The 121,896-nt window shown below is 33.8% G+C and overlaps 9 protein-coding genes, 1 non-coding gene and 2 pseudogenes across 22 annotated transcripts; 6 read left to right on the top strand and 6 right to left on the bottom strand.

Moving 5' to 3' along the window:
• The first annotated feature begins 9,732 nt into the window (after positions 1-9,732).
• LOC102612361 (TMV resistance protein N-like) lies at positions 9,733-16,640 on the top strand. Of its 6 annotated transcripts, none has more exons than XR_008052855.1 (8): positions 9,733-9,900; positions 10,778-11,283; positions 11,628-12,726; positions 13,046-13,330; positions 13,451-14,500; positions 14,594-16,129; positions 16,258-16,515; positions 16,609-16,640. XR_008052855.1 is itself a non-coding variant. In XM_052436438.1 (6 exons), the coding sequence occupies exons 2-6, from the start codon at positions 10,793-10,795 to the stop codon at positions 15,233-15,235; spliced, it is 3,567 nt and encodes a 1,188-aa protein (XP_052292398.1). In that variant the 5' UTR covers positions 9,733-9,900; positions 10,778-10,792; the 3' UTR covers positions 15,236-16,629. The 6 variants fall into 6 exon arrangements, 1 of the variants encoding a protein (XP_052292398.1); XR_008052853.1 differs by having other exon boundaries at positions 14,594-15,272; positions 15,839-16,129; positions 16,258-16,629; XR_008052854.1 differs by having other exon boundaries at positions 14,594-15,272; positions 15,385-16,129; positions 16,258-16,629.
• A 6,746-nt stretch (positions 16,641-23,386) lies between these two features.
• LOC102612062 (uncharacterized) lies at positions 23,387-26,992 on the top strand. Of its 2 annotated transcripts, XR_008052858.1 has the most exons (5): positions 23,387-23,554; positions 23,670-23,881; positions 24,398-24,557; positions 24,645-24,877; positions 25,976-26,992. XR_008052858.1 is itself a non-coding variant. In XM_006478392.3 (4 exons), the coding sequence occupies exons 1-4, from the start codon at positions 23,515-23,517 to the stop codon at positions 24,800-24,802; spliced, it is 570 nt and encodes a 189-aa protein (XP_006478455.2). In that variant the 5' UTR covers positions 23,387-23,514; the 3' UTR covers positions 24,803-25,103. The 2 variants fall into 2 exon arrangements, 1 of the variants encoding a protein (XP_006478455.2); XM_006478392.3 differs by lacking the exon at positions 25,976-26,992 and having other exon boundaries at positions 24,645-25,103.
• Positions 26,993-27,055: 63 nt separating this feature from the next.
• On the bottom strand, positions 27,056-30,569 carry LOC102577993 (basic cellulase). Its single transcript, NM_001288880.1, is given in 6 exon segments — positions 27,056-27,611; positions 27,720-27,883; positions 28,050-28,161; positions 28,287-28,436; positions 28,846-29,349; positions 30,314-30,569. Coding segments are annotated over 6 exon segments (1,467 nt in total). The 5' UTR covers positions 30,518-30,569; the 3' UTR covers positions 27,056-27,278.
• A 9,270-nt stretch (positions 30,570-39,839) lies between these two features.
• On the top strand, positions 39,840-42,391 carry LOC102618913 (mannan endo-1,4-beta-mannosidase 5-like). Its single transcript, XM_025098332.2, has 5 exons — positions 39,840-40,224; positions 40,887-41,081; positions 41,233-41,355; positions 41,454-41,656; positions 41,965-42,391. The coding sequence occupies exons 1-5, from the start codon at positions 39,892-39,894 to the stop codon at positions 42,374-42,376; spliced, it is 1,266 nt and encodes a 421-aa protein (XP_024954100.2). The 5' UTR covers positions 39,840-39,891; the 3' UTR covers positions 42,377-42,391.
• An 822-nt stretch (positions 42,392-43,213) lies between these two features.
• LOC102611487 (SCY1-like protein 2 B) lies at positions 43,214-56,040 on the bottom strand. 2 transcript variants are annotated; one of them, XR_008052857.1, is made up of 15 exons: positions 55,344-56,040; positions 55,153-55,257; positions 54,120-54,230; positions 53,470-53,652; positions 52,818-52,944; positions 50,312-50,373; positions 50,086-50,172; positions 49,650-49,736; positions 48,177-48,290; positions 47,405-47,533; positions 46,970-47,032; positions 44,939-45,100; positions 44,709-44,827; positions 43,562-44,563; positions 43,214-43,512 (listed from the first exon to the last, which is right to left on the bottom strand). XR_008052857.1 is itself a non-coding variant. In XM_006478390.4 (14 exons), the coding sequence occupies exons 1-14, from the start codon at positions 55,836-55,838 to the stop codon at positions 43,666-43,668; spliced, it is 2,742 nt and encodes a 913-aa protein (XP_006478453.2). In that variant the 5' UTR covers positions 55,839-56,040; the 3' UTR covers positions 43,214-43,665. The 2 variants fall into 2 exon arrangements, 1 of the variants encoding a protein (XP_006478453.2); XM_006478390.4 differs by having other exon boundaries at positions 43,214-44,563.
• Positions 56,041-59,027: 2,987 nt separating this feature from the next.
• Positions 59,028-60,383, top strand: LOC127900692 (SKP1-like protein 14; annotated as a pseudogene).
• A 1,109-nt stretch (positions 60,384-61,492) lies between these two features.
• Positions 61,493-61,564, bottom strand: TRNAD-GUC (transfer RNA aspartic acid (anticodon GUC)). The gene has a single exon. It is a non-coding gene; the product is annotated as a tRNA-Asp (tRNA).
• Positions 61,565-61,793: 229 nt separating this feature from the next.
• Positions 61,794-64,995, bottom strand: LOC102611202 (pentatricopeptide repeat-containing protein At1g71420). Its single transcript, XM_015530297.3, has one exon. The coding sequence runs from the start codon at positions 64,907-64,909 to the stop codon at positions 62,675-62,677; it is 2,235 nt and encodes a 744-aa protein (XP_015385783.2). The 5' UTR covers positions 64,910-64,995; the 3' UTR covers positions 61,794-62,674.
• A 3,741-nt stretch (positions 64,996-68,736) lies between these two features.
• Positions 68,737-71,998, bottom strand: LOC102618332 (TMV resistance protein N-like; annotated as a pseudogene).
• A 7,832-nt stretch (positions 71,999-79,830) lies between these two features.
• Positions 79,831-93,738, top strand: LOC102610173 (probable manganese-transporting ATPase PDR2). 3 transcript variants are annotated; one of them, XM_006478385.4, is made up of 22 exons: positions 79,832-80,070; positions 80,514-80,793; positions 80,897-80,989; positions 81,666-81,868; positions 81,998-82,070; positions 82,180-82,352; positions 82,437-82,608; positions 83,095-83,199; positions 83,294-83,404; positions 83,503-83,589; positions 83,884-84,066; positions 85,311-85,361; positions 85,453-85,575; positions 86,614-86,693; positions 88,308-88,416; positions 89,218-89,346; positions 90,245-90,310; positions 90,443-90,514; positions 90,700-90,851; positions 91,138-91,249; positions 91,332-91,448; positions 92,241-93,738. In XM_006478385.4, exons 2-22 carry the CDS (start codon positions 80,545-80,547, stop codon positions 93,354-93,356), a joined length of 3,576 nt encoding a protein of 1,191 aa, XP_006478448.2. In that variant the 5' UTR covers positions 79,832-80,070; positions 80,514-80,544; the 3' UTR covers positions 93,357-93,738. The 3 variants fall into 3 exon arrangements, with proteins under 3 accessions (XP_024954081.2, XP_006478448.2, XP_024954083.2); XM_025098313.2 differs by lacking the exon at positions 80,897-80,989 and having other exon boundaries at positions 79,831-80,070; XM_025098315.2 differs by lacking the exons at positions 79,832-80,070; positions 80,514-80,793 and adding an exon at positions 81,387-81,470 and having other exon boundaries at positions 80,975-80,989.
• Positions 93,739-95,212: 1,474 nt separating this feature from the next.
• Positions 95,213-98,969, bottom strand: LOC102607647 (topless-related protein 4-like). 4 transcript variants are annotated; one of them, XR_008052859.1, is made up of 7 exons: positions 98,815-98,969; positions 98,364-98,482; positions 98,091-98,126; positions 96,222-96,271; positions 95,711-95,879; positions 95,479-95,588; positions 95,213-95,382 (listed from the first exon to the last, which is right to left on the bottom strand). XR_008052859.1 is itself a non-coding variant. In XM_006478377.4 (6 exons), the coding sequence occupies exons 1-6, from the start codon at positions 98,904-98,906 to the stop codon at positions 95,554-95,556; spliced, it is 501 nt and encodes a 166-aa protein (XP_006478440.2). In that variant the 5' UTR covers positions 98,907-98,969; the 3' UTR covers positions 95,213-95,553. The 4 variants fall into 4 exon arrangements, 3 of the variants coding, with proteins under 3 accessions (XP_006478440.2, XP_006478441.2, XP_006478442.2); XM_006478377.4 differs by having other exon boundaries at positions 95,213-95,588; XM_006478378.4 differs by lacking the exon at positions 98,091-98,126 and having other exon boundaries at positions 95,213-95,588.
• Positions 98,970-100,921: 1,952 nt separating this feature from the next.
• LOC102609864 (disease resistance protein RPV1-like) lies at positions 100,922-102,338 on the top strand. The gene is made up of 2 exons (XM_006478384.4): positions 100,922-101,602; positions 101,824-102,338. Exons 1-2 carry the CDS (start codon positions 101,130-101,132, stop codon positions 102,065-102,067), a joined length of 717 nt encoding a protein of 238 aa, XP_006478447.2. The 5' UTR covers positions 100,922-101,129; the 3' UTR covers positions 102,068-102,338.
• The last annotated feature ends 19,558 nt before the right edge of the window (positions 102,339-121,896 follow it).

Below are 121,896 nucleotides of genomic sequence, written 5' to 3'. Positions count from 1 at the left end.
TTTGTTTACAAGTTCTTCTTGCAAATTACAACTCTAACATTAATTTACCACTTTTTTCATCAATTTACTAGTTTTATGTGTGATTTACACATTTCCTATTTCATTGAGCATTTAATGTCAAGTTACAAGTTCTATATCATTTTTCTAAGTTTTTGTTTTGTTTACATGTTCTTTTTGCAATTTACAACTCCAATGTTAATTTACCAATTTTTCCATCAATTTACTTGTTTTAAGTGTGGTTTACAAATTTTTTATTTCATTTCACACTTAATGTCAATTTACATGTTTTATGTCATTTTTTAAAGTTTTTGTTTTGTTTATAATTTCTTCTTGCAATTTACAACTCCAGCATTAATTTACTCTCTTTTCCATCAATTTACTAGTTTTATGTGTGGTTTACATATTTTTTGTTTTATTTCACACTTAATGTCAATTTACTAGTTCTGCCTTTTTTCTAAGTTTTTACTTTGTTTACAATTTCTTCTTGTAATTTACAACTCCAACATTAATTTACTCACCTTTTTCATCAATTTACTAGTTTTATGTGTGGTTTACATATTTTTTGTTTTATTTCACATTTAATGTCAATTTACAGGTTTTATGTCATGTTTCTAGATTTTTGTAATTCTTACTAGTCTCAAGATCAATTTACCACTCCAATATGAATTTACCCCTTCTTCCATCAATTACATGTCCTATGTGTGGTTTACAACTGTTTTGTTTCATTTCACATTTAATGTCAATTTACAAGTTTTATGTTATTTTTCTAGATTTTTGTAATTCTTACAAGTCTGAAGACCAATTTACTACTCCAACATTAATTTACCCTTCTTTCATCAATTTTCTTGTCCTATGTATGATTTACAATTTTTTATTTTCATTTTATACTTAATGTGAATTTACGAGCTTTATGTTGTTTTGTTTAAGTTTTTGTATTTCTTCCAATTATGAAGACCAATTTTCAACTCCAACATAAATTTACTTATTTTTCTGTCAAGCTATCCTATGTGTGGATTACAGTTTGTTTGTTTAATTTACAGTTAATTTGCTTTTCTAAAAACCTCTTTCTTAATGATGGCGTTTTGAGTTGTATGGGAGTGAAGTGGGAGCAATGATGGCGACGGAGGATATAATGGTGGGAGGACATGATTATTGATAAAATAGAAAATTCATTCTTGGGTACACAAAAGGAATACTATATCAGTTAGTATAAAACTGAATGAGAAATCTGGAACCAAATTGCTTAGCAAATTCAAGCAAAGAAAACTAAATTGCTTAGCATAACATGAAACCTTTGACTCTTCAAAGTTAAAAGTCAAGAATTAATATTACCTTGCACAGGTGACGACTAACGATGGCCAAACCAAGACGGAGGCAGCGACAGTAGAGACTCAGAGTTCGAAAGAGATAGAAAATCAACTCAAGAATGGCTGGTATCTGCAGACGTATCGCTAACGAACCCGAACGAAAGTTAACGCAGCTCTGAGTGTGACTTTCTCTTTAGCAATTCGTTAATTAGGGATTGAATTTTCCCTTTATATCTTTTTATTCTTTTAAAAGGTAAATCCTTTTTTTCCTTTAAATTTATACTGGTAAAATTTTATTTTTAAAACAGTACTTAACCGGCTTATAACTGGTTAAATATAATTTAATTAAAATTTTTTATTATGTTATAATTATTGTGAATCGTTGATTTAATCTAACAGTTCACAATAATTACGGCATTGATGCCGTGATTTTAATCATGGCATCATAGAATTTTCTAAATTATTATTATTTAAATAATTAAACATAAGGCAGTTGCTTTTGGTGTTTGGGAGACTTTCGGTTACTGAAGCATTTGTTACAGTTGACCATGTCTTTGATTCCATTCACCACCGTACACCATAGCCGTTCTTTACAATTTTCTTTTCTAATTATTGTTGACGAGACTTGCTTTTGGCAAGCAAAAGAGGAGGAATTAATTAGAAAACATGAAATCGTCTTAACTGATTTCTTTGAAAGAAACCTAGCAAGTAGAATTTCATCGTCTTTCAGTGCCTCCCACGCGCTCATAGCGGTAAGTTTACTCGCAGTTTTGTATTCCAGCATTTGCTTTACATGAATATTTGTCTTACGTAACTCAGTTATTCAATTTAATTGTTTTTTACACTCTTAGATAAATCTAATTCCAAACCCATACTTGCCGGCCTCTTACTACTCTTATTACTCTCGTGTGATACATTAATGGTGTGCTTACTAGCTGGATTTTGAAATTAAAATTTGAAACGAGAATGATGAATAGTGTTTACTTCTTAAAATAGAAGAGAGAAAGAGAATGAAATATGTGGGGCCTATAAGTTTCTAGGATTAATGAATAGAAATTGATTCTTATGGAAGTTGGGAGCCAAGTTCTTGTTCCTATGAACTCCAAATTTTACCCCACCTAAACTTCATAATTTTACTTTTGTCTTCAATTAAAATATTATTATATTATTGTTATTGTTATTATTCTTATTCTTATTCTTGTAACTGTTAATAATGGTGGTGGTGGTGGTGGTGGTGATGATAATAATAATAATAAGTTGTGGATAACAAAGATTGATGCCCTGAATACGATATTTGTTTATGCTCTTACGAATTCTAAACCATAGTTCCTTTAATCAAATTAATTTTTTTAAAGTCTTTATTTTTATTTTTATTTTTATTTTTTTTGGTAAAAACCACCCATGCCTCCAAGTTTTGTTTAAAATATGACATAGGTCATCTTGATTCATAGATGGTCACATAGACCCCTTTCTAAAGATTATATTCTTAGATTACAACAACATAGAAATTGACTTTAAATAAATTTTTATAACACACGCAAATATAATATTAAATAATCCAATAAATAAAATATTATAAATATTATAAATAATTTTAATATTAAACAATATTATTAATTTGTTAATTTTTTTAATATTAATAAATTGGTTTGATAGATTAATAATATAAAATAAACGTATTTAACATTCAAATAATTTACAAAATCTATATTCACACTTTATTTATAATATATTTTATATTACTTTTTTTGAGTTATGTCTATAATAGAATAAATTTAAATTAATTTTTGGATTAATAGATTTAAGTTTTAATAAAATCTATTGAGAGATGTTGATAATAGCTTAATATTAAAATAATTTATATGACATATATATTTCATTTTTTAATTATATTTATTTTAATATCTCATTTGTATTAATGTGTTATTTTAGTTAGTATTTTTATTTTAATATTGTATTCATATTTATTATAAAAGTTTTGACTATAATTTAAGGGTGTAATTATTGAAAAAGGGTTTGTATAACTATTTAGGAAAAAAGCTCTTTTCATCCCTAGCGTTTGATATATTAGTCCATTTCATCCTTATTTTTTGAGTAATAATAGAGCCACAAATTCTTGTACAAATTTATTTTATACAAACTCATGTGGCATGATAAAATTGGTTGAATTAAATATCACTTGGCCCACATGATTTGTTTTTATTATTTTATATTTTTATTCAATCAATGAACTAATGCCACGTTAGTTTGTACAACATAAATTTGTACAAGAGTTTGTGGCTGTATCATCACTCTTATTTTTTAATCAATAACTTGTTTCATCCTTATTTTTCAAACAATAGTCCAAAATAACCTTTCATGAATTTACAATTAGTTTACTCTATAATTTATTGAGGACAAAATAGGATTTTCATTTGAATAAATGCAAAGATTTCTAAAATAAAAATCTGAATAATAATTAAAAAGCATCTGAATTTTTGTATAAATTTAAAATTTAAAGATAACTTAATGAAAAAATAATAATACTAAAGAATTTACAACATGTGTGTGTTTATTATTATTATTATTATTATTTTAATGAAGTCAGCTAAATAATAACAACAATAATAATAATAATTCTTTTCAGTCAGGAATTATTGTTTATAGTAAGATCAAGAATAAGCTAAAAGATTTAAAAAAAATACAATCCAATGCAGTATATTTTATTCGGTAGTATTTTTAAATATATGTTGTTATGTATTTAGGGTATATTTTCTAAGTAAATGAAGGAGTTTGTAATTACTTTTGATAGAATAACAGTACTGATTGATTATTTATTTATTTATCTCACCCATATGAAAGTTAAGGATAAACTAAAGGATAAAAAAAAATACTCTAGTGCCTGTGAAATCTATGTTTTTTATTCCTAAATATATATTTGACATATTATTTAATGTTATTATTGTTTATTTATTAAGTTATCCTTAAAACTAGTTTTTTTTTTTTTTTGTGTTAGAGAGTTTATTTTAAAATAATTCATCATTATTTAGAAATCCTATTTTACCCTCAATAAATTATATAGTATAATAACAGTAAATTAATGAAAGGGCATTTTGAGATATTGTTTAAAAAATAGGAATGAAATTGACTATTATTTAAATAATAAAAATGAAATGAACTATTACATCAAACTTTAGAGATGAAAAAAACATTTTTCCCAACCATTTATTAAATCAAAAAAATTTATGTGACTATTTAAACAAATGTGTGAAAGGCGTTTTATCTCTTTTTCAGTTTTACATTAAAATTAAGACCAAAGATCACTGATCCCACTCTTATTAATAAGTTTTCACCAATCTGTTGTAATGTTTATTTAATAGTTGTCTGTACCGAATACCGACTACATTTTTTTTTTTTTTAATTTTCAAACATCACCGACTACTCGAATTATTCCCATCCGCTACATTTCTCAAAAGGGATCATTTAACTAAAGGACAAACAAGGGGGTCTGTATATACTTATTACTGCACTTATATTTATAGTTTATATTTCATAAACAATTTCTTGGAAGATGATCGAACGGCACTTCTTTAGGCTATTGAATAAACTAAAGAAGCACATTATTTTCTAGGATAGTATTGCCATGTGAAGAATTTATGAAAATTAATAATTACTTGAATAATTAATTATGACAAATGGAAGTTTATAGTTGGTTTTAAACAGTAAATTTATTTGTATTTTTTTAATTTTTTTCGGTTTTCATTGTTTTTCATATATACCGATCAGTTTTTTCTAATGTTAAAAATCGAAGCGATTGTTTCGGGGGCAGTGGCACCCAAATTAGAAAAGGCTCAACTTCGAAGAGAGGGTACGACCTTAAAAACTTTTCTTTGCTTGTGCTCTACACGAGAAGAAAATAAGCATACTTGATTTATTTAATTATTGTTTGTTTATAATAATGGATTTGGACAGTAAGTAAGTTCAAGTATCATCACCCCATATTAATTATTCATTTGTTTTATTTTATTTTTTTGGAATACTGATTTATTATAATTAGAAGTTTATCACCTCAGTAAAATAGAGAGATATATCTACTCTATGCATATTTATAAGAGAAAATATCTATCCATACCAAGTCACGGAATTGGAATAGAGAATCAGCAGTCTAGTATATGGGCTAAGAGCCGAACAACTACTTTTGAATCCAAACATCAATTTTCATGGCATCTACAGAGTAATTATTTCTTTTTTCAGCGAAAAGGATGCTAACACTTCCAAAGAGGAATTTGCTACAAAGACTCTTGAGTTTTCAAAAATAAACACTACAATTTTTTTTTAACCATAATATACTTTGAATATAGTAAGTAAAATATTGACTTTAAAATTTTTTAATTAATACTAATACCAATATAAATAATATAACCTATCCCGTAGACCCCTTTTTCATGATTTTTTTACATAAATCAATAATTCACTGATATGGAGCTAAATGAACTCAATTTGATATGTTGAGAAGCCCATTGTAAAAAATAAAAAAATTAATTCAAAAATTTAAAATGTTATATGTTAGGGTTTTTATTATTGGCATCATTTTGTCAATAATATTGTAATTCATTTATTCCTTGTATTAGGGATTGTCTAGTTTTGGACATTTATGGCGTGTTTACTTTTTAGAGTATGGAATCAAAATCTAAAATCAAAATAATTGATGAAATTTACTTCATAAATTAAAAGTGGGAATTAAAATCGAATAGGTGGGACACCCTTATTTTGGTTTTGAGAAATGAGAGACTAATTCCCAAAGGGGTTGGGAATCAGTCTCCGATTGCTTGGATTACAAATTTTTTCCCCATCTAAATTTCAATATTTCAAAATTACCTTCCATTAAAGTAATAAATATAAATAGCAAAAAATTAAAAGCAGACATTTAGGATCATAGTACCGAGATCGAATTCAAATTAGAATCTAGAATCGAAATTATTGACAACATTTACTTCATAAATTAAGAGCGGGAATCAAATTGAATAGGTGAGACCCCTCCGAATTTGGTTTTGGGGAATAGGAGACTACTTCCCAAGGAGGTTAGGAATCAGTCTTCGATACCTAGGAGTACCAATTTTGCCCCCATCAAAATTTCAATATTTCAAAAATACCTTCCATTAAATTAACAAATATAAATAACCAAAAAAAAAAAAATTGGGATCATAGCACTGAGATTGAATTCTTCATCGAACCCTCAAAAACAAGCCTCCATCGCAGCACCAGGATCGCAGCACCGAAATTGCAGCACCAGGATCGGGCACTTCATCATTGGTCATCTTGGTTTGGGCTCGTCATTGCTAGTCATCTTCGTTTGGGCTCGTCATTGTCATCTTCGTTTGGGCATAGGATTGCTAGTCATCTCTACTTAGCTCGTCGTTTTTGGAGTAATAATTGGTCACTAGGATTTTCGCCGTCTTCATCTTTACCGTGCAATCTTCACCATCTATCTCACCACCGATCGACAGCTATATATTTTGTATTTATTTCTAGTTTTTTTCTGAATTTGTATTTACTTATACAACAAAAATAAAAACAAAGAAATTTGATTTTATTTCTATAAGATTAATTGAAGTAAATTTGTTAATGCAGAGCATGATTATTCAAAATTTTCCATAAATGTTGTCGGACAAAAAAAAAATGTAGAATTTTATATTCATTTAATCGTGCTTGGTAACTGTTTTCATGATTTATTTTTTGTTATTTGATGAATGGTTGTTGTTATTATTATATTTATTATAAAATTTATTAATTTTATTATTTTAATTGTTATTGGTCTTTATTGTAATTATTTTCAGTTTTAGTATTATTTATATTCTTATTAATGTTAATATTATAATAGATACAAATAGTACTAGGGACAACAATTAACAAAGGGTATTTCAGTAATTTATAATAGTTCATTCTTATTACAAGATAAAGAAAACACATCAATAGAAATGTATTTCATTATGATTCCAATTCATTCTGCTCAAGTAAACAACTTATTCTGTTTTTAATTCCTCATTCTAATTCTATCTCATTCCGACTCCCATTTAGTAAATGCACCATTAACAATATCGCATGAATAGTAATAGATTAATAGTGATTTCAGAACTAGTTAATTAGGATAATTAATTTTCTAGAGTTTTATTTGCCAACACTTGTTAAAATAGATCTAATTACTTAACATTATATATTTTAAAAAAACAAAATACTTCTTTGAAAAATCTGTATTCACAATTTTTACTTATTTAAATAAAATATATGGAATGTAGCCATTTGTAAAACTAAAAATTTAATTTGTTTAATTAATATTCGATACAATTTTTTACAAAAATAAAAAATAATTTCATAAATTGATAGTCGTTTATTAATTTATTTATTGATCAACTACTATTTACTTAATTATATATTGTTGCCCTATATGTTTTAATTTATCAAAGCTCAAATATATTAAATATCTCAAAATTAAATTTTTTTTAATGAGTTATAACAAAGGATCATATATTCTTATAGTTTTCATAAATTTAAATTATTCTTTCACGACCTTCAATGCCTTGGGGCATGTTTGCTATGCTATATTAGAATGGATTGGATTGGATAGGATATAATACGATAGAATTGGATTATAAATTAGTATTATTTCATGTTTGGTGTAATGAAGGATTGGACAATTTTATATATAATTTTTGAACTAAATTAATTGAAAATAATTAAAAAGTTACTGCATGTTTTGTGTCAATTTAATCATAAAATATGTAAATATGATTTTAAGAATGATAGAATTATAAAGAAAATTTAAAATAATATTATAGTTAATGTGAAAAAAAAACAAATTGTAATGTTTATAATAATACTTAAATAAATTAAACATAATAATATAAATTTTGTTAAGTAAAATTTACGTAATTTTATATAAATAAATAATTTTTATTATTAGTTATTTATTTTAAATTAATATAATATTTGTAATAATACTTAAATGAATAATAATAAATAATAATGTAAATTAACTTAAATTTATTGAATATTTCTTTTTAATAATCAATTAGTAAGTTTAGTTTTCGCATTATTAGTTGTTTATATTTTTAATTAAGACATTTTTATATTATTATTAAAACTACATATTGATATAATTGTAATATTCATAAACTTATATATACTCTTGAGCTATAGAATTAGTCCTAAAAAATTCTATTGGGGTTATGGGATAAGTTTTCTTAGGTTTATGTGATTATTTTGTGCAAGTACCAAGCATAGGATGGGATAAATTTTTTATAAATTTGTCTAATGCTAAGATAACTCTTTTATAAAAAGTTAAAGAGGTACGAGTATCAGGAGTTTATTGGTGATGAACATAGTAATAAAAGAGTTCGTATTGGGCAAGAGAAAGCCTATTGAAATAATTTCAATTGCCAGAAGATTATAAACTTGTCAATGACGAGTACATTTCAATAATAAAAAATAATTAGATGAATCAAGAATAATATACATATAGGATAAGACATGTTATATATAATCTCGTTAGAGATTAATTCTAATTATTTTTCATAATCTTGTTGCCAAGTTTATACGTCAGATGTTGGGGCTGAGGTTCACTGAGTCCTCCAACTAGTTGTGATATTCTTTTCTTATATATTATTAAATCTCCCTGGTACTATAAGTCTAAAAAAAAAATGTTCATAAGGAGTTAACTGACTTTATTATATAATAAAAATATATGACCCAATAATTGATGGACATATAGGATCCCACCATTAATTGAAATATAAATTTTATATATCCCAATTTTGTATGTCTAGCATTGTTCAATAAAAGTTTGCCACTTCACATATAATTACCCATAAATTTCAGAAATTTTTATTTTTGGTTTTATTTTACTTTTTTTTTTAGATGATACCGCGTGGTTTCAATTTTTTTGACAATATGGTTTAAGACTGAAAATAAAAAATTTAAAAAGGAGTTTCGAATATTATTTTATTTATCACGACTCACTTGTTTAATCAACGTTTGCCACATGTCCAATCTTCACATTTCTGTCACCAGCTCGTGCTACAACGATCTAAAAATATTAAGAAAATGATATCATGTAAAATAATTGTGAAAATAACTAGACACCTATGTGTAATAAGGCAGCGGATAAATTAGATCAACTTTACAATTAAATATTTATAATTATCAAATCATAACAATAAATATAAATTTAATATTTATTTTGATCATCATGGGCCTACCATAAAGTCAATCTAATTATCAAATCCCGACATTTCTTGTAACATTTTCTTGTAACTTCAAGAAAAGAGTGCTTTCCCAATTCTCACGCGCGTGTTGGGAAAGTAACATTTTTTTGTAACTTCAAGGAAATTTCATGGGGTAAAGGTAACCGTGACAATAATTATGAAAGTTCGTTTTGACCAAGACTTTTTAGCTTTTGGAAATAGGAGACCAATAAGGCTTCTGAAAACACACAGCAGAACACTGAGCTACGAAATTCGCTGATTGCTTTTACCAGATGAAATATATTTGCCTTCTTCCAGTCAAATACTTCATTGGAGTTCAATTAAGTGGCTTCCTGCGATACACTCCCTAAGCTGTAAGTTTTACCTTAGACAGTTCTCTTTTATTTTTCACAATTAATTTGCATGCCCTGACTGTAAAAAAAGAAAAAAAAATTGAAAGAAAGTTTTGAATAATGTCAATTCTGAATAAAGTACTCTTTGGCTTCTCTTTGAGGCTCTAATTAAGATTTGCTTAAGTGGAGATCGGAGTGCACACTCGCCAATCAGCATATGGAAAAATTGCCATTACATTTTGGGATTAATTATGTATAATTTTAATTTTCTTTTTGGTAAAGAGAGTAATTGAGATGCTGATGGATTATCAGTTTGGTTTGTTTAAGAACAAGATCATTAATTTGAATTCAGAACCATTGTCAAGTTTAATGACTTTCTATTTTAGTAAATTTTTTACTTTAAAAATTAATTAGGCCAATTTATTGTCAATTATTTTTTATCAAATTCACTTACACCATTGAGGTCGGAAAAAAAAAAAAAGAATACAATTATTATACGTTATGTCCATTTTCATTAGGTGGTTGAAATGGAAAACTTTCAGTTTCTCTCTCAAGATTTCTTTGCTTACATATAATTTTGATCTTTAGTTATAGCCTTTATTTTTATTCTTTCTAGTGAAGATTCAAGAATTTTGCTTACATATAATTTTGTAATTTATCATTTAATTATTTATTAAAATAATAAGTTATAATTTTATTTATAAATTTAAGGATATTTAAATCAAATAATAAAATTAAATATTAATAATATGAATTTAATGTAATGTAGCACACCAAAAACTCTTAGTGTATGCAGCTTCGACACTTTCGAGATAATCCATAATTCCGGATGAATCTTGTTGTTTGCATAATATTGTTCCACGGAGTTATTTTTTTTTTCTTTCCCATAAATTGTCAGGAAAAAAAATATATAATGGCTTCCTCGAGCATCCAAAATGTATCTTATTGGACATATGATGCCTTCTTAAGCTTTAGAGGAGCAGACACTCGTAAAAGCTTCACAAGTCATCTCTACGCTGCTTTGAATGGAAAAGGAATTTATGTATTCAAGGATGACAAAGAACTCGAGAGAGGAGACTCCATTTCACCAAGACTCCTTAAGGCAATTGAAGATTCAAGAGTTTCAATTATTGTTTTCTCACAAAACTATGCTTCCTCCACTTGGTGCTTGGATGAACTTGTTAAGATTGTTCAATGCAAGAACAAAAATGATCATCGACAAATGGTTTTTCCAATTTTCTATGATGTTGAACCCACTGTGGTAAGGAAACAGGCAAGAAGTTTTAGAGAAGCTTTTTCTAAACATGAAGAAGTTTTTAGAGAGAATATAGAAAAGGTGCAAAAGTGGAGAGAAGCTTTGGAAGAGGTGGCTAATATCTCTGGCTGGGAATTGAAGAAGTACAGGTAGCCATAGTTACTACTATGTGTATCATTTTAAACGGCTTTAATCAGTATATTGTTTTCAATTAAATATCATCTATTCAATATATCCATGATATGATGTGTACTAATTGAAATAATAGCTTCATATTTGTATATTTGCAAAGAAAGTGGTACAAATGGATGCTATTTACATGAACACACCTAAAGATTAGCCATATGTAATAACATGTTACATTAATTGCTTCAATTTGATCCAATGAATATTGCATATTTTGGGTTTTTTCTATATCTGAATTTCTTTAATACCACATTCACACTCACTTTAATTTAACCAGACTTGATCTTTCTTTGTTCTTTAACTGCAGGAATGAGTCAGAATTTATTCGAGATATTGTCAAGGCGATATCAAGTAAAATTCCTGTAAAATCAGAGGTTCTTAAGAAGCTAGTAGGAATAGATTCACGCTTGAAAGAATTGAGGTCTCTTATAGACGGAGGGCCTAATGATGATGTTTGTATGATAGGGATTTGCGGAATGGGAGGTTTAGGTAAGACGACTCTTGCAAGAGTTGTTTATGACACAATCTCTCATGAATTTGAAGGGAGTAGTTTTCTTGCCAATGTTAGAGAAAAATCTGAAAAAGAAGGTAGTGTAATCTCTTTTCACAGGCAACTTCTTTCTCAATTATTAAAGTTTGCAGATAATAGCATATGGAATGTTGATGATGGCATGAACATTTTAGCAAGTAGGCTGCAACACAAAAAGGTTCTTCTTGTTATCGATGATGTGGTTGACATAAAGCAATTAGAGTATTTAGCCGGAAAGCGTGAGTGGTTTGGTTCAGGCAGCAAGATCATCATAACATCACGAGATGAACATCTGTTAAAGACACATGGAATGGATGAAGTGTATAAGCCTAGCAGTCTAAATTACGATGAAGCTTTTCAACTCTTCAACATGAAAGCTTTTAAATCCCAGCAGCCTTCAGAAGAATGTGTACAGCTATCTGAATGTGTTCTACAGTATGCTGGTGGTCTTCCAGTAGCTCTCGAAGTTTTGGGTTCCTTTTTGAATGGTAGATCTTTGGATCAATGGAAAAGTACCCTGAAAAGACTACAGATAGATCCTCCAAATCAGATTATGAGTGTACTTGAAATAAGCTTTAACGGACTGCAACATTCAGAGAAGAAAATATTTCTTGATGTTGCATGTTTCTTTAATTTGGAGGATAGAGATTATGTAACAAAAGTTCTTGATGGATGTGATTTTTCCCCAGTCATTGGAATAGAAGTTCTTATTAACAAATCTCTAATAACTATTTTAAATGACAACACACTTTGGATGCATGATTTGCTACAAGAATTAGGCCAACAAATTGTTCAAAGACAATCCCCTGAAGAACCTGGGAAACGCAGCAGATTATGGAAGGAAGAAGAAGTCTGCCATGTGTTGATAGAAAACACAGTAAGTGATTAAATAAGGCCCTGTTTGGTATTGTTGTTGAGTAGCTGTAACTTTTACTAGAGTGTTATTAAACACTAGTTGCTGTATCTTAAAAACTAAGTTGAATTGATCCTACACTTATATAATGAAAAATTAATATTATCTTTACTATTTATATAAAAATTATTATTTTGAAAAGACATATTTACTACACATTATCAACTTTTATTTCAAAGTTATAGTTAGTACTTTAATACTAAACAAAGCCTAAATCTCTAAAGGCCTTTCAACATCTTTACATTATTGTTTTATTCACTTATCATTTGCTTATACTTTTCAGGGAAGTGAAATAGTTGAAGGAATAGTAATTGATCACTGCTCTCCCAATAAGGAGGTACATTTAAGTGCTCCTAGTAAAGCATTTTCGAAGATGATCAACCTGAGATTGCTCAAAATCCGTAATGTACAACTTCCTGAAGGCCTTGAATACCTCTCTAACAAGTTAAAATTACTTGAATGGCATGGATATCCTTTAGAATCTTTGCCATCAAATTTGCAATTGGATAAAACTTTTGAACTGAACATGTGTTACAGCCTCATTGAAGAATTGTGGACGGGATTCAAAGTAAGATCATTTCATCACTAATTTCTGTTGTTTCAGGGAATAATTGTTGATAATTTTTAATATTGCCATTCCTTTCCAAGTATAAAGTGAATTAAGAAGTATCCTTTTTGATTTCAACAGCCTCTAAACAAGTTGAAAGTCATGAAACTCAGTCATTCACAGCATCTGATTAAGACACCAGACTTCACAGGGGTCCCAAACTTGGAGGAGTTGATTCTTGAAGGATGTACAAGGTTGCATGAAATTCACCCATCTTTGGTGCTTCACAAGAAGGTTATTACATTGAACCTGAAAGATTGTACAAGTCTTACCACTCTTCCAGGCAATGTTTTTATGAAATCTCTTAAGACACTTGTTCTTTCTGGTTGCTCAAAACTGATGAAGTTTCCAGAGATTTTGAGAAGTATGGAAGATTTGTCAGAGCTCTTTCTAGATGGAACTTCTATTACAGAAGTTCCATCCTCGATAGAACTTTTGACTGGACTTCAATTGTTGAATTTGAGTGACTGCAAAGATCTCGTGAGACTTCCCAGCCGTATAAATGGTTTGAAATCTCTCAAAACTTTGTGTCTCTCTGGCTGCTCTGAACTTGAAAATGTGCCAGAGAATATGGAAAAAATAGAAAGCTTGGAAGAGCTTGATATAAGTGGAACAGCTATAAGGCAACCTCCATCATCTATTTTTCTCATGAAGAATCTTAAAGAACTTTCGTTTCGTGGGTGCAAAGGACCCCCATCATCTACATCATGCTCTTGGCGCTTCCCCTTCAATTTGATGTTGTCTTCTCTGTCTGGTTTGTGTTCTTTAACAAAATTGGATCTTAGTGACTGTAATATACAGGAAGGAGCAATCCCAAGGGATATTTGCAACTTATCTTCATTAGAAGAGTTATATTTGAGTAAAAACAGTTTTGTTTCTCTACCGGCAACCATTAGCCTTCTTTTTAAGCTGGAAGAGCTAGAGTTAGAAGATTGCAAAAGGCTTCAGTCCCTGCCGCAACTTCCACCCAACATAGTGAGTGTCAGTGTAAATGGCTGTGCATCGTTGGGAAAATTGTCAGATACACTAAAATTATGCAAGTGGGAGCACATATTCATTGATTGTATAGACTGCTTGAAATTGCTTTGCAACGATGATTTAGCGTGTTCAATGCTGAAAGAGTACCTTGAGGTCAGTCCCACACTCTCAGCTGTTCCAAATATCATGCCTAAAAATCATGCAAATGAATTTTTTCTCTCTTTTTTTTTTTTGGGGTTATTTCAGGCAGTGTCAAAATCAAGATTTAGCATTGTTGTTCCAGGAAGTAAAATTCCAGAGTGGTTCATGTATCAGAATGATGGATGCTCAATAACTCTCATAAGGCCTTCAAAATCTAATAAAAAGAATAAGGTGGTGGGATATGTTTTTTGCTGTGTTTTTCAAGTCCTTAAACGACCTTCACATCCTCATACCACACATGAGTTGCACTGCCATGTGAAGGGTTCTTCTACGGGCTGTTTTACTGATTTTGGAGAGAAATTTGGTCAAGCCGTGTCAGACCATCTTTGGCTACTCTACTTGTCTCGTCAACACTGCTCTGATATTAATTGGCTTTTTGATTCTAATTATGTTGAGTTGTCGTTTCGATCTGGGTCGGGCCCCAGATTGAAGGTTAAGAGGTGTGGCTTCCATCCTGTTTATATGCACCAAGTGGAGGAGTTTGACGAAACAACAAACCAATGGACTCACTTCACTGCTTATAATCTTAGTGAATTCCATCTGAACTTTGTTGGACCAGATATGGTTGTAGCCACAACATCAAAGCGAAGCCTTACTGAATTTGTTAGTGTAGAAGCCAGTGGAAGTGAAAGTGGCTGCTGTGATAAGGAGGAACCCCAATCTAAAAGATTAAGAGAACTTGAATAAAAGGACAAAACCTACTTAAATTCTCTTAAGTTTATCAGTAAGTATGCATCTCAATTTCAGTTTATGTTCTTTGCACCAGTTATTTTATTCACTTTTTATTTTTTATTGTATCTACTCATGCAAACATATTTTTCATGCTAAATTACCAGAAAATGCTTTGCTTGGATCAAAAGCAAACAATACCATAAAAAGTTGTGCAGATTGTGCCTTCCATGGATCGAAATTGCATTCAGATTAGCTCCTTGAATTTCTTTGAGGTTTGATAATAAAATCCAGTGAGCATGGATTGTGAGAAAATGTGGAAAAATAAATGCACTGGAGTAAAAAGAGAAAGATTGGAAAGTTTAGTAAAATCTTTTTCCTTTTTGGTTGCTGGGAATAAAGTGCGGCTTTCAAAATAAAATTTGAAGCCTTGAATTCATGAGTAATATTAAAGGATTGAAACAAATCCTCTGTTTTATACTCTTAATATATTTTCTCGCGCAGCTTTCTCATTTTGTACCCTCACTGTTATTGCACATATATAGTTTGGTACGCATTTAAGATTTAGCTGAAAGTCACTAATTTTACTACAAGAACAATTTTATTTCTATTTCAATTCAGGGATTGAAGAGGGGCTTTGAACTCAAATGAGATGAGGACTTCACTGTCCATTCCCTCCTTTTCGTGTGAAAGATGCTTGATTCAGAGTCAATTATGGTGATTATTTTCAGCATACTTGAAGGGGCTGGTGTCATAATTGATGAATTGCATTGTGAGGAACGGAAAAAGGGGCTTTGCTTGAGTGGTAGATCAGTCAGCTGCATCGGTTATAAGGAAGGAAGCCGCAGACGTAGCGATCTTAGTTCCTATTCAACTTTCTGATTTCGCAGCCCTAGCCCTTTTCAAAATAAAGTAATTAGCCTAGCTTATTGAAATCTGATTGAATTTTTTTAATTAACTCAGCCAGCTTATTCTACATCATATACATAGCACTTGATAGATGATTATTATTATTATTATTATTATTATTATTTCTACAGCACTTCGCCACCACCAAGCATAACTGTGTTTCTAAGCTGGAAAAGCTCGAGTTGCAGGAACGCAAGAAGCTTCAACCTCGGCCTGAACTCTCACCCATTATATGGACAGTTAAAGTAAATGGTTATGGTTCGTTGGGAGCATTAACAGATGTATATAAATTATGCAAGTCATAGAACTCTTATTTTAGCTGTCCACAGTGTTTGAAATTGCTCGGTTACAATGATTTGGCATTTTCAGTCTTAAAAGAGTATCTTAAGGTCTGCTTTCTCACTCTGTTTCTTTCAAATGTGCTAAGCCTTACGCCTAAAAAATTATGTAATGTTATGGAATTTTTTTTCTCTTGATTGCAGTCGGGATCAAATCAAAGACTATACTTTTTTTTTTTTTTTTTTTGATTACATGAGACTATTGCTCAGATTACAACTCATATACATGAGACTATTACTGATATTTACAAATCAGACTATTACTGGGACCAACTGACATCAATGCTAATGGAGCTCTGCCCAGATTTTAACCCTCACAAATATTCGAGGGGTGTCTACTCCTCACTCATGGGTAAGGGAGAAGACTACCTTCACTCAAATTAATTGAGGAAGGAAATACCCCCACAATGCTTTTGTGGGGGTTCGAACTGCTGCCCTCCAAGTTGGAGGGCAGCAGCCCTGGCCACTCGGGCTACTGCCCGAGTGGTTATCAAAGACTATACTTTGAAAGTCTTTCCTGAAAGTAAAATTCCAGGGAGAATCATATCTCAGAATGATGGATTCTTCAATAACAATAAGAATGTCTTCAGATTCCTGTATTTTGCTGTGTTTTTCAAGTCTACAAACATTCATCTACTACCATAGGCTGCATTTCATGTCCCATGCATAAGCTGAAATGCCATTTGAAGGTTTCTATTCCATAAACATCAAAAAAAGAGCATTCTCTGAAAATTATCAGTAAGTTCGCATCCCAATGATTCTTCTTCTAATTTTTATGTCTATTGTTCACGGCAGACAGTTATAAATAACTAGTTTACATTAAATCAAGCTGATTGACGCATGTTTTTATTTTTTCAAAAATAAAGAGTCATGATGTATCTGCTCACATTATTTATTTTTATTTCAGTTTAGCTACCAGAAAGTGCTCTGCTTGGATCAAAGGCAAACAATGCCTCTAAGACGTTGTTCAGAATGTTCCCACGGTTTCATCAAATCAAATTTGCATTCGTGCTTAATCAGACTACTACCTTTCTGGAAATTCTGAGGTTTTTTAATAAGTTCCAATGACTTGCAAATGCCCACTTGCTATGAATTTCAGGACCCAGCTACTGTTTGACAAGAATAATTGAATGGATTAGGTGTATACAATGTCATGCGGATGTTTAGGCCGATTTTCGTTACAACTCACCTCCACAAGCAATTCTTGGTCTGCTTAGACTATGAATGGCTGAATGCTCTACATTACATCTAATTAACAGATTTAATCAAAGTAAAAATCTAAATGGTTACACACAAAGGGAGCACGTGAAACTATCATGGCTGCATAACAGAATCTTCTGAATTGGCTGCTGACTTGGCATTGACAGTTGATTTGCTTCTCTTTTGTAACTCAGCATAGTGTGCTTTCTTCATAGCCCCCTCAAACTCAAGGGACATAAATGTACATTGAGTTTGGTTCTCAAGTAATGAAAATGAAGAGAAGTGAGAGGTTTAGTCAGAATATCTGCAACCTGTTCTGCACTTAGTATAGAGACGATTTCTAAGTCACCAGCTAACTCCTTATCTCTGATGAAATGTAAATCAATTTCTATGTTTTTTGTAGCTGAGTGAAATACTGGATTTTTAGCAAGCTTAGTAGCACTAACATTATCACACTATGCAGTTGGTTTGTCTTCACAACAAAGTCCCATCTCAAGAAACAATGACTTTAACCAAGCTATTTCTGATGTTGCTAATGCAAGTGCTCTATACTCCCTTACTGCCGATGATTTGGCAACTACTGATTGCTTCTTTTAAGACCAAGAAATTAATTTATTGCCTAAATACACACAATAAGCACCAATGGATTTTCTATCATCTAAGTCACTGCCCCATTCAGCATCTGTAAATGTTGTGATTTTGAAAGAGTACTGTTTGACAAATCTAAGATCACAGTCTTGTGTTTCCTTCAAATATCTCGGCATGCTTTTACAAGCTATAAGATGTTGAAGTGTTGGTGAGAATACATATTGACTCAACTTGTGTACAAAATAAGCAATTTCCGGTATTATTAACACCAAATATTGAGGATCTCCTATTATGCTTCTGTAATGATTAGGGTCGTCAATATCATAGCCCATTTCTCCCTCAATAGTATTCTGCAATCTAGAATCTTTGCCACTATTCATTGGTGTGCTGACACCTTTGCATTCCAACAAATCTACTTTAGAAAGCAAGTCTCTAATGTACTTCCTTTAAGAGAGAGAGATACTGTCTTGATCATACAAACTTCTATGCCAAGAAAATGGGACAGTTTGCCTAGGTCCTTTAAAGCAAAAATTGAGCTAAATTGTTTGATCAAACTTTCCAACCCAGCACAATTTGGCCCTGTAATGAGAATGTCATCTACTTATATCAGGACTAAGATTATTGAAGTGTTGCTCCTTAGAAACAAAGATGTGTCTGATCTACAATTCTTGGATCCCCACTGTATAAAACATCCTTTGAATTTGTCAAACCATGCTCTAGGAGCTTGTTTGAGACCATAGAGAGCTTTGTCAAGTTTGCAAACAAAATCTAGTCTTTGCTGGTCTATAAATCCTTCAGGTTGATTTCTATATAGTCCCTCTGTCAAGTTACCATTCAGAGATGCATGATTCATATCCGCTTGCTTGATTTGCCATACATTCATTACTAGTAAGCTTAGCACAACTCTCACTGTTGCTGGTTTCACAACTGGGCCGTAAGTTTCAAAATAGTTCATTCCCTCTATTTGTTGAAAACCTGTAGCTACTAGCCTTACTTTGTACTTAGCTATACTCCCATCAGTATTATACTTCACCCCATATACCCATTTATTGCCAATAATCTTCTGTTTGTCAGATTTTGGTACTAAGGACCATGTACCATTTGTCATCAGTGTATCATACTCTTACTTCATTGCTTGAAACCACTTCTCATCATTTATGGCTTCTTGAACAGTATCAGGTTCTTTGTGCACCAATACTACAGTATACAACTTAGGCTTAAAGATACCTATTTTCCCTTTAGTGATCATAGGGTGATGGTTGTGAGGCATGGTATTTTGTATATTGGGGGAACTTTGAGGTATTTTTGGAGATGAACTGACCAAAGTATCACGAACAAGAAAAAGTATAAGATGTGTGTGAGGGTTACTTACATTGTGTGGATATGGGAATGTAGAAGATAATTGATTTGAATTATTTGCCTGTGCTGCATCCACAGTTAGGGAAATGTCATTACCATTGGTATTTGTTTGAGAGAGAGATTCATTGCTGTCATTTAATAGATTGGTTGGGACAGATAAAGTGGACAGTTGAAACGCTTGAACTGGAGAAACTTTGAAACAGGAATCTGACAAAATTATTTGTGGCATAAAAACTGGGATCTGAAGAGAACGTATATAAATGTTGATCAAAACACAACATGTCTAGCTATATATGTGTGTCGAGAAGGATGAAAGCATTTATAAACCTTTGTGAGATGAACTGTAACCAAGAAAGATGCATTTAGATGTATGATAATCAAATTTATGTTTATTATAATCTCTTAAATATAGATAGCAAACACAGCCAAAACACTTTAGCATGTTGCAGTCAGCTTTATGTTTATATAACCTCTCATATGGAATAGACATTTTAAGTGTAGAAGTAGGCAATCTATTTTATGAGATATATTGATATATGAAAGGCATCCCCACTAGAATTGAAAAGGAAGTTTAGCTTGTGCGAATAGACCTAGTTCAACAATCTATTTATGTTTCCTCTCAACAAGACCATTTTGGTGATGTGTATATGGACAAGAGTGTCTAAAGAGGATACCACATTCATTTAGAAATTTTGTGAATGGTCTATACTCGCACCCCAACAGATTGTAGTATTTGATTGTTGTTTGAAATTGATTTTCAACTTAAAGCTTGAACAGTTTGAATACTTCCAGTGCTTCAGATTTCAATTTCAGAGGATAGATCCAGGTGTCTGGTGTGATCATCTAAAAACTAATATAATATCTATAATATCTATAACCTTTTCTCGAATAGACTGGTGAAGGGCCCCATAGATCAGTGCCAACAAGTTCTAGTGCAGTTTTGGTTTTGATTTCAGTAATGGAAAAATGAATTCTATGAAATTTACCAAGCTGACATGTTTCACAAAAGTGCTTTGTTACTTGACTATGAATACTTGAAGATAATGAATGAGGATGAATGTGAGTAAATGCATCAGACTTTGAGGATTAGGATGTCCAAACCCTCTGTGAAAAAGAGTTACTTTACTGAATGATGCAGTATAAACATTTGGTTAAGATTGAAAACATTTCTTAGGATAATGAATGCTAGTTACAGAAAGAAAGACAACATAGACAAGGGTTTGTTTATTTGACTATGAGATAGAAAAGACTTGTATATCGGTTGTGGAGAAGATTTGAGCAGCAATTTGTACAACCCTTTCTCAGCCATACCTTGTAGCAGAACCTTCCCCTTCAGTGAATCCTTCTCAAAACCAATAGATCTGAGAAATTCAACAGATAGATTGTTGTCAGTAGTAAGTTTTGAAATACTTAACAGGTTCTTTGCAATGGATGGAACAAGTAGTATATCCTTAAGCAAAATATGTGTATATACAGATTGTGCTTTAAAACCTTTAAAATTGAGAGAAGCATCACCAATGTGTGTAATGGGCAAACCTTCACCATTGCCAATCATAACTTTGTCATCACCTTTAAATTCATCTCTGACGTGCATGTTTGCCATGTTGTTGGTCAAGTGATGTGCAGCTCCACTGTCAAGATATCAACCTTCATCTGCAGGTCCTTCACAATTAGCAACATAAGCAGCTCCAGGCAAGCTCATTGAGTCTGACATATATAAAGATCCAGGTGGACAATGCATGTGTGGCATTGGATAAGTTGGTATTGATCCAAAATGAGTAGTTGGCCATGAATCATCATATGAATTGCAATAATTTTCAGAAGAAGGATCAAAGCAAGTCATGTAAGCTGATCTTTGATTTCTGTCCTTGTTATAAGATCTTGTTTGTTGAGGGACATAATTTTCTATATATCTGTGCCAACACTCTGCAGCTGTGTGACCAGATTTGAAACAAATTTGGCATACAACTGATTCATAATTTCCTTCCACACTTGAAATACCAGAAGCAGTACCAAATTGACTTCTTCCAAGATGCATAAGTTTGTTACTCCCAATCATTTGTCCTCTGACAAGACTATTCCTATAATGACCAATATCAAAAGGAAAGCCTTTGGGATGATAATTGAAAATCATGCATCTTTTAGCACAAAAATTACTTCTCCCGCCTGAATTTCCACTGTTATGTCCCGAAATCCTCCAGTATATCCACCTGTTTTGGAATTGCCTCTTATTTGGGCATGATAGGCATTAATCATGCCATAGTTATTATGGTTAGCAAAATTAGCATAATTTGCAACATGTGTTTTTTTGTTCTGACTTTGTTCAAGTCATGTCTCATGAGTAAACAACAGAGAATATGCATCATCATAATCTAACTTACTAGCAGTAATGAAAGTGGCCAAATTTAGATAACCAACTCTAAGACCATTGAGAATTTGTTGTAACAGATCTTTATCAAAAATAGGACTACCAACACATGCCAAATTACCTTCTATTTGTTTCATTTTTTAAGCGGTACTCTTCTATGCTTAGTGACTCTTTCTCATGATATTCATTTCATATCTAAGTTGAAGAACCCTGGCCTCTGATTGTACTCCAAACTTTTTCTTCAATGTTCTCCATACGTCATAAAGTGTTACAAGAGTGAAAAAGACTGAGAATACCTTCAGTGATAGAGCTAAGCAATCAGCTAAGTAATGTCTGATCTTGAGATCTCCAAACAATTTACTTAGGATTTTCAATCTGTTGAGTAGATTCAGCAACCGCTCCAGCATAGCTTGATGAATCAATGAACTGATTTGGGGCTGCCTTTTCTCCGGTTATGTATCCTTAAAGCCAATTTCCTCTTATACAGGCTAGAATTTGATTTCGCCAGAGCATGTGGTCTGATCGATCTAATTTGATAGGAGTAATGAAAGAAAATGTTGTTTGTCTTGTTTGATTTGTAGAGATTGTGTTTGAATTTGTGCTTATGTTGCTTGAGCTTGCCATTTGTGTCTCCGACTCCCATGTGAAAATTATTAGAAATTGAGTTATAGCTGTTGTTTGGCAGCTGAGATAATGGAGGAAAATTCTTCTGGAAATTCTAGATGTTTCTTATTAATTCAATGAAAGACAACAAGCTATTTATACATGCAATCTCGAAAACTGAGCCAGAGAACTTGGCGAAAGTAGAAAGCTTGGAAGAGCTTGATTTAAGTGGAACGGCTATAAGACAACGAGGGTCATCCATTTTTCTCTTGACGAATGTTAAAGCGATATATTTTCGTGGGTGCGAAGCAAAAAGATCCTCAACCTCTTGGTGTTTACGCTTCCCTGAAATGTTGAGGCCAAGAAGAATCTCAGGTTTGTGTTCTTTAACGAAATTGGATCTTAGAGACTGTTATCCAAGGGAAGAAATCAATCCCAAGTGATAGCTGCCGCTTATTATCAATAGATAAATTAAATCTAAGCGGCCGGTAACAATTTTGAATTGCTACCTGGAGGGAGCCATTAGCCATTAGTCATCTTACTAAGCTTAAAAATCTTAAGTTAGGGGATAGGAAGAGGCTTAAATCGCTACCAGAACTTCCATCTAGTGTAAGGGTAGTAAGAGTAATTAATGGCCCCATCATATACATTGTTACTTAATAATTTAAAAAAGACTTTAAAATCTAAAGAGTTAAAAAATCAATTCGTACAAGAAATACAAACGCCGCATAAATTTCCTTTTCGCTTTAATTTAACGTGGCATTACTTAATTGGCCAGGTGTAGCCAAACCCGATACCTAATCGAAGTCGGTGATTCCAACCCCTCTCTTTCTCTATAAAAACAGCAGCCACAGTCTCTGTATCAGCTGATTGGGTGCTTGCAAAATTCATTTTCCGCCAACGACGTCGTTTCATGAGACAAACGACAAATCATGTCGGGAAACTCCAACTCCGGTTGCAACGTCTACATAGGTAAAAATAACCTCTCAAATCTCAGTTCTATCATCAGTTTTTCCAAAATCGATTTCTGAATTTTCTTTTTTGTTATTAATTTAATTGAATTTAATTAATAATATTATTATTATAGGTAATTTGGATGAGAAAGTGAGCGAGAGAGTGCTTTACGATATTCTAATTCAAGCAGGGCGAGTAGTTGATTTATATATACCTCGAGACAAGGAAACTGATAAACCAAAAGGCTTCGCCTTTGTTGAATACGAATCCGAAGAGATCGCCGATTATGCCATTAAGCTTTTTTCCGGCATTGTCACTCTCTACAATCGAACCCTCAGATTTGCTGTACGTAACCCTTTTTTTTTCCCATATTTGTATAATTTCATTAGGTTTTGGCTGAAATGCAAATAGACCCAATTTCTTTAGCTTTGGGATAATGACATCCAGTCCCTTATTTTTCTTAAAATCATGAGTAAATGTCACACTTTGCAATTTTTTTTCGTTCGGGTCCTCAGTGAAAACAATGATTTCACAGTTATTATACTCAGCTTATCTAGAGACATTGCACATTTGTTTCAATGTTTTGAGGAGTATAACATTATACTTTCAAGTAGGTTGATATACAGTTGATACGGCAGTTATCCACTGGGATATCCGAATTTTGCATATGTAGTGTTACTCCTTTTAAAATTTGATAGACGGTTCCAACAAATGTTAAAGAGGATTTTTGTGTTAATTATTAAGGTTTTAGAGACTTTCTGGAGAATTTTGAGGTTAACTCAATGTTTAAACAAACAGTGAAATCATGTTTATAATGTCCCACTTGAAGCTTTTTGCATTGACATAGACTTTAATGAACAGCTTTCTGGGCAAGACAAAAACACGCAAAACTCATCCATGACAACTACCCCTTTATCGTCTCGTAAATCTAAGAGCGATCCAGTACCCGTGCCAGTTAATGGTACGGAAATTTCTCACCATTCGATGAGGATTTCAGGTCCCCGTCATTATTCTTCCGAAGGTGATCTCTTTCTTCCTTTTTCTTCTGTACAGTGTTTTGATTGTATTTGTTTTTGTGCTTTGCTGAGAAACCTTCTTTTTGATTCAGAGCCGCCTCCCCCTGGTGTATCACATGAAAGTAATGGGTATGAGACACATCTCAATGTTACCAATTATGATTACAGTCGAAGGGTTTTTGGGGCAACATTGGATAGTATTAGTCGCTCTAGATCTGGCCGCTATAACACTAGTAATCGACATTACTGATGCTTATCATGTCACTTAGTCGAAAAGAACTCTTTTTCGTGTAAAGTAAAAGTGTGGTACATTGTTATGGTTCAGGTAAGATAAGCTTGTTTCAGTTCTTAACTAATTTCCATAGGTGTGCCAACCCATGGCTAGAATTGAGAAAGCTGTACTTCATTCTGTATCGTAGAAAATTGTTTGTGGTTTTAATTGTAAAAGTAGCATATCTGTCGTTGTTCTGGACTGTGAAACCTGATCGGAGGCAGTTATTTATTGTTACCACTTGTCCTGTAATTAATTGAAATGTCTATTTGATTGCTGATATAGTTATATTAATTTTATCATGTTGCTGCAGTATTGGTTTGAAGACTTTTTATTATCATTATTATTATTATTTGGGAATGAACAGATGATTTATGTATTTGTGTTTATTATTTTTTTATTTTGTACTCAATTGCTGATGATGCATATAATTCTTTCAGTTTATATAAATGTTTATTTGTGTGTTTTCATACACGAATACCCCCAGTCTTAATTTATAAACTTCTCCTAACTTCTTCTTTAGGTATTCAAGCATCTATCTGTTGGGAAATCCCTGCATCGAGTCTTTATAAATAGTAATATATCTATAGAAGTTTCTTCATTGCCAAAGTAGTTGATATCTGGTTGAGATTGAGATTGAGATCTGACTTACTCGATAATGTGGAAGATTATAGTTCTCAGTAGTTAAGTATTAAACATATAGTAAACATGTAAATATTCAAGTAAACTGAAAAGGATAAGTAAGATATCTTGATTGGTTTAGTTCATAATTTCCTGATTTACTCCCAGGGACTGTTGTAGAGGGACTTTCTTTGATTTGTAGATGTCAAATTTGGGGGTCTGTAATAGTTGCTACCCCTCCCCATCAAATCAGAGTCAGCAAGATATATTTTGTATGTCCAATACTTTTTGCTTGATGCTCTGATCGAACCTTTAATTAATTAATTTATTTATTTATTCTGAGCTCAGTGCTGCTTTTACTTGCTTGCTCAAGAAAATATTTATCACCTTGCTATTGGTCACTTATTTTTACTTTTAATTTGGGCTCTTTTTGTGAATTTCATTCCATTCTGAGTTTTTTCAATGAGAAGTTGTTTTTCATTAAGTTATTGGCTGATTTTTGGGCTAAAACATTGTTTTTGCTTGAGACAGTTGTTGCTATCCCTCTACCTGATCTGGGATGCAGTGGGAAGAATTGTATTGGTTTGAACCCATCCTGCTCCTTTCTGGCATTTTGTATATTTACGGCACTGACCAAATTTTGGGTGGATTCAAAGGAAATTCTGTGAATTTAGAAGTTCTTTAGAGTGCCTTGTTATCACATTAGGCCCCATGTGTCTTTCTGCTCGACTCGTAGAATAGCCTGATGTACAAATGAACTGTTTGGCATCCAATGGAAGCCTGATAGCTAGAATTGTAACAGGCCTGGAGTGCTGGAACACTTGTGCACTACCCTAGTGATTTGACACATGAACAATGGTTGAACAACAAACCCGTGATCTCAAATTATTGTATACTTCTCTATCTGTGTGTTCACACATCATGCGAGAATTAAAGAAAAGTCCCCTTGTGTCGGTATAACCTTTGTCAGAACAGAGTCCAGATCTTTTAGAGCTACAACACAGGGTATTCATATGGACTTCTGCACACTTCTATTCGGTTATATAGCTGTTCATACGCTATCTACGTTGGATGGGGACAAACCTTGGGATGACTGGTGGTCTCCTGCAGTAGCTGATGATGGAACCTACCTGGATCTGGCTTAGCGGCTCTCTAGTCGTCCTTGTTATCAAGTAGCATTCTTAGACATGCAAAGAATTAAATGAAATATGAGATGGTGCCAATTCTCTTGTAGCTTCTTTCCTCAATGAGTGCAGTACTTCCCCGCATTATTCTGTCAGCATCCTTCCTCCATTGGCAGAACACAGCCGCATTTGATGGCATTCTGTTTGCAAGCTTGGCTGAACCATGGTGGATGGAAGGTGGTTGACAAAATGCTGAGACGTGGCTTTGAGCCTGAAATGAGAGTGGATGTGAAGTTTTGTTACTTTAACTTGTTCTGGGGGAGATTAAATAATTGAGGATTTAAGATTATTTGAATGAACTTTGACATTATTTCTTCGACCAAAGCATTGGCGGCGGTTTTCGTTGCGTGAAAATTTCTTTTGATGGGCTGTATGCGTGAATATGTTGATTTCATTTAACTTTAGAAAATAGTCCTACAGTGTTCAATTGCAATGAAGATTGCGTTCGTAATTCTTAGATTTTATGATCATGATTCTTTATCTTCTTTAGTGATAGAAAGAATCATGATCATTGCACGATACAAAGTCATCATACACTAAACTAAAATACAAGAAAACATTCAAATGCTACACCAATCTTTCTGGTGGCACATGCCCCTTTAGTGGGACAATATATCTACAAAAAGCAGCTGCAACAAAAGAGAATGTCATCAACCGGATTTGCCCCCAGCAAAATATGCCAGGGGTCCAACCATAGCAGCATTGATATACGTAGCCGGTTCTGAGTGACTATAGTCGCTCCGATCATCCGGGAACCCATCATTCTGGTTTGGGCCTCCGACGATGGCTCCGACTAAGATATTAGGGTTAGGGTTTGATGAGTGGAAGAATGGTTCGAATCCACCATCACAACGGATGCTTTGAGGGTGGTTTGCCAATGAGGGTAAAGAAGATCCTCTATGATGAATCCTCCTCGGGAAATTCGGTCCAAAACCAACCATGTAGGACATTTTTATTGGGTTCACACCTAATATATAGTCCACCTGAAAATTTCCAAATATAATTACATTAGTTTAAGAATCAAAGCTCAGTGGAAATCAAATTAATAATCAACGGGACAAATAATATGAGTAAATCTTAGAGCAACTTGCCTGTCTTTTTGCAAGGTTTGTGAGTAAGCCAGGGTTGACTACCATATTGCCACAAGTAAAATAGTGTTTTGTGGCTCTCATATACTTAGCGTAAGTTGTGAGAAGGAATGATATGGATGTAACATATTGAAGGTTGCTTTCGGGCATCTTATACATAAGCCCACCTGTATTTAAATGTAAAAGAAAAAAAAAAGAAGGTAAATGACCTTGCAATGTTTCAGCCCAAGATCCAATTTGTAAGATATTAATTCAATTTATGTAAATTCACTATGAAATATGCAACTTGTTTAAAATGTGGATATTTTTGGCTTTGAAAGCTTTTACATTTACCTTGTGTGTATTGTGTAGTTGTGAAAGGAGAGTTTGGTAAAATCCTGCAAATGAAGTCTTCAGCTTCTTGTCTATATGGCTCGAAATTTTTATCCCTGTTCAATAAAGCTCCCTGCAAATAGGAACTTTTTTGTCAAAATTTTGAAAATTTTGAAATTGAATAAAGATAGCTCTCCAATATCTCATGAAATTTTGATTAACCAAATCATAATTTTGTGAATTTATGACCCAATTTACCCTTGCTAATAGAACGTGGGCACCAGCGAACTTGTTATCCCAGCTGAAAACGTCTGTGCCACCATCATCTCCAACGGATTTTATGAAATTATAATAAGTAACGTCATTCGTTGCCCTGAAAAGCCATGCAGCTCCCCATAACAGCTCATCCTGCACATAAAAATACATTACTAAACAAACAAATAAATAGTAAGCCCACTATGATTTTATTAAAATACCCATTAAGAACAATTTATGAAGACTTTTGATGGTGGGTTATTCATTAATTCAATTGGTAAAACCTTTTAGATTACCCCAAGTACATCACGACACATAAAAAAAAAATTAATCTCAAAATTATTTTTTTAAGGTATGTTTTTAACATTTATTTTCAGAAAGAGTCATATGTATCCCCTTTTTAACTTAGAAATGCACCCAAGGCACAGAATTTGTCCAAACAAAGGATTTATGAATCCTAAAAAACATTTTTTTCAAAATAAGGAAATTCCTATAGCTATTTCACCAAATCATACGGTGTCACTAACTTTTTCCTATATACATATATATATATAAAGCCCACCTTGTATCCAGAATATGAGCAATAAAAAGGACACACAGCAGAGCCAAGAGAGTCACTATAAGCCCCGCGATACTGCATGGCAAATTGCAAGACATTCTTTGCAGTCCTCAGCAACAAGCTCGCATATCTAGGGTCCCCTTTCCGGAAAACCAACGAAGCCGCGGCCAAAGCGGCCGCGGTTTCTCCGGCAACATCCGAACCTGGATTGCTAGCCGAGACTGAATACACAGACCTAACGGTGTCCATGTCCTCGGGCCTCTCCCAGCACTTGTGGTCGGCGTTCGGGTCCCCGACGCCGACGTAGAGCTTCCCCGGTGTTGCGGTTGCACACTTGAGGAGATAGTCCGTCGCCCAACGGATTGCTGCCCTGGCGTTCTGTAACTCTGGGCCCATTTTCTTGCCGTATTCGAGTGTGCTCCAGGATAGCATTGTTGTCGTGAAGGCCATCGGGAAATTGAACTTCACATTGTCTCCAGCATCATAGTAGCCTCCAGTTAAATCAACCTGAACAAAAAATTAAATGAACAAATAAGCGAAAATTGAACATAAAGTTATTATAATAACACCAAATAAAACATTTCTACAAGAAAATTGGAAAGAAAGACATTCTTTGTTGGGAAACTAAATATTATTTCAAGTAACTATGGTGCTGATGATATTTTGAGGCATGGATGGACTCCATATTCATTATCTGGATAATAATATTGTATTTAATTAAACAAGGAAATACCTTGAATCTAAAAATTATATTTTTACATTTGATAATATTAAAAAAAAAAAGAAAAGAAAAGAAGATGGAATAGTGCTTCAAATAATGAATATGGTGAGGAAAGGATAGTTTACTTTATTCTTTACTTTTGGTTAATCTTTTTGAGATTTAAGGAAACTTTTGACCTCAGAATACTCGACCCACATGAGAAATATAATAATGAGATTGAGAGCAAGATTTTTTATTTGTTTATTTTTTAAAATAAGCACTTCGTAGAAAGCGTTGTACTCGTACAATATCTCCGACAAAAACATTTAGTTGTTTTATGTAAATATTTCAAGCATTCTTTTTGGGAAAAAAAATGTAATATTTTTTAAAAGTTTCGGTCAAAATATTCCAAAGAGAACAATAAAAGAGATGCTTTCCGCTATTGACATTTTTATCAAATACCGAAAACACTTCTAAACACTAAATAAAAATAACTCCGCTCTTACATACATTTACACATTTTAAAATACAGATTTGACGTTAAATAAAAATAACATTGTTTAATTATTTTAAAATGTATGAACATTTGCATTAAAAAAGAACTTCCAAATAATTTTTTTCTTATATAAAGCTCTAATAACAACTCATAGAAACAACAAAATCTAAAACATTCAGCAGTTCATTTAAACTCAAACTGTACTTAAAATTATACTCATAACGTTAGGAAAGAAAAAAAAAAGGGGGAAAAATCCAAGAAATAAAGAAACATACATGAGCAAATAACCCATCAGAGAGCCCAGAATTGGATCTCCAAGTGATTTGTTGGTCCTTGGGAAGTCTCCCTGACCTCTGGCCTTGAAAAAACAACAGAGATTTTGCCAAAGCTTCTCTGTAATTAGGGTTTCCATGGGCATTTTCGATGAGAAGCAAAAACAAAAAAAGGCAACAGCAGCGCAAAGAAACTCCCCTTCGCATTGCCTTTTTTTTTTGGTACTTAGCTGCCAAAGTACCAATATTTTGGCTAATTTTAATTAATTTTGATTAGTTTCTGTTAATGGGTTTATGTCAAGCATGGCTATGCCTTTTATAGAGGAATCAATGAGAGCAAAAAAGAGCAAGGCCCTTGCTATCACAATGCCGCAATATTAGGCTTTTGATTTTCCATGCATAGACTTGTTTTGTTAATTTGTTTAGTTGTCATTATAAAATGGCGCCGTTTTTATGTGTCCAAATTCAACATCTTGTCCGTCGTTTTAGGGTTTACATATTGAAAAAGGAGATAATTAACTGTCAAAATTACAACTGAGTTGACTTGTCAGGTGACTCTCAAATACCCCTAACATTGAACTTTATAGTTTTATTATTAACTTTTCTTAAATATAATTAACATTATTCTCACTATTCTATAATTTTATTACATCAACCATATACTCTTTTTTCTTTAACCCAAAAAGAAATATCATATAGTTCATTATGATTAATTTGAGGTTAAAAATAACCACCATATATACATCACTATACTGGTTAAATTTCAGCACTAGGTTTTGTTTAAAAATATTTTCATCGGAAATTTAGAGACGAAGTTCAGAGTTGAATTTTGGATAAATTATAATTATAAAACAAAATTGGATAGGAATTGGATAGGCCTCCTAGTTTAACTCGATAGATCTGCTAATAACAAATAGTATAAAATTGGTATCAAATAGCATAAAGTTGGTATTTAGTAGATGAAGATTTCCATTCTTTTCAAAGATTTATAAAGAAAAAGAAAAAAAGAAAAAAATTGTTTGGTTGCTTCACTATGACTTAAATAAAACAGCAATTACTAATTTTCATCTATTTAATGAACACAGCAATTTAATTTATGAGTATTATTTAGTTGAATTAGTAAAACACAACAATTCAAACCCGCCTTACATGTGATGTCAGCTGCATATTCTGCAATCTCGAATTAAGAGAGGTAAAACAATTAGCTAAATGTTCTCAATTCTAAGTTGAAGGCCAAAAGCAGTGTTTTGACGTACATTTTTGTCCGAATTTTTTCTAGACAGGCCGAAAGCCAAAATTACCAAAGCGTGCCGCCTCTGTTTTTAGCCTGTCCTGGTAAAACTCGAAAAATAATAGTTGTCAAATGTGAGTTGTAGATTAGGCATCTATCACTTCAAAACTACCCAATCTTTTTTGTGATATTGGCATGCATGCATATTCCCCATGTTCCTTTTACTTGGAATTGGCACTAATCTTTTAATCATCAAATAATTTTAATCTTTCTTCACTAACCATTATCAGGCAAAGTTTAATTAAACTCAATTAAAAGCAGCGAATTGAGTTTCTCGTGCACTAAAACTTTGATTTTGTTCCCTAATTTGCTTATTTTGTGCCCGACCACTGACCGAAAAATAATTACGAAAAAATTATAAGTGTTCGTTTAGTGGGGCAAAGTATAACCGAAAAAACCGCCAAAATCAAATGCAATTTGGCAAAATTAATTATTAACGATAGTCAAAATTTTGTTGTTGAAAAAAAAAAAAAAAAAAGTGGAGGCGTGAATGGCGCATTTTTGGGGCCCTGGATTGCGCAAAGAAATCGGCGCCAGAATTATAAAGAAAGAAAAATATGAAGAGAATGATGAGTGTGGAGTCAATTAAATGGATTTTGCCTTTTGCACTTTGTTGCTTTCATTTGATTCTCTTCTTGGGATCTCTACTTATCTAAGTTTATCTACTTTCTTCCCTATGCTTTAGGACTAAGCTTGTACTTCTTTCACATTTTTCTTTTTTGGGAGGTTCTTTTCTTTGTGATTTTCAATAGAATTTTTACTCGTTACTTTGTTATTTTATATTCAAATCTTATTTGGATTTTAACATTAATTTTAATGGGTTCTACTGATTATTTAAAATATTAAAAAAATTGTGAAGTCATATTCGGAATTTATTTATTTTTATTATTTAGTCTAACAACAATCCTATCTCCTCCTCATTCTTACAAGCGAGGTTCAAACTCTAAATTTATTGTGACATTTGATACTTCAACATTTAAATCATTATCTATAGAACCTTTACCTAATTATTCCATCTTGTTACCTAACAAAATCACTAAATTGGTACTATATTGGAAAATAAAATTTACAAAATCGACTGTGTAACCAACTAACTTTCATATTAAAGAGATTTAAGTTTTATTATATTAGATTACTTTCATTCAAACCCCTTATAAAATGTGAACTTTATTACCTTTTATAGGTACTCCTTTAACTGCTATTGGCAAAAACTCTTCTTGGCGAGTCTTAAGGGTTGCCTAAAAAGAGGTGGAACTATGTCGATTCATGTTGGGTGGGCACACGCCCGGGGGTTGTGAATTTTAAAGTAAGGGAAAGTTTTAAAACCGCATAGTTTTAAAGACTTAAAAATATAAGCCTTTAAAGCCGTGCGGTGTTAAAACTAATAAATCTTTCTCTAGTGTTGATATCTGTAATTTTAAAAAATGCTAGGCATATGATAATTTATCTATGTATATATAAATATTCCAATTTAAGATCTTAAATTTATTAAAGTGTGGGAAAATTAATAAAACATATGGTTTAATAGTATAATGTGTTTAGCATATATAATGTCATACACTGTTAAACTATTTGGTTATATAAAATGTAAAGTTGGTGAAAATCGTGTGGAAATGTGTGACACGTTTGATAATTATCCCAAAAACCTAAAAATGCTTATGGACCTACCTTGACGATTTCAAAGGCGCGCTTCATTAATAGACTCTACTTTCACAATCGTAACATATCTTTAAAAAAGAATGTGTTTAGCATATATTATTTATTAAGAAGTTGTTAAAAATATTGAAATGAGAAGGAATAATCATTATCCTACCATTTAAATAATTCAACTCAATTCTTCATCTAATTACATTAAAATAGGGAGAAAAACTTATTCACATCTTAACAAAATCCTAAGAAATGTATTAGGGAGGAGATAGTTTTGCTAAGTGTTAACATACGTTAAGATAGATGCACTGATTAAAACCCAAATTTTTTTACAAATTTACTTATTTACATTTTAAATTATAAAATAAAGATTTTAGGCCAGCCCATAAAATTTAAATAATATAACAACATTGATATTTTTTTTTTAATCCTTTTGATTTCGTACAAGTGAGGTCAATATCTTTTAGGATAACAAACTTACATATATATATAAAGAGTACAAAAGTGAAGGTAGAAAATTTAAACTAATTAACTAGTTAATAATTAAAGAGCAGCTTGATTAGCGGAGAAGCTAGAGATTGGCTAGATTAGGAATCTTCTTAAACCGATGGCATCGAGATATGATTTCTCTTGATTTGGTAATTTTTTGACAAAACGTTGTCGCAATTTGAAGCCTTATTGAATAACAACAATATCCGGATTTCTGTATATGATTAAATATATGAAAATAAATGCTTTTACGTCTTTTCATGCATTGCATTGTGCTTAGAATTATTCTCCAATTCAGCTTGCAATAATTGAAAAACTTCATCAACACTCTTTAATTTATCTGGTCAATTTAGTCGCTTCTTTTCTTGGCATGCATTGCTTTGGTTAGTTGGTTATTCATGGCTTTTAGGAACGTATCCAAATTAATCAATTTGTAATTCACGAGATAACAACAATAATAACAAAATCGCAAAGGGAGTTTGTTTGTCTATGTGTGGACGCCTTCTTAAATTTAAAACTTAAATTAGTCAAAATATATGTTGAACGATCGATATCCATCTAATAGGTTAAGTTCTTGAATTCAGAGATTTGCTAAAATGATAATTAATATATAGTTAATTTCTCTAATGTATGTTGGATGATCGATATCTGTCTACTAGGTTAAGCTTTTGAGTTCATTGATTTGTTAATACGGTGTATACTATATACCACTAAAACTCACAAAAAATGATTTATGTGACCATTGTTTTGCCGTTACATATGACTTTTTGTGATGGCTTTGTGGGCATTGGAAATGCTTTGAAGCCGCATGTTTAGCGTTAAAAAGAGTTTTCTGAAACGGCAATTTGGCCGTCACACAAGGTACGTAAAATCGGTTACAAAAAATTGCTGCGGCTTTAAGCCGTCAAAACTGACAATTCTTGAGTATTACACTCACTGGTATCCTTTTCTTTCTTGTCTCGAGTTCTCAAGTACGCATGTAGTTATGCCAAATACCATCAATAATAACACTTACATTTCAATACTAACAAAATACAGCCGATCCCTTAGCGTAGAGAAAATAAGTTTTCCACCTTACCAGCTGAAGCTTCCAAACTTATTAGTATAAGCCTACACATTACAAGTTAATCATCAGCAAAAGAGAGCGCTATAGACATAAACAACACATAATGTATCCTAATTTATAAAACATGTAAAATAAATGTATTTTAAGAGCTACCAAAACTTTTTTTTTAATTTTCCTTTTCTTTCGAGATTATCTCTCCACTGCAACTACAAATCCTTAAAAAAAAAAAAATAGAACAAATTAGATGACAAAAAATTAGAACAAATTTCATTGTTTCGGAACATTAGAAAATAAATTCAAACAAGAAAGTTTAAGTTAGAGATGAGCTTCTTACCTCATCACTAATAAACTTTATAATTATCTCTCCTGAAAAGGAATTTGAACAAATCAAAGGATTTTCTTGTAATGCCTTGAGCATAGACAAAGCCTGATTATGATGATCAGCACATAAGCATTAGAGCTAATAAACGACTTGAATATAATTGAGAAAATGTAAAAGCTGATAGAGAAGATACAACATATAACCAGCTCAGTCATAAATGGCATAAAGTTATATTAACCTAAGGCAACAAAAATCATAAGATTACATTAAAAATAGCATCAAACAAAAACTAAGCTCCTCATCATTGGTTTATACTCTGTTCACAGTGACTCTAACTTGTCGTTAAATGTGGTTAATAAATATTTCTCTGAGTGCCTCTACGTTTGGCGTAATAAGAGGACAATAACATTCTGTTAAGTCAATATGTAAATTGTTGATTGAGTTTAGTTGATTTCAAAAGATGCTAAGGTACACCAGATCTCACTATTAATTTCAAAAAATGCTAATATGACCAATATTTCACACATCCTTTAGGTTTTTTAATTCATTTAAAAGTCATTCATGTTAAAAAAAACTTTCTTCGTATTCTTTCAATATAACTCGTACGGGTACAATTAATTAACTTAATAAATCTGTTTCAGCTTGTACAGGAACATAATTAATCAAAGCCAGTAGTTATTGTGAAAGAAAGTACTTAAAACTTGCTGCTGATATATAGTTGATTCCTCTAATAGACTTTGGTTACGAGAAGCTTAATCATGAGACTCGGTGATTAAACATTTATTCCAATATTAGTAATTTAGTTTAGAATTATAGCTCTAAAATAGGAAGATAAAAGTAATAATAAGCGGAAATAAGGGTATTTTATTGTGAATCAAAGTCCTTATCTTTTTTGGGGTAAAAAATATCACGGAAATAAAATCCTTGCATATACTAGGATAATTAAGCAAGAAATTTTAAAATAAATTTCTTCAAAAAAGAAATTCTGCCCTCAACGGCTTAATCGAGTGATTTTCAAAAAAACTTAATTTGGCTCACCTGAGTTCAAATTGCAAGAAGGCAATGATTGAAAACTTGATTTAGACTTTACCAATCTTTTCACCTCGTACCCAAAATTGTAAAAATAAAATACAATAAAAAGTAATTAAAGAAATTCTACGAAACTAGAACTCCCAAAATTGCGAATTAGTTGGGCCGGTCTCAAGGAAAGAATTCGGGCCAGATATTGGTTTGGGCTTGTATCTTTCACCTTGAGTACTAACCCATTTTTTAGCACACCTTTGAATTAATTAAGATCTTTAAAATACTGTTCGCTTTGTACTGCATATTGACGCCAAAAGAATCAAAATCCTGCAAGATTCCAAATGGTAAAATTGGATAAAACCAACGTCATCAAAGAGCTCACATGCCCCTATGAAGTGTGAACAATATTTGGTTTCGCAGAATGAGATTTTCATTTTTCCAGGAAAAAGTTTCCGGAATTCCCGCTGAATGATGACGTTGTAAGATCAGAAGTCCCATGTTCAGACTTAGAACCAATGCAGTTGATGTTTTTCCAACTGACCAATTAACTAACTCGTCATCATTTATTGATTGGTGGCAAGTCTCAACGTGCGTTCTTCCTCTTTTATTATGTTGTTTACCAATTTCCAAGTCTAGCTGCACCGAATTTTTCAGAACTCCCTCCGTGAAAAAGACATCAAGATCTCTTTCTTTGATTAATCAGATAATAAATTTTTAATTTATAAGTACGACTGAAGCAATACTATTACTGAATAAAAATACGAACCTTTTTGTTGAAATTAGAGAGCTTGTTCGGCCGATTGAGGGAAAATCAAAGAGAAAATGAATTAGAAATATCCGGAAGAATCTTGAATCTTATTGAAATGCATCCGAAAACATTACATGCCTTCGGAGCAAGCATTCCTCTTATTTATACCATAGCTAGCAAAATGATAACCAACTCCAGAATTAATAACCGATTTGCTAGCTAACTAATCCTTTTAACCAATCATAATTTGCCAGCTGGCTCTTTACAGTAATTACATAAGCCTTGACGCAGAGACTCAATACATCAGCACAGTACACTTCATCATTCATCAAGCCAGCTCATCATCACAGATCATCAACTGAACCAGATCAGCATTGCCAGCACAACCAGCACAGATCATCAGCACAAGTATAATATCCAACATTTTTATATAATCCTAGAGATCATCTTTGAAGATTCCAATTTAAAAATGGATAAAACAAGCATCATCAGAAACTGCCCACATGCGTTAATTGCAAACGTCACCAGCTTATATTTTGTTATGCGGTGTTATCCAGTGTTTAGTTTCCTAGAAAAAAGGTTTTCCTATTTTCCAAGAAAAAGAAAATTTTCCGGAATTCCTGCTGAATGATGACGTTATAAAATCAGAAAACCCATGTTCCGAAATAACCAACGGCTCGGGTTTCCAACTGACCAGTTAATTCATGATCATCTTCTTCCTTTATGATCGGCTGCAAGCCTCCACTTCCATTCACTTATTATTAGCAATTCCAAGCTTCTACATCTGTCATCTTTTTGCAAATTGCACCGCTGCTTAAACATTCAAAGCGTGTGCACCTCAAAAAGCTAAAGCCAAAGCTATATATCTATATCACGGTATGAAAATATATATCAAATCTCTTCTGCTTCATGATTCTTAGGGGGGGGGGGGGAGTAGGATTTTGGTTCGACGTTAGAGAGTTACAATAAAAGTATGACAGACTTAATTAGAAAATAATGAAAATACTATAAATTTGACGATGTCAAAATATAATCTTTATATAAAATAGGTTCAAGGAAGACGTTTAAATATATATATATATATAAAGTTTAGTTAAGCGTCTTCTTTGAATCTTGACTTCAATAAAGTCAAGAATTAATTAAAAGATAAAAAAAATTAATTTTAATATATTACATGACAAAATATAGTGTATTGAAATCTGTGTTTATTTTATCTTTTAACTAATCAATGACTTTATTAAAGTCAGAGATCTCTGATGGAAAAACTACTATATATATATATATATATATATATGCCCAGAATTTGCAGGCCGTAACCTAGTTCCGCCCCGATTGGATGCGGCTTACAAATTTAATTGTTGATTTTCATAAATCATCCGCAATTTTTGTAATTATTATAGTTGGTGCTTGGTTCATGCGTTGTTATGTTAATGATTTATTATCGGTGTTATAATAACAACCACCCACGTGCATTTGTATACATGAGAACTATTCGTGATGTGCTAAATTTCTTTCGTTTGCTCGAGCAGCTTCTTTTTAAATTCATGCAATAGTCTCTCGATATAATTTATTTATCCTTTCCAGAATTTCAGCCGCATGCCTGTGATGAACAATTGCGTCATCAGCATGCATTATCGATATCATATATGATTCATTCCCATGTTACTTGCCATTCAGCCGACATTTGATTTTTGGGTTCCCAAATAATTATGAACAGCCCATGAATTATAAGCTTTTACTTTTGGCTCTACACTATATACGTTGAAAATTGTAGAAAGAAAAAAAAAAAAAAACCCTCTTATCTACGATTTGTTTATCAATTACTTTTTGTCGATCAATACCATACGCAGATCTATATCTATTGAAAGGAATTTTAGATGGTATTGAGACTACTATATCATTATACTATACATTGTAAGAAAATATGCCATTTGGCATTATACTCTAAGCTTTTTAATTTGGCATTAGGTTTAAAACTTTACCCCTCTGATATCTAAGCTTTCAATTTAGAAATTAATGTAATGCTACTTACCCCAGCATCCAGATAAGTTTAGTTTTCTTTTCTTTCTTTTGAAAATCTCAAAAATATGGGAAAGAATTATTAAATGAAAAAGAGCATTTCACTTACGTGATATAATGAACCTTATCATTTGAAAAATACAATAAAGAAAGAGTAAAATTAAACTCCAATAGATAAAGCAAAATCAAATGTATAACGAAAACCAAGAATAGTTGTACAAGTCATAAACCCTTTTACTATATATTCTTATCAATGTTATGATGTAATGTGTTTACAGGGCGCACATATATTAAAGAAAAAATTGAGACATTAAAGACTTAAAATTAGAAGATGCATCAATACGTTTTTTTGGATATATCAAAAGTAATTAAATTGTTATCCTTATAAAGACACTGCACATTAAGCCTAATATTTAGCGTGTGTCTTTAAAACACGTGTTAATTAAATTAATCATCTTACTATATAACCTATGATATAATTAAATACTACCTTAAGGGACACGTAAATGAAAGGTACTGTATTCATATGCATAATTCGCGTGATGTGTAGCTGGTCTCATGAGCACTGCCGTTTTAATATTCTCCATATAATTTATTTGATATAAAGAAACTCATCATTTTTATGATTAAAATGGACACTCAAAGTTTGTAACAAACCTACAACAGAAATCTTGCCCTTAACAGATTCTAGCAACTCACACACATATATATGTCATCAAATTAAACCACTCACATTTCTAGCAACTTCATCATTTACTAGCCATGTTCAAGAAAATAATAAAACATATTTCCCATATTATTTTTGCTCACAGATTCACTTGCAAAACTTTTTATTATTTTTCTTTTTTCAGCCCAAAGTCTCTCTATCTTTCGCTCTTTTAATTTTCTTCTATAAATAGCCTTCAAAGTTCAAACCAACCACAAGTTCTCTTCGCCACTTTCATCAACACTCGTCAACAAAATCCTCCTAGCAAAAATGTTAAAAGCCCCAGCAAAATTTTCCTTTCTTTGGGCAATTGCCCTTCTCCTACACCTAGCTTCTGCTCAAACACTTCCTGCACAAGCAGGTTTTGTTCAAACTAGAGGCACCCAGTTCGTTCTAAACGGCTCTCCATTTCTCTTCAATGGATTTAACTCTTATTGGATGATGAATGTGGCATCACAGCCAAGTCAAAGGTACAAAGTTAGCGATGTCTTTCGCCAGGCCGCGGCCGCAGGGTTAAGTGTTTGTAGAACATGGGCATTTAGTGATGGAGGTTATGGAGCTCTCCAGCAATCTCCCGGAGTTTACAATGAACCAGTCTTTCAGGTTTTCGCTTCAATTCGTTTTCTCATCATTTAATGACTCTGGCCTTTCAGTTTATATATTTCATAAGGTTTATCCTGGCAGCGTCCACTCTAAACGTTTAAAATTCACTCTCCGATCACCTATTGGTATTCATAATTTTGAGCACGTCAAAATTTATGCAAGTGCCTCAATTGAAGGAAATTACGTTGATTTTTATAGAGGAAAACTTTTGTGGGCCCAGCATACCATGTAAGTATGTTTAAAACGGTATGCTTGACCAATTAAAAACGACCATTTTGGCACTTGTTGAGTTCCGTAGTAAGACTTGCAAATTTTTATATTCACAACATTAAAGTGAATGATGCATTAAAGTCTTTCGAATAAAAAAAAAAAAAAAGTCTTTCGTGGTTCAGATAAAAAAAAAAAAATCGAATAAACTCATTTTAATATACCAACCACCAACGTGATGATCTTCCAAGAGACGCACTAAAGAGATTTTTATACCCAAAATATGAAATTGTTTTTTTTCCGTGTTTTATAAACCCTCAGCGTTGTAAGTCTCAAGTAAGGACGCCCGTTAACGAGACCTATTTTATATTAGTGCATGGAAAAAAATTTTAATTTACGTGCATTCATTTTTAATCATTAATTTGTTACTGATTCATTATAAACGATTTTTGCAGGGCCTTGATTTTGTGATTTCAGAGGCAAGAAAGTATGGAATCCGTTTGATTCTGAGCTTGAGCAACAACTACCATGACTTCGGAGGAAGGCCACAATATGTGAATTGGGCTAGAGCTGCTGGCGCATCAGTTAATAGCGATGATGAGTTTTACACTAATGCTATCGTTAAAGGATATTACAAGAATCATGTCAAGGTAAAACAAAAAACTAGAAATCAAACCAAACATTTTTGGCGTTTCACTTTCTATTGGACTTATATATAACATGAAAAGAAAAGTGATCATACATATACATATGCTAACAAAGTGCTTTCCTTTTTTCCCTTTTTTTATTTCTCTGTTGCAGAAAGTGCTTACAAGAATCAACACAATCACTAGAATTGCTTATAAAGATGATCCCACGATCATGGCATGGGAACTCATAAACGAGGCTCGCTGCCAAGCTGATTACTCCGGAAAGACCTTAAATGTAAGTATCAGTTACTAAAAGTTGCATGCAAAATTATATGCCGGCTGCTCTTAGTTACCAAATAAGTAAAATGACATATAGAATGTCTTGTGCTACAGAATTGGGTCCAAGAAATGGCATCCTATGTTAAATCTATTGACAACAAGCACTTGTTGGAGATTGGGTTGGAAGGATTTTATGGAGATTCAATTCCTGACAAGAAGCAATTTAATCCTGGCTACCAAGTTGGCACAGATTTTATTAGCAACAATATGATCAAGGAGATTGATTTTACAACTATTCACGCATATCCAGATCAATGGTGAGCTAAGAAAATTAAATGTACATTTTTGCTGCATCATTTTCGAAAACAAAATACGCATCCGATAATGTTTTCTAAATTAATTTTTTAAATTGAAAACGGCGCCGGAAACATGTTTATAATATTATTTTTTAAAATAATTTGTTTCTGTTCGCACATTTAACCAAAAAAAGAGGACGTTTTGAGAAGGATACTGGTATTACTGTAAAATAATAATGTATTGCTCGGATTTGCATTTTGTAGCGTGCAAACATCTTCACTCGAAAATTTTCACTAAAACTGACTTGGTTTTCTTGCCAAATAAACAGGCTACCTGGAAAGAACGATTATGCTCAAATGCAATTCGTACAAAAATGGTTGGCAAGCCATTGGACAGATTCAAAAACAATTCTGAAGAAACCGTTGGTTTTTTCGGAGTTCGGAAAATCGAGCAAAGAAGCTGGGTTCAGCATCAATGTCAGAGACTCATTCTTGAACACAATCTATATGAACATCTACAACTTAGCTAGAAATGGTGGAGCAATTGGAGGTGGCATGGTCTGGCAGCTTATGGCTGAAGGCATGCAGCCATATTTTGATGGATATGAGATTGTTTTATCACAGAATCCATCAACGCGCAGTGTCATTGTTCAGCAATCAAACAAAATGACTGCTCTTGCGCACATCTTAACCTATGGTAAGAATCTGATGGGAAAATCACATTATCAGCTGCATGGCTAGTCTTAAGATGCTAATTAGCCTTTGGAAAAATATGGGAATGCTGGATTACGAATGGAACTTCTAGATAAACTAGGAATCAAAGTGCCTGTTTTGCAGGGCACAAAAGATTTACAAATGCAAAATTTGTTGTCGACATTTTTTATTTTATGTTATGAATAAAGTATGCAATTCTCTTGATTTAGCAATACGACCCTCGAATGCTTATTTTGTTATCATAACAGTGTGATATTTGTTTCTGCTAAGTTTCCAAATTTCTTGGCATGGAACGAAATTCTTAAGACATAACGCCCACATCAAAGGACCGGTCAGGTTCCTTACAATATCAACGATAACAGACAATTTGTTGCTTTAACATAATATGGAGGGAAGAATACCAATTGCTCCCCAAAACCTACCGTCGCTTGGTACCGGAATTATCACACCGGTTTCAATTGTTGGATATTTCAGCATCCGCAATTTGATTTACAGCAAGGTACATAAAAAGAAAACACCATTCTATAGGCAACTTTTTGCACATCAACATCGGCAAACCGAAAATGTATCACAAAAATTCGCAGTTTAATGTTCAGAAAACAAGAACAATGCATTTAAAGAAACAACTTAACATCTACATTGTTGCCTTAATACAACAATTACAGTAAGAGTATCTATAATACAAAGTTATGTAGCTAATTCAAGTGATATCACCATGAACAATAGTCCATAGAAATAGCCACCATAAATTGCTTCCACTACCTAACTAGCATACAATAACTGTTATAAATCTATGAAAGCCAAATGGAAGCAGACACTTGACAACTATGGTATCTTTTCTATCCTACACCCAACACAAGGGGGTTAAACCTTCAGCATCAACTCATATATTTCATTTTCATTTTATTTTTTCATATCCAGTCTCTTGATGCATGTCACAGAATACAGAATACAGAATCCAGAAAAAGGCATTTTCATCATTGAAATGTGGAGAAACTGAACAAATAACAAAACAAAAACAAAAACGAGATCAGCACGAATCACGATAAATTACAAACAACTTGCAACAAAATGACTATATAACAAACCATGCAATCCCGAGAGCCATTGCAGTTGCATGTCCAAGATTATAGATGAACTTGTACGTTAAACATATTAAACAGGTTGCATGTCCAAGATGATAGATGAACTTGTACGTTAAACACTAAACAGGATCTGGCCATCTCTGTACAGCGTGGGGTGGCTACTCTACAAGGTGACTTCCAAAAATTCCAGTGTAATATGTTTGCAATGCAACAGTGCAAAAATCACTTCAGTTACAGCAAATCCAAGAGGGGAGGTTGCTCCGAAGATGGTTTGACATGACTAGGTCGTGAGGTTGTAATGACCCCTCTCCCTCTTCCTCTTCCTCTACCAACAACGTTTGAAGGAGGAGGAGCAAGTTTAGGTGCTGTCTGTTCTGTTTTGCTAGAACTAAATATTGATCCAAGATCATTTGATTTCTTGTCGCTATTGATACTCTGAGTCTGTTTCATGAACCCAATAGAGTTCAGGTTATTAAGGCCCCCACTATTCAAACTGCTGGTGTTCAATGCTGAAGTGTGATTATTGGAGGCCCAACTGTTACTGCCGTTAGTTTGGAAGTTCATCGGTGTATTTGTCATCAAACCAGAACTGAAATTGTTAGTCATTGCTCCCATATTACCATTGCTAGGAGTTCCTGAACCACTGGAAGCACCACTACGCCGTGGAGGCCAATCAGCAAATGGATCTATTTCATCAAAACTTGAAGAAGAAGACAATCCTGCATTCGGTTGCTGCTTCTCACCTTCACGTGACTGAGAGTTCATTACTGAAGTTGCCCTAGGAGGCCATTCTACATCAACTGCAGGACATGATTCTGCGGCTTGTGGACTTGATATGGCAGCTACTATTGACGGTTGCAACTGCACAGGAACTGATTGAATTGGTTGATTACTAGAAACAGTTCTAGTGGATGAGGAGTTACTGATAGAAGACTGGTGGGAATTGGTAGATCCCTTTGTGATAGGACCCCAATCCTCGTCCCATGATGGGTTGCTCCTTGTTGCAGAAGCAACAGTCCCACTTGTTTTGTCCAATGCCTGAGATTGAAGCCCATTGGACAGCAGAGACGATTTTACTTCTGGAATTCCGGAGTCAGTTACAGTAACTCCACGTTTTTCTTCAATCTTCCTATAATGAAATGGAATGATCAATGAGAATCAAAATTAACAAATAACTTTACTAGACTGCAGAAACCACAAACAAACAAGTAAAAAGAAGAAAAGAAATGGTTTAGGAATGGGATTCAACAGTTGCACACGTATGCTAATAGTACCTGAGAATATCCTTGACAAAAAGAATATATTTTGCAAACTGCTGAACATTCAATTGTTGAGCAGTGAGAAGAGGTGCGAGCAGTGGAAGGACATGTTCTGCAGCAAATTCAATTCCGTACTGGACAAGACGAATTGAGCAGGACAATGAGCTGTAATCTCATAAATATTCCACACTACACCATGCTATGGCAGAAAGCTAAAGCAACTAAAAATAGGAATTAATGCTCACCTGCTTCAGAATTGAGTTTGCAACTCCGAGAGTACACATAAGGGTAGGAGCAGAACGATCAACAGCAGTACAGCGTTGAATTGTTTGCAAAATGTCCAGAACAGCGTGCTTATCAAGTAGGCTGACCAAATCTCCCAAGCATAGCAAAGCATTGACTCTCACCTGCACATAAAAACAAACCCAACGCTTCATATTGAAATTCACTCTCTAGAATCAATAACAGGAAGTTGGAGAAATAGAGCACCAAGTACTCATTCAAAAGAATTACCCTGCTAACAGAACTATCTATAACAAGGTGACTTAGTGTTTCCAATTTTCATACTTGCTTAACTATTATAATTCCATAACAACAAATCTAAAAAATTTACGAGAAAGCCTAGAAATTCTCCATTGCCCTCTTCGCAGCATGATCTGCTATTTCATAGATTGATGAAGATACTAAAAATTATGATTTAAATGTCTTCCTAGAGACATCAACAGCTTCAAAAGCAGCTCTTCATAGTTTTCTTCCCACTTGGCTGCAGAAAATGCGGAATGGCGACAATTAAAATTGAAAAAAAGGAACATAGATGTTCCTGAACAAGCATCAGCAGTTTTCTAGAGGCAAGCACACACCACACTAACAATAATTGTTTTATATACTATGAACACTTTAACACGTTAACGTCGCCAACACAGCATGCTCTTGTCATGGCCATCCACTGCATTGCTTTAATCTAATTGTTCTTTTTTAAGAAAAAACAACACTGTATTACTAATAAATAAAAAGATCTAAAAATTGTGGGCAGCTGTCAACCAAAATGAAGGCAAATGAAAAACAGATGATAAAACAGCAATGACAACCACCCTGACACTAAGAGACTTCAGGGGCCAGTTCAGCAGCCCAACTTTTTGACACAAGATAATACACAAGTTTTAGGCATTTAGATTAAAGAACAATGAAGGGTCAAGATTAGATAACAATTGTTATAATATGTTTTCTCTCTCCTCCATTTAATGTTTTATCTCTAAATCTCTCCACTATCTCAAGCGATTTTCCCTCCAGCTTCTCTCCTCCCTCTTCACTTTTCTTATCTATTGATCTGCCTGCTGACCTTGCTATAAAATGCGTCATGCCAAGATTATCCATGACCACCAAAACCATGGCTTCAAGCATGGTGTACATGGTAGCATAAAGAGCCTACTTGGCCTACGAGGTCTTACAAAATCTGTAAATCAAAAGAATCAAAGATGGGAGTCCAACAATCAAAATTGTTTTACTCATAAACTCAGAAGAGACTATGCACATTAGCAAGCTTGGTGGCACAGGAGAAAAAAAAAAGAGTCTACAAAATCCAGATTTTCCATTTTCCATTCCTGACAATAATCAGTGAAAATAAACTAAGATGGCTACAACACAAAAACACAAACTTCCCCGCATTTATTTTTTTCGGTTCTTTTAATGCATTGGAGTTCCTTTTTTTCCCCTTTTCGTCATTTAAATTCTCCCAGATGTTAAAACAGTGCAAATTTTCATGAGCATGTCTGTGCGCAGTATATTAACTCATTCAAAGCCCACAAAGAAAGCCAATACAGAACTTTATCCCATAAAATTTCAACCTTCTTACCAACATCTTCAAAAAGCACCCCCAATTATTAGATAACTAGGAAACAGCCATGCAATATTTACTACAACACATATATAGTCTTTATTGAGAAATTGTGAAGAGTTTTTATCTCCGCATCTCAACAGTCATCCTCAGTGATAAGCCAAAGATACTACGTGACCAAGCTTCGATAATAGCATAGTGCTCTCATCAGAGTGCAGAGAGGAATACCAAAGGTCAGGCAGATCCCCACTTCTTGATGAAAAGATATGAACATGCACTTTGGTCATCATGTAACTAAAGCAATCACAGAAGCACTAGTAATTATGACTTCCTAACAAATGATATTTCCATAACTTTTCAACAAATGGCTTATATAAGATTCTTCAAAATGGTGAATCACTCATCGTCAAGTCAGAAGATCAAAATTACATAAAATGCTTACTGCAGCAACTGTTGTTTTGAGAGCTAAGCCGTGAACACGAGGCAAAATGGCTTGTTTCACCAGCTGGAAAGAAAAAGTATAACAAAAAATGTCAGTGCTTTTTCCTTGCGATTGCCACCAAGAAGAATAGTATTGATGATGATGCCTTTAAAAATTGATTAATTTTGTCTACAGTGGACCGACACTTTTTTAATTGCTCAGAGATGAAAAATGAGAAAAGAATGCAAACAGTTGATGGCTGTGTCAGAATTCTATATTCCTTATTGTTTAGCAGATGGTTCTTCTGTTTTAAGCGTTTATAAACTTAAACTGATGATAAGCAAAAAAACCAGTGGAAAGTGTATAAAGGAGATGCAAAATGCAACCTAAATCCATCAACGAATCCCAGATGTACAAAATAACAAGAACTTTAAAAGAATAACAAGCAGTGGTCACCTGAACATCTACTTGCTTTGCAAGAGGCACAGATCTTCTCAAAACTTCCTCTTGTATGCGGGGATCAGTATCGCCATAAGCTCGAACAAGCATGGGCAAGACATGTGATACTAGGTGCTCATGGCTAGTCTACAACAACCATAAAACAGATGATATCATGGTCAAGTATAATATCTGCAGCAGCCACTTTTATAAAAAAGATGAGAAACAAGAGAAAATAATTTCATGAAAATCTCTGAAGAATGAATCCAGATCAATGAATAGACACAAATAGAATAAGAGGCTAATGAATTCAGCAACATTAGCTTTTCTTCTCTCTCTCTCTCTCTCTCTCTCTTTAATAATTTAATGTAAGAAACAAATAAAATTGTATTGCAGCAAGAAGGTTGATTATTCAAAAGTGACTAGATGGCCACTTGAACCTGTTTCAATCAAAAGAACATCCCAAAATCCTAGTTGTGTATCAGCATCTCCAACCATTCACTAAACCAATACTAATTTATCTCAAAGCCCCTTCACCATTTAAATTTATAAAGAAAAAGGATGAATCTTGAAAATTCTTTAAATCTGAAGACCAAAAAGGAGCCACAAAAAAGAAAAAAGATATCCCCATAGGCCGCCAATGCTTTCTTCTCTACCAAAACAAAAATAGATTTATTTCTTCCCAACCATAATTCCCACAAAAAAGCCAAAAGAACACATCTCCAAATAGTTTTGGTGTTCTCATCCCCTCATTCACAACATACATTTTGTAGGAAGGACAGTCTGTTACCTTGTTGATAATAAGGTCTGCATGCTTCACAAGTAACAACAGTGTTTCACCAGAAGCGGTACTTAAGACAGGGAAAAGAGCTGGCAATGTAATTAGCTCGAAATCAATTTTGTCCTACAATAAATTGACAGTTATCAGTTCCTTATCCAAAGTAAAGTCATTAATGCATGGTAATGATAGACACAAAAGATGAACTAGATCCATAAACACATGCAGCCTCATCAATTTGATGAGATCTACTTCATATTGAACAAAGAAACAGAGCAGCAAAAATTCTATATAATTTACTTTTAAAGAGGTGAGTGCAAGGCAGCAATTCAAATCTAGATATACAAAAGCAAACCGGAAAGAAAAAACAAAACATTGCAGAAAGTAAGAGCGACACACAAGGAAAGTTATATTCTAGCATTATGCAGAGAAACAATTCTTAACTGAAATCGCAAAACACATGGGTAGAAAATGCTTCCAAAGCAGCTAATATAGCAAAGCCAACAAGAAACTGCACCCATTACAGGAATTCACTTTCCAAAAAAATTAGACAACTCTTTCTTTCCAACAAGCAATACTATTAAAAGTTTCAAAAAAAAAAAAAACAAAATGCAAACAACAAAATATACACAAGAAAAACAGTACTTGCAGAAGGAAATAAACTCATTAAAGCAGCAAGCCAATAGAATGAACTCAACAAGAATCCCAGTGCGAGCCATTGAGGGCTGCTCTGTGCATTCAGAATCTAAGGTGCCCCACCTCACATGTAATACATAATAACACAAAAGAAGAACCTCGATAATATGCCCTTCCTACTCCCTTGATGTACTACCCCAACAGTTCAATTTGATGCATAACCAACAGAATACTAGACTGCTAAAAGGGGTGCCAACTTAGCCACCTCAATTAAGAAGCATTGGCTGTCAAGGGTTTCCCATCCAAATTTACAAACGCAATCCCAAGAGAGCATCCATTTCTTCCATCATCAAGTACTCCACTCTCAAAACTAGGGAGAAACAAGGCACTCAACACAGAAAATAACTATAGTAAAACCCTACACTTCCTAAACACTCCTCATGGAAAAGCCCTCACCAGAACCATCCAAACAACAGCTTTGACAAAACATGTCTTTAACTAAAATGTAATCTTTGGAAGGAGTGATGTTTTAATTAGACCTGCCCCTGGCCTCATATATACATATTATATTATTTTTCTTCTCTTTTTTGGGGGTTGGGAAGAGAAGTTGTTGCAGTAGAAAAGGAAGAATCGAGAATGCCAAAAAGTGGAACAAATGACACATGAACAACATGGACTAAATCAAGCCATCATCCTTGAACAACCAGTCTAAGGAGATCAGCATCAACCACTCGACATGCCTAGTTAACTGCTAAGCAAGGATTTAAAATGTAATTGACAATGATAAAAAGATTACAACATAGTTATGCAAATTGCTAATTGATTCACCACAACGAAAAAAACTAACACCTGAGACTCCGCTATTGTGAAAACCATGGGAAGAATCATTGGCTGCATCACAGAATTCCGAAGTTCCTCACAGAGTGGTGGTAGTACCTGCATGAAAACAGAGCTCAGTGAGAGTGCTCATCTTTTCTAAGTGATAAAATAGAAAATCCTAAATTTCCAATTAGCTTCCAAGCCAGAGTCAGCTTAATGCTTAATGCAAGTACAGTATCATTAATAACATGCCAGACTCCATTTTAAAATGCATAACCAGAGTTCATAACTGTAATTGCATCAAGTTAGTAAAACCAAAAGAAGGAAAACAGATCGAACTTGTCAACTATTTCTGATTTCATAGAATCAGGAAGGACATAGCCATATTTAATTGTTCAAAAAGAATCTACAGACGGAGTATATTATTATAGAAATCAAGAAAATTGTGACACAATGGGGCTCAAACCTTGTATCGCAGTACACGAGAGTCAAAATCTTTCCACATATCTGATAATGCTTTCAAGAATTCAGATTTCTGCATATTATCTCTTTCCTGCAAAAACACAAAATCTGTTATCCAGAACACCATTTCCTTCAAAATCCTTTTTTCTTTTTTCAACTTTACTCAATCAAGTGCCCAGGAAAACTTGTCCATAGGCTTGTGTCAGTCAAGCTAAAACATGAATGCATACAAGCATGTGGTCGAGGAAGCGAAGAGCACGCAACCGAGTATCATCACGGAAAAATCGAGAACCTGCCAAGGAAAAAAAAATAATCTTTTTAGATAGGAATGAATCAATATATAAGCAACGACACAAAAATGATATAGCATACAGATAATAACCACTAGCTTAACCCAATAGCCTATATATATTTCAAGCAAAAAAAAAAAAAAAAGGAGGCTGCTAGTCCTGAATTATTGGTATTTGTTAGACCCATGAAAACTTATGTTAGGCGCAAATATAAAGGGGCAGGGGCTGTTTAGTAATTTTAGGGGCAGGGGCAATTTAGTAACTTTATTATTAATTAGGGTTTAGCTATAAATAAGAGATTATGGAGTCATTTAGGGTTTATGTTGAGTTTTGTCTGGTACTAGGAACTATTAGAAGTTTTGGGAGAGATTGACCTACCTCTCGAATTGTAGGTCAGGATTGATTGTTTGTTTTCTTTTGATTTAATCAATAAAAGTCACCCCTAATTTAGCCCTAAGTCCTATCAAAGTGGTATCAGAGCAAGAATCCTGAGACAATGGCAGCGAAGAAGGTGGACGCGCTTGAAGAAAAATTGGAAGCAAAGGTCAGATCACTCAAGGCTACGATTGATGAGCGATTCAACACCGTTCAACAACAATTTACATCTCTTGAAGCCATGTTGTTGAAATTGACGGAACTCCACCTCAACCCTCCTCAGCAGCATCGAGGGGCCATGGCGGTGCGGCAGGAGAAGGATCCGGGGTTACGGAACCCGTTGTAGGCGATGGCGCAGAAATCGGAGTGACCAGGCTAGGCGACTCGGGGGCGTTTGGGGGTGAGGCACAACCTGGACAGGCTGCAATTGGGCCCGAGCAGGGAGGATTTGGGTCTGAACAGGTTGGATTTGGGGGCGGTAGGCCAGGAGGAGGGATTTCTGGTGAGAAAAGGAGCAGTTATGGCCGAAATACGGCTAGGCAAGGGAATCCAGCCCACTATGGTGCTGGGCAAGGAGAATTTTGGGCTGGATCTTCAGGATTTGCAGACACTGGAGTAGATTGGGGAGGTTGGAGACCTCCGATGGCACGAAATTGGGCGGGTCAGACTCAATTTGGAGTAGATTCTCGGGTAAGGAAACTGAAAATGCCTATTTTTGAAGGCGAGGATGCCTATGGATGGGTGTATAGGGCAGAGCACTATTTCGCCATTAATGGACTCTTAGAAAGGGAAAAATTGATGGTGGCAGCGTTATGCTTGGAGGGAAAAGCCCTTGCGTGGTTTCAATGGCGAGAACAACGACAACCAATGAGGTCATGGGGTGAATTTAAGGATCGGTTGTTGGAGAGGTTTCAGGCCACTCAAGAGGGAGATTTGCATGAACAGTTTTTTGCCCTGACTCAGGAGAGAACGGTTATGGAGTATAGGGAGAAGTTTGAGTTGCTATCAGGGCGTCTAGGGGGGCTTCCAGAGGCGGTGTTGGAAGGGAATTTTATAAAGGGACTGAAGCTAGAAATTCGAGCCTCGCTACGCTTGCTAAGGCCGAGAGGGTTAGGGGAGTCAATGGAGTTGGCACAGATGATTGAGGACAAGAACACAATAGAACGGATTAATAGGAGCAGTTCAGTCGATTTTTCATATCGAAATAGCACACCATTGGTAGGACAGAAAACTCAAACTTTGGGGTTTCAGCGAGAGTTCCAAAGTACAACATTGGGAGGCCAGAAAATGCAAATGATGGGTTTACAGAGAGATTCCCAAAGGGATCTGGTTAGTGGGGCACGATTAGGGGTGACTTTCAAACGCTTCACAGAGACAGAGATTCAAGATAAGAGGGCGAAGGGGGTGTGTTTTCGATACGATGAGAAATTTTCACCAGGGCATCCATGTAAGGATAAATCACTACAAGTCCTGACTGTGTGTGACGAGGAAGAAGGCGAGGAAGAAGAGGCAACAATTTCCTAAATTTCACCTTGAGGACAAGGTGTCTTTTTGGGAGGGGAGTAATGTTAGACCCATGAAAACTTATGTTAGGTGCAAATATAAAGGGGCAGGGGCTGTTTAGTAATTTTAGGGGCAGAGGCAATTTAGTAACTTTATTATTAATTAGGGTTTAGCTATAAATAAGAGATTATGGAGTCATTTAGGGTTTATGTTGAGTTTTGCCTGGTATTAGGAACTATTAGGAGTTTTGGGAGAGATTGACCTACCTCTCGAATTGTAGGTTAGGATTGATTGTTTGTTTTCTTTTGATTTAATCAATAAAAGTCAGCCCTAATTTAGCCCTAAGTCCTATCAGTATTCCATCCATAATCTAACGCTGAGTAATCCTTGACACTTCCTTACCATATGATTGTGCCTTCTTTTACTCCATGCTATTTGGTACCTTTTCTCATTTATTGTCCACATATTGAGAATTCTTAAAGTTCAGATAACATTTATTCAATCCTCAATCTAATTAAATAAAAGACTTGGAGAAAAAGATATTGGGTGAAAAAAGCTCACATTTTACCTGTAAAATCCATTGCTGTGGGTCTGAATGATTCATTTGCTGAAAGCATCTTTTGCAAGTCAGGAACTAAATCTGATGGAATGGACGAGAAAGCATCACTGGATAAATAAGTCAAGGTATTCATGTACTGCAGGAAAACAAGGAAAGAACCAAATAAAAGGAACAGGAATTAGATATTGACAATCAAAACATGTTCAGAAAGACCACCTCAAATTAAAAATACAGTGATTTAATGGTGACAAACAGCCAAACTAAGAGACTCTTTAAAGTTGATGTTAAACAAATGATTCCATTAATACATACATAAGGAATTGTCCAAACATGAAAAAGAAGGATCAAAACGCTGATAAAAAGAGTAACATCCTTTTTTTTTAAAGAAAGAAAAAAGACACCGAAAGTATATAATATTGACATTATTTTGGCAATTTAAAAAAATTAAATTGAGAAAGAGCAATCGGTGATGGGCAGGGCATATTCTTTTTTTTTGTTTCCTTCTAATTCATGCACCTAATGAAAGACACCCATCAGATGTTACTTCAGCCATTTAAAGTGAATTAATCTATAAATCTCAGATTATGTCATAATATATGTCAAAATGAGGGAGTGCACTCTGCGTATGTGCACAATATGAAACATTGAAATCAGAAAGTACCATCTTGACATTGTTGTTGCAATCAAACAAAGGCTTGCGAGCAATCAAGTGGTAGGCAACGCATCCAAAACTGAATATATCAGAAGAGCATCCAAATGAATTTGTCTTGCTGCGAACAAGTTCAGGTGCAGTATAATTCAATGATGGCTGAAGGGGCAGCATAGAATCCTCAACATCATATTCCTGTGCAATTCAATAAATTAGGAACAGGAGATAAACATGCTTCATTATAAAAACTATACTTATTTGCATCTATGTAATGGAATCCAATAACCTGGACTGAATGAAACCTCAAACAAATACCATTCATGTTTAACACAAGCCATCATATGGCTCGTTAAAGTAGAATGTGTAATAGAAAGTGATTAACGTTGCGTAGAGAAAGTACACAGAAGAAATATCATTATACTTGCAGCTAAAGCAGAGGGCGAGGAAGTAGGTATTTATAGACTCAAAAACAGTAAGCAGGAGGTAAAAATCGAAATGGATAACTTATAGTTACATAAACGTCAAAAATAATAATAATAACAAGAAGTGCTAACCAGACAACTAATGACAACCTATAAGGAAGAACTAAATTCAGAGAAACAATTTTTTACATAATAATCAAGAACCATGCTTTTATTCTTAATCTAACTGAAATCACTCACAGCATAATGAAAGGCCTGGACATTAGAAGAATCGCTTATGGCTTGATCTGTTGAGATTGCAAAACCAAACCCACCAAGCTTCCAAGCTCCATTGGAAGTAATTAGGATATTCTGCAAAAGATAAAATTTATCATCAGATATGGATAACCTGCATCTCTAGGAACTCAAATTACAAGGACCAACACCATAGCCACTTGAAGTCTAGACTATAATCATTTCAAATTTAATGACTTGAACTACATGTAGAGCCACAAAACCAGACAAAAACCTCCATTCAGTAAGCAGACCAGAGAAGCAAAAATATAAAAAAATATAAAATAAAAAAAGCTAAACAAAACAAAAAGGAAAAACATTCATATCAATGAAAAAAATCATCCTGCAAACCATTTAAGCATCTTCCTGACCTGAATAGATGGAGAAATTGGAAAGAGTTTCTATTAATGGTAATTTTCAGTATGTAAGATGGTAATTTAACCTAGTATGCAGAAATGGCGAACAAAATTAACCTATTAGCCATATAAATGAAATGGTATGAGGAATTTAAACTCCTCTGAGTGCTAATGGACATCTCAACATTAAAATTATCACAACATTTCGAAAGAACACCAGAGTCATGACTTTTATCAGTAGCAGCAATATGCCTACCACAATTACTCCTAGCGCCATCACAGCAACCACTTCACTATGGTCACTGTTATTGTCATCACAGTCATAACTGCCAGGACTACCACAGCATTACTAACAATCTCTAATCCTCAACAACGCTAAAACTGCATCTACATTAATATGATCAACACGGTCGTTGCAACCACCTCTCATTGTTTACTACAGTAGTCATCATCACAACCCATTACTGTCATCATTTCCAACCATTCTTATTGTTGTTCTACAGTTAACAAAGTATAAGTTGAACAAACAACATAGAATGCAAATACAGGATAGCTTATAAATTTACAATCAACACCAGAAGATAGTTCCTACTTCTATAATTTTAGGCCAAATGCAGAAAATAAGCATAAGGTAAAGTAATAACCTCAGGCGATATAGCCCGATGAATGAGACGCGCATTGCTATGAAGAAATTCCAAAGACTCTGCGATCTGTAATAGACCATGCTTCATCTCCAACAAACTCATTTCCTGCAAATCAAACACTTTCAAAAACTCCAACTAATCATAAAAAAATGAAGCAGCACAAAACAAAACAAGACAAAACGACACAGTACCAATCCCTTGAGCTCCCTAGGTACTTTAGATACATTTTCAAAATTCCCCAACACATTCGCCACCGACGCAAACAGCGGCTCCGTCACCATCGCCATCGCATTCTTATTCTCGTCCATCGCCTGCACCACGTGTACAATCCCAGGATGCCGCAGCCTCACCAGCTTCCCAGCGTCCGCACGCACAAGATCCAAAAACGCGTCCTCCGCCGACTTCGTCAATCCCGCACGCGCCCTCGCCTCCGACAGCGCCCGCTTGTCCAGCACCCACACGCACACCATCGGGTACTGCGCCTGCTGGCGCGTCACGTCACGCGCCCTCGCTGAGTACAATTTCCAAGCGAGGCCAGGACCGGCCGAGCCGATCTGGTCGAGGAGCTCGTAATCCTGCAGCGCCTTTGGCCCGGTTACCTCCTGTACAGTTGTTTCTACGGTTTTCCCGATCACTGCAGCGGTTTTGGCGAGGGCTTGCGTGAAGGTTTTCATATTGAGAGACATTTTGATTAAAATCAAAATTAGGCTCAAAAAAGATAATAACAAAGAGAAATTAAATCGAAAAACTTGAGGACAAAATTAGAGAAGAAGCTGCTCTTTGTTCGTTTCTTCCAGCTCTCTTCTTCTTCTCTTCTTCCTCTGTGAAGAGAAATTTTTTTTCTGTTTATTTTATTAATTGTTTTATTCCAATAATTACTTTTTTATTTTTTTGAATGAGGATATATATTCGCTAAGTTAACAGCTTCCTCCCTAGTCAATTTGCTGTTGTTGCTCGTTGGCCCTCTCCGTTGGCTTTTGATTTTTCAAAATTTTTAAAAAAAAAGGGGGGTTGAAAGGAAATTAAAAAAAATAAAAATCGTTTGATTACGTACATCTTTTTTATGCCCTTATTTTTTTAAATAATGGTTTCATAAATAAATTTTGGAATTAGGTCGAATGACGCAGTCACTATAAGATCGAAAATTTTGCTCTTTCAAATGTCATTATAATTATTTTTTTTAAATTCATTATAATTAAAAGTTGAAAAAGTATATTTATTTGATGATTGGATGATTATTACCTTATGAAAAAGGAATAATATTAAGAATCTCAATTTATCTAATAATAATCAAAAATTAAATAAAAAAATCTAAATAATAAACCGACCGGGTTTAAATTTTAAATCCAACACATTTTCCCCCCTCCTTAATCAAATCACAAACATGATTTCTATCTGTCTGATTTTGTCTAATTCATCAATAACCATCTAATTTACATTTGATTAATTTCTTCTTTTGCTTTTTAGTTTCTCCAATAATATTAGGGATCCCAATATTTGAGTCTCAATACTATATTCATTCAATAAATGGTGAGTTTCATAACTTGTAAAATTACTTAACTATCATAGAATAGATGAATGTCACATCATTTAAGACTTAAATTAGGACTTATGGTCTTCTCAAAAAAAAAAAATTAGGACTTATGGTCAGTTTGCTATATGAATGAAATAAGCTGATGATTAAAAAAGCAACTTAATGTTTAATAAATTGAACTGTTGCGGTTGCTGTGAGTATGAAAAGTAGAGTTCATCCATTTGGTAAAATTTATCACGAAAACATTATTTTTATTGTATAATGACTAAAATAAACATAAGTTTAAATTACCTTTTATTTTTTAGAATATATTTAATAAATTGTTTAGACATGCCTTTTTCGTTTTTAGAACATTTAAAATTACATAAAAGTTGAGAAAAAAACTCAATAAAATAAAATTGATAAACTTTATAATCTACTAAATAAAAGATAGTAAAAATTCATAGTAATATATAATCCAAATGAAATAAAAGTAATATGCATTACATTCATATATTAAACTTGTTATAATTAAATTCCACTAAAATTTTGATTTCTTGTGATTTAGAGCCATTAGTATTATAATTTTTTTCTTCGATATCACTGTCTCATTATATTCCTTCATCAAAGATTGAATTAGGATTATTTCAATTTTATCAAAATGAAGATCATCTTATACATGCTTCCTTATGTAATTGTGCAATGTCGTGGTTGTTAACATGTATACGTTCACAATATTAATTTTGATGATAACAAACTTTAAATGTTTTTTTTTAGCTATTCATTAACAAAAGAAAGCCTTATAATCTTTCTAAATTATGTTCATGAAAGATGGATATTTGTTAAACTTCAATTGGAAAATAACTTCTTGCAATTTTTGGCTAAAACTGTGATTATGGAAATAAACGGTTCACCATTTATTTTGAAACGGTTAACCGATTAAATCCAGAGAGTAACAAATTGATTAAGCTCTAACCGGTTAAGAAAAACAAATAAGGCTAATGTGTTTTACAGGTTACTGAAAATAAACGGCGAACCATTAATAACAAATGGCTAACCGATAAATTTCAGAATGTCATTTCGTGCTAATCTTTAACCATTTAGTAAAAACAAATAATTGAAGTTTATCTTGCAGGTCTCGGAAATTTAACGATGAAAGGGTAAGCCTAAACGGCAAACCGTTTTTTTGAAATTTGGCCCAATGGTAACTTTGACCAGAATAAACAATTAACCATTAAAGGATAAACGGCAAACCATTTACGGGCAAACAGTCTGTAATGGCTAGTTTTCGGCTCCAATTATAAATAAACTCTAGGGATGGCAAAATAACCCGGACCCGGCCCGGACCCGGACGAACCCGGATAATCCGGGCCGGGTTGAACCCGCACCGGAATATAAAAAAATCCGGGTCCGGAATAAATTTTAATAACCCGGATATATCCGGGTCCGAGTCCGGGTTTAGGTTAACCCGGACATCCGGAACCCGGACCCGGATATTTAATTTTAATATTATTTTTTTAATTAATTTTATTGATTAATCTAAATGTGTTATTGTTTAAAAATGTATTAATTTTTTATTTTTAGAATTTTAGAAATTAATATTGATTCATTGATCCGGGTTCAAAACCCGGAATCCGGAAACCCGGAATTTTCCGGGTTGAACCCGGACCCGGACCCGGGTGAAAAAATCCGGGTTAAAATCCGGGTCCGGGAAAAGAAAATAGTATCCGGGTCCGGATTCAGAAAGGCTAAACCCGGACCCGGACCCGGATTTTGCCATCCCTAATAAACTCATTCAAATTCAAATAAGGGTTGATCACAATATTATCATTCAGCTTATATTCGTGAATACAATCTTCAAAAAGCTTTAAACACATTCATTCTTCATCCATTCACATATTGGGAATTGATTTGTAATCTTGAATATTGTGTGAGAGAAAAACAATTTGTAATCTTTTGTTTTGAGTGATTATAAGTGTTGGGATACACTTGGGTTAAGAGATTGTGGATAATCTCTTGTTATAAAGTTTATTGACACATTGGAAGTCAATTGTAAGCATTTGAAGTCTTAGAGGTTTGTTTAGTGGAATCCTCAAGCCCCGAAAGCTTGGTCCTTGGAGGCGTAGACGTAAGCGAGGTTGGCCGAACCACGTAAAAATCATCGTGTTTGAGTCTCTCTTCCCTTATCTTTTTTATATTGTGATTTATTTATTAGTCATTGTTTTAAAATTCGTTTTAGATTTGCATTAAGGTTTGCATTATAATTAAATAATTTTTAAAAATCCAATTCACTCCCCTCTTGGTTGCATAACTAGAATTCCAGTGGTTGCTATGACATAATTGTTAATAGAGTGATATAATTATGGCAGTAATATGATACCAAATAGTTTATATATTAAGATTTATATAAAAATAAGATATAATCATCTTTTTGTTAAAAATTTTGAGGTTGTAATAAAAACTTTAGAAAGGTGGTGTTACTTATTTAATAAACTGCTTATAGAAAGCAATTTCCTAATTGTCGACAAAATAGAGAAAATTATTAAATATACAACTTTTACAAAAATTACTATATACTATTTTTGTTAAAAATTATGAAATAAGTATACTATTGAGTTTCAACCTCATTACCAAGAGGATCTTGAAGATAAAATATCTAGTTTGATCTTAATTTTTCACAGTTTTCTTAAAGTTGAAATGCTTTATAATTATTGACAAATCATGAAAGGGAAATTAAATTATACTAAATAAATTTTAATATCTGAAAATTATCTACCGACCACCTATTTTTTTTATATTTTTTTAAAAATACACATATCTTAATTTTTTTGGTTGAATTCCACCCGAAGATGCATTTTCTTGCATACATCCACTGCCGTCTTAACTTTGTTAAAATTTTGCTGGTGTCATAGGGATAAAATTGTTATTTTACCCAAACAACAAATATACGACATCGTTTAATGGTTGAAATTTAAAAAAAAAAGTCAAAAGGACATCACTGTCTCGAGCAAGTAACCAAAAACACACCATTGTTTTTCCAATTTTCATCAAACTTCGTTTTTGTGAAGTGCTTCATGACCTTTTAAATCCAACCATTTTTTCTCCAAAAGCACGCCATTTTTTGTCCAATTTATTTGCTATCAACCTTCTACGTTTCGATTTGTATGGTAATTGTTGTTAATCATTGTTCTTAGAAACCCTAGAATATAGGTTAAGTTGATTTGTAATAAAATTTGGGAAACATCCTCCTCTTGCTCCGCTCAGGCAACGAAAAAATATCTTCGAAGACGGTGGACAACAACTATTCAAGGTGGAAGAGCAAGGGGTGTTCGAGATTATGAAGTCATTCCTCGACGAGTGATGACACATAAGAGGACTTGGTGGTGCCGCAACTATCGTACATAATCAAATTTTGTAAGGCCCATGGAGTTTCGAAAGAAAATGTAACCGAAACAGGGGTGAAGACATTCAACTAGGAGTTTGGAAAGGGCAAGAGTAATGATGAGTTGAAAGAGATGTTATTGGTGGCGGATTATTTGAATATCAAAGAGATGTTGGATTATTTGACAGAGACTTTGGCCAACAGGATCAAGAACAAGAGTGTCGAGTACATCAGAAAGTTTTTTGGGATTGAAAATAATTTCATGCCCGAGGCGGAGGAAGCAGCTAGGAAGGAGTATGAGCTTTCAAGGGTGTTGATTTAGACGATGATGATTAAGCTTAAGATTTTTAACTTTTAATCCCTATCATTATTTAATTGAAGTAGTTTTATGTTTTATGTTTTACAATAATTACTGGCTAGATATTGATTAATGTTGAATTTAATCATATCTAATCACACTTCAGCTCTTTCAATTTATGAGTGCTTTTTCTATTTTTTTCTTTTTCATTTATTTTTTTGGCATTTATTTAGGATAAATAATAAATTTATATTTGTGAGTAAAAAGATCATTTGACCAATATTCTGTTAATTCTAGTAACAAAGTTAAGACGACAGTGAATATGTGCAAGAAAATGTATCTTTAGGTGGAGTTCAGTAAAAAAAAAAAAATGTGCAATTTTAAAAAAACTCGAAAAAATAGGTGGTCGGTGGATAATTACCTTTTAATATTTCAAATTGGAATGAGTGAATATGTCACAATGATAATACAAAATTAGTTCAAAATTTTATTTGGAGATTTGGATTTATTTCTCTTTGTCACAAATTTCATTTTAGGTTCATTAATTCACTTGACTCTCGCTACCGATTCATTAGCAATCACCCATGAAATTGCAGTTAGAGTTGGTGAATCATCATGTTATGTTAAATTTGAGATGATCTAAATCTAGCAATTAATTAATTGTGTCAAGAATCTCAAATTTTAACCCAACTCATTTATTTTCATGTCACAATTGACTCACTAATTAACTAATTTGACAAAATATTATTTTTTTTCATAAACAATCATATTTTTAACATATTTTAATTATATTTTGTATAAATTTTATACTGATACCTTCTCAAACTCTAATCAATGTTGTTTAAAATATAAATTAACGCAGGTGTAAAATATGACCATTGTAACACACACATTCACTAAAATGTAAGTCGATTTAATGTAATTGATTTAATACTTAATCGTACCAGAAATTGAAAACTTGAATTCGCCACAGTTATTAATCGAACTGACACAAAGATGATGATCTATTTTAACAATTTAAACTGATTTATTTGTATATACTTGTGGATCATGTTAAATTTGATGAAATCTAAAATTAGAATATGAAACTTTGAATACAAGAAAATGGGTGAATAAATTTAATATAATAGTATTTGGGGGGGAAAAACGCCGTTGCCGGGGATCGAACCCGGGTCGCCCGCGTGACAGGCGGGAATACTCACCACTATACTACAACGACTTTGTTGTTGGGCATCTAAATATATAATATAAGGCTTTTTTAAATCTATAACAGTGGACCTAACAGCATTTCGTGTTGATATTTAGTTTTTGAGGTGGTTGTTAGGAGTTATAGTGTTTGTTTATTAAATGAGGAACTCTGCACTTATTTAACAGAACTGAAAATTCAGGAGCCCAAATATTAAAACTACACGAATTATCTTATACGGCAACCAATTTCACAACTTGAGTCAAATTACAAATATTCTACGCTTTCTATTATTTCAATAAATATTGTTATGGGCTCAATTATATATTTCTTTGCTACCAGGTCATCGTTGCCGAGAAGCACTCAAAGCCCTCAGAATGAACTGATGAAGCACCCAAACTAAGAGAAGAGAGGATCAATTGATTCTGAGATGCATTCATATCTTAAAGCTCAACCATGGGATTAATTGACTTGCTTGCCTCTGCCTGGCCCTTAGTATAAGATAAACAGCTTCCACTTGTTCCTGCTTCATCAGTCCTTTTTCTCACTTACTCAACTCCAAGCTGCTGAGTGCTGGCTGAACAAAATTTCCAAGTTCAAACTTGCAATGTCAAATAATCTTTCAACTTAGACTAACCTAGGCCCTCAACATGTATTTGGAGTACGCAAATCTAGCCCCACTTTTTCAGCGTAATTTCTTGTGAAAATCATCCCATGAAGATTTAGTTGAAAGTCAGTGACCCCTGACTTCGGCACAATCCACATTGCTTTTAGGAGCACAACCATTCTTAGGAAGTAAACACCTTCCAAGAACCCAGCCATGAAATCCGCTAATTCTCAATGACACTTGACTTGAGCCCAAATCCTAATTGCTTTAGGAATGCTACGGATGTTAAGAATCAACTCCTAAAGGAACAAGTAGGCACCAACTCTGCTATTTCTGAACATTAAAAACTGACAATATATTTGAACTAATGAGATCATGATGGCTTTTCCACTTAAAATTCCTGTAGATCAATTGAGTTAATTCCTGAAAACTTGACAGAAAAGATACAAAATCATCCCCACTCAAGGGTAATGATTAACCCGAGTGCAGAAACAAAGTGCGAATCAGGTTGAAGTTCTCTTAGTGATGCTAGTTTTTCACCAGTAGTCATTGCAAGAGCATATTCTATCCTTGAAATGGTGGAAGCGGTTCGAGTCTCTCACAACAATTTCCTTTCCAAGCAGATCCGATGCCAATTTCATGAAGTTATGGCAGTCAACGCAAATACGAATATTCTTCATAATTCTTATTACGCTCCTTTCACGACACAAACTGCCTTGATTCATTATGGCAAACACCAAAGCCAACTTCTCACTATGATGGTACAACTGTTCCTCTTTGTGCTCCTCTTCTATATCATGCAAGGCCAAGCTTGTCTCTGGCACATAGCCCATCCCCTTTAACTGCCCTATCAGTTCTTCAAGTTTTTTAAATATGGCCTCTCTTTGTGGATGACGTTTGCCTCCGGAGGCAAATTCGTGAACCCGATTCTCAATCTCAATCCAGCTTAAACCGGGTTCCTTTCTCACTCTAGATCCCTTCATTTCTTTCCTAATTAGCCTGGCTTTATTGAAACTTCCACTCAAACAATATATGTTTGACATTTGTACGAAACCGAATGAATCTACAGGCTCTAACTGCTTTAGTTTAGTTGCTGCTAACTCAGCTAACCGAGTCTCACCATGCTTTCTACATGACCCAAGCAGTGCACTCCAAATCACAGAATCAGGCTCCATTGGCATTTCACGTACAAGCTTCTCAGCCTCAAGAATGCGCCCAACTCGACCAAGAAGGTCAACCATGCATGCATAATGATCCAGTTGAGGAACAACACCATGATTCTCAAGCATAGAATGAAAGATTTTGTTTCCTTCTTGCACCAGACCAGCATGGCTGCAAGCCGAGAGCAGAGAAACAAAAGTAGCAGAATCTGGCCGGACATTCATGTTTGAAAATAGTTGTAAGGCTTCTTTAGCTTGTCCATGCAATGCATAAGCCTTGAGAATAGAGTTCCAAGAAACCAAATCATGATACGTCATTTTATCAAAAACTTGCTTGGACAAACTAATAGATCCACACCTTGCATAAGCATGAATCAAAGCATTAGCAATCACTGTGTCATCCTCAAACCCATATTTAGCTACCAGTGAATGAACTGCCGACGCATGTCGCTCAGTCACGAGGCCTGCACAAGCCTTTAATACAATTGAAAAAGTACACCAGTCTGGAGCCATACCCTCTCGTTGCAACTGACGGAAGAGGAAGAGAGCTTCTTCTGGTTCACATTCAGCAAATGCTGTTATCATCCCAGTCCATAAAACAACATCCCGAGAATTACCTGTCTCTAAAAATAGCTTGTAACAATCATCAATATCTCCTCCAAGATCTGAATAAGCTTTCACCAAAGCAGAGATCACTTTAATTCCCGAGATAAACCCAGTTTTGACACTCAAACAATGCAACTGAAAACAAAACCTGAGACCAAGATCAACATCAAGCTCACGGCTTCCACTCAAGGAAGTCAAAACACTAAGAAGTGTAGCACGATCAAATCCAATACCCTCATTCTTCATTTTGGCAAAAAGCTCGATAGCTTGAGCCTCAAGTTTACACGCCCTAAAAGCAGCTATCATCGAATTCCAAGAAATCACATTCCTGAACTCCATATTCTCAAACACCTTCCAAGCCTCATCAGCACAACTCTTACTATACATATTAATTAGAGCATTCGAAACGTAAACGTGAGCATCCAAGGAAAATTTCAATGCAAGTGCATGCACTAGCTTGCCATGCAAATAATCACACGAAATAAGCACACTCGCCAAACTAAACTCATTCGGATAAAAGTATTGCAACAAGCTACAAAAGAGTCGAAAACACTCCTCAGCATTCCCATGTTGGGCATACCCTGAAATGAGTGCAGTCCAAGAAACAACATTTCTCTTAGGCATTTCATCGAACAGATGGCGTGCATCATCTAAATAGCCGAATTTCGCGTACATATTAATGAGATGATTAGTTACAAAGAGGTCTTGCGGTTCATTTGGGAAATTGTTGATCATGTGTTCGTGTAACTGCATGGCTTGTTTGATGTTCCCATGAAGCGCACACGCATGGAAAAGAGTGGCGTAGATTTGTGTGGAGTGGAGGAACTGCGGCGGCGTGTTGAAGAAAAGTGACAGAGCTTCAGTGAGGTGGCCGCGCGTGGAGAGCACCCGCACCTTTGCGAGAGTGTCGTTAGGTTGCGGGGCACGCGTGTTGATGGCGTGCTGATTGGCGTAAGTGAATTGTCGGATGGAGGTGTAACACGCGCGTATTGTTGGACGTGACATAAATTAGCGCTAAACTTGGAAGTAAGCAACCACGCAAGCTCGGGTGACACTGTGTGTCCCTTCGTCCCTTGTTAAGTTGTTATATAGGGGCTCTCAAACATATTTCATCCTCTCTTTGAGGGCATAACTTAAGCCGTTAAGCGACTTAATTATTGTTGGCACTTGATTCTTTCTCAATTAAATTGGGTAAAAATATTTTTTTTCATTAATATGGATAAAGCAGATATTTCCCCAGTATTATGTAGAGAATAAAAAATAAAATTTCTCTTTTACTAATATATATATATATAAAGCCAATATTTCTCTAATAATGTATTATGTGGGATTATAAATTTAAGTTGTGTTATTAGACTTATCAGGAGTGATCCTAATAAATTTTTATTATAAATATGAGTATAATTCCGATTGTAATATATCAGTGGGAAAAAAAAATATAGGGCTATTTAAGGAAGTATTTGGATCTTAATAGTAATCAAAGAGTCTTTTAAGTTTTTCAATAGGATTTAATCATTTATTTAAAAATGGGTTTATGAGGATAATTTTGAGGCTAACAGTAGCATATCACTCTGTATTTGAGCTGGTGAATGAAGTGAGTGAAATTGAAAAATTTTTTTTTTCGTTTCTAGTGACATTGCACCCCAGGTTAAATATATTCCCTTGAATATTATGTGGTACCCAAGGTTAAATCCTATGGCCGACATAGAATATTATGTGGGCAAAAGTGAAGTTATGCTATGTATGACAAGTACACACAAGTACATCCATAATTTTTCTTATACCTTTAACTTTTTTTTTTTTTTTTTTTTGATCCGTTCTTATGCCTTTAATTGAATCTGTTTTAACAGAATTTTGAGTGGACTCGGATTAAAAAAAAAAGTTTGTTTTAAGAGAGTGTAGTTGTCTTGGTTTTGAGGTGTGCTCTTGCAAGAGGAGGATAGCTAGGCGAATTTTGACTGTAGAGAAGGGTGCGAACATGCGTAGAGTAGAGATGAAACACAAAAGCTTTTGAACTCTTCGAAACCTACAAAACAGAGGAAATTAAGGTTAGATGTAGGGCCGGCATTGGCCAACGAATGCATTGTAACACTCAAGTAATATTTTAGGTAACAATTCAGTAGCTTTAAGGTTGTTGAAACTTTGAAGTTTTTTATGTTGTGTTTACTTTCTCGAATGGGAGTGAGGAGTGTTGATTCCTCATACTCTAGTGTTTACTTACACATTTATAGGAAGGATTGAGAATCTCACTCCGTGAGCCCCACTCATTTTTGGAGTGGGGAGTGAGAGTGAAACTCCAGAGGAGGTGGGAGTGGGAATTTCTTTTTTACCCTCTTTTTTGTTTAATTTAATATAATTATATTTAATAACATAAAATAAATAATAATATTATATTTAATTAATAATTTACATTGATTCTAAATTAAAATTACTTAAAAATGATATTATTATATTAATAGAGAATTAATAATATTACTATATATTATTTTTATTTGAAAATATAATATTATTATATTTATTTAAAAATAATAGTATTATATTTATTTAATAATAATAAATAATTTATTTTAAGAAAATATTTATTTTGTACTATGTTAATAATAAAAATGTTTCATTTATGTTGCTCTTATCAATAATTTTTAATTTACATAATTAAAATTAGAATTAATAAAAAATTTTGATGTACATAATTAAGAATATTAATAATTATTATAAATTTACAAATATAATAAAATAAATATTTTATTCTTCAAATATATTTTTTTAACTTTGTAATTAAAAACTACAATTCTTTAAATAAGGGTAAAATTATAATTTAAAACTATTTACTCCCAATCCAAGACAAAGTAAACACATAAATTGAATTTTGATCTCTATTCCATACTTCCGTTCTAGTGTAAGTAAACAACTTACTCTCACTCTCACTCCACACTTCTAATCCTAGGATTCCCACTCCTAATGATTCCCACTCCAATCCAAAATGTAAATGCTATCTTAATAGCGTGGCTCTTGAGGTTAAACATGAAAAGTTTTTTTTTTTTAAGGATAAAAAGACTACCCTTTTTGGAAAACCCACATGAACTTTATGTTGGAGTCTGCTTAAGGATTATTTCAATAAATTCAGACAACTAGCAATTATTCATTGGTTAACCTTCATCATGTATGGTTATTTTGGTATATTTGCTTGGTCCCTATGATAGTAACACTTGTGAGCTTGGAGAGCAAGAAACCCTTGCGTTTTCCCTGCCTCTACAATTTGCTGCCATGCTCTAGCATGGTGGTCCTAGTACTTTTAAGAAACTAAGTAGTAAACACACACTAGAATATAAGTCGATATAATATAATTAATTGAATAGTTAATAATGTCATAAATAAGTTATTTATCAAAAACTCTAAAAGTAAATCTGCCACAATTATAAATCGGCTTCACACAAAAGCGATCTATTTAGTAATATATTAAATTTAACAAGCAAAACTCATTTAATCGTATTTGTATTAAATTATTAAATCTTTTCAACTTTTTTTGGGGCTAGCGGATCGTATCAAATTTTACTAGCTATAGCTTATTACCATGCTTCATGGATGACAATATGAACTATAGATATTAAAACTAATCTTTCAAGACTTAAAAAAAAAAAAAAGAAAGACCCAAGTGACGGGCGTGATTGGCTCACCACCATCCTACAACGACTTCGCCGTGATGTGAGCCAAATTAAAATATAAAAAGGCTTGTACAAACTTTAACATCATTTGATACTTAATTTTAGGGGTTACTTGTTAGGAGTTAAGGGCTCGTTTATTAAATCAGGAAAAATTATACCCCTATTTAATAAAACTTGAAAATTCAGGAGCCCAAATATTAAAACTACATAAATTATCTTGTACAATGAGCAATATCACAACTTGAGTCAAATTACAAATTTTCTATGTTTTCTTTTATTTTATTAAATATTATTATTGGCTCAATATATATATTGCTACCCGGTCATAGTCGCTAAGAAGCACAGAAAGCCCTCAAGAATGAACTGATCAAGCAACTAAACTAAGAGAAGGGAGGATCAATTGATTCTTTGATGTACTTATAGAGAAGCTCAACCATGTGATCAACTGACTTGCTTGCCTGTGCCTGGTCCTCAGTATAAGATAAACAACTTCCACTAGTTCCTACTTCATCATTCATTTTGCCCACTTACACAACTCTAAGCTGCTGGCTAAACAAAATCCCCAAGTTGGAAGGTTAAATACTCATTCAACTTAGACACTACTCAGCCCTTGAACATTGTTTAATCAAACATGTCCTTTGAGTACGTGGATCTAGCCCCACTTTGCTTGAACTTAAAACCACGTCCCTCGAGTCTGATGACAGCCTCAACAAAGTAGAGTACTAATAGAAAGGTAAATAGATGAGCCAAAGATAAAACAACTGTTATCATTTGCGACAACAACTATGTTGGTGAAGTCAGAGATTCGATAATTTAGCAATTTCTAAAAATTACCATGAGTTGTGTTAATAAAATAAGTAGATGTAAACCAAAAGGTTTAAATATTTTATAAAATACATATTTTTAAGTTCTGTTTTTTTTAAATGTGAGTTTTGGGTATTTGCTAACTTATAAAACTTGTTGGATTCATATTAGAATGAAAGCACATATATGATATATAAAAACATTTTGATAACTTAGGCTAAAAGTACTAAGTCTCTTTTCTGCAAAAGGAAAGCCGAGTAACAAAGTAGTAGTGGCCAAAAGCAGAAACAGGAATATTACCTGGAGAAGAGTGTTGAATCCTAGAAGTATTTGTCCATGCGTTTGAGCATTTGGACACAAATTGTGTCACCTGACTCGTTTTTTGTGCGGCTGCTCATAAGGCAAATCGTAATCGTTGTTTCGCTTAATTATAGGTTTTACAGATAATTTGTCAGAAGCTAAATCCTTAGAGATAAACTCACTAGATGATCGGATGAATTCTTCAACATCTTGATCAAATACGAAACAAAGCCCAAATGCTTTAACCTTCAACTTCATGTATATGTGGTCTCTTGCGGCAACTGAGGCCTTAATGGGATTAGGATATTCAGGTGCTGCGAAGTAACTTTTTGACACGTAGCACAACCAGAGGTGATTGAACTGAGCCAAAGAGTTCACATCAAAGGAAATGGAAACAGAATGTCTGTGCCAACCATTAATTTCCAAAACTAACTCAAGATATAAAGTATTAGATGGAGCCGAAACATGACTGAGGAAACTACTGTGCTGGTGGATAGAAAAGGCAGTGCAAAATGCCAACCCCATGAATGAATTAAAACAATATATTGGTGGGATTATTGTTATTGATTGCTCTATACTCTGATAAGTGAACCATTCTGGAACTTGGGATCCAGGAATAACAATATCGAACTCTGAGGATGTAACTGCACTTTTAAGTCCCTATAGAATAAAGGTGATTTAGTTGGGTTTTAGCAGCAATACGAGAGAAAAGGAGAGAGAGAAAGAGAGATACCCGGAGTTGGCTTTTGAGCAGCGATTGAAGCAAACTTTTAACAAAGATAATGGCCATATTCCCTGTCAGTTTGAAGCAGTTACTTAAATAAAACATCCTTGGTGTCAACCTGGTTATATTTGATGGACTGCATAATTTGATCAATGATGTACAATTGTGAGCAAATAATCCATCTATACTTGCTGGAAGTTCTGGCAAAGCTTTGAGCCTATTGCAGTAGTCTATGTTAAGAGTTTCCAGCCTAGAGAGTTGATTGATGCTTGCAGGTAAGCTGAAAAAATTGTTCCTGCTCAGTGTGAAGTTTGTCAATGCAGATAAGCTGCCAAGATCATTGGGGATAGCCCCTTCCTGGAGATTGCAGTCACCTAGATCCAATCTACTTAAACAGTGTAAACCTGACAAAGAAGGTATGAAGAAGCCCAAGGAATCTCGATTTGCTCTTGGGTAAAATGGGAGCCAGATTAGTGAACTCCAGGACTTTCGTTGTCCTTTACATCCATGAAAAGATAATTCTTTAAGGTTCTCCAATAGAACAATAGTGGACGGTGGTCTGCGTATAGTTGTTCCACCTAAATCAAGGTTCTCCAAACTTGCTATATGCCCCAAGTTCTCTGGCACTTCTTCAAGTTTTGAGGAGCCATTTAGATTAAGGACTTTAAAAGACCTCAAATCAGAAATACTGCTGGGAAGACTAACGAGTTTTTTGCAGTCTCTCAAAGTTAACACAGTAAGCCTACTGAGAAATTTGATTGATGGGGGTATTTCTTCTATAGAAGTTTGATCTAAATGAAGCTGCAATAAACGCTTTGCATTTTGCACAATCTGTCTCAATTACTGAGTTTTAAGCAACCAGAAAGAATTAGAACTTCAAGAGATGCCCATTCAATTTCAGCAGGAAAGCTCTTAATTCGTATGCATTCTTTCATATTCAACACTTTTAGCCTTTTAAGAAGTCCAATGGATGGGTGAACAAAAGATAAATTCGTACAACCATCAAGAACGAGTCTCTCAAGATTTGGAACCCCTGCGAAGTCTGGGGTCTTTGTTAAGTGTACCGAGTGACTGAGTTTGATAAATTTAAGATGCCTCATATTCTGTTATAATAAAAGGAAAAAATCCAACAAAAGTTAATTAACAATAAAAAAATTTAGGCAAGTATTTTTAAGAAATATATCTCTGTGCATGCATATGTTCACGAATTAGTCATACCTGTACTCCTTGCCAAAGTTGTTCAACTAGGCTATAACACAAGTTAAGTTTGAAAAGTCTCTCGGGTTGGAAATTTGATGGCAAAGATCTTAAAGGGTAGCCATGCCATTTCAGAAGCCGTAACTCATCTGGAAGATATTCTATTCCGTGGAGCAGACATACATCACGGATTTTGAGTAATCCCAGATTTTATATGATGCCTTCAACAGCTTCTGTTCCCTGAAACAAATAGAACAGACATATGAGATGATTTTTCATCTCTTTGTCAAATTACTTTATATGTATGGCTTGTTAAATTAGCATGATAATTTCTTCAGTTTATGCTTTCTTCAAAACTACATACCTCATTTTTTGTGAGCATTTGAGAAATATCCATCCAAAGTCACAGCCTACTGCGTTGACCTGGGTTTCCTGGGCTCTGTTGGCAAACAATTTCCATACCCATATCTTGTATCAAATCATGCATACAAATTATGTTGTTTGAAAGAGTTATGATACATTTATCAATAAGAACACTTATCCCAATTTCTGGATAAAAGTCACAACTGTCTAATAATTCTCTTACTTGATCTTTGTCATTTCCTTTAAAGAAACAAGCAATATCCAGAAATATTTTCTTCTCTGTTTCCTGTAGTCCATCATAACTTATTTTGAGTATTTCAAAAATTTTTTGGTCAGGAACATATTTCAGTCTATCCAATGCATCTTTCCACTCAGCTTTTCTCATACCAAACAAAAAGGATCCCATAATTTCAAGGGCCAATGGAAGGCCATCAGCATAGTTTACCATACTATGCGAGAGATCAAAATAACCATTTGTAGGATGACTTTTCTAAAGGCTTTCCAAGAAAAGAGATGAAGAGCTTCGTTATAATTCAATTTCTCAACCATATATATGTCTTCCACTTCACATCTGACGAGCAAATGCCGATCTCTAGTGGTAATAATGATTCTACTCCCCAAACCAAACCAATCACGCTGTCCAGCTAATGCTTGTAATTGGTCAAATTCATCTACATCATCAATTACGAGAAGAACCCTTTTATGACGTAATTTGCTACGTATCATATGACATCCTTTATGAACATCCCATATCTTTACATTTTTATCCAGCAAAATTTCATAAACAAGCTGTTCTTGTAAAGCAACAAGACCTCGTGTCTGAGAAACTTCTCTAACATTGGCAAGAAAGCTACTACCATTAAACTAATAAGAGATATTGTCAAAAACAGGCAAGTGGGACAGGTGCTTGTTTCACTAAATTTCATATATATTGCGAAAGCCATAACTTGAGCTATATATGTCCGTTTTAGGCCTATAATATACCGTTTCGAAGCTTACGACGAGACAAATCATATTCAAAATCATGTACTCTATAAAATCCATGGGTTTATGTGCGACAAGCAGTGGGACAGGTGTCTGTCGCACATAAATGCAGTGCGTTTATGTGAGACATGCACCTGTCCCACTTGCCTATCTCATTTGTTCTGAACTTCGTTTTTTACCTAATTTTTCTGTATTTTCAATGATTTTTCTTCATTTCTCAACTCAAACTAAATACTTTAACAAATCACATTGTTTTATGAATGAAAAATAACAATATTTGCAACAAAACCCACTTTACTTTCGAACTTAGTTGATAAAATCAATAGATTAAAGATTTACATTGTGTAAAAGCATAAACTAATTTTAAGAAGCTCTTCCATTGATGATTATATTCAATTATGTAATTGATTTATAGAGAGTGATGAAGTTTGTTGAGAGTGATAAATGTTTGTTAAGTTATTGAAGAAGAACTGTATTTAGTTGTGCTGGAATTGAAAAAGTGGCATACCTTTGTAAATTTAATGAAAGTGATGAGGGTAATCTAGTCCAAAAATAGGGTGTTTGGCTAGTTATGATAGAAAAAACTTTGAGAGGTTAAAGTTGAAAAACGCAAATATTTTATGGTTATTTTTGTAAATTTCCCAATTAATATTCATCTTCTTTCTTCGGATCTATATGTTAGAAAACCTTTCAGTTCTTAATGGGATAAAAAAGAGAGAAAAGCCAACAAAGAAATCCATTAATTTTTACAGTTTTATTTTAGAAAAACTATCACTGTGAAACTGAACCACCAAAAAGAAGAATAAAGGAAAAAAAAAACCAATGGTAACAGCTTCATAAGCTTTTGTGCCCACACTCTATTCTCCAATCTCCTAAAATATAGCCACACAACCTTAATAAACAAATATTAAAACCTGAAATTTTAGTTGAAGATCCAGATCTTCCCCAAAAAACCATCGACCACTAATTCTTTCAAACTTGAAAAACTAACAACAAGCTGGCCATTTCCCTTACAATTCTGCAATTTCAAGATTTCAAGAATGGGTGGGGCTGCCTAATAAAATTTTTCCAATGTTTTCCTTACTTAATTCAGTGTATCTAAATTATAAAGCCGTTAGTGAAGTTTAAGAAACACACCCACTTGGCTTAAAATTGCATAGTACCATACAATATTTTTACTAACGAATTGGAATACACTGATTGAGGCATTTAGTACACATCTTCAAGAGGATATTCAATAGTTCCCCCAATTAAATCTAGACTAAGCTCCTTGACATTGTGGCCCCGTTTGGGATTGAGGTTGAAACTCAATAAGCTGCTTATTTTATAATTTTTGATAAAAATAGTGTTTGGTAAATTTTGTAAAAGCAGCTTATTTCATAATTTTTTTCATTTCGTCAGCAGCTTTTAAAAGCAGGTAGAAGGTTACTTTTCATAAGCAGCTTATTGAATAAGTTACTGTGCATTTTTAAAATACCTATTATAACCTTAGTATTTTGATAAAAAAGACAATTATATCATACTTATCCATAAACTCTAATATATAAATCATTAGATATTATATTACTGCCACAATTTTATTATAAAAAATTTATTGTGAATGTAATACATATTACTTTTTATTTTATTTAGATTATGTAAAAGTATAAATTTTTATCATATTTTATGTAATAGATTATGAAGTTCTTCAAATTTTTCTTAATTGAGTTTTTTAAATTAATTTTACATATTTAAGAAAAAAGTCTAAATAATTAATTAAACATAAAATAAAAAAATAATTAAAACGTATGTCCATTTTGGTCATTATATAATACAACAGCACTTTCGTAATAAGACTTACCAAACACATATACTCTACTTTTCAAACTCACAACAACCGCAACAGCATAATTTACCAAACACCAATCTACTTTGTTAATCAGAAGCTTATTTCATCTATACAACACAAGTAGCTTATTTCATCAGCCTCCACAATCCCAAACTAGCCCTGTGTCTCATGGCAAAATATGTCTACTCATCAACTTGAGAATTGAAAAAGTAGTTATATTTAAAATTAATGAGGAGTTTTTCAACATTGGGGCTAGAGTGAAGTCTTAGCGTTTTGTCGACAAAGAAGGCAGATTCATCGACATGTCTGCAAGTGCAGTAATAAAAGTTTAGGACAAGAATCACACTTAAATTGAGAGCCATCTTTTTTTATAGCATACTAGTTCTTATGACAATTTCCATGACTAAGAATAATAAAATATGCTAGAAAATGCAGTCAGTAATGCACTGATGTAGTCTAGGGTTTTACAGTTGGTTTGGCTATTTTGCCAACATGAGGGTTGTTTGTGAGGTATTTCATTGAGAATGTGGATTCCACAATGATCTTTAAAGGGTAGTTGTATAATTTTTACTACATAAATGTGTGCTCTCCTGCAAGATCAGATGTTTTGGATTGCTTTTCTTATTGTGAAGGGTTTAACACAGTAACAATGTCAAGAGAAAGCGAACACTAACATTATAAAATTAAAAAAAATACAAACATCGGCACATCACATTGGAACATCTGACTCTTGATATTATCAATATGTTCTTAAATATTTAGAAAAGGTTGAAAGTTCCAAAAATAAAATAAAATAAATCAGTTGAGTCATCCATGTTTGATTAGGGCTTGTGTGTTTTTACAGTTGAAAAAACTTAACAATGTATTTTAGAAATTTTAGGCTACTTGTTTCCCTAACTTAACGAGAACTTTAGACATTTTCATCTAACTACAAAAAGGCCAATTTTATTTAGCTTAGTGTCACGGGATGAGTATTTTTGACTTTTGCTTGTTGAAAACTAGGGTTTATGATATGATTATAATTGTATGTTGAATGGGTATCAATAGTTGTATTATTAGGGTAATTAACATAAGAGTAATTTATCATTATTAAATTTCATTAGAATATAGGTTTTTAAAGTATTTTAATTTTTTAAAGGGCACAACTGCACCACAATGAAAAAAATTGGGCCCACTCAAGAAATAACAAAATTTTCAAAGTATATTTGAGAAAAAAGCATAAAATGAGCACCTATATCGGTATATTTAACTATTGTTATAATCGGTTATAAAGAGTATCAGTTAAATATTTAATAAAATATTATTTTTAAAAGGTATAGTGAATTTTAGAATCAATTATAATTGGTAAATATTATTGTTCAGTTACTGTAAGAATACAAATAATTGAAATAGATATAAGTTGAATTGTTGTAAAAATATAAATAATTAAAAAAATATATTGTTAATAAAATTTATTTGCACATTTATAAATGTGTACACATATAATATTTTTATTGTGTAGGAATAATAATTTGTAACTAAAAAATATTTATAATTTATTAACTTTATTTCTTTTGTTTTGTATCTCAATATAGAAGGTAATAATAACAATAATAATTTATCTAAAATTAATGTTTTATTAATTATTTGAATAAGGATTATTTTAAATTATATAATATATATATCTATCTATCTATCTATCTATATATCTATATAAAGTTGGGACTAAAGAGCTGATGTGGCATCACTATTCCTCATCTTTTTATATTCTCTGTTATCTAATTTATTGTCTAAGATTTAAAAATAGTTACATTAGAAAAGATTAAAAAAAAGAAAGTAAATAGAAAATAATTACAGAAGTTTTGGTTGAGAAATTAAAACTATTACAGCACTTACGTTATTGTAGATGTCTCTTCCTCTTTTTATTTAAATTCAACAATATGTAACCGTTAATAATAATTAATTATAAGCCTTGAAACATTTATTTCTTTTATTATTCCAGCAATTTGAGAAATTAAAACTATTACAGCACTCACGTTGTTGTACATGTCTCTCCCTCTTTCTATTTAAATAAATTCAACAATATGTGACCATCAATAATAATTAATTATAAGCCTTGAAACATTTATTTCTTTTATTATGCCAGCAATTAAACTTTCGTGACTTAAAATACATCAACTAATTAATATAGGAAGGAATGTTCATTCATCTTCCCTCAACAATGCCACCACCAGGGCCTAATTTTAATGTCATAATCTCATATTTAATTATGCAACCTTTTTGTTTAGTGCTTTGTAACTTTTTCAAACTCTCTAAACATTAAGTATTTAAGATTTGTTATGTTTGATTTTTTATTATTATTTAATCAACATCTTCTTTAGAAAGATTCTTTTGTTTTTATTATTTGACTTATTTGAATTTTAGTATTGTGTGCTTCGTGGAGTACTCTTTTCTTCATGAATTGAACAATGATGGAGATAGTTAGACGATAAGGGTTAGACTTTGTAGGATGTGAGAGTTTGTTAATATAAAAAAGAATGGAGAATTGATTAGTGTGAACATAATTTTTATTGATGAAAGGTTGTATAAAAAATTCATTCTCCCATTGTTTTCTCTAATTTTTTTTCCCCAATTGTTTTACACTTAATGTAGCATTTTTTTTCATAGAAAAATCTAATGCATGCAACAATTAGGAAAAATTTAGTGACAAGGTTTAGACACATGTTAAGTGAGGGTTTTTTTGTACAATGTCAAGAATTTGTTTTAACTACAGGCGAGTACAGACCACTTTCAAATCAGTGTAAAATTATTTTCTTGATTATAACTTCGCTCAAGAGGTTAGAAGAAAGAATTGTTAAGATTCCGATCAATGGATTCCAATTTGTATCTCCGAATTTGATTGATTTGCGTATGAATGGTAACACAATCCTCTTAGGTATTTATTTTAATTATTAATTTTTGTTAATCTTTAAGTGTATATTAGAAATTATTGATCTTTATATTTTAATATGTTCATGTTATTTTTTCATGATATTACAGATGTTGTCGGCAGTTTATGTGGTTTGGGTGATATTGAGATCGTCGGAGTTGGTTGGAAAACAAAATATATAAAAGTTCTAACAAATTAGTACATTAAATATAATCAAGAAAACTATGACTATATTTTTTTTAGTTATTGTTTTATTATAAGAATTGATCAACAGTTTGACTTCACTAATCTTATTAGTTATTATCTAATTTTGAATTTTCTTTTTCAATGAATATATCCAATAATTGTTGAAGAAAAACCGTTAAAAGTACAATGAAAAAAGGGTATAGCCCTCAGGATTATTCAACGTATTCACAAGAAAAATTAATTAGAAAATATGTTGTAGGCAACCCAAGTATCTTCTCATAGACGTAGTAGAATAAACAACAACACTTGGAGGTTAAAATAATTAGTGTAAAAGAAAAAATTAATGAAAATCACTCTAAATCCAGTTGAAATGTAGAATGAACAACCTCAATTTCTTGAATTATTACCTAATTATTTGTTCTAATTCTTAAGAAAAACATTTTTTTTTTCTTTTCCTCACACCCCAGCTCTTGATAAACACAAATAAAAAGTCAAGTAGTATAAGGTCATCTACTCAGCTACAAACGATGCAAAGTAACTTACAAAGCCTTTACATGTATTTTATTTATTTATTTTTTATAATTCAACGCATTGCTAAGGACCCTCAGTAATAAAATTTAATTTAGAACTTATCAACAACTACAAAATGTATAAGGTCTGTACACTCAGACTATATACATTAATATATATTTTTAAAGTTAACAAAAAAGTTAATTTTCATAAATAATATTAGTTTTATAAGGCTACCTCATCTTAAAAAAAATAAATTCATATTTTTTATCAATTTCATCAAGTGCAAAGTAAGAAAAAAAGATAACACTAATTTTTTTTTTTAAAGCTGCGCGAAGCGCGACTCTATTTCTTAGTATATGAAAATATATACAAATCTATGTAAAATATTAAACTTTATCAAAAATAATTTTTAAAAGAATTTACAGAGAAAACTATGGTGCAACGGTAGTATTGTGCCGCTGTTGCACCTACCCATTGGATCCTAATAGATTCATCTTTTGAAATAGATCCAACAGTTGGATACAATGGTGGCATATAGTACCACCATTATACTGTAGCCGGACCCTTTAATTTACCGAACATTAAAATTGAATTCAGCAATTCTGCTTTTTTAAAAATCAATTTCAAATCTATCGAAAGTAAAAAGCAAGGGTCTGCCTACCGTGCAATAGTTACACGGTACCACTGAATTTTGTCTTTTTTTAATAATTACACTACACTATCCTATATTTATAAGAAAATTGAATAGATACTATAAGTTACAAATTTTTATATATAAGTCCTTTTCTCTGGATAAAATTATAAAATGACTTTTGAAAAAAATTTTAACTATTATTATTATTATTTATTAATTTCATTATTATTATTATTATATTATTATTAAAATTTATTATTTTAATTGTTATGATTGCTTTAATTAGTTATCATTATTATTATTATTTATTGATTTTATTACCGTCACTATTTTTAAAATATATTAAATTTATTACTAAATTATTATTTTATTAATATTAATAAATTTATTAATCTTATTATTCTAATTATTATATTTATATTAATGTTGTCGTCGTCGTCATCATCATCATCATTAAACTTTATAATTTTTTTTTGTTTTGACTATTAAATAATACTAATGTCATTATTATTATTTTACCTTAATTAAGCATTAGATATATTTTAATTATTTTTTATTTTTATTATAATAAATAAAAAAAAAAAAATTATACTATAATATTATTTTATTATATCATATTATATTTATTTTAAAATAATTAATATGAAAATAATAATTTAATATAATTAATAATAAATTTAAATAATTTTAGATTAATATTAGTACAAAATTAATGCAGTACATGATAATACCAATTACCAAATGTTGTATAATTTTATTATAATTATTATAATATACTGTTAATGTAATATAATATAATATAATACATGTGCATTACATAATATATGTGCATTACATAATACAATATAATATAATATAATATAGTGTGCCAAACGGACCTTTAACTTTTTGAGTGATGATGGTCTAGAGGGATGTAGAGAAAGTAAAAATAATCGTGGTAGATCTTTCACAAAGTTTAGGCTAATACAATAAAAATTAACCAACTACTCTATATTTAAAAGAGCATTTGGAAATCAATAAATTTACTATTCAATTATTTTTAATCAAGAATAAATAATAAATTATCATTACAACAAGATTCACAAGCTCAAATATCTTTAAAAAAATGATAATTCTCAAGAAATATGAAGCTCAAATACTTTTAAAATATTCTTAAAAAAATAAACTAACTTCCTTTTATGTTATTCTTTATTTATCTTTTTATAACTTTGTTGGGCTATATATATATTGATATTTTATAGGTAAATTAACATATTGTATGTATAAATAAACTAACATGTTAACTAATGCTAAAAACAAAAATGTAATAAAAAAGTAAAGTTTTGTAATATTAAAATAATAAAATTTTACAACCTAAGACTTTTTACATGTTTCTTATTTTGAAATTTCACCTTTTTATTTTATAATTTTCTAAAGTATCAAGGTTAATAACCTATATTCTTAAAACATATTCAATTTATTTATTTTACATTAAATATATATATTATATAACAAAAAATATTATTTACATTTATCAAATTTTCATGTGTTTAAAAATTTTATGTGATATTACATTATTATATTTTCACCATCAACTATTTTTATGATCAAATTAAGTCAATGGATCAAACTTTAAAAAATTTAAAACAACAGAAATTATGTAAGTGAATATTTAAAAACTTTTAACTTTTATGATTTTGTAATAAACAGTAGGGACTTAAGAGTTAATAACCAATTGATCACATCCTGGCCGTTGAACACTTTGACCATTGATCTATTGACTTAGTTAAAAAAGACAAAAAAATGGGATACCGTGCAACTGTTGCACGGTAGGCGGACCCAAAAAGCAAAACCAAAGTTCTTCGAAATATCAGATTCCTTCGGAGCCAAACAGATCTGACCCGACCCAAAAAATATTTAAATATAAAAGCAATTGCCGATCATCTGTACCGACATTTTCTTTAAATGGTTAAATCCCTAATCTGAGTTTACACATTAGCTCTTAAACCGAAAACGGCAGAACCTCCTTGTCTCTCTGTCACCTTGCCGTGGCCGTTTTATTCTCGTAACGCCGTTACCTCTAGGTACAATTTCGATTCATGATTTCTTCAAAGGCTTATCAGAATTTTCAAATTTTCGTTTTTGGGCGATTTCGCTTTGGATTCGTGCTCTTGATCTGTGCGTAGGTTAAAAAATTGATATGAAATTGTCGCAATTTAGGGGTTAAAGAGAATTTTTTAGTTTACTTTTTGGTTTAAACATTAAAAGAAACAAAATTTTGTTAGAAAAGGAGCTTATTTACGGAATTTTCGTTATTTCTTTTCTTTTTGCTAGTTATAAACTGTGCTAATTAATGAGTTTAATATCTTAAGTAGAATAAAGCATGGTATTTTAGTAAAGATGAATTTTGTTCTATTAGTCAACTATTCATGGGTCATTTCGTCTGTAAAGGTTGTATGAGTTAGCAAATTTTTGGATAGGAATGTGAATTAAGACTAATACAGATCTTTTACTGGTTTTGGATCAGTGTAACATAGGCACATTGGACGGAGGTTGAGATGTTGAGTTTTCATGTGGGAGGAAAGGTGGTTGACAGAGTTGATTTGCTGCGGAAGAAGCATTGGGTTTGGCGCTTGGATGTTTGGCCTTTTGCGATTCTATATTCTGGGTGGCTGATTGCTATTGTTCCTAGCATTGATTTTGGGGATGCTGCCATTGTTCTTGGTGGGCTTGTTGCCTTTCATATTCTGGTGTGGCTTTTCACGGCTTGGTCTGTTGATTTTAAATGCTTTGCCCACTATAGTAAGGTATTTGCTCTGCTCAAGACTCTATGAACAAGTACCGATTAGTGTATTTGGTGTAAATGTATTGCACAACTTATTATTTTAAGTTGCTTCTCTGGATGTGCAGATTAATGATATTCACCTTGCTGATGCATGCAAAATAACTCCAGTGAAATTCTGTGGCTCTAAAGAAGTTGTGCCCCTGCAATTTTGGAAACAAGTTAGTCCATTATTCATTTTTAATTCTAGTATCAGTTTTTCCATTTTACGGATTCTCTTCAGGTGTGGGAGTTGGCTGGAGAGGGATGTCTTTTTTTAACCTTTTTTCCCTCCCCCGCCCCCAAAACACACATCCCCCATCTAAGCACATGAAACTTATGAGAATCTTTATAGGAATAACTGAACTCGTGCACCATGCTAATTATTTTGTAGGTCTACATGCAATGGGCCAATTATTTCTAATAATGGTGTCGGCTCTGTCCTTATACAGAGAACACCTTCTTTCCTTTTCTTTCTCGAGAAACTAGCTTCTATTCATACATTTGCATAGGCACAAATGCTCACTCTTAACAAGGTCTTGATTCTGTTTTCTTCCATTTATACATGAGAATACACAGATAGGCACCCAGAACGTGCGTGTGTTGCATTGTCCACAACTATTCATGTTTGGTTATAGTTAGGAAACTGAATGCAAGATGAAGGTAAATTTTTTTCTTTTAAGTAGTTACATGTTTGATCATGTCTCTCCTAGAAAGGTCCTTTTCTTTCTTTCAACGGGCAGCTTTTGTTTTTGACCACTTTGCTTATTCAATTGTGAGATTTCGTACTGCCTTTTTCCTCCTCTCTTTTATTTTTATTCTATTTCTTCTTGCTAAAAATTTATTTCACTCGGACAGTCAGCAGTCTCTTCAACCCCAGTGGATGAGGATGAGATTTGTTTTGATTTTAGAAAGCAACACTTCATTTATTCCAGAGAGAAAGGGACCTTTTGCAAACTTCCTTATCCTACTAAAGAAACATTTGGGTATTATCTCAAATGTACGGGCCATTCCACTGAAGCTAAAATTGCTGTGGCGACTGAAAAATGGGGACGAAATGTGTGAGTCACTGTCTGAAAATTTTCTACTCTTTCATTCTTTTTTTTTTGGTTCGACAGTACAGGTAGAATGGCCTTGGAAAATTAATTGGCTTCTAACCTTAATAATGTTGATGCTTTTTGGTCGGGTAGATTTGAATATCCACAGCCTACATTCCAGAAATTAATGAAGGAGAACTGCATGGAGCCATTTTTTGTATTTCAGGTTTTGTTTCTGACTCTCGTGTATCATTTTTGTTTTTACGCTTTCCATTATTCAAAATTTGCTTATACAGTCCTGCATTTTCTTTATTCTGCAAATTTACTTGATGTAGGTCTTCTGTGTTGGTCTCTGGTGTTTGGATGAATATTGGTATTACAGCTTGTTCACTCTCTTCATGCTGTTCATGTTTGAGTCAACAATGGCAAAAAGTCGGTTGAAAACTCTAACTGAGATAAGACGTGTTAGAGTTGATAATCAGACCATAATGGTGCATCGTTGTGGGAAGTACGTTCTTTCACTGTTAATTCCATTGCTGCTAAAAGTGTGTATGCATCTGTAGATTAATATTTTCAACAATATGAATTATAGGTGGGTGAAGCTTGCAGGCACCGATCTGGTGCCTGGGGATGTTGTCTCCATTGGGCGCTCTTCTGGTCAGACAGGTGAAGACAAGTCTGTGCCAGCTGATATGCTTATATTAGGTGGAAGTGCTATTGTGAATGAAGCCATTCTCACAGGCGAGTCTACTCCCCAATGGAAGGTTGTTTTCTTTTTCTTTTTACAGTTCTCACATGACATGTTATGCGGATATATTGCCTTTTTTTTTTTTGGGGGGGGGGGGGGGGGTGCCCCCCCCTGGCGCAGACAATGACTGTGTGCTAATAAAAATTGGGATGTCATGTGTATCTGGTTAATCCAGCAGCCTTTTTTTTTTGCCATTTTTCGAGGTTCTGAACAATAATTTAGAACAGCTTAACATTTTCTTGGATAATCTTGCACTTTTATTTGAGCAACAATTTGTTCTTATGCTATGTCTTAGTCTTTTGTCATAATTTTGGATGTACATATGTATTTCAGATAAACATATATATTTCAACATATAATTGTTTGCTGGACGTATATTTCTATTTTTAAGAAATTAGTTCTCTTATAAAATCTGGAACGGTTATTTGGTTAGGGAGGGTTTGATAAATTTCATGATTTTCCAACTTTTATAAGTGTGTTTTTTAAAATAAATTCTTTTCAGGTTTCTATCATGGGTAGGGAAACTGGGGAAAAATTATCTGCTAGGAGAGATAAAAGCCACGTTTTATTTGGTGGGACAAAGATATTGCAGCACACTCCTGACAAGGTAATTTTCAGTGTCAGTATTTGAATGGCCTTTTAGTTGCCGAACTGCTCAGGTTTTAGTTAATTGATGTTTATAATTCTCTTATTGTGGTCAGACCTTTCCTCTGAAAACACCTGATGGTGGCTGCTTGGCTGTTGTGTTGCGCACTGGATTTGAAACAAGTCAGGGGAAACTGATGAGGACAATATTGTTTTCAACTGAGAGGGTAATTGATAATTGATCTTTTACTTGTAATTGCTATGTTATTGTTATTCATTTCTGTGTGTATTGAACATTCTTTCTAATTCATTTTACATGTTATAGGTTACCGCAAATAGCTGGGAAAGCGGATTATTCATTTTATTTTTAGTTGTATTTGCAGTAATAGCTGCTGGTTACGTACTTAAGAAGGTAATCTAATGTTTTCATTGAGGCCAGTCTGAAATTTTATACTGTATTTGGTGTTAATATGATAATGAGGATTTAGGTTAATTTTGTTGGGTTGAATTCTTATTCCTGGGTCTCGGGTTGCAAGGTTTCTTTTTCAAAGTTTTGTATAGATTTTGGTGTTGTTCACCGTAGGGAAGATTTTAGTTTGTGGACCTCTGGTTCACTTTTGTAATATTTATTCCTTTCTAATAATATACAGAATTTCTCTGTTTCTTATAAAAAAAAATGAAAATAATGAGGATTGTTGTGATATAGGGGATGGAGGATCCCACAAGGAGCAAGTATAAGCTGTTCTTAAGCTGTTCTCTTATTATTACATCTGTGATCCCCCCTGAGCTGCCAATGGAACTATCGATAGCTGTTAATACATCCCTGATTGCGCTGGCACGTCGTGGGATATTTTGTACAGAGCCCTTCCGAATTCCATTTGCTGGAAAGGTGAATGAACTAGCTTGATTATCAATTTTGATATAATGCATCTTATATCGTTGAGTGATGCTTTTCTGATATTCTACAATAAGAAGGCATTGGCTATCCAGGATTGAATTGGTTGGTGGCCATTGTTTCTTCCTTTCAATTTTTATGAAGATTTTTATATTTTTTATTTTATAGCTTTTTATGTGGGTCTGTGCTTTTAGAAACTTCTGTTTGCAATTTTGAATGTCTCAAGATTTGTTTTAGAATGCTGAAACCGAAAAGACTAATTGGTGACCTTCATTACTCTTTAAAATGAAGTCGATGCATAGGATAATATTTTTCTTTGGACAGCTAGCAATAATGAACTTAGAGATGAAACTTCTAATGCAAGTTGGTGCTTGCAACCAGCAGTACACTGAAAGCACCTAAATAAAAGGAGTACCGGAAGGTCAAGAAAATTACTATTAAGTTGCTCCCTAATCTTACGAAAAAGATTAAAAAAAAAAAACAAAGAAGTATATTGAAATAGGATTGGTATGTGTGGCCCACAAGAAGCCTAAAGGACTCTTATCCCACGAGGAATGAGTCCCCTCATTCGAAACATCTTTAAAGACCCCTTTATTCCTTTCATGCCTGCCAAGATGCAACACCACAATAATAACAAAGATTTTTCCACCTCCACCAGAAGTAAGATGATTTTCAATAATTAATAAAACACAAGATCACTTAAGCATTCTGGCTCCTTGAAAATTTCCAACCTATGCCCTTAAAGCACCTGAACCCTGAACAGAAGTGGTCAGTAATCTCCGGCTGACTTCTGCACCTAACTAACAAACCTAGAAAGCAAACCAGTGGTCGCTGATATAAACCTCAGTTGAATTTAGCCCTTAAAACTAACCACCAAATTTTGAGAACTATTGAACCTTGGGATGAACCTTAGCCTTCCAAATTATAAGAACTGGCCAATTGCGATAAGAAAACAGAAATCACCTGAAGAATCAAGCTTCTTGACTCTACAGTTTCTGTAATGATACATAACCTGTAAAGGAAGAAGAGTTGATATTTCATCTACTCCTTTACTCCAATCCTTAGTAGAATATAATGGTCGCCCATAAGAATTAGAGCTATAAACCATGCTACTTAGAGACTTTATCTAGAACTGATTGCTATATAAACAAAACTTTGGTCTTTCTAGTAGTTTTCAAGGACTTGAAACTTTTTATGTTGAGTATATTCATTGACATCTGTTTCATTCCACCCTGCAGGTTGACATGTGTTGTTTTGACAAAACTGGTACACTTACATCAGATGACATGGTATGCCCATATCAAGATGTATATCTGCTGCTCAATAATTATCTAATACCACCATTCATTGAACATAATCCTGAATCATTGCGCTCTCTAGGAATTTCGTGGGGTTGTTGGGTTGTCCAATGCAGAGTTAGAAGATGATATGACTAAAGTTCCTGTCCGCACTCAGGAGATTCTGGCTTCTTGTCATGCGCTAGTGTTTGTAGACAATAAGCTGGTATTTTACTTCCCCCACAGTCCCTTCCTCAAAGAATGATAGATATATTAGGTGTAGATATTTTATTACTTTTAAAGGGTATGCTTGCCACATGATTGAAGCAAGAGAAGCTTTTTGTTAGTTATTATTATTATTTTTTTTAAAAGAATCTTGCTTGTATCTTCTTGAAGCATAAGCTTGTGCGGCTGTAGTCCATATACCAAGAGGACTCTATTAGCTGCAAAGCTGTGAGCAAGTGGCCTCATTGGCTTACTCAAAATGTGGTGTAAAGTGCCCCGTAAGCCCCTGGAAGGAACATTATCTTTTGATTTTTTTTATTTGCTACAGCGTTTCAATTGGGAATTTCTATAGGAAAGATTACAGGGAATTTAATAGGTTTGCTTATTTGAAGTTTAGCTGTTCTGCCTTTTTTACCTTTTTTTTTTTTTAAAAAAGTTTAGCTGTTCTGACTCTGAAAGTTTTACTCCTAGCTTTCTTTTCACATTCCTATTCATGAAATGGATGGGCTTTCTATTAGATGGCCAGAAAGATGAACATTTTCTCCTTTTCACTGTTAGGCTTGTGCTTTTCCCTTATTAGAGAGTTATCTGTTTCCTCCAATTTCAGTCACATCTGTCTTCTGTTTTCTTTTTCATACTCTGTGTACTGCAAAGGACTGTTTTTATATCTTGCTGTCTTAGGATGCCTCCTATGAAAATGTTTGCCATTGGTTCAGAATGGTCCCATTACAATGCCTGCCTAAAATTTGACAGTGAGGCATACTAGACTAGAATTGAACTTTTAGCCGTGTAGCTTTTTGTTTCCTTTCTGGAATGTTAAAAATTGAGCTTCCTGCTCTGTGAAGTGAAATGAGTTTGTCATATTGTACATGGACTCCAGTGACGTGTGTAGTGTAACTATTTGAAATTGGCTTTGTGGTGCCACTTGCTAGGACTCTTGCTGATTATTGTGCACTAATAATAATGTATTGTGATCTTGAGGTTGAAAATTCTTGTCCTAACTGTGATCTATTGTGGCACATGCTGTGATTGCTTGTAGGTTGGTGATCCTCTTGAGAAGGCTGCCCTTAAGGGAATAGATTGGAGTTATAAATCAGATGAGAAGGCCATGCCAAAAAGGTAAGTTAGAATACTTTTTTGAAGACGCATTGTTTGTCTAATTGATTTCTGAGCTGATTTTCGTTTCTTTCTTTCTTAATTGGATGCTAGTTGGTTTAAGGCTTAAATTTGTTCTGGGGATGGGTTCAATTCACATGGACTATGCAAATTCCTTTGGAAACTCTTGAGAGTAGGCTAGAAAGCTTAGCTAATAGAAGTGGTTGTGAAGTGGGCTGTGGGCTGATAAATTACTTGGGCATGCCTTCTTAGTTAAAGTGCACTACGCTTCTTATTTTGGAAGCTGGTTATTGGCAAGGTAGAGAAAACATTTGAGGGTTTGGAAGAATCATGTTCTCTGAAAAGTTAACATACTCCAATCCTGTTAGTGTTATAAAATTGGAGAAGCATATGTGAGATTTTATTTGGAAAGGGGCTGAGTGTGGCAAAGACACCATTTAATGAGGTGGAAATCTGTTGAGGTGCAAAAGAGATCGTTTAATGTGGTGAAAAGCTGTTGAGAGGCCAGAGAGGTCATTTGGTGGGACAGTATCACCTCAGGTCACCTCTCATTGTAAGCGAGGTTTTTGGTGGATGATTTCTATCTTATTTTTCAATTTTTTTTTTCAGTTGCCACAGTCACCATGCCATCTCGCTTCATGCATGAACACAAATTAAACTAATCTCCCTCCAAGGATGGTTGGGAGGGAGATTGGATCCCTGGACCTAATGCTTCATGACCAACTAGGCTCTCCCTTGGAGTAGTTGTTGGGTAATTAGTTCATTATGAGTCGGACTATTGGCACCCGTCCAAATCCTCTTGATACCCCGCTTCTATTGCAATTACATTTGAGGACAAATACTCTAATATATCTCACATCTTTTCATCTATCTTGAAACTCTTTTATTTTCTCTCTCATCAAACTCACACAAGCAATTTTTTCTTAAATTTTCTGTATTTTTATCCTTCATTAACTAACACAGTCTATTGATTATGAACGAAACCCAGTTTGACAAATTATATGGTTTTGATTTTTGTGTTCATATTAAAACTTTTTACACCATTATCTTAAAGATTTCAATTTAATTCATTGATTTGTATTAAGAAGTTTATCACCCATAGAAATGGCTTATGTGGAGGCTGAGGCAATAAGACTGTTGCCTAATTTTAGGAACAAGAAACTGAATGTGTTTATTTAAAAATAAGAGTATGTTTGGCATTAATTTTATTATAATTGAAGAAAGGGTTTTAAATGGATTTTGGAGGGGTGCCAATAGTCCAACCCTTCATTATTTCCTGGAAAACATCCAACTAGATAGGATATCCAGATATGTACATCTCGGGCTTTTTTGTGTATTTTTTGGGTGCTAAATTACTATTGACAGTCTCTTCTCTTGCAACAATGGGATAAGTTAGTAATGTCCCTTCCCCCAGATACTTATCATATTGGTGTTTACTAAAAGCTTAGCCTTATATCGTAAACAAAATATACATAAGATTGACATATATTTTTCTCATATGTTAGAGCTATAATTGAATGCTTCTGTATCCTTTTAGTCGAACTGCCGTGTTAAAGTGATGTTTGTTCTGTCTGCCTTTCAGTCTGACTGCCAGTGGTTATTTTATATTAATTACAGGGGAGGGGGTAACGCCGTCCAGATTGTTCAGAGACACCATTTTGCATCGCACTTGAAACGAATGTCAGTTGTTGTTCGCGTTCAGGAGGAGTTTTTTGCTTTTGTGAAGGTTTGTAAGTCGCGCATTGCATTGTTATAAATCTGATATAGGTCCGTTTGATGTCGTTTTACTAAATCATGTTGAATAATTAGCTAGTCTATACAGAATAAGCTAGATTCCTTAATAGAGATATGAGCACGAGTGCTTTATCAAGTATGTTATTTTCACTATAAACAATTTCATAAGTGTATGCTCTCTCACTTTCCTGAAATCATTGTTATCTTGTTAGGGGGAAAAAGCATTGGATGTAGTTGAAGGTTAAAATTATGTGAGGGAATTTAGCGAGGAGTTTTTGCTAATTATTTGAAATGCAATTTATTTTGCGCCTAAATGCCCTAAACTAGAGGATACACGAATTGATTGTAAGGGGAGATATGCAAGTAGTTCACCAAACACCAGCTTTTAACGTTGTTTCCAATACTCACTTATTACTGACAGGTTGTGGTAGGTATGCTCAAATTTGTGTAGATGTCATCCTTCAGAGTTATGGAATCACGTAGATATTGCGTTTCAAAGATTATATGGATATGAATGTGATGAATTCTTTAATAAATAAAGGTGTATGGCCATGTACTTTGTCAGTATTTACAGGAGTACTCTGTTAATTGGTCGTTTTGTATTCGAATTGTTTTCTGACATTCGTGCCCTGTTTATGGCACACAAAAGATATCTATCTTCCTCCTTTGCTGTTATGCAAGAGAAAGTAAGAGAGATTTTTCAAAAAAAAGAGACATTGAATAGAGGCAGACTTTCTCTTAGTTGGGGCTTTGCAATTTGACTCTATTAAGTAATTCTTTCAACTCTTTTCAGGGTGCTCCCGAAACCATCCAGGATAGACTCACAGACTTGCCATCATCCTATATTGAAACCTACAAGAAATATACACATCAGGGCTCTCGTGTTTTAGCCCTTGCTTTTAAGTCCCTTCCAGACATGACAGTAAGTGTGCTCTAGTTTTAATTTTCGTAGCATCATCACATTCTTCTTTTAAAAGATTGCCTTCTTTTTACTGAGAACCCTTTGAGGTATTCATCTGTGCTTGTTATCGTGTGATGATTTGGGACTGTCTTTGATGAGTTATTATGTAGTTTTACATATACGGTTAATTCAAACAATGTAGTTTGCACACTTTTTCAAGCTACTTTTTTATGATAAGTATTGGGGCAGGATTTGATTCTTTTCTTCTATTTGGGCTTCAACATCCTAGGATTTTCAAGATTTCTCATTCAAACAATGCAGTTTGGGTTAATTTTGTTGGTTTTGATTTTTATTCCTGTGTCTCAGGTTTCAAGGGTTTCTTTTTTCAAACTTTTGTACAGTTTTTGGTGTCCTACACTGTAGGATCGATTATAGCTTGTGAACCTCTGGTTCACTTTTGTTATATTTATTCCCTTCTAATATTCTAGAGAAGTCTCTGTTTCCTGCCAAAAAAAAAGAAAAAAATTATGGTAGGCATTGAGTGACACTTTCTTCAAACCGAAATAGCAATGGACTTTAGGGATTATTTTCACGTGAAATGTGATAAAGAAAAATGATCTTTATTCATTTGGGGGGCTAGAATAATGGTATGACTGGACCCTTTCTGAACTCATTTGTCCTGTGGGGCCCAAAATAGGCCAAACGGCTTTGTCTCCCAAGACTCTTACCTTTATGACTTATGAGAGGCTTGCTTGAGTTTGCAGTTTAGTCTAGTTGACTACCATTCATCAGAATTTACATGGGCATTTTTTCATTGTATCTGTATACCAGAAACGGCGAACATTCAGCATATGCTTTTTCAATTTATTAAATTATTTATAGCTTAAATCATTTTTCTTTGCATGTCAAATATGTTAAGGTTAGTGATGCAAGAAGCTTGCACAGAGATGAAGTGGAGAATGGCCTTACTTTTGCTGGTTTTGCGGTAATCGACAAACACTTTCATTTCGTGCAGTTTATTTTGTTTTGCTTGAATGGTCTTATTTTTTAACTTAGTCTTGGATAATTATGTTTACATAAATATGTAATCCCTAACTCTGATAGTACAAAATTTCAGGTATTTAACTGCCCTATTAGGGCAGATTCAGCAAAAATTTTGTCTGAACTGAAGAATTCTTCTCAGGACTTGGTAAGTAACATGTTCTCAAGTATCTTCCTTCATTATTATTATGTACAATACGGAACTAAAATGAGTTATATGTTTGTATCGCTTTGTCTACTTTTAATTATTGTTGTGCTTATTTTGTTGTATACTTTTGATCTGTGGATATTATAAATTGAAATTACCATCTGATTGTCATTTTCTAATGTTAGGCGATGATCACTGGTGACCAAGCTTTGACTGCTTGCTATGTTGCCAGCCAAGTGCATATTGTTACAAAACCGGTATTAATTCTTTGTCCTGTAAAGAATGGCAAAGTGTATGAATGGGTGTCACCTGATGAGACAGAAAAGATTCAATATAGGTGAAGACTTGACTGTTTCTTTCATTTACCTTTACTGTGCTTTAGTGGAGATACCTTCATTTTTACTAGGTTCTAGTGCTTATGAACTTGTTTACAAATGGAAGCCTTGCCATATTCTCGTATATTAGATTCTATATGCCTTTACGTATCTTTTTGATGTTCTTATTTTGTTGTGATGCAATACCAAACTCTGACCTTTCTATGTAGCCTTGGCTTTTAAAATGCAATTAAGATTTATGTTTTCATACTTTGTGAACTGAGGAAAGAGGAACATATTTGATTTCAGTGAGAAAGAGGTTGAAGGTCTCACAGATGCTCACGATCTCTGTATTGGAGGTGACTGCTTCGAAATGTTACAACAGACTTCAGCTGTTCTACGAGTCATTCCTTATGTGAAGGTTCTTAAATAATAGTGTAAACTTGAATGTGTTTTTGATGATACCTTTTTTCTGTATAATGTTTATCCTATTGATCATACAGGTTTTTGCAAGAGTTGCACCTGAGCAGAAGGAACTGATCTTGACCACTTTTAAAGCAGTAGGAAGGATGACATTGATGTGTGGGGATGGTACTAATGATGTTGGAGCTCTTAAGCAGGTAATGCTGGAGTTGAAGATATGTATTTTTATGTCAATTTTATTTGAATTTATTAGTGATCCAAGCATTTTACTATCATTGATCTATGCTTTTGAAGCTTCATGAATTATGGATTTTACTGAATCAAAGACAAATGTGCACCCACATATATTTTGCTTCTTAACGTTATGTTACCACATCATTGCCAACTAGATTTTTAACCATTGTTGTATTATATAACTCTTCATTTCCAATTAGTTTTGAGCCCATTGCTCAGTAGGTATACCATAGCAAGTGGATACTTAGAGTTGCCTGCTCTCTTGGCCTATTAATAAGCTATAGCTGTTAAAGTTAGTTAGGCTTATTGCATCTTCTTTTCTACCAAATCTTCTGGATGCATGCTAAATTCAGCCTTAGTTGGTTTTTGGTCCCAGATCAATCAATGATGTATGAATTATTTACCTTCATGTCGCAGTCCAATCAATTATATATCAAAATTATTTACCTTCATATTAAAAAGAAGAATGGATAGAAGAAATATTCTTGCGGGAGGAAGCTCTCTGTAGTTGGTTCTGCTGAAGTTTATGGTCAAACTGTCACATGTTGTATATCAATAGTATAAATTTTAAGAGTTGCACAGTGTGCAATCTGCGTGGTTCATTTTTATAAGCTTTCCCTGTTTCCCATACACTGCACTGTTAAATCATTATATGTTGTTTATAAGCATGATAGTTGGACAACTGTGTTTGGTGTCTTTTTGTCTTGCAACAATCAGAGGGGGCAATACTTGACATTCTATACTTTTTTATTCAGGCCCATGTGGGAGTTGCACTGTTGAATGCTGTGCCTCCAACTCAGAGTGGAAACTCTTCATCAGAAGCTTCTAAAGACGAAAATACAAAATCAGTCAAGTCAAAGAAATCTAAGTCTGCTTCAGAAGCAGCTAGCAAAGCTATGAGTCTGAATAGTGAAGGCACTTCAAAGGGAAAAGCTTCTGCTAGATTAGAAGCTAACAGCCGCACAGCTGGTAACCGCCATTTGACAGCTGCTGAGATGCAACGAGAGAAGCTGAAGAAGATGATGGAGGAGTTGAACGAGGAGGGCGATGGTCGTTCTGCTCCCATTGTCAAGCTTGGAGATGCCTCTATGGCATCACCATTCACAGCGAAGCACGCATCGGTTGCTCCCACTACTGACATAATTCGTCAGGGTCGTAGTACCCTAGTGACCACCCTTCAGATGTTCAAAATTCTCGGCCTTAATTGTCTCGCTACAGCATACGTGTTGAGTGTTATGTATTTGGATGGTGTGAAGCTTGGTGATGTCCAGGCTACAATCAGCGGTGTTTTTACCGCAGCCTTTTTCTTGTTTATCTCACATGCCCGTCCTCTTCCGACCCTGTCAGCTGCACGGCCCCATCCCAATATTTTCTGCTCATATGTATTCCTCTCACTTATGGGACAGTTTGCCATTCATTTGTTTTTCCTAATATCATCTGTGAAAGAGGCAGAGAAATACATGCCAGATGAATGCATTGAGCCGGATGCAGATTTTCATCCCAACCTGGTGAACACGGTTTCATACATGGTCAACATGATGATCCAGGTGGCCACCTTCGCTGTTAACTACATGGGCCACCCTTTTAACCAGAGCATTTCTGAGAACAAACCATTTATGTACGCCCTCATGGGTGCTGTTGGTTTCTTCACAGTCATTACATCCGATTTACTCAGGAGCTTGAATGACTGGTTGAAGTTGGTGCCTTTGCCTTCAGGATTGAGGGACAAGCTATTGATATGGGCTGGTCTCATGTTCTTGGGCTGCTATTCATGGGAGAGATTTTTGAGGTGGGCATTCCCTGGTAAAGTTCCAGCTTGGAGAAAGCGACAACGGTTGGCTGCAGCTAATTTGGAGAAGAAGCACGTCTGAGCAAACAGAAACTTATATGAAAAATGATAATAGAATTTTGTCCGGCACTCTGGCAATGGCTATCGAAAGTAGCACTGATGGTGCATCAAAAGTATTGCTGGATAATTGTGGAGGATATAGCTGAGTAGATTGGGTTACATAACAGGTCTGATAGTTTCTGCCCCCCTGATAGTTTCTACCCCCTGTGTAGAGTGAATTAGATTTTTTTTTTCCTCCCATCTGATATTCAATATACGCTTAAAGGAAAAACGAGATGAATTTTGACCTGAATATTCGTATTTTGATGCTTAAAGTAACCCAGGAAGATAAATGTTTGTCATAATCGAAAGAATTGTATTTGAACTCGAATCCCTTAATTGATGAAGAGAATTAATTTGGTTCCTTTTTATGTGCAATGTGGTTGTTATTTCTATTCTTTTAAGATTACAAGTTTAATTTATGATTTAAGCCATCTATAAAAAGAGGCTTGAGTTGGTATTTGAAGTTTGTTTAATACGGGAGAAAGAAATGGATTGTGTTTGTATTTACTTTATAATTTCAACATTCCAAAGGATCCTCGGTAGAGAAAATTTCAGCTTACTTCCTTGTGAAGTGACAATTTTTAAATTGTCCTTATTACTATTGAAAATATAAAATTATCCCTCAAAATTTGTTACTTTGTTATTTTTAATGGCTAAAAGGATAAAGTAGTATTTGCTCATTTTTTTAACATTCAATTAACCAAAAAAAGTGAAACTTAAGTAGGTAAATTTTCATGGGTCTAATTTTTTTTAGGTTTTTAAAAACACATAAATATTTATAATATTTATAATATGCTCCTTAATACTTTAAAATATTTTTATTTTGTGCGCATATGATTATTTTTTTGAACGGATTAAATTTTACCTTTTCATATTTAAAAATTTTATTTTAATAAATAAATATAGAAATTAATTAAAAACTACAAATAGAATAATAATAATAACTACAAATAGAAAAATAATAATATTTTACCTTTTTTATTTTTTTATTATTATCATTATTATTCTTTTTTTCATTTTGTAAAAGTACTTGAAGAAAATAAAGATAAAAAAAAAAATATCAAAGAACAAAAGAAAAATGCTATTGGAGTTTTACCAAACAAATGAAAGAAGTGAGGATGAACCTATTACTAATTAGTATATCTACCCATTAATCAGCCTACTAAATCAATTTTTATTAGGAAACTCAAGCTTCTAAGTTCTATCTTACACCACCCCAACGCAATGATATGCAGAGGTGGAAAAATAATAGGAGGCCCCTCTAGCAAACATTTCATCTCTTGGAAAAATGAGGTTGTTATGGCTGTTTGCCATCCGCAGAAGACACACAAACAAAAAAGAAAAAGACAAAAGGGATAACACAAGAAACGATGTAATGACCAAAGCCCACTGATAATAGAAAGGAAATGTACTTCACAAGAAAATTTAGTTATCAACACACGTGCTTATCTCAATTCCTGACACATCTGAATAAAACTCCCGGATGATAGATTTCCATGGCAACAATGTAAAAATTACTGACATACTAAAAATTATAGTAATCCAATTATGCAAAATCCTATCCTCATCACCATACAGTAGAGCTTCTTTCAGTATGCTAATAATCTCTTTCAAACATGGTGGGACTCACATTGAAAGTTTTCTATAATTCAAAATTCCACTAGGGATTCTGTTGTGTGTGTCTCTGCAAGGCTTTTATGATTGGATAAGTGGCCACCACAAACAAGGCAGTTAATATATCTGAATAACTTCCAGTGCAAACTATGTCAGCAAACCTTTTGGGGTGGGGGGAGGCAAGAAAAGGAAAGTACTTTATCACAAAGAGCAGAGCCAATGTTCTCTTCAAGAAGTAATTAGCCTTTGGATAAATTAAGCATACTTTTTTTGAATGAGTATTTCAATCTAAAATGTCCTACAACAAAATAAGCTTACATAAATCCAAATGGAACATAACGAAAAAAGCACCAGTACGACTCCAAATCACTATAATCCTTGAAAAAAGAGCCCTGTTACATCAATTGAAGATTGATTATAATTCCAGTAATCCAAAATATTACAGTATACATAGTCCCACTAATATTCTGGCAAACATGAGCCCTCACCAATAATTCAAAAGAATGACCAGTTGGGTCCCAAAGCTCTAGTTCTCTATCTAAAAGCCTCTTCTTGCCACACAACTACCACATTGTGATGCCGCCACAGCTTGTTACCACTAGAATTGGAGGGAAAAAAAATGAAGACATCTCAGGTAAAACTTGAATCACCAAATATCTAACCTTCAAGAACAAAAACCCCAAGAAACAGAAACAGATGCTATAAGCAGCAAGAGCTTACCAAAGAGCAGTGTTTGCTGAACTGGATGAAAGTCCATGCTCTTAACAGAAGAACACTGATTTAGATCTCCCATTATTTTCTTTGGCAAGTCATTATAAGAGGACAGCTGATGAGCATGACTGCAGCTTTTGCATTCAACAGACAAAGTGTTCAGCAACTGATTGTTAACCTGCAATGAGAAAAATGCATGATCTTCAACCATGTAGCTACAGCATCTGATATTAACAGGAAAAGGGAAAAATAGTATAATTTGTAATCAACAGAAGACACTAGAAAAAAGTCCAGTTCTAATGTGCGGCCATCACTTGTGCACAAGCAGTTTCTTCAGAGACAATGAGACATCACATGCACAATAACACTGAACATTTCAGTATTAACAATTTGATGTCCTAATTTTTTTTTTTTCTTTTGAGAAAAAGAGGATGAATGAATGACTATAGCATCATCCAAAAGTCTAAATTCCCATGTAACAGATAAAAGCAATATAGGAACTGGGTACTTACTAAAGTACCTCATCCGATATTCCCAAAAGTCTTTCTCTCTTCTGCACAGTTTCAGAATCTGCAGTTAAGGTGATTGATTGATAGGTTTTTAGTATCATGCTGTATGGGCTTATAGGAACAAAAACTTTCAACTAAAGAGTGTGATTAGCACGTAAAGACAGAAGGAAGCAAAACAACCAATGGCCTAATGTTATCCAACCACTTATGCGAAAGTAAAACTAAACAGAGAACTTAACTTCAATGTACATCAGCAAATGAAAGAAAGTGAACCTTGTCTCATAAAGTTTCACACAGAGATAAGCAGCAATAAAATGGAAGCCAAGGGAGCTAGGTTAGTTTTTCTTGGCCCTTGTGACTTCTGTTCACTTTGTCAATATTTTTTTGCTTTAGTTCAATTCAATATTCTACCTAAGACAATAAAATTACAAAGGTAACCAAATTCCTTTTATTTACTATAACCCTATTATCTCCACTAAAGAGTATATGTAGAAGAAATCAGCCTTCTAGCATTAAAATGTAGACTCTAGATTACTTCAGGCAGCTAACATGTGCTTGTCTCCTTTTTAATGAGCCATGTGCAAGAGAATTTTTTTTTTTTTTTTGACATTTTAGAATCATTGTTTGAGTTATGGTGTAGATTACTCCAAGCAGCTAATCTTCCAATTCTTGGCTTTCAGGGGATTTCATGCTTTTGTCCAAAACAAAAGCTGAAGTTCCATGTAAACGTTCCATAATGGCTACTATTTGGGAAATTCGAAGGGAAAAAAAAGAAAAAAAAAACTAAAAGGATCTTCGAAGATTTTCAGGAGGATATCATCTTTTCCTGGGATATGGTGTGATTACTAGCCTAATTATCAGAATTGGCCACTATTTAGAAGTGTCAATAAAATAGAATATACATGACACATAAAGACATAGAAATGCATAAATCTGATTCTAGGTTCTCTCCCTATGCTTCTCTCCTTATCAGTTAAGAGTGAGACAAAAAGGGGACAAAAACTAGAAGACAAATAGACTGAGAAATACATAATCTAATTCTAACTTCTCAACTTAATGCATTCAGACCAAACAAAAAAATGTACAAATCCTGCAAAAGAACCTAACTCTAAAAAGAGGGGGGTATTAATTGTTATACAAATCTGTAACGTTACAGAAAATTTTTAAAAAATCTAGCAAAGGTGCTAAAAACTTAACTTGAAATATCTAACAAAGAAATCGAAGCTTGAAGTGTATGGTAGCTAACCCTCAAAAATAGATGAGCTTCTTTGAGCATCAACTATGTCACTTAAGGTTAACCATAATAAATAGCTTTAGTGAAAAGTATTTCCCTTATTTCATTAATAATGTTATCACTTTTAAAGAAGGCTCAAAAGCCTAGGATATTCTAAGAACACTAAAGTATCTCTTCCCAACCTAGAGATGATTTAAGTGCACTACGTAATTTTAGTTTTTTTTTGGGGGGGGTTGGGCGGGGGGGGGGGGGGGGGGATGGGGGGGGGGGGTTTGGAGATCAAAGAAGAGCATCCCACATTTCTTGTCCATCCCAGCTCTCTGTCAAGTAAATAAGATCAAATGGGAGATGTGTGAAAACACTGTTCTGTTCAAGGATCAACGATAATCTTCTAGACTGTCATGTGCTTCACTAATTTTAAGGGGTCTTTAAAATTTCCCCCGATGTTATTGGAAGTAGAGAAAACTCCACAAATTATCAAGTTGGGATGCATACCCACTCACGTATCATTTTGATATAGATGCATGTTAGACATCACTTTTTGTCAGAGATAATAACTTAAAATGAGTTGTTCATAAATATGTGAATAACAACAATATCATCTATGAAAAACATTGATGGCAAGTACAAAGGAAACAATCATTGCCTGCTTTAGGGGAAGCAGCTAAAGCACTAGCAACGACTGGAGAAAAGAAACAAACAGCCAGTTTAATTTCTCCGTATATAGAAAACAAAATTGAATTATCTACATAAGAGAGTACTAGTATTTACTAATACAGAAACAAACTCCCAATACAAACTATCCCATCCATATTTCTTCCATTCAATTAATCTCCGGTCAAAAGGTTGATACGGGTATCTTGTATGAAGAACATGCACATATAGTCATATATTATTTTTCTTACTGATATAGACTTACTCCGCCACAAGCACAAGCGGAGCAAAGAGATCTGTTGTATTAGGCTGGAGCCCATTACAGGATTAAATACAAACGAAGAATCAAGAGCACAATTAGACAGCACAGCAACTAAGGGATTCCTGCACAGTAGAATTAAAAAAAAAAAAAAGACAAATTGATGTAAGGATAAATGAGTTCGGTAGGCAATCCAACATTCGAAAACAAAGAGAAGGCAAGTTATTTCTTCCAAGCTGTACTGCTGTACGTTGAAAAACTATATCCATATTCAGAATCAAATAAAAAAATTCTAACTTTTTGGATAATTCATCAACTAAACCTAGAAGAGTCACGTAGGGTTTGGTTGGTTGGGGAAATTTTTCGCACTAATCAAAATATTAAGCACGAATTTTAAATAAAAATAAATTAAGTTAGAACAACGAGTTTAACCCAAAAAAAAAAAGTAAATAAAAACCTTGGAGCGTTGGCGGGGGTTGCAGACTCTCCGGCGTAGGCAGCACAAATTGGCGGGGCATAGAAATAATTTTGAACCAAAATTTGAACCATGGAGTTTTTGGTTTAAATGAGGGAATTGGTTATAGGTGATGCAGATCATTTGAGATGCGAACACTTAAAATGTAATTTTAAAAAGTTAAAAAATTAATTTTAGTATTTAATAAATTTTTAAAAAAATTATTTTTCGGAAAATCACTTTATCTTATAGTATATTTTGAAAAAGAGAGTAGGGTAACTTTTTAAAATTTAATTTTAAAAATTAATTTTATATTTAATATAATTCATATACGTCCTCATACATATTACAAATCTAAAATTATCTTTATTAATTAGGTAATAAAATCATTAACTTAAAATTCTTATTATCAATTATAATGAGATAAAAAAATTAATAATATAAAATATTTTATTTTAGTTGTCAATTGTTATATGTACACAATAAAAAAATATTTTAAATACACGTTTATAAATGTTTAAATAAATTTTATCAACATTATATCTGATTCAATTATTTACATTCTTACATAAATTTAACAATAAGATTTATTTAATAAATACAACTACTTTTAAAAACAAATTTTATCAAATGTTTAACTGATTTTCTTCACACCTGATTATATTTATATCACAGAATAAAAATTATTTTAAAAAGCTAAAGTATTACCGAACTGGCCATAAATCTGTGATTTGTCACTTATTATTATTTACTTAATATTTTATATGTTTTAACTTTTTTTATTTTGAGTGGTAACTCAAGCATTACTATATGTTATATATAATGTAATGTAATACGACTTGAATTGATAATACTCCTTCAAGATTGAGCTTTTGAGATTTTACAAGTCTAAAATTAATTGATATTTTCAATAGAACATATAATCTATATTTTTAACTTTATATTAAGATCTTATGACAAATTGAAAAAAAAAAAACTAAATTCGTTTTTGAATGGTAACCAAAAAAAAATTGTTTATTATTATAAGATTCATATTTAAGTAAAATTTCAATAACAGTGTGCATTAAAAAATTAAATAAAATTTTAATTTCGTTTTAATATGCATACTTTAAAAAATATATTATAAAAATTGATTAAAAAGTTGTTTAAATGAATTATGATTTGATGTGCGCCGGCGCGCATCTTATGGTGTGTGATAGGACGTGAGTAAGAATATTATTCGTGGACGTATTGTGCGCTCCATAGTTTCACCAATAATATCATACTCATCCCATCTCGCATCATAAGATATACAATAGCACGCATATCATGATCTTATTCGTGGTTGTATTATGGGCTCCACAATATCACCAACGAGATCATGACATGCATCCCATCACACATCATAAGCTGCACGAGGCGCACATTAGATCAGCCCTCTTTATTTAAATATTTTTTTAAAAAATTTCATTAAATCAGAATCTAAAAAACTCAAGATAACAACATAGTTCCTGCAAAAAATCTTCAATTAATACCAAAAAAAACTAGTAAGACAAAGTGCAAACTTAACTAAAGCATCCGCAACAAACCCAGAAACTTGATGAGAATTGGTTAATTACATAAAAAGGATGCAGCAAAACTTACAAAAATTGGCTAACATAGAAATTCATGGGCTAAATATATATATCAGCAATATTGTCATAACTCATAACCAAACCCAGAAACTTAAATTGAATTGCCAAACGAATTGATATTGGTTGATGAAATAATTACTGAAAAAGCTTGTAAAAAATTGAGAATTTTAAGCCGTATCTTTTTTTAAAGTGGAGTTTCAGTTCGAGTCAAATTAACTTTTCTATATATATATTGAGTGTTTGTCTAAACTGATTCAAATTGGAATATAACTTGTTCTTTTCTGAAATAAAAATCATTTTTCATTTTGGAATAAGAGTTGTATTCTACTAAAGATCCTACACTTTAAACTCAAGTATGAACTCTCAATCAGCTAGCAATTGGATTCAAATCCGACAAATCAAATCAGTTTCATGTATGTTTTACTTGCATGCTTTTCTTACATTGTACTAACTAGAACTTCTTTTCATTTCATATTGGCAATGCTGCTGATGCACAATCTTTTTCATATTCTTAATTTTAATTTCATTCTATCTATGCTTTGTTAATATATTCTCCATATAACTCACAAGCTTCTATTTGATTTGCGCAAGGTCCATAAAGATTCAAGACTACTCTATACATATTTCATTCATTTAATTTGAAAGGTCTATAGCTTAGCCATTTGTATACACACAGCTCTAAGTTTGCATCCCCATTTTTTGTCTATGTCTTCATTATCACCATCGTCGTCGTCATACGATGTCTTCCTCAATTTCAGAAGGGAGGATACCGGCGATAACTTTACCAGTCATCTCCACCACGCGTTGCGCCGAAATAAAATCAATAGCTTCATTTACGATGATCTAAACAAAGGACACGAAATTATGGCATCACTGTTCGAAGCAATCGAAGGATCAACGATTTCGATAATAATCTTTTCAAAGAATTATGCTTCTTCCGAAAGTTGTCTAGATGAGCTTGTAAAGATTATCGAGTGCAAGAAAGTGAACGGTCAAACCGTTATCCCGATTTTCTACCACGTACGTCCGTCGGACGTACGGTGCCAGACGGGGAGTTTCGAGGATGCTTTCATTAATCACAAACAGCATTCCAAGCGTGCGAAAGAAAAGTTGGAAAGATGGAGGGGGGCTTTGAAGGAAGCATCCGACCTATGCGGATGGGATTCATCTATGATCAGGTATTCATACTATTTCGCTTTAGTTATTTTTCATTCCGTATATACTCCGCCTAGTCTTAACAGCTTGAAACTCAATTAGTTCTATTTTTTCAAACAGTACATAAGTAGATTTTAACCGAAACAGATATACGACACGACAGAGTCCAAAGGAGCATTTTAATCTTGTTATATTTGCTTTCACATCTAACTCACTTTTGTTTTACTCTTCGCAATTTGGAAAGGCCTGAATCTAAACTTGTAGAAGAAATTGTTGGTGACATTTTAAACAAGTTGAATGCTGCCTCACCCTCAAGCAATTTCAGAGGCCGAATTCAAACAAATTCGAGCATTGATCAGCAGATGGATTCGACTGTTTCTATCGGCAGGGGCAGAAGTATTAGGAGACGGGGAGGTACCCTGTCACCCGTAAAATTTTTGAAAAAGGAAAAGTACGTAAATGTTAGCATAATATCTAGTTTCTGTTAGGATCATAAACTTGATCCAATTTGAAGAAATCCAAGCCCACTTCATAGAAATTTCTTATGGTAGGTAAGATAGGTGTGATTATTGTGGTTGGTGAAGTAGGTGAAATGAAATGAGTTAGGTTTATAATAGTGTGATGGTTGAGAATAAACGAGTGGTTGTGATTAAATTTGTTTAGTTTATGTGCGTAGTTATAATTAAGTTTTGGGTATTATAAATACCCTTGTTATTTGTGTTGTATGTATCAAGTGTAAGGAGAAGAAAGCATAAGAAGCAAAATATCTTTTAAAAGTTATTTGTGAGAGTGTGTGAATTGTTCTTATAATATTCTTGAGTTTTTTTCTTATAAAATTAGTGTTTTATTCTTCAAATTCTCCAACAGTTTCTTTCTTTAACTTTTCAACTAATATTTTATCATTATAATTATTTTTATGGTTTGAACACCAATAGTTGTTCATATTATAACTTAAACTCAAGTGATAGGAGGTACAATGTGATAGTAAATTGATTGGGTGAAGCAAACTTACAATTAAAGTAAAATTGAAAAATAATAATCACACAAGAATATTGGAATTTAAGTGGTTTGACTTTTAACCTACCTCCAAAGTGAACATAGAAGTATAAAACCTTACTAGTAAAATGGAGATTACAAATATTAAAGTATTATAACTCACTATTCAAAATCTCAATATACCCAATTTTTCACTCACTAAACCAAGAGGTTAAAACTCTCAATACCCTCTCAATCTGCAGCTCTCAACTCTTTCATTTCTCAAATTAATTGAGAATTGAAGAAAAATGAGATATTGAAGAGGCTCTCTTTCTCTAATTTTTATTATCATACAAAAGTTAGTGGACACCGAGAGTTAAATTAGTGATGTCCCCACGTGTCTCTCATTAGTTCATGTCTCCCACTTAGTCAACACAATACACTTCTATAACCAGCTAAATTACACCTAAAGGACAAACAAATATCTTGTTTCGTTTTTTCAAAAGTCAATAATACATAATTTTTATTCATCCATAAGATTTTTCAGTATGTATCTAGACCTTATTTGATTAGATACTTTCATATAATACGAATAAACTTATTGAAAAATGAATAGATTAACTTATTTTCATCTTTTGAAGTACGTGGCCCCTTCAACCAAAGCTTCTAGCTTCCGTCACTGTTTATGGGTTTATCAGAATTTCAAGTTAGAATTTGATGTATTGCTGAAGTTATTTTTAACCAGTTATCTTGAAGTTTTACGCTAATGAGAAAAATGAAATTGGATTTGTTCATCGACAGTTCGATGAACGGGAAGGCAATGTACTTGGGCCCTCAAAGCTACTGTCCAAAGGCTAGACTGGGCCGTGTGGGTCTTCTTTTGCGATTCGGGTCAACGGACATCTTTATTTGAGAGCAACTATCCAAAGGCTAGACAACGGCCGTGTGGGTCATCTTCTGCGGTTCGGCCCAAGGGCCATCTTTATTTTAAGGGCAAATTTCAGATTAGCCCTTACGAATTAATTATCTTCTGTTATTTTTAAAAATTTCAAATTGCCTTAAAAAGTAAGAGAAAAATGAGGATCAATTGATTAATTTCTTTTGGGTCTTCTAAATAAAAATAGGAAGTAAATTGAGATTTTCAAAAATAAGAGAGACTATTTGAAGATAATCAATTCACAAAGAAAATAATTCAAAATTAACCCTTAAAATAAATGTAGGTGCTTACATAATCCTCCATTACTTTTAAAACTAATGGAATAGCATGAAGAGGCATCGTATCCTAAGTCAAGCTCATTTAATTCCAATAAAATTATGAATCAATTTGTGTGCAGTTCACATTAGCTTTGCAACCTTAGACTTTTTTTTTTAAAAAAAAAGGTAAGGAGGGGTGGGCAAACCCAAATAATTTTTTTTACCTCCTTTATCACCCCTAAGAATCGAACTCGGGTTTTGGTAGAGGCTATAATTGCACTGCAACCAACCCGACCACATCCTTGGGGGCTTGCAACCTTAGACTTGGTGGTGGGCACAAAATAATCTTTTGATAGAATATACGTGGATCACAGATGTTATAACTTGATGAATGGCGACACAATTCTCAATCCACCAATATTTGCGAGAGGGTTGAGCCGTAAAGTTTTTGCCTTTATATATAAAAAAAGTTATAATTATCGTACTCTTAATTGGTGGATGCTACTCCTCGATGTAGGAGAATACATTATGTTGACAGAAATTACGAGTATTGAAATTAGATTTGGGGGTATAATAACTTATTTTAAGCAACTATATTATTAATAAAAGAAATCAAATTACAATAGATACGGAGAAGAATTACAATCCTTTTTTTTTTTTAAACCTCTTCTAGCTTGTCCGACGAACAAAATGAGCACATTTGCTTGCAAGCCCTAGGAAGAAACACATGAGAAGGCATAAAGTGAATACAAACAAAATATGGACAGACAAGTCCTCTTTTTATTTTATTTTAAATTCAAACCGTGGAATGACCAGCGCTCATAATACTTTGATCGCTTTGTGAAATTCAATAACCCAATAGCAATAGGCATGGCATATAACTTTAATATCTACATATCCAACTCTTGTTGCCAAGGCCTTGAACTCCTCCAATGTTCTCTCCTTTGCTCCAGGTAATAAGATTGGAGATATGTACGTCAAGTCTTGAAATGTTCTTGCTTAAAATATCAGTCTCATGGGATTCTAGCACTATACGTTCTACCAAAATGACCTTTCCGGATTTTGGTATTGCATGGTAGTAGTTCTTCAATAACTAACTGTTGTAAAAAATATAAAGTAGTCAATAAAGCGCAATGTGTTGCCCCCAAAAAATATGCTCTCCCAAGAATGGGGAGTAGAGATTCCACCTCCAAGAATAGACACCCAGAAAATATACTCTCATAGAATGAGGAGTAGAGATTCTACCATAGGAATGGGGCCCCAGCAAGTGTGCTCCCCCAAGAATGGGGAGTGGGGGAGCAAGGATTCTACCCCCAAGAATGGGAAGCAGGGATTTTACCCCTAGGAATAGGGCCCCAAAAAATATGCTCCCCAAGAATGAAGAGTAGAGATTCCACTTCCAGGAATGGGCCCCAGAAAGTGTGCTCCTCAAGAATGGGGAGTAAGAATTCTACCCCAGGAACGGGGCCCCACAAAATATGCTCCTCCAAGAATGGGGAACAAGGATTTTAACCCTAGGAGTGGGGCCTCAGAAAGTGTGCTCCCATAAGAGTGAGGAGCAATGATTCTACCCCCAAGAATGAGGCCCTCGAAAATATACTCCCCCAAGAATGGGGAGTAGAGATTTACCCTAGGAATGGGGGCCCCAGGAAATATTCTCCCCCAAGAATGGGGAACAGGGATTCTACCCCCAGGAATGGGGCACCAGAAAGTGTGCTCCTTAAAGAAGGGGAACAAGGATTTCATCTCCAGGAATAAGGCCTCAGAAAGTGTGCTCCCCCGAGAATGGGGAGCATGAATTCTACCTTAAGAATGGGCACCAGAAAATATGCTCTCCTAGAATGGGAGCAGGAATTATATCCTCAAGGATGAGCCCTAGAAGCCATGCTCCCCAAGAATGGGAAGTAGGAATCATGTTCTTTCAGGAACATGGAGCAAGAATTAGGCTCCCCAAGAATGGGGAGTAAGAGTGGAGAATGGCAAAAGTAATGGTTTCAGACAGGCCTTAACCTAGTTCTAGATTATGGATCGCACTAGAAAAGTCAAGTCCAAGTAGAGGAGCTATCGTTGAAGGATAATAGAAGGGCATTGCTTGGCCCAGAAGCAAATTAAGTAGAGTTTGACTCAAATACAACTTATGAAAAGATAGAAATATTTTGTAATTAAAATCCTAAAGGATAGAGAAGAGTTAGATAGGGTTCAAGTTAGAACCCTACCAGATTACCCAGAAGAGCTGAGACTCATGCATGTCATACTGATCAGCCAAGGGACCTCCGACATGTGTTAGAGACCAAGCAGGATCTGCACCACAAGTTAAATTCAAAACGTCAATATAAAAAGCATGAGTTAAAGGGCTTTAGTGCTAGTACTGGGTCTGCAAGTCTTGAAGTAGAATTGAAAAAGCTTAAGAAACGGGTGGATGCGATGGAGAAAAGTCATGCAGAACCACCGTTCACCAAAGATTTACTGGAGGCCCCATTGCTAGCAAAATTTAAGATGCCTCAAATCAAGTTATATGGAGGTGAAGGAGATCCAACTGAGCATCTAGAGATCTTCAAGTCGTGGATGGAATTGCAGGGGGCGACAGGAGCAGCCATGTGCAAGGCTTTTTCCTTAGCGCTTACAGGAGCAGCACGTAAGTGGTTTAGAAAACTGAAGTCTGGGTCTATCTCTTCATTTACCTAGCTTAGTCAGATGTTTATTGGTCAGTTTGTGGGAGCAAAAGATCATCAGCTTCCCCCAACTCATTTGTTATCAGTGAAGCAAGGGAAAAATGAGTCATTGAAGGACTATATTGTTCGTTTTAATAAAGAGGCAGTAAGAGTAGAAAATTGTATAGATGTAGTGCCATTAACGGCAATAATGGCAGGCCTATGACCAGGAAGATTACATTACTTGCTGGCTAAGAATGCACTAAGGACCTTTACCGAGTTGCTATCGAGAGCTAAAAAATACTCGAATGCCGACGAGTTGACCAATGAAAAGAGAGAAGCAGACTCAGAAGGTTGAAAATCAAGACAAAAGAAATAGACCAGGAGACAGCAGGGGACCAAGAGTCCCACAAAGCAGGTACTCTGGGTACACGCCACTTAGCGTACCAAGAGAACAGCTGCTCATGCAGATAAGAGACTTAGATTTGTTGCGGAAGCCCAAAGAAATCAGGACCGTACCAAATCGAAGAGACAGAAGCAAAAACTGTAGGTATAATAAAGATCATAACCATAATACTAACGACTGCTTTGATCTTAAAGAAGAAATAGAGTCCTTAATACAGCGAGGGTATTTGAAAGACTTTGTAAAAAGGAAAGAGTGTAGAGATATTCAAAATGAAGCCTTGGCTGATGTGCCGTAAAATATTATTGTAGTAGCACCCGAACATATAAAAAACCAAGAGGTTGCAGGTGAAGCCCCTATAAGAACTATATTTGGTGGACTTGTAAGAGGAGGGGGCTCCAACAAGGCACGAAAAGCTCACGCACATGAGGTTAGAGCAGTACCAAGGGCTTTACTGGTAAACTTAGTGGGTAAACCCCCAAAAGAGACTAAGATGGAACATAACACCATCACTTTCACAGAAGAAGAAGCTAGAGGGATACATCAACCACCCGATGATACTCTAGTTATTTCGATAACTCTAGCAAATAGAAATGTCTTAAGAGTTTTACTGGACAACAGGAGTTCAACAGATATTTTATATGCAGCAGCATTTGACAAGATGAATATAGAAAGGGAAAAATTGAAGCAAATTCGTACTTCATTGATGGGCTTTGGTGGAGAGTGCTTAATTCCTTTGGGCAGTATAGATCTACTGGTCACTATTGGAGAACCACCTCACCAAGCTACCAAGATGATAGGCTTCTTAGTAGTGGAGCATCCTTCGATCTACAATGTTATCTTAGGTAGACCAGCCTTCAATTTTTTTCGGGCAATAACCTCAACTTACCACTTAATGATAAAATTTCCTACAGAAATTGGGATTGGAATCCTAAGGGCAGATCAAGAAGAATCCAAAAAATGTTACACCACAGCTTTAAAAGGCAAAATGGACAAACGAGAATGTCTTCAAGTCACGCTTGATCCTAGAGAGGAGAGAAACGAACAAAGAGGATCACCAATAGAAGAGCTAGACACCATCTAAGTACAGCACGATGATCAAAGCAAGACAGTTCATATTAGGTCATCATTAACCCCAAAAATACGAAAATAACTAGAAGATTTTCTCAGCTACCAATCTGATTATTTGCATGGTCCCATGAAGACATGCCTGGTATAAACCCAGAAGTGATAGTGGTTAAATGTAGATCCTAGTCATAAGCCAGTACAACAAAAGAAGAGATCCTTCAATCCAGAAAGATACAAAGCAATAGAAGATGAGGTCGAAAAACTCCTAAAAGCAGACTTCATTAGAGAGGCCTACTATCCAAACTGGTTGGCCAATGTAGTGATGGTTAAAAATCCAAATAGAAAGTGGATGATCTGTATAGACTTCACTAACTTAAATAAAACATGTCCCAAAGATAGTTTTCCTTTGCTTAGAATTGATTAATTGGTTGATGTTATTGCAGGGCATGAGCTGCTTACTTTTATGGATGCATATTCTGGGTATAACCAAATTCAGATGTACCCACCAGATAGGGAAAATACATCTTTCATCATGAATAAAGGCATGTACTGCTATAACGTTATGCCATTTAGATTAAAAAATACAGCAACCTATTAGAGGTTGGTCAATAAAATGTTTCATAGCCAGATTGGAAGAAATATGAAGGTCTACGTAGATGATATACTTGTCAAAAGCAATAGAATGGAAAATTATATCACAGACTTAGATGAAGCGTTCAAGATTTTGAAGCAGTACAACATGAAGTTAAACCCAAGCAAATGTGCATTTGGAGTCTCTTCAGAAAAGTTTTTAGAGTTCATGGTAAGCTAGCGAGGAATAGAAGCCAACCCAGAAAAAATTCAAGCCCTTCTAAATATAAATTCTTCAAAATCAATTAGAGAAGTTCAAAAGTTAACAAGAAGAGTTGCGGCCGTGAATCAATTTATTTCACGAGCGACAGATAAATGTCTACCATTCTTCAAGACCCTCAAATGGAGAAAGGAAATGTTATGGATAGAGGAATAAGAGAAAGCCTTCCAGGAATTGAAAAGTTATCTGGGAAGTCCTCAAATTCTCTCTAAGCCAATATTGGGAGAAGATCTTTACTTATACCTGGTCGTTTCAGACTCGGCAGTTAGTTTAGTATTGATAAGAGAAGAGAATAAGGTACAAAAGCCAATTTATTATGTGAGTCATGCTCTGTTAGATGCCGAGACAAGGTATCCAGCTATAGAAAAAATGGCTTTAGCACTAGTAGTATCCGCCAGGAAACTAAGGCCTTACATTCAGGCTCACACCATAGTGGTACTCACAAACCAACCCTTGAGGCAGATAATGCAATGGCCAGAAGTGTCAGGAAGGTTGGTATAGTGGGCTGTAGAGCTAGAAGAGCATGATATTAGGTACAGACCTAGAACAACAATTAAAGGGTAGGCGACTGTAGACTTTATAGCTGAAGTTACTGGTAACCAGTTCAATGAGTCTAGGATTAGTGAAACAATAATACCAACCTGGAGATTGTATGTGGATGGATCGTCAAACCAACATGGGAATGGCGCAGGATTGATTTTAATCTCCCTAGAGCATACAGAGATAAGCTTTGCCCTTAGGTTTGGGTTCAAGGCCTCCAATAATGAATTAGAGTACGAGGCCTCTTTGCCCTTAAGTTTGGGTTCAAGGCCTCCAATAATGAATTAGACTACGAGGCCTTAGTTGCTGGTCTTAGGTTAGCAAAAGAAATGGGGGTAGAGAAACTGTAAAATTTTAATAATTCATAATTGATTGTGAATTAAGTTATATCTGAGTACCAAGCAAATGGAAGTATGCTGTTAGTGTATTTACAAAAGGTCAGATAACTAATAATGGATTTTGTAGAATACACTATCACTCAAGTTTCAAGAGAGGAAAACAACAAAGTCAATGCCCTTGCAAGGCTGGCATCAGCCACAAATGCAGGATTAAACGGAGTAATCCCTGATGAGTTATTGCAAAATTATGAGTATTAATCATAAGGAGAACAAAGAGAATAATCTTGTGAATACAATTGGGAGTTAGATGGATCATATCATTAGTTACCTAAAAGACAAAAAATTACCTGATAATAAGGATGAAGCAGGGAAGATCAAGTTAAGGTAAGCGCGATACGTGATTTTGGGGGATGTGTTATACAAGAGAGAATATTCGATACCTTACTTGAGATGCCTAACATCTGAGGAAGCAAACTATATGATGACAGAAATCCATGAAGGGATTTGTGGCAACCATAAAGCCATTCGCCAAGGATACTTTTGGCCTACCATGAAAGAAGATGCTCAGAAATTTGTGCAACGGTGTGACAAGTGTCAAAGATTTTCCAACATCCCATGTCAACCCTCAGAATAGCTCACTTCAATTTCTAGTCTGTGGCCATTTGCTCAGTGGGGGTAGACATCATCTGTCCAATGCCTACTGGAGGCAAACAAAATTTGCAGTCGTGGTTGTGGATTATTTCACAAAGTGGGCAGAAGAAGAACCCTTAACACAAATCACAGAGCAAAAAACTACTGGGTTCATATGGAAGTCTATCATATGTTGATTTGGCATTCCTCATGCCACTGTGATGAATAACGGGAAACAGTTTGATAATCCCCATTTTAGGGGTTATGTGAAGGCTTGGGATTAAAAATTTTTTCTCTTTACCAGCTCATCTTCAAGCAAATTGATAGGTGAAACTATCAACAAAATAATTAAGTATCACTTAAAGACCAAGTTGGAAAAGCATAAAGGGGCTTGAGCAAATGAATTACCATTCATATTGTGGACTTACAGAACCACACACACCACAACAACAAGTGAAACCCCATACTCTATTGCATTTGGGGCAAAAGCAGTAGTCACTGCAGAGATTGGCATGCCCTCCTTCAGGGTGCAATATTTTCAACCCAAGCAGAACTTGGAACAATTAAACCTTAGCCTAGACTTGGTGGAAGAAAAGATGGAGCAAACCCAACTCAGAGCAGCAGCACACAAACAAATAGAAGCTCGGTACTTTAATTCAAATGTGAAGCCAAGAAGCTTTCGAGTTGGTGACTTAGTTCTCAGAAAGATATTTCAGAGCACAAAAGAAAAAAATACCTGTGTGCTAGGACCAAATTAGGAAGGTCCCAGCAGAGTGGTAGAAATTATCAGGCCTGTGACTTACAGGCTTGGAGACATGAATGGAGTTGTGCTTCCACATCCTTGGAATGCAGAACATTTGAGGATTTACTATCAGTAATGAAGCGACATTGGTCGGTTTTCTTTTCTTAAAGTTTAGGCAGTTAATAAGGTTTTTTTAAGCCATTAGGAAAATTCTTTTCTTCTTATGATTATAGAGAGTTATTACCAGTTCTCGTTCGTGACAGTTTAATAATAAAAGCAGATTATGAGCTTAGTCTAGAATTTTATGTTACTGTTTCCAATTTTCTTTTATTTGAAAGAAGACAACAGTGGTGCAGAATATGCAAGGAATCAATAAAGATGTCCATAAAAGGAGAAAGGTCACGATCCCCTAAGAGTAAAAAGCATGCTCCCAAGAGTGAGTGGGGAGCAGCACTTATGCTCTCCAAGAAACAGAAATCATGCTCCCGAGAGAGGGAGCAGTAGAAAAATTAATAAATATCTTTGCCTCCTAAGAAAAAGGAAAAGCAAGAAAAGTAAAAAGAATTTTTGGGGATAGAAATTATGCCCTCAAAAGTAAGGAACAACAGGTATGTTCTTAAGAAATTATACTCCAGCAACATGAAAAATCAACAGACTTTTTGGGGAAAAAGAAAATAAGGAAAATAAAAATTTTTCTATTACTCTTTAAAAAACCCACAAAAGCGGGTAAGGGCAAGGAGCAGTAGGACACTAAAAGCAAATACATTAATAAAGACAGCTAGAACATGCTCGATTTACAACTTTATTACTAGAACATCCTCATTGCAAGAGCAAGAGAAAAGAAGAAAGACAACTGGAAACTGAGGAGACAATAAAAGAGGCAACATCCTAGACATAATTAATAATAAAGATCATCAGTCTTTTAAAAAGCGGCAGTCAAATTGAGGGTAATAGCTCTCAATCATGGCCTTAACTTTGGCACCGCCTTTTAGAAATTTTTTATTAAGGATATTCTCAAAGTCCGTAAAAGTTTTGAACTCTTCAATGGCTAATGCCTTCATACTTGGAATTTGGAGGTTCAATTGGTCAAGGGAGTTGGACATCTCTTGAACTTGGTAATGGGCCCGAGCTAATTCTTCCTTTGCAGCATTGAACTCCAACTTCAATTGAGCCATAAGAACTTTCTCTTCACTAAGACACTTCTCCAGCTCATCAATCCTTTTTTCTAGAAGTTTGGCCCGATTCAAGCAAAGCACTTCTCTCTATAACTTGATAAACGTTAGCAAGCATGGCTTCAATAAGATCAGAGTTCTCCATTTGTCTCACATTATCAGCAGAAACATATTGAGGCCAAGATTAAGTAAAAGAACTCAGATATGCTTGAGAAGGATCATCCCAAGTGAAGTTCTGCGAACCATCAAACAATGGTGGAGTTCCTTGGCTTGGGCCTGCTGAAAGAAGTGTAGACATATGAGCATGGGTAGAAGCAGATGCAAAGCTAGAGCCTGCAGAATACGAACCCTCATGAGTGAAAGTTGGAAATAAAATTTCTTGCTGCAATCCTGGAGCAGTTGCAGATGCTTGGTGCAGCCCTTTAGCAGATGTATTTGTGGAATCAGATGCAGAATGAAAGCCAACAGACTGAGAAAATGAAATTTCACAAGTACAAGATGGAAACAAAGTTTCTACCTGCAACCTTGATGCAGTTTGAGGAGTCTGGTACAACCCTTGAACAGTTGCAGTTTCTTGAAAGGATGGTCCATAGGCTTGAAGACTGGCTTATCCCTAAGTTTCCTACTAATTTTTTAAGCTAGATATTTGTCTATCTTATTCTTTTTCCGTGCGGCGTCATCCCCAGGAGCCATCACTAACATAAGATGGAAAAACAAGAAAAACAAAATATTACAACCTCCCAGTAGCATAAACATTATTATGCTTCAATAAAACTCACTTAGAGATGGAATATTTATGGAGGTAGGTGAGATAAAACCAAAGGCGGTTAGAAAGCCTGATTGAGAAAGATATTTTCATGACCGCAAGTTTATAGGGTCTTTAAAAACTCCATCGATTTGGTGTTGTTTAGCAGGATCAATAGAGGTGCAGCCCCATGACACTTAAAAAAAAAATAAGACAAAGAAAAAGTGAATACGCTAATGAAGAAAAATACATCTTGTAGCAATTCTTATAAAGCTACCTAGAGTAGAAAAATGGGTTTGAACTCGATATTCGGGACACATATCAGGAGAATTTCCTAACTCTCAATCCCTAAGGGCGAAAAACCAAGAATCTTTCCAGGAACCATCATTAGATTTGCCCTGGGCGAGTAAAGGGGAAGATATAGCCCAAGCACGGACAAAATACCAACCCTTGAGGGGGGAGTCTTTATTACTAGAAAGACTCATTAGTTGGTAAATTCTCTGAAATTGACTAAATGTTGGATCTGAAAAACCCCTCAATTTCCATAAGATGTACATGCCAATCATGGCACACCAGACGCTGAGGCAAAGCTGTGCCAGGGCACAGTTCAAGTAGATCAGCATATATCTTAAGAAGGGGTGCAACGGTAACCTAACACCATAGCGAAAAAAATCAAGATAAAAGGCAACGGCCCTAAAAGGGGGTTGGCTGGCGAATTCACCAATTTGAGACTTCCTAAGCTCGATTGAACTTGGAATTTCATACTTGGCTATAAGAGATGGAATGGATTTATCAGAAATTGCATTCCCCACCTGATCAATAGACCAATCGAGTTGGAAGCTTGGTTGGCCATTATGAACAAATGACGCAGGAGCAAAATTTACGATAATGGGTATTTGGTCAGAGGATAAGTGGCAGTAATCATCATCATCTTCAAGGTACTCATTGTAAAGTGGGTTAGAGTTGTTTTCAGAATCAGAAGACATTGAAATTATTAAAAACAGGGAGAAGAGAAGAGAAGAGACACTCACCGAGTAAGTAAAGTAAAAACCAAAGGGTTGAAACTCCACAAGGTGAGCAAATGTGCAAAGGATGGTTTATATAGAAATGAGAAAAGAGAGAAACAACTTGAGCTCTTATGCTTCGGGTGAAACCAGAAGCTAAGAGCTGGGGAGCAGCTGTTTTAGAAAATATAAAGTAGTCAATAAAGCACAAAGTGTTTGAAATGCAAGTTACGCAACCCAAGGGGGGGTGAATTGGGATTTTAAAACTTATGCACTACAATTCGCACAACAAATCAATCTAACGCCTTAATAGAATAGAAAAAATAAATTCAAGCAAGCATAATAATAAAAGAGTAAGAGAAGAAGAAAACAAACACACCGATTTTTACGTGGTTCGGCAATCCCCGCCTACGTCCACGCCTCCAAGCTAATCAAGCTCGATGATTTCACTATCCAAGCCTCATAAGGCTTCAAGTTCTTACAATTGACTTCCAAGGTGTCAATAAACCTTTACAATCAAGAGATTATCTCTTCAATCTCTTCATCCCAAGTGTTTCTCACAATTATACACTCACAATTTGATATGAAATGAAAATTACAACAAAAACTCTCTTTAATAGTGGATATGCAAATAAGAGCACAATAATGATTCAATCAACGATGATTTGCGATTTGGAAGCTCAATATATGTTATATGATCTTATTTATGCTTGCATTAGTTCTTAAAATGAAGTTGGAGTTGAGTTTTGCTAGTTAAAGCCCGAAAACTAGCCGTTATAGGCAAATTCCCGCAATCAAGCGGTTAGCCGCTTGATTTTTCCGGCTAGTCGCTTGTAACAGTGATTTTACCGTTATTTTTGAATTTTGCTATAGTAACACTGTTCACTAAAATTACACTTTTGCCCAAACTTTCTATAATTATACTATGGTCCAAAACGTTATAAAACTTTACAAATAAGTCTAATTTCAGAATTTTTAAATAATAATTGCTATTTCAAAACTTTCTGAAATTATGATATGACCCCAAATATATTATTATTTTTCAAAGAGGTCATTTTTCAAAATGTTAACATAATATCCATATTTTTCAAAGTTCTCAAAATATTTTACGTTAGTCCAAAATATTCATAAATTATAGTATGACCCAAAACATTTCAAATGTTTGCAAAAAGGTCCAACTCCGAAATTCAACATAATACTTAGTAAAATCAAAAATTGCAAAACTTTTCATTTAAGTCCAAATTACTCAAATCCACAAAATACTTTACCTTATAAAAATTAAATCTTTTAGTTTATGAAAAGTAATTATTTAAATAAATCTATTGAGCTTCTCAAATGCTAAATTATGTATCAATTAAATCATGCCGGATTTACAAGAATTTATCGCAATAATTTGTCCGTTGAGCTCTAAACTTTATTCTTGATTTCCCTGTTGTCCATTGAATGTGCATTGAGCTTGATTTCACTTGCATAAATATTACCCTTAAAAACTAGTGAAGATGTGAAATACAATATTCATTAAATCACTTAATACACATGTTTGTTATCATCAAAATTACATTATGTGTAGCCCTTTAGGCTAACAGTGTTGTCCCTAGAAAATATACCCCCTCAAGAATGAGAAGCAGAGATTCCACCTCCGGGAATGGGCCCTAGAAAATATGCTTCCTTAAAATGAGGAGCAAGGAATTTATCCCAGGAATGGGGCCTCCACAAGTGTGCTCCCAAGAATGGGGAGTAGAGATTCTACCCCCAGGAATAAGGCCCCAAAAAATATGTTTCCCTAAGTATGGGGAGCGGGAATTCTACCCCTAAGAATGAGCCCCAGAAAGTGTGCTCCCCAAGAATGGAGAGTAGGGATTCTATCTCAGGAATGGGGCCCAGAAAATATGCTCCCCCAAGAATGGGGAGTAAGGATTTTACCCCCATGAATGGGGCCTCAAAATGTGTGCTCCCTAAGAATGGGGAGCAGGGATTCTACCCCAAGAACGGGGCCCCAAAAAATATGCTCCCTCAAGAATGGGGAAAAGGGATTATACCCTTAGGAATGGGGCCCCAGAAAATATGCTCCCCCAAAAATGGGGAGTAAGGATTCTACCCCAAGAATGAGGGTTCTAGAAAATATGCTCCCCTAAGAATGGGGAGTAGGGATTCTACCCCCAGAAATGAGGCCCTAGAAAGTGTGCTCCCCCAAGAAGGGGAACAAGGATTCCATTTCCAAAAATGAGGTCTCAGAAAGTGTGCTCTCCCAAGAATGGGGAGCAGGAATTCTACCTTAAGAATGAGCACTAGAAAGTATGCTCCCCCAGAATGGGGGCATGAATTATACCTTCAAGGATGAGCCCTAGAAGCCATGCTCCCCATGAATGGGAAGTAAGAATCATATTCCCCCAGGAACATGGAGCAAGAATTAGGCTCTCCAGGAATGGGGAGCAGGAGTAGAGAATGGCAGAAGTCATAGTTCCAGACAACCCTTGACCCAATTCTAGATTATGGATCGCACTAGAAAAGTCAAGTTCAAGTAGAAGAGCTATCGTTGAAAGACAATAGAAGGACATTGCTTGGCCCATAAGCAAATTAAGTAGAGTTTGACTGAGATACAACTTATGAAAATGTAAAATATTTTGTAATTAAAATCCTTGAGGATAGAGGAGAGTTAGATAGAGTTCACGTTAGAAAAGAACTTTATCTATAGAAGGCTATAAAAGCATATGTCTCTCATAGTATAAGGGATCGGAAAAAAAAAATAAAAAAGAGAGAGAGGGAGTGAAGTTGTAAATGTGATCTTAATAAAATATTTGTCTTTCTCTGCCCGTGGACGTAGGTCAAAGGCCGAACCACGTTAATTCTTTGTGTCTTTGTGTTATATCGCCCTCGTGTAAATTAATTTTCTAAGTTGACCAGAAATCTACGTCAACACTAACAAATGAGGAATTAATTCAAGTGCTGATTAATTGAGAAACCCAAAAACAATAATTTTTATTTATTATTTCTTGCCTCAAATTCATAAGGAAATTTGAACTTGAACCTCCTTAAGCCTTCGTCTTTGTAAAGAATATTAGACTGAAAATAATTATTAGTCTATATAAACTTGAGAGACAACTATCAGCTTTTGAGATAAATTTCAAGTATAAATGAGGTCTATAATATAGAAGCTACTCAACAAAGGATTTAAATAAAGAAAAGGGCTTTGAAATGCTAGATTATTGTAACATATGCGCTTTATTATTATTTTTTTATTTAGTGTACTAGTTCTCCCTTTAACATAATTTTTTCTAGGGTTATTATCATTTTATTACTTTAAAAATTTTCAAATATCAAATAACTACAACAAGTATTGTCTCCTATCATTTTCCTACTATATCTTTATAAAAATATCATTTTACTATTTTTCCGTTACAACCGTTAGTTTACCAGTTAGTTGACTAACAAAATACCAATTTTACCCTTCATGATTAAAAAAAATAAGCTTCATTAAAAATAATAATAAGACAAATTTATTTTGTAAATAAGCTTCATTTTTATAATTCTAGCAAAAAGAATTATGTTGGTATTTTATATCCATTTTAATAAATATATTACAAATTTATTTTTTAAATAAGTTTCAAGTAATTTTTTTTAATCATAAAGGGTGAAATTGGTATTTGTCAGTCAACTAACTGGTCAACTAACGGTTATAATGGAAAAGTAATAAAATGACATTTTTATAAAGATATAGTAGGAAAATGATAGGAGACAATACTTGTTGTAATAATTTGATATTTGACAATTTTTGAAATAGTAAAATGATAATAACCATTTTTTTTAAATCGTTGGACTTATTACAATTAATCACTGGTGAAATTTGACGTGACTTGAAAACTTGACACAAATAACTTATTAATGAGTATGGATCATTAAATTTGACACGTTTATTATTGGGTCATGTTTGGATTATATTAAACTTGTCATGGAACAAAATCAAGATAAAGCGAACACGATCTGATGACCTATGTTGCAGTTATTATTACAACACTTGAATTCGCCATTAGCTTAATTTATGTTAAACTTATAAAAAGGGGGGTGCTTGTTACTATAAATTGAGAAAAAGAGAAAGAGAAGGGAGGGGGTGGGGGGAGAGAGAGAGAGAACTGACAACCGAACTATGTCAATTCGAGCCCAATCGAACATGCAAAACCGACCCAACCACCATTTTGCTTGTGGCTGTTGAGTGTTAGAAAATGTATATTTATAAAGGAGAAAATCGTCATTTTACACTTCAAGTTTTACTAACACTTCTACTTTTATGTATTTTAGTCTCTTGTAATGTAATTATGTGTATTTTATTTTAATGAAGTATTTTATGCATTTTAGGGGTGTCATGGTCATTTCACAATGAACGAGAGATCAGACGGCAAAACAAACATCACTTTTGAACTCAGGACAATCGAAAACCTTAGGAGGAGTATAAAAGGAAAAATGGCACTGTTCACATGTACGATACTGTCCATGTTACTGTTCACACAAACAGAATGATGACGTGGCATTGACCGATGATGTGGCATTGACTGATGAGGTGTCACAATTCTATTGGACTAAAATTCTTATGTACTGTTGATCGATGATGTGACAACATATCAGTGGACCAAAAATCGCGCGTACGGTACATGCATATACACATGATTATTTTCAACCAAACCGCATCACTGTTCAAACCGATTGACTGTTCAAACCGCGTGGTCAAACCGCGTACTGTTGATTAATGACGTGGCGCAATCCTGAAAGGTCCAAACTGTTTTTAATCCGATGGCCATGATTTACTCAATGTATCTATAAAAATGGGACCTCTCCCCCCTTATTTGGCATCTCTGAATCTATTTTTGGGCTCCATTTTCTATAATTCCTTCTCCATCTTATATTTTCTATGTATTTTAATAAATTCTCATTTTGCCCCTAGTTCAATTATGAGTAACTAATTTTCTTTCAAGCTTGGGTTGAAGGTGAAGTCTCAACATGTGTCATGGGCTTTATTTAGTAAATTTATTTTTTCTTCCCCTCTAGTTTTTGTGGATGTTTTGACTTCTCGTCGATAAATAATAATAATTTTGTCTAGATACCGCCCTGATTTCACGGGCTCCCTAGTACAAGGTTATTATTATTTGGCATGATAAGCCCTTAGCACCATATTGATGAGGTGTGGAAACCCCCCTCATGATTTAATTGGCATTAATAAGGAATATTTAGCCCATGGTGCATGTTGATACGGATCCAGATACCCAAGTACGTCATTTTAATAGATTTCTCTTCAATTTATTCTCGCAATTTCAATTCCAATTTTAGGATAATCTAAGTCACTTTCACCACAAATCCAACCACCCTCATACAAAATTAATTCTACATATAATTAAAATCCACCTCCTCGTGGGATCGACAGTCGTCACCATTAATCTATTCTACAATAGATTCGTTCACTTGCGAGTTCAATAAAATTTGCACAACAGTGGCCACCTCACTGGCAACGGAAGGTACCAATTAGAATTTCTTGAGCCACTGGTCGTTTCGCTGCCATCATTACCACCGAAAAACGACCGAAAAGCCAAAACGAAGTTGCGAGTTTCTGCTGTAAAATAGCCACAATCACTATCGATTTAGTTGGTTTCCAGTTACGCCACCGGCTGAGTTTTGTTCCTTAGGTCACTCTCTTCAATCTCCGATCATCCACAACCATAAGAAATCGTTGATTTGCCGCCAATCAACTGTTGGAGTTTCATGGTTGTGGGAGCTTGATCCGGTGCCATCGCTTCGTATTAGAGCTCACCGCCACCACCGTTGAACTCAGCGTGGTATGAAGTATCTAACCCAACCTTCCTTATCATCGTCAGTTGACTCAGTTACAATTGACCGGTAGGGGCATTTAGGTAATTTCATACTTCAAGGGTAATTTTGTAATTTTTGACTTTGTGGATATTTTATTAATTTTTAAAATTAAGGATAGGCTGATCATTACAGTTCTGAGGGTAATTCGATAATTTATGATTTTAGGGTATTTTAGTAATTTACGAATGCGAGGGCATTTTGGTAATCTTATGAACTCGAGAGTTGCATATTATGGATAGATGTTTGTTTTGGGCTATAGTGCATAAGTTTAGTTCTAATTCACAATTACGGAAAGTAGTTATGTCATTTCCTTGATTTAGGAGGAATTACAAGCAAGAACCAACTCGCAGACGTGGATGATAGCCGTGTTTGATCATTATCACTATGAGTGGAATATACAAAATCTAATTTTTATAGTTTATTATAATTTCAAAGTATAGTAAACCATATTTGCAAAATAAATTTTTAATGCCTTGATTTACTAATTTTCTAGAAATGGGTTTATGTAAGTATTGATATATTATTAAAATGTGTATGATTATTTGTTTGCCTATCAATTTTGAGTAATGCATGATAGTATTTTAAAGAAAAGAAACTAGATTTAAAGTATGTTAATGAAAAGGAAATAAAAGTTTAAAGTATGATTAAAATGTTTATGTATATGTGTATAAAAATTGTTTGCAAAATCATTAGACAACAACTTTCCCCTCCAATTACAATAATACATATTAGATAAAAGCACTTTAGGGGCCATCTGAATGCACATAAAAGCTTTGAGCCATGTCATCTTTGGGTGTTTTGCCTTTTGGGGGCTTATCATGCCGTATAATGATAACAGAGATACAATTACTAAGATATAGATGAGATAAAGGCCTTTGAGACCCGTCTAAGTACACAAAGAGGCTTTAGGTCGTGTGCTTGGGCACTTTTGTTTTTTAGGGGCTAGTTTATGCATGCAAAGATATGATGAGATATATAAGATATATGAGATGGCACATTGTTGTACCTATGGTAGCTCCAGGTTTGAAAGTATCTAAATGGTATATCATTGCATTGCTCGTATGAGCTCCAGGTATGACAAAATTATTCCTTTGAGTACTTGTTTAGTGACGATTTCATAATCGAGTATTACATGTTATATTTTGTTATGATTTCCATGAGTATTACGTATATACTATCACATTTTCTTTTAATGGCAATCTTTTGATTTAAAGTTTGTATAATATAACTATCTTTGATTTAAAGTTTGTATAATATAACCATGTTCATACTTATAGCTTGATGAAAATGGTATATTGAAAAGTTACTACTATTTTATTGTAATTTTATTTTAAAAACTATTATCCACCCCGTGAATTCTTTGATTGTTATATTCAACCCATTTTATTATATTTTTTCCCCCATCAAGAGGTTACAGGCATACCAACCGACCCAACAAATGTAGTTATTTTGAATTTCGGCCACGTGATGGTGTTAGGAGTCATTGGTGTTATTGTTAAGATATTTTGGATTGTATAATTTTTATTTTTATTTTTTATATTTCGGTGATAAAAGATAGGAAATGTATATATATTTTTGGCATTGGACATTTGGGTAATATTTGGTATATTGGTTAAGAAGATTGATTGATGAAGTTGATTGTATTTTGAATTATTTTGGGAGTGTTGGTTGTATTTCAAATTATTTTTATGAGTGTTTGTTCACTAAATTTTTAGGTTTGAAAATATTATATTTATAAGGGAGGCTCTATGAAACTTTCAGTATAATCATTATAAATTAGATTTTCATCAATTCAATTAGATGCAATTAGACAGACTCGCTCTGAGATTCGGAGCGAGTCATTTAAATTATTTTCAAAGTTCATTAAAATAAAAGAGGAAGTCATGACTTCCAATAAACTAATAATTACTTCACATATAACTATCGGTATCCTGCACGAAGGAAGAAGTTGTATTTTAAATTTCAGTAAGCTAATCTTTCATATAATTTTCTCTAAATGAATGATTCTACTTGGGCTAAATTTTATTTTATATATGAATGATTCCACTGGGACCAAAATTTTATTAAGAGATAAAAACGAATAAAAAGAAATAGCAATCGAACAAAACATAATGAACGTTACGAAATTAAGCAGTCAGGCACCCCTCAA

This window comes from Citrus sinensis, chromosome 3 (genome assembly GCF_022201045.2).
Source record: "Citrus sinensis cultivar Valencia sweet orange chromosome 3, DVS_A1.0, whole genome shotgun sequence".
Taxonomy (NCBI): Eukaryota; Viridiplantae; Streptophyta; class Magnoliopsida; order Sapindales; family Rutaceae; genus Citrus; species Citrus sinensis.
The sequence above is the reverse complement of the archived record's forward strand: the minus strand, read 5'-3'. Positions and strand labels throughout refer to the sequence as shown.

Excerpts from the sequence above, each read along its gene's own strand:
- LOC102611202 (XM_015530297.3), bottom strand. The coding sequence starts at position 64,909 with ATGTCACGTCCAACAATACGCGCGTGTTACACCTCCATCCGACAATTC.
- LOC102607647 (XM_006478377.4), bottom strand. The coding sequence starts at position 98,906 with ATGGTTCAAATTTTGGTTCAAAATTATTTCTATGCCCCGCCAATTTGT. Across the intron at positions 95,880-96,221 it reads TTTTGGGAATATCGGATGAG|GTTAACAATCAGTTGCTGAA; the intron begins GTACTTTAGTAA and ends TTCTCATTGCAG. Across the intron at positions 95,589-95,710 it reads TCAGCAAACACTGCTCTTTG|TGGTAACAAGCTGTGGCGGC; the intron begins GTAAGCTCTTGC and ends CTCCAATTCTAG.
- LOC102612062 (XM_006478392.3), top strand. The coding sequence starts at position 23,515 with ATGTCGGGAAACTCCAACTCCGGTTGCAACGTCTACATAG. Across the intron at positions 23,555-23,669 it reads CGGTTGCAACGTCTACATAG|GTAATTTGGATGAGAAAGTG; the intron begins GTAAAAATAACC and ends TTATTATTATAG. Across the intron at positions 24,558-24,644 it reads CCGTCATTATTCTTCCGAAG|AGCCGCCTCCCCCTGGTGTA; the intron begins GTGATCTCTTTC and ends TTTTTGATTCAG.
- LOC102611487 (XM_006478390.4), bottom strand. The coding sequence starts at position 55,838 with ATGTCTCTCAATATGAAAACCTTCACGCAAGCCCTCGCCAAAACCGCT. Across the intron at positions 50,374-52,817 it reads CACAGCAATGGATTTTACAG|GTTCTCGATTTTTCCGTGAT; the intron begins GTAAAATGTGAG and ends TTTCCTTGGCAG. Across the intron at positions 50,173-50,311 it reads GCTTCCTCGACCACATGCTT|GAAAGAGATAATATGCAGAA; the intron begins GTATGCATTCAT and ends GTGTTTTTGCAG.
- LOC102609864 (XM_006478384.4), top strand. The coding sequence starts at position 101,130 with ATGTCTTCATTATCACCATCGTCGTCGTCATACGATGTCTTCCTCAAT. Across the intron at positions 101,603-101,823 it reads TGGGATTCATCTATGATCAG|GCCTGAATCTAAACTTGTAG; the intron begins GTATTCATACTA and ends CAATTTGGAAAG.
- LOC102610173 (XM_006478385.4), top strand. The coding sequence starts at position 80,545 with ATGTTGAGTTTTCATGTGGGAGGAAAGGTGGTTGACAGAGTTGATTTG. Across the intron at positions 83,590-83,883 it reads CTGGTTACGTACTTAAGAAG|GGGATGGAGGATCCCACAAG; the intron begins GTAATCTAATGT and ends GTTGTGATATAG. Across the intron at positions 91,250-91,331 it reads GAGTCATTCCTTATGTGAAG|GTTTTTGCAAGAGTTGCACC; the intron begins GTTCTTAAATAA and ends TTGATCATACAG.
- LOC102618913 (XM_025098332.2), top strand. The coding sequence starts at position 39,892 with ATGTTAAAAGCCCCAGCAAAATTTTCCTTTCTTTGGGCAATTGCCCTT. Across the intron at positions 40,225-40,886 it reads ACAATGAACCAGTCTTTCAG|GGCCTTGATTTTGTGATTTC; the intron begins GTTTTCGCTTCA and ends CGATTTTTGCAG. Across the intron at positions 41,082-41,232 it reads ATTACAAGAATCATGTCAAG|AAAGTGCTTACAAGAATCAA; the intron begins GTAAAACAAAAA and ends TCTCTGTTGCAG.
- LOC102612361 (XM_052436438.1), top strand. The coding sequence starts at position 10,793 with ATGGCTTCCTCGAGCATCCAAAATGTATCTTATTGGACATATGATGCC. Across the intron at positions 12,727-13,045 it reads ATGTGTTGATAGAAAACACA|GGAAGTGAAATAGTTGAAGG; the intron begins GTAAGTGATTAA and ends TATACTTTTCAG. Across the intron at positions 14,501-14,593 it reads TGCTGAAAGAGTACCTTGAG|GCAGTGTCAAAATCAAGATT; the intron begins GTCAGTCCCACA and ends GGGTTATTTCAG.